A 143,744-nucleotide genomic window follows, 5' to 3' on the forward strand; every position below is an offset into this window, starting at 1 on the left:
TGGCCTTGCTGGTGCGTGCAGCTCCTTCAGGCATCCCCTTTAAATGTCAGATGGTTGATGAGTTGCAAATAAGACAGAAATAATGGAGGCAGTTGTTTAAAGAGAAAAATCAGCCCCAGGTGCTTTCAGATACAGAAGGTGACCTGTGCCAGCTCTGCAGAGCTGGGAACTCTGGTACAGGAGTTTGCTCTACATCACGGACCCACCTGACAGAACGTGAGGAGCTGCACATTTACACCTTGGTGCCTGTTGGAATAACCATCAACAAACCCAAGGGTACATGGGAAGGTCCCTGGTGTGCCCGTGCCAGTCCCCAGTGTGTGGGTAATGGCTGCTTTCCTCAGTGTCACTGTGCCACCTGTGTTTTACCACAGGCAGCAGAGGTGTGACGAGCTGTCCACCGCAGTGTGACCAGGATTAGGGTGTGAGGGTCCAGCAGATGAAAAGTTCACGGCCCCAGTGCCAGGTGCTGCATCTACTTTTTCCAGAAATCCTGGTGAAGAAGTTTGGCTTGTGTGGCATGTGTATCCTTGACCTGGAGGCCGGGTTTTCTGTGTGCCCCATTTAAAGCCCTGCTACTGCCCTGGAGGGGCTGAAGGATGAGGAGGATGAGGCCTCAGCTGTCGGGAGGTCCTGGTGGAAGCAGCAGCGGGAGGATCCCTCAGGTACCTGTTTCCTGGCTGGGAGCATCGTGGTCAGACTCAGGGACAACACCGGATGTGTTTTTGCTGCCTGCAGTGGGTCAGCAGTGGGGGATTGGGGTGATGTGGTGGGTGCACTGGGACTGAGCAGGGATGGGTGGGCTGGGAGAGCCCAGTGATGCTCTGTGAATCTGCCCCCTCGGGGACAAGAACAGGGCTGCCTGCTGTCCTGAGCTGCTTCCTGTAGGAGAGAGGCATTTTGCATTCATCGAGTCCTCTCCCAAAGAGTTAAACTGACCCTGCAATCAATGATCCTGTGGAATGATCAGGGAATACTGCCTGGGCTCGGTCCTGAAGAACACATTTTACACCTGAGTTTATGAATAGAATAGAAAAGAATAGAATAAGAATAGGATAGGAGATGGAGATAAGATAGAGGATAGGACGGGATAGGATAGAGGATAGGATATGAGATAGGATAGGATAGGATATAGGATAGGAGACAGGATAGAGGATAGGACAGGGGATAGGATAGAGGATAGGATAGGAGACAGGATAGAGTATAGGACAGGGGATAGGATAGGATAGGATAGGATAGGATAGGATAGGATAGGATAGGATAGGAGATAGGATAGGACAAGGGATAGGATAGGATAGGACAAGGGATAGGATAGGACAAGGGATAGGATAGGATAGGACAAGGGATAGGATAGGATAGGATGGGATGGGATGGGATAGGATATTTCAGTTGGAAAGGATCCACAAGGATCATTGAGTCCAACTGCTGGACCCCTTCAGCCAGACCAAAAAATTAAAGCACACTATTAAGGGCATTGTCCAAATGCCTCTTGAATACTGACAGTTTGAGGCACCGACCACCTCTCCAGGAAGTCTGACCACCCTCGCGGGAAGGAGCGCTCCCTGTGTCACCAGTATCTCCTTATCCGGCTCCAAGACAAGAGTTAAACCGGCAGAATCAGCCGTTTGGGCGGGCCCTGTGCCCGTGCCGTGCCCGCGGCGGCAGCATCCGGGCTCTCCCTGGCTGTGCTCGCTAATTGTTTGTGTTAACGAGCGGCGACGATCGGCGTGTGCCACAGCCGAGCCCCGAGCGCTCCCGGCCCCCCGGGCAGGGGCTGAGCCCGGCAGCGGGGGCGGTTCGGGGCTCGGGGGGCTGCGGAGCCGGCGGCCCGGCCCGGGTGTTGTTCCCAGCTCTCCCGTGTGACGGGACAGCGCCGTGTCGCGGGCAGAGGGGGCGGAGGGTGAAGGGTCCCCCCAGGGCATTTCCCTTCCCTCCTGCCGGGCGGGGCCGAGCGGGGCCGTGACGGGGCCGCGGTGTCGGTGCATCGCTGCGTCACGGGCAGGGCCCTCGGCCCGGCAGAGCCGCGGGGTGTTCCCGATCCCTGCTGAAAAACCCTCGGAGCGGTGAGTCCCCCGGGGCTGTGGGAAGCCCTGCAGGCGGCAGGGCCGCGGGGGCCCGTTCTCACATCGTCACTGAACAGCTCTGGTGACACCCGGCAGCCGGGACCGAGCCCCAGCGCCTGGTCCCTGCGAGGAGGGGGAGCGGGACCGCCCAGCCATCGCTCCTGTGCTGTGAGATGAGTGAGGCCGGGACACGTCTTTCAGTGCTGTCAGTGCCCAAGAGCACCGTTATCCTGCCCCACAATTCCCCAGCCCCAGGCGGCAGCTCCCTCGGTGGTGACAGTCTGTGTAATCCTTAGGATTGCACCTAAAGCCTGCAAAGTGAACAGAGTCCGGTCGCACTGACCCGTCAGGTATGACCACACCGGAGGGCAGGGACGGCTCCCCACCCCGTGGGACGGAGATGGGATGGAGTGGGGCAGTGTAGAATCCCAGAAGATAAGGGGCTAATGTGTGTGCCTCAAACACTGATAGCTGTGGAGCCAACCAAGGACTGTTGGGAATAACCAAGGACTGTTGGTCCTAATACAGCATAGGAAAGAACAAGATGTGGCTGGAGAAGGGGCCATGCGGAGGTAGGGCAACACTTCTCTGGGACAAACATCCTTGTTCTAGTTCCTGGAGATAAGCACAACACAGCACAGCACAAGCACAGAAGTGAGGCTGAGAAGTGGGCATGGACTGCAGGGGATCAAAACCAGCTGAGACCCCAAAAGCCCTCTGACCCATTTCCAGAAAGGTCTGAAAGAATGGACTGCAGGGGATGGGATGGGATGGGATGGGATGGGATGGGATGGGATGGGAACAGAGGGCTGGCTGGCAGGCAGGATTCTGACTGCTGAAGGAGGGTGGCATTGGAACCAGGTATCTCCTGGGGGTGCCAGCCCAGAGGCACAGCACTCACAGGTGCCTGGAACCTTCCAGAATGGTCAAGGGCAGAAACTTTGTTGTGGGGCCGGAGGGACGTATCTCCCCAGGTTCCCAACTGCCTTTTGAGGTGCTGCATTGAGGTGGTGTCCTGGGGTGAAGTCTCAGTGGGTTCACCCTCAGCGGATTCACCCTCAGCAGTGGATTCTGCTGTTCCTGTCAGACCACACAGCACCTCCTGGGTAAAGTCCCCGGGAGAGTGTCCCCAGGTGCCACCCCTGGCAAAGCTCCTCCCTACCTATGGGCCTTGCCTTCGGGTCTCTGTCAGAGCTGTGCTCGTCTGTGTTACTTTACTCTGGTTTCGGGTTCCTAACAGCTCTCAGCACATCAAAAGAGAAACATTTAAACACTTGGAAGATCTCTTTTACCTAAGAAACTCCTGGCTGCTTTGGCTTTGGGAAAAATGAACATCCTGAGCGAGGGATGCACTCTGATCCCTCATGGAACAATGTGGGGAGAGGTGGAACAAGTGAGGATCAGCTTGAGGCAGCAATGGGCTCATATGCATCTCCCTCCTTTACGGAGCTTTGGAGCAGGGAATGCTTGTGGCCCAGCACAGTGACACCGTGTGAGGGGGTGACAGGGGCAGCTCCTACCTGCAACCAGCTCAGGGTAAAAAATAAAACATTGGGTCCAACTGCAAGTGATGAATCCTCATGGATGGACAGAGCCCGGGCAGCTGAGCCAGCAAACATGTTCCTGGAGCTGCAGAGCAACCCCAGAGGAGTCAGGGGTTCCTCCCCCAGGAATGTGCCTTTTTCCCCCAAAATATGCCAACCAAGTCCTGATTCCTGAAGATCCAAACGGAATCTCTTCCAATAGTTTTTCTACTCACTGCATCTTGCCCTTGTACCCAGCGGCGACTCCTGGTCCCGCGTTGGCAGCGACGCACAGCCCAGCCGAGGAAAAACCAGGAGATGCAGGGTCACTACAGCACATCCTGACAAATGTGATCAGATTTCCCTGTCTTTCTGCCTTTGGATTCTTCTTGCCTGCAGTGCTGCCAGCAGGGTTGGCTCTGGGATTGACTCTGCATTGGGGCGGCTCTACTCAGGTCAGTGGTGCTGGGGGGCTCAGGCATGGTTTGGGGGACTCAGGCATGGTTTGGGGGGCTCAGACGTGGTTTAGGGGGCTCAGGTGTGGTTGGGGGGGCTCAGGTGTGGTTGGGGGGGCTTGGGTGTGGCTGGGGGCTCAGCTGTCATGTGCAGCAGGACCGGGGCCATTGCTGCTGCTGCCCCTGGCAGGTGGGTGTGCGGGGGTCTCACCCTCTGCCTGGGGAACCCGCAGTCCCTCTGTGCCGGGTGCTCAGCACCGCTGGCACAGAGTCTGCCCTGCTGTGCTGGGGCTATGATCCCCACTGCTCTGGATCTCCAGCAGCCCAGGGAGTCCACAGGGCTCCCCCACACCAGCCCTGCACAGAGATGGCACTGTGGGTTGGACAGGGCTGTGAGCAACCTGGTCTAGTGGAAGGTGTCTCTGCTCATGGCAGGGGGGTGGAATGGGATTGTCTGGAAGGTCCTTTCCAACCCCAAACACGCTGTGATAAGATGATCCTGTGACCCACAGATCACAGTGGTGCCACTGACTCACTCATCACTGCCATGATGTGCACTGGGACAGATCCCAGCCCAGCCATAGGGCACCCTGGGTGAGCAGCCCCTGGTGTGGTGGCCGTGGTGACCACAGTGGCCATGTCCAGAGCAGGGCTGTGCCAGGCTGCTGGTTCCCAGCTCTGCCCCATCTCCCCCAGCCTGTCCTCTGCTCCCCACTGCTCCCATCACTGGTGTGCTGACTCTCCCTCTCCTGCCTTGCTTTGCTCTTCCACGTGAGGATCCAGTTCCCTTTCACTCCTCTGAGTGCAGCAGGGAGGTGGGAGGAGGTTTTGCTTGTTCCCTGCCCCAATCCAGGGGCACTGGGCACTCCTGTGTCTGTTTCATTTTTATTTTATTTAAGTTTTTTCCCTAAAGGCCATGTAGAGTGAGAACTGCACACAAGACATGGACAATATCACCGAGGCTGCCCTGCTGCTGGTGCTGCCAGGGGCAGGCTCCTACCCTCCCCTCCTGCCTCGACCTGGGCCCCTAAGTAAATGAAATAAAAGTAAGTAAAATAAGTAAGATAAAGTCAATAACACAAAATAAATAAATATCTGAAAAATTAAAATCTCATAAAAGAGACTGATAAGTTTTATTGACAGCTGACAAGAAGGTTCAAAGTTTGTTTTTTTTGCCAGTGTACCTTGTGCAGGTTCTAGTGACTGACAACACACAATTTAATGTCAATGTGACACCAAAACCCCGTGCAGTGACTCCTTATGGCACATAACATCAGATTGTGGGATGGAATATAAAGTATTACTATATTAGCATAAAGTAATATTAACAATCAATATAAATGTGATGTCAGGGAGCACTGGAAGGATGGATACTGTCTGCAGCCACTGGACAGGGGGACTCTTGGTCTGTTTGAGGCTGCGCCACTGCCACTGATGTTTTTCCAATTGGCTTAAAACTTATTTTTTAATCAATAATTAATTAAATATTAAATATTAAATCTTTTAAAATACTAATTTTAGATCTATTTATCAGATAAAAACTAACTTCAATATTTCAAAGAGTGAACTTAATGATCAAATGACGTTTTGCTGAGGCAGCTGGGCACAGCTCCACTGCTCACCCTCCCTGCCAGAGGGCTGCCAGGCACCTTCTGGATCCAAATGCTCCTGGAGAACTGAGGACAATGGGACAACCTCACCCATAAGTTTCTTTATCCATTAATCCCTGTCAAAGGGATGAGTAAGATGTCTGAGCTGCCAGAACAGAGCCACTGTGTTTCCATGCAGTGTTGGCTCCAGCATCATCCAACACAACTGACTTTGCAGAGGAAAGGAGTGAAAACATGGACACTGAAATCAGGAGTAAAAACATGGACACACCACTCTGCTGCTGGGTATGGGATCACCTGAGGCCCAGCAATGGATGATCAGGAGCTGGACATGATTCCAGCCCCCAGGAGCACCTTGGCTGCACCCACACCTGGCCCTGCTGCCCTTTGTGGTGGGCACCAAACCCCAGTGGCAGTCGGAGGGGTTGGCTCACCCACGACTGCAGGGGGGACACACTAACACTGGAATTCCAGGGGGTGTTTTGGAATATGGCTATTTGCATGGAGATGCTCATGGGACCGAGGAAAGGTGGTGAGAATGTAATTCTTCACAGCCCATATGGGCTGGGTGAGCAAAGCCCTTAAACAACTGGGAGAGGGAGATGAGCACAGGACACGGTGTGGAGGAGCTGCTGTGTTCACAAATGCTTCAGGGAATAGTCGTGGAATCATTTTGGTTGGAAAAGGCCTCCGAGATCATCAATCCATGATGATTCCATGTGCCATTAACATGAAAACACTGGTTTCAGGAAGGGAGGGCAGCCCGTCAGGTTGCAGTGCCGGTGTTTAGGGTGTACAGAGGCACAGAGCCCAGAATCCTCGTGACTGTCCTGTAGGCATCCCAATCTCCAGAGGCTCATTTAAACCCGGAGCTGAGAGGTGCTGGGGGATGTCCTTGGCACGAGGAGCAGCGTAAAGGTGTCTGCAGCTCTGCGATGGCTCCTGAGCTGTTCCGCCCCATCCTGCCTTACTCCCAGGACTTGCTCTTCTACTTTCTGGCTGAAGCTGTGAACCATCAAAACCATGACAGATGGATTTAAACCTACAGTTTCAGAGGCTTTTAGGGGGCAGGTCCTTCTGTGGTGCATTGCAATGAAGGAAGCAGGTCCCTTGGTGCACCTCGAGACACTCATACCCACCAAGTCACAGTTTAGGACATGGCCCTGTGGCCTCCCACTGTGTCACTGCACTTGGGGACGTGTCAGAGGCCACCTGTGGTGGGGCTGGGCGTGTCACCCACACACAGCTCTGTGTGTGACAGTCCTTCCTGTGTGTGTACACACAGCGGGCAAGGGGAACCATCCTGGCAGCCCCTTTTCAGCAGGGCTGTCTGTACCAAGCCAAAGTGGGGTCTGTCTGTACCAACAACAGCCACCTCACTGTAGAAAAACTCAAATATGAAGTTTTTTGGCTCCTTGAATTTCCCTTGTCCCTCACAGGTGATTCTGAGGACTTTTGCAGACTGATGAAAAAAGGCTGAGAAATATCTGTTTTATTTTTTTGCTCTAAGACAAATAGAAGTTTCCCCCTCACACCCCCAAATGCAAAGGATTTAAGATGCTGAATTCATCATAATGGAATTAAAATCCCACCTTTGCTGGGATACCCATTGCAAGCACTTTGTAGGAAGCTCTCATTCCTCAGGGAAAGGTGTCAGTGGCTTTTGAACACTCTGGGGACACAGGTCCTCCCAAAAGCCCCACAGTCTGGTTGTTTAACCTCTGTCAGAGCCTTGGTGTGGTGAGGCAGCCTCGGCTCAGACTCCACGGTTCCCCTTTCACCTTTGCTGTGGGAGGGGGCCCGTGGGGATGTGCAGGGTTGGGGTACACAGTCAGTCAGTGCCTCGGCGTCCCCTCACAGCCCATATTCTGCTGGGATCTGGTTTTTGGTGGGAACAAGGTGTTCATTACCATCCCTTTGGTGTCACAGCAGGGAAAGGGCTCTGCTAGAGGAGGTGGTGACTTTAAAGGCAGAAATCATACAGTCACAGAATCACAGGGTGCTTTGGGCTGGAGGCGACCTTAAAGACCATCTCATCCCAACCCCCAGTAAAATTCCCAGGTGGTTAAACCCTCACTAATTTGATTTTAGTGAATAGGAAGAAGCTCATTTTTTCAGTGGTGGGTTTTTGTTTTTTTTTTTTTCAATGTGAACCAGCCCCGGTGCATATCTGTGTGCCCCCACCCGCCCTCCCCACTCGCACACCCCCTCCGGGCGTTGTTCCTACGGGTCGCACCGCACTTACGGCCACTTCCCCGGGCTTCCTGGTCCTTGGGGCGGACTGGGAGCTCCCCGCAGTTACACCGAGCGCCCCCCGCGCTCCCGCCGACACCCCCCGAGCGGGGTCCCCCCGTCCCCGCACCCCCCGAGCGCCCCCCGCCCGGGTCCCCCCGCACCGCCCCGCAGGCCCCCGCGGCGGGGCGGGCGGGGGCGCTCGGGCTGGGCAGCTCCCTCCCGGCAGGCGGGGGTTAACACAAACACGCGCGTTCCGCCGAGCCCCCGCCGCGCCCCGGCCCCGACCGGGGAGCCCCCGCTCGGCTCCGCTCCGCCCGGCCCGGCCCCGCTCGGCTCCGCTCCCTCCGGGCTGACGCAAGGCCGGGCCCGCCGGGGAGGCCGCGCCGGGCTGTCACCAGGGGGCACCGCCGCGATCGCCGAGCACCGGGAATCACCATCCTGGAGGGACAACAACAACAACAACAACAGAGAGCCCCGGCCCGCGGCGCCGGCGGGCGGCGGGACCCGGCCATGGCCCCCGGCTCCGGGCAGCGCTTCTCTGTCCTCCGGCACCGCTCGCCTGCCCCTCAGGAGCCCTAAATCCACTACCGCGGTTTTTTAGCGTTATTTTTTTTTATTATTTTTTTACTATTTCGTTTTTTCCACTCTCTCCCCTCTCCCCCCCGCGTCCCCCCCTCGCGCCCCGGCCCCGCCGTGCCCGCACTCGCCGCGCTCCGCTCGGCCGGGCGGGCGGGCGCCGTGAGCGGAGCGGATCGGCGCGAACATGGCGACGGTGCCCGTCTATTGCATCTGCCGGCTGCCCTACGACGTGACCCGCTTCATGATCGAGTGCGACGCCTGCAAGGACTGGTTCCACGGCAGGTAACGCACCGCGCCCGCACCCCGGCCCCCGGCCCCGCCGCCCCCGGTGCCGCCGCCGCCGCCGCGCTCCCTCCCGCAGGCCTTCCCGGCGCGGGGGAAGGAGGAGCCGGCTCTGCCCCGGCGCCGCTCCCGCGCTGCCCGCGCGCTGGTTTTGTGTGTTTTGTGGGGTTCGGGGCCGCGCTACCCGCACAAAGCTGCTCCCCCCGCGCTGACACCGGAGGCCCCCGGGGGTGGCGGGGGCCATTGTGCGCACCCGGGGAGGGGACGGGGCCGCCCCGCGTCCCTCCCGCAGCCGGGCCCGGGGCGGGGGACGCGGAGCTCGGCCGCGCTGTCAGCGGGCTCGGCCGCGGCGCCTCGGCCTCTCCCGCCCGGGCAGGGCTCGGGCGCCCCGGCCCCCCGCGGGTGTTCCCCGGTGACAGGGCGGCCATGGCCGGGGCGGGCCGGGGGCTGCGGGAGCGCCCGCCCTGGAGCCCCTCGGCGCGGGGAGCGGGGCCGAGGGGCGGCCGGGGGAGACCCCGCTGGCGCAGCGCCCACCCCGCGCCCGGGCGGCTCCCCCGGGCAGCGCCCCCGGGGACCCCCGCGCCCGCCCGGCCCGGGGCTGGGCCTGCCTGGCGGGGCCGCGGGCAGGGGAGCGGCGGGGGGGCCGGGCGGGGCGGGGGACTCGGCTTTTCGGCTCGTTTCTCCCAAAGCGCCTCCCGGCGCGCAGACAATGGGCGGCCGCGGCGGAGTTGGGGCGGGCGGCGGAACTTCGGCGGTGCCTGGTGCGATGGGGGTGGGGGGAGGCGGCGGCCGGGGGGACCGAAAGCCGCAGCAGCCACCGGGTTGCCCGGGCGGCCGGTGCCGGGGAAGGGGGGCGGCAGGTGGAGGGGGGTGGGCGCGGGGGCAGCCCCCCGGCAGGACCCCTCGCTCCCTCCGGGTGTGACGGAGGAGGAGGAGGATGGAGCGTCAGCGGGAGTGATAAAAGTGTAAAAAGTGCAGTTAAAATCAGGTGAATCACCTGGACGAGCGCTTCGTACGGCAGGGGTTCAGTCGGGTTGGGCTGCCTGTCTCTGATCGGAACCAGCGCCCAGCGTCTCCTCTGAACAGCTGGCGGGGGAGGCGAGAGGCGCTGCCCGTGCGGCTCTCGGATGCCCGAGCGGGCCCTGGGGCACCCGCGCATCTTCCGCGCGCGGAAAAAACTGTTCGAGAAACTTTGCCGTGGCATTAGGAACGATGTTCTGCCATTTACGCAAAAGGCTGTGTAGAAACAGGAAGGAAAATACAGAAATAACCAGTCCTAGTGCCAGTGCTGGCAGAAGGGTGCTCTTCACGTGTGGTGCGGGACAGGAGGCTTTGAAGGACGTGCGCTGGCCCGTATCAGGGAGGACTCGGGCACAGATGACGAGGTGAGGCTGGAGAGAAGCCTCAAGCATGTGTACTTGAAATTTAGAAAGTTTAAGAACGTGAAAAAATTGAGATTTTCAAGCACAGTGATGACAGAGTGGATTCCTGAAGAGGTAAACGGCAAAAGGAGTTTGAGCTGCCTGCACACGGTGGTAAATTTTGATTGAAACGGATGGAAAGAGATTAGTTGTAACTGATCAAGCAAATGATCTTTTTGTGGGCAGCTCAGGGTCAATAGCACAAGGAAAGGTGTTTCGTTTTGTGGCATAAAGAGGTAGAATTGATTTGTAGCACTGTTGGGGGGGCTGCACCGTTTTTCTTTAGCTCACGGTAGTGTCCAGAGATTGATTTTAAAGAAAGGAAGCTGAAGAGAAGTTCATTTCTCACCGTGTCAAAACCTGAGATAATTGTATTGAGAAGTTCATGGAGTATTTAGTAGCAAACAGTTTATCTATGGCCCTGTTTGTTTTTCTTGGTATTATGCAAACAAATAAATAGTCAACAAAGGAAATAAAAATCAGGGTTTAGTTGTATAAAATTGTCTCTCTCCTGGACATTCAAAACACTCTTGGTGTTAATGTTTATATGGAACCGCAACAAAAAAAAATACAATGTTATATAGTACTGCGACCAAAAATACAATGTTATATAGGTGCTGCCACCAAAAACAAGCAAGTGTGCCAAGCTGCGTAGTGTTCAGGAGCCTTGCCCAGTGTTTTAATCATTTAGTCATACTTTTGTCTCTTGTTAACATGATGTACAGTGTGCATTTCAGAAAAAAGGGTGACATTTCTGGTTTGGTTTTATAGAAGTGGGTCAGGTGTTTTCATGTTTCCCTTCTGATGGGAGTTCCCAAATATTTAAAGAAATGTTTTTCATGGGTTTAGCCCTGCAGCAATCACAGTCTCCCACACGTCTGAGGCTGGGCAACCTCTCTGTGGCCACTTTGGCGGTTCTGATGGCAAATCGATATTTTCAAATTATCAAAAGTGTGTTAAGTTTATGTACTGCAGTTTAGAAGCTGGAGACAGGGCGGTGGAACCCTCGCCACATGTGGGATGAGCACTCTCCAGACCACCACTGGGTACTTGGCAGTTTGCTGACAGGACACTGGCTAAAGTTTGGCAATCGCTGCTCCATGTTGTTTCCCAAATCCTGTGCCAGAGGGATGGATTCGGGCTTCTCTGGGGGTTTTAGGTATCACCAATGGTCTTTACTGTCTTTTCCAGGGAGTTTTTCTCTTGAGAATCAGTGTTAGATCTTTCTGCAGAAATCACTGCTTAATCCTGAAGAATGTCAGGGTGGCCCCTCACCGCTGGCTCCAACCTCCTGTGTGGCAGGGAGGGTGGCACCTTGGAGTGGTCACTACGCTGGCCTGGGCAGTGCCATCATTGTGGTGTTAGGCCTGCATGTGGTGACTGAATTGATATGGACACCTGACAGGTTTCTTGTGATGGAAATTAGGTGTCTGTGTTGTTTTGTGGGTCAGCAGCCTGTGGCAGCCTGTCTGGGGTGGTGTTGCTGATGTTTCAGTGAGTGCTGTGCCTTCCTCTGGAAGATTTTTGGCCCCTCTGTTGTGACTCTGACATCAGAGACCCTTGGACACTGTTATGTGCTGAGCCACGGAGCTGCTGGTGTGTTCACAGGACACTGGTTGTGACTCCTCATGAGAGTGAGGTTGGATCATTCCTGTGCTCTCTGTTTGCCTGAGCTGCTCTGGACAAGTAGCTTCCAGCTGTCAGGAAAGGGTGAAGGTGATCTTAGAGTCAAATGACAATAATGCTCAAGCGGGCATGGGGCTGTTGGACTTCTCTTTTTGTGCAGATCGTGTGTTGTTTTACGTGGCAGTTTGGGCTCAGCTGCCTCAATGCTCTGCCCTGAACAGCCCATCCTTGGTGCTCCTGGTTTCCTGGCCATTCCAGCACCTGTGCAGGGTCCTCACCTCTTGGATCCCATTGCAGGGAGGAGCCCTGATGTGTTCCACCTGTTACCCAGCACCAGGTCTGCAGGCAGCAGTGACACCAGGGTGTGGGGAGTGGTTGGGGTGGGAGGTGGCTCTCTGGGCTTTGGAGAAGGCCAGGAAAGAGGAGGAGGAGGGAGTGGCCTTGATGTATGAAGAAGCTGAGACTCAGCAGGTGCCTAGGGACACTCTGCCATCTCCAGGGTAGGCTTGGCTGGACAAACGGCACAGGAGAGCTTCTCTGGGCACAGGGGATGTGGGACAAGGTGGTTCATCACCGTGGTGGAACAGCCTGTACAGCTGTGTGAGGTGAGGAACTCTGCCTTCTCCTCAGCTTCCAGGTGACGCTGCTGGCTGTGACCAGTGGCACTGTGTGTGGGGCGGGAGCTGTGTGTGATGTGGGAACTGGGTGATGTGGGAACGGTGTGGGGTGGGAGCTGTGTGTGGGGTGGGAGCCCCCTCAGGGACATCCTCCATTCCCCCACACCTTCCCAGCAGCTGGGAGTGGCAGGGGTGGGTTTGCCGACAAGTTGCTGAGGGCTGGAAGAAGTTGTGCATAATGACAGGCCTCTTCTCATCTACAATGGGAACATTACAGAACCTCACATCCAAGGAAATGCAAGTCCTTTTGTAATAGTTTGTTCAGCTAGAAATCTGTACGGGGTTACTCGTTACAGCTGTAGGTGAGGGGAGGTAAATTATTCATTTTCTCTACAGTGTTTTGTTACCTGTTCTTATAACACACACCTGGTGCTGTAGGGTGGGGTCATGCTTGCTAAATGAAATAAAAAGGATTTTTGTATTTTTTTATGTTATCCCATGTATATGTAAACTTTGAACCTTCTTGCCCCAGGCCTAGCAGAGGTCAATAACTTAGGAAAAGGTTTAGTTACCTAAAAGCAGCTCATGCAGTTACCAGAGTAGCCTAAAATGATGATTTGGGTTACTCAGGATGCCCCAGTGCACAGAGTGAACCGTGGCTGGGCTAAGGAAAGCACAATGTGCTACTCTGCAAAGTTAACCCTGTGCATGGGGAGATTTTATGTTCATAATGGAATGTTCAGTGTTGTTCCTTTCAAAAACAGGTCTGGTTTTGCTTGGCACCATCTAGTTCCTCTTTTTTACTCAGGCTTATCACTAGCTGTGGGCAAATTTGGAAATTTGGGTAAAAATTGAAGATGAAGATAATCCTAAAACTACAGAGTTGTTTGCCTTGGTATTATCACAGCAGAGGGAGTCCCTGAGGTTAATTGTGCTGTGCACAGAATGATTTCCTTTTGTGTGCCGAGTTCAGACATGACCAAGGTGTGTAGGTTTTTCAAATAACTAAAAATTTCATATTATTTCAAGTTTTCCTGAAGAGTTAGTCAACATGTCAGCCTCAGTCACCCTGGGAACCTGACCACAGCAGCTATCAGGAATAAGCCATGCTAATGCCTATAGCAGAACGCTTTCTCTTGTCCTCTGTTCCCAGCAAAAAAAACCAAGCCAGGTTGTTTAGAAATTACTTTGCAGAGCCCATAAAGCATGGTAATTATTGTGGATAAAGTATCTGCATGGACACTTTAGTGGGCGTTGGTTGCCTTAGAAAGAAAACAACCCAAACAAAGAAAAACACCTACGTTTGTGTTAAAAATCTGATATCTCGGTATGGAATGTGAAGAAGATTGGAACTTAAAACTGCTTAAAACCTTCTTGTTTTCAGATTGAAATTGCTGTCACTTTGACTTTCCTTTCAGTACCACAGCATTATTTATTCTGCTGGAAGCTGACCAGAGAACTTAAGAAGCTTTTTTCCTTTCAATTCCATGTTATATCTTCAGTTAAATTCTTTTTAAATGTCCAGGGCTGCACAGAGGTAGGAATGTGTGGGACACTTGTCCCAGTACCGATGGTGGATTTATTGACTTGTAAGTGTTGCCTCACCCCTGGAAGTGTTCAAGGACAGAGCTTGGAGCAGCCTGGTCTGGTGGGAAGTGTCCTTGCCTATGGCCTATGGGGTTGGAAATAGATGGTCTTTAAGGTCCCTTCCAACCCAAACCATTCTGGGATTCCATAATACTCCTGTGTGGTCCCACAGGGATGACTAACACCACCTTCCAGAGCACCACAAGTCTGGCTGGATGGTGCAGTGAGTCGGTTTTGTGTGTTGCCATGTTGTCAGTGCTGTGTTCTTGGTCCTTTGGCATGGCTGAATAAACTTCTTATCTTACCATTTCCCAACCATTTGTGCTCTGAGGAAGAGCCTGGGATTCAGGATGGAAAATAAGTCAGAGTTTTTAACGTGCCATTAAAACTTTCAGCTGACCTCAGAGAACCTCTCGGGTCGTTGCAGTATCAATCACAGCTGCAGAAATACTTTGCAAGTATTTGTTAGAAGTAGAGCCTCAATTTGTGTATCAGATTTCCAAATATAAAGTTTTATCATAGAATTATGGAATCACAGGATGGTTTGGTTTGCAAGGGACCTTAAAACTCACCTTGTTCCATCCCCAGCCATGGACAGGGGCACCTTCCACTAGACCAGGTTGCTCCAAGCCCGGTCCAACCTAGCCTTGAGTTTATTTGTGGTTTTATCTTGCAGAGAAAATACACTGGGAGGTTGAAACCCTGCTTTTTTGGTCTATATTAAAAGGGTTGAATTCTTACTCCAAAAACCAAGTTTGCACAGAAACTGGCGTTCACCCTTAAAATTCCCATGGTGGTATTGTAATGCTGATGTTCTCAGGAACAGTGCTTGGCACAACTGAACAATAGGAAAGGCTCCCTGTTTAGCTACTCATGCAAGAAGTGCATCAGCTTCCCATTTCTGAGCCTCCTCTCCTCTTCTGCACCACTGCCTGGGTAGTGGATGGGTTTCAGTGGGTGCCAGGGCAACATCTTGGCCTGCAAAGCTGGCTGTGAAGGAGAACAGGTGCCTCTCCTTCAGTCTGTCCTTTGCCATGGAACTGAGCATCGCCATTAGACACCTCCAGGCTCACAGTGCCTGAGTGTCTTGGATTTAATCTTGCTTGTTAGAAGAGCCTGAGGGTTCAGTTTGAAAAAGCATTCAACTGACATGGAGTCCAGTTGTGAGAAGAACTGATGACTCCAGTTTATGCAAAGAGGAATTTAGGTACCATGAGTGCTTAGCTGGCCTGGACATTGAGGTTTTGTTGTGTCAGCTCACAAATCATAGCATTATTCTGCTAATTAAAGGATGCTTTAGAAAATCCAAGTCTAAGTAATACCAAGAGTGGACAGTAGTGTGGGAAGTTGAGGCCTACATGACCACTGTCTGGTCCTCTGGTACCTGAGAGCAAGTAAAGATCACAGAAAAGTTCTTCTGTATAACAATTCTTTTAATTTCAGAGGGTTTTACCCAGATCTCACCTCTGAAAATGTTATGAATGTTAAGCACAATTCATATTTCATTAAAAAAAAAAAAGAGTGGATTAATGAGTGCTCTCCAGCAGCCTGAGCCTTTGTCTTCACTGTGTTGTGAGTCCTGTGGGCACCTGGGTACCTGTTAAGTTGAGCAGTAGCAGGATGGCAGCAGCCTGACCAGGTGCTGCCTCTTAATCAGAAAAATTAAAGCCATGTCACAACAAAGAAATGAGTTCTGCAAGCAGAGGGGAACTTTTTCCTTAGTGCTGAATATCTCCATAATCAAGGAAATGGATTAAGATGTCTTGGAAAAAAGTTATTAAAGTAGTGTAAATACATATGGGGAGAAAGTGGGGAAGAGAGAAAATGTTATAGAATCACTCTAAGGCTTTCTAAAACTCTAACCCCAGCATCTTTAATATTACCTTGATATATTTTCTTCTTTCTGACCAATATACATTTTACAGTAGCAGTAAAATATATCTACACCAAAAACTGAATGTTTTCCTAGTCCAGACAGCTCTCTCCTGTATGGCAGCCTGTAGGTTTACAGTTCTCAAAAGACTTAATTAAAACATGGTTTGTGACATTAAAAATATCTTATAAAGATGCTCTGTAGCAGTGCCGGAGGCTTTTTTTGTGATACAGGTGAGCTAATGCTGTGAGATCACCTGGGTTTTTCAGTGACCATGTTATGTATCTTATCAGTGGCTGATAACACTGTAACGTGGGTGTACATTAGCAAATCTTACACTGGCTGACTGATATGAATAGTAATGCCTTTCCAGAGTTTTATCTGAAAACAATGAGCCTGTGCACAGTCTATTTTAGGGCTCTGTGCACATCTATTTTTGGACGTTACCTGGCTGTTTGTTGCATCCAAATACCTCCTGTTTGCAATATATTGGCAATAACAAGATGTTTAGCAAGTCTCAGCAGGTCTCTCATGTAGGTGTTTTCCTGGGGGGTTGTCCCCTACTCCACGTGGTGACTGAGTAGCTCAAGCCCCTCAGAGGAGCATTCTCTGAGGGGCAGTGGTGTCCCAGGGACCATGGTCTCTGGTAGTGTGATGTGATCAGGCTGCAACATCTTGAGGCAAATGACCTCAAGTTGTGCCAGGGGAGGTTTAGGTTGGATATTAAGGAAAATATCTTCACCAAAAGGCTTGTCCAGCACTGGCACAGCTGCCCAGGGCAGTGGTGGAGTCTGCATCCCTAGTGGGATTTAAAAGACGTGTAGATGTGGCACCTGGGGACACGGGTCAGTGGGGGGCTTGGCAGTGGTGGGGAATGGTTGGACATGATGATTTTAAGAATCTTTTTCAGCCTGAAGGACTCCATGATTCTGTGATCTCCTGCCTTTCCTCTGGTGCTTGGTGTTCTGCAGCACTGGGATGCCAGGCCAGGGTGCATCCAGGGTGCCAAGGGATGATTTTCTTCTGGTCTTGGAGAGTGCAAACCCCTCCTTGTTGCACTCTCCTGGCTCTTGTGGAGAGTTGTCAGAAGAGGCTGACAATGAGTGCAGGGTCCCCGACCCGCAGCCCATGGAGGAGTTCCCCTCTTCTCTTCCTCCCAGGCACATCTCCCAAAAGTGAAGCGTGCTCCTTCTCCAGATGAGGCCAGGGCTTGGTCCTGAACTTCCAGGTAGGGCAAATGTGAGGACACTGAGCTTCACTGTCTGTATGTGCTTACAGATTCCCAGCTAACCAGTGTAGGCCTCTAATGGGATATTCAGCAATTTTTAGTGTTTTATCCATTAGTTTTAGCAAGTGGTCGAGACGAGCCGAAAGTTAAGCGATAGTACATTTTGACGGGAAAAAATAAACCAGAATTGCAGAAACAAAGATATTTTTACATTTCCTGTTTGCAGTTGTTAACCTGGTAATCTACGTGAGAACTGCTGGAGTTATGGTGCCTTGTTGTTTTCATGGAATTGCTCGTGGATTTCGTTGCATTTTCCTCTTTTAGCAAAATATATGGTACATTTACTCTCAGAAACACCATTTCTCCTGGAAGTTTTCATCTGGCAGACTGGAAGGATGTAACAAGAGAAAAGAAGACGTGAGATATTTCTGCTGGGAGTCAGTAGTTGTGATTTTTTTTTTTTTTTTAAACCTCCATTTTTGCTGTTAGCATCTCAATGGAAGGGGATGGAAATGTGAAAATTGGCTGGAACGCTGTTCCTGTGCCGTATGTGCCATGTCCCGTGTGTCAGGAGCACACGGAACAGCCAGGGATCATTGTTCAGGAGCACAATCCCCATAGCCAGGTTCTGAGTGATATTTAGTCCCCTTATTGAGCATCTCAGCAAAGGCTCTGGGTCGGGGCAGGAGGGGAGGTGAAAGGGCTCAGAGTGCTGTTGCTGTGTGTTTGAACAGGGAGAGCATCTCCTGGGTCACTGTGCTCTTCGTTTGGGATTTCCTCTCTATTCCTGATCCTAAATCTCTTTAAATACAATTGCAGCAGTTGCTAAGGAATGTAAAATTTGAGTGTATCTAGTGTGCTGTTAATTTATTTAGCTAAACTGAGCAGTTTGTTGGCTGGAATTAGCTGGGAGCTGGACCACTGGAACCCCTGGCTCCTTGCAGGCTACCATGAGTACAGCATGTGAACTCCTTCCTATCCCAGAAATATTTCTTGGGGAATTAAAGAATGCTGTCGTGGTGATGAGTCCTGCTGGACACCTGGATGAAGGGTCATTGAGCAAAGAATGTAGTGCTGCTAAGTCTTTTTTCCTATGGTCACTTCAGAAATCCAAGTCCCAGAAGTGTCATCAGAAGGCACAAGATATCCAGGGTTCCCAAAGTGGCCCAAGGCTGCTCTTCTGCTGGTGAGGGGAGTCCATGGGCCACCTCTCTTCAGTTTCTCATCCCTGCTCATCGTGTCCAAAACACTCATGCTGCTACTCTTCAGTTAGTTGCTGATAAGGGATTAATCATTCCAAAGACTTGGTTAATTCCTGGTCTGGAGTCAAGGCCTCTCGGTGAAGCTTTGCCATCGAAAGGCATAAAGACGGTAGAGCGTGTTAAAGAGGGCTGGAAAAGCTGAGGATGCTGTTTCCTTACAGGGGAACACGGGACTTGTTCTAAGAGGGGTGAGTTTGCTCTTGCTGAGACGGCTGAGGAGGCCTTAGAACGCTCAGGCGTGTTCTGAGAAGGTCCTACGAATTCACAGTTTCTAGTACCAAAGTGGTTCTTGGCAGTATTCAGAACTCTTATCCACCAGCTCTTTTGCATCAGGACAAACACATCGGCCGCATGAAAGCACAGCTGGTCTTGGGGGAAAGTCAACAAATCCACTAAGGAGTTGTCCCGAGGGTTTATTGGTTTGTTATTGGAAACAATCACGTGTATTTCCAGTCCAAGGTTTTTTTTTATTTTCAGTTTCCAGATGCTGTATTATTGCATTAGTGAAGAGCCTCTTTCTCAGTCAGGTGTTGCCATCATGCTGTGCTTCTGCTCATCAAGTCATCTTCTTTAGTTGTGAGATGATAAAATTGTTCATCTGAGTTAGGCTGAGAGAGTAGCTGAACATTTCTTCTATAGCCCAAGAAATATTCTTCATTTTCTCATTCCATAGAGAGACCTTTTAATTGTTGACCATGTTTCAGTAAATGTCTTTCCCATCTCTTGCACTCCACATTCATGTTTCCCTTTTGCTTTGTCTATATTTGCACTAACTTATCAGACAAATGTTGGTTATCTGCATTAAACTTGTAAAGGAGCCAGATATGACTTTACTAGTTATTTTTTAAGCAGCTTGGTTCTGAAATTGGGTTTCTACCTTTTGAATTGGCCCATGAATTAAAGCACAGGTCCTCAGCCTTGCTTGGAGCTTGAGCAAGGAAAAAATCTCTCCAGTACGGTGAACTGGCACTGATAAGTCAAAGTGTGAGTATTTAAGAGAAGTGAAATCACTTGATGGGGTGGGCATGTGTTAGATTTAGTCACAACTGTGGTGTTGTAGCAGAGCTACAACCCGGCAGCTCCCAGGAGTTGTTGGCTGTGGGAACAATCCATCGTCAGTCCTGCAGGAGAGCTTGGTGTCCCTCAGTGGGGCTGAGTAGGAATCACCACTCCAAAGCCAACCCCAGCTGCCTGCCTTTTCCAGGAGTAAATATTGGGGTGGTTGGGGAAAGTCATCCTGGTTCTCTGGTCAGTCTGTTGTGATGTTGAAGAGAGGGTAAAACTGGAAAATCCAGCAGGGATTAACAGCGCTGTGGGAGAATCGACCTGCAGAGCCCCGCAGGGCCCCAGGAGTGTGGGAGTGGGATGTCTCTGAAACACTGGCTCAGTTTGTAACAGACCTGTGCAACTCCCTCTGTGTCCAGAGAATGAAGGGAAATAATGTATCCAACTCCTTGAGAGCCCTCTCCATCCATTCAGGGCACAGTGTCCTGACACACACAGCCTCGGCACTGACTTTCTCCTCCAGCTTTACAAGCAGTATCAGAAATAGTAACAGTTTTTCACCCACCGCTGCCTTTCACCCTGGCATATGGCTCACAGTCCCCTGCAGTTTTACTCCCACATCTTCCAGCAATCTTTGATTCCTGAGGACATCGCTGCTTCCATTGAAAAACACCCATTCCTTCCACAGCACCTGGAGCTGTCATGGGTGGGGATGAAACACTGGTTGCTGAGCGAGACTGGGGTGAGAGGCCCATGGTGTTGGTAAAACTAGGACTGAGGTTTCAGTAAATGACGTGCTGCTGCCCTTGGGGTGAGTGTGGAGCCCATTCCTGTGCTGGAAGGAGCTGTGCTGTGGAGCTGGGATCCCTCAATGTGCAGCAGTACGTTGCTGTGGTTCCACCAGGCTGGATTTTGTAATGGTAGCTCCTGTTCAATGCAATAGTCTAAAAATTTGTTTTGAGGGACAGTTACATGATGCTTTCTGCTTTTCTTGGTCTTTCAACATATCTATCTGTGGCTGCAGCATGGCTGGTGCCCAGGTTGGAGTGCACAGAGCTGCACTGATTCCTCTGTGGTTGGCAGAACTGTGGAGAGTAAAGACCCTCTGGATTTAAAGTTCCTGTGTAAATTGTTCAAGTCACAATTCTGTGTTAAATAATCAACATTTAAATTTAATTATAGTGAAGGGACTCCAAGAGAACTGGAGAGGGATTTTGACAAGGCATGGAGTGACAGGGTAAGATCTGGTTTTAAACTGCCAGAGGGCAAGGTTAGATGGGATATTGGGAAGAAATTCTTCCTTGTGAGGGTGGGAGACCTTGGCACAGGTTGCCCAGAGAAGCTTCCCATCCTGGAAGTTTTGAAGGCCAGGTTGGATGGGGCTTGGAGCAACCTGGGCTAGTGGAAGGTGTCCCTGCCCATGGCAGGGGGTTGGAATGAGATGGGCTTTAAGGTCCCTCACAACCCAAACCATTTCATGATTCTGTATTTTCAGACATACCAGTTAAACACAGAGGTTCAGGCAGAGGACAGAGTGATGGGATGACAAGGTTCCATTACTGGCCTTGCCCCTCCTCTCCTTTGAAGTTTTTGTCAAATTAGTTAATTTCTCTTTGATTGGGTTCACTCTAACTCTCTCTCATGTGTGCACATTAATTTAAATATGTTAATATTGTAGATGTAATATGTAACCTAATGAAGAAAGTGAATAGTTTATCTCTGGAAGAGGAAGGGGAATGAAAGCTGTTCTGGAAGGCCGAGTCAGAAGAGGACTGGAAGGGCTGGCAGCAGTGTCATGATCTGAGCTTGCTGGGTTTCCTGGGCCAGCCACTGATGGCTGACTGGCCCCTAGAGCTGCCTCTGTAGAATCCCAGAATCCCAGCCTCCAAATGGGCATTTGCTCTCACAGGTGTCCTCTTGGCTCCCCTTGTGCCAGGCACGGACTGACATTGTGTGCCACATGTGCAGCAACAGCCCGGGCAGTTTCTGTTCCAGAGAAGCCCAGCAAACCTGTCAGGGTGTGGAGTCGGCCTCTGCTGCCTGGAATCTTCAAAAATTATTTCTTTAAGGCAGAATGTGTGTCTGGAATGCACAGCTCTCCTCGAGAGCCTGCCAGGTGTCTGGCAGGGCAGAGGAGTGACAATCCACGGTGGGTTCTGTGAGTGTGTGTCACCATATGTAGCTCTCATTATATCTGCTATTGGAAACATAGATCTGTGTACATGTTGTGGTTTCTGGAAATGCAGGAAATGCCATGTACTTACTCTTCTGGAGGTTTGTTGGACTCCATTCTCGGTTTCATTTTCATCAGCAAAATGTACCTGAATTTACATCCCGGGTCACTCCACGGTTTGGGTGTGCTCAGCTGTGTGTTCCTCCTGCACATTCACTGCTGGCTGTGACTGCTTCACAGGGAGTGTGGTGATATCCCTTTAGTTTGCAGGCTGGACACAGCCCACTGCCCGTGTTGGGTGCTGTGGGTGTTACTGAAAGAGGGTGTTCATGTTTCAGATGAATTCCTGATGTTTGCAAGCTGTGTTGAGGGGGAACAGGTAAGGAAAGGGGTGTCCGTGGGGTGACTGTGGTTGAGATCCAGAGATGCCATGAGTTACAACACCAGTGAGGAGATGGTAAGTGCAGTCCTGCACCAAGTGTGTCACTGGGCAGAGTACTCTACTCCCAGTTACAGACTGGGGCTGCCCTTTAATGATGTTGGCTGCCCACACCAGTAAAGGATTGCTCAAGCACTGGGCTTCACTGGAGGTGCCCTGGAGTGGTCCAGGGAGGGGGATGCTCTGGCCAGGGGCCACCACAGGCACTGACCCTGCCCACAGCACCAGCTGTGACACAGCCCAGAGAGAGGAGTAAAGCTGTTGCACTCCATGTGTAACTCAGCTGTGAGGTACCTACCAGGCTGCTTGCCAACTCACCAGCTACTCAAGGCCCATATGCACTCTATGTCCCTTTTTACAATACTGCTGGATTTTTCCATTTTAAAATTGCTGAACTGAAGTCCTGGTTGAAATTCAATTACAATCCTATTTGAAAAATACCCAAAGGCCTGGAATAAGCAGGAGTTGGAGTTGTTCCCTGATGCTTCCAAAGCAAAGGGCAGTAGGAAATGATCAATTCATCGTGTCGGTTGCAATCAGAATTGCTGTTGCCTGTTGTGTTCAATGACAAACCAGGCCTTGATGTTTTTAAGTCCTCAAGCCTAAGCTTTTTTCCCAGGAGTCTTTCTGCTGGGAGGGTGGGCAGATCTCTTTGGTTAGTTGGGGATTATTGATTGCTTGGTTTTTTTGTTTTGGTTTTTTTTTTTTAGAACAAGCAGAACTGTTGTTTTCTGCTTTGGTACAAGGAAGTTTTTCAGATCCCAAGCACTTGCCACAAATGCTCTTCAGAATCATTTTTTCTGCTTTTTCATGATGTGAGAGTTGGCCAATGCTTTGAGGAAGGAAAGTGTGTGTCAAGGAGGTGTTTCTGAAGAACACTTACCTGGAATCTCGCAGTGAGTGGGAGCACAGAACCTGCCTGGCTGCCTGTGGTCACGGTCTGAACCTGCCGGCCGCCACTGCCTTTTCGTTGTTCTTTCTGAATTTTGTGTTTCTTTGTGTTCTTGGAGTTCCAGAATCCCCCCCAGAGCAGAATTGATTCTTTAGCTGCAAACCATGCTGTGCTGATCTGGAGGCTCAGCAGCATCAGGCATCCCAGGTCCTGCTCGTGCCACAGGGCCTCGGGGGGACAAAAATGTCACAGAAAATGACACAATCATTTTTTAAGGAAGGATGGAGTGTCTTGGGGAGCACAGCCTGCATGTGCTGGAAGGGTTCACTCCTCAGGTAAGGCTTATCCCTTTGAGGAGAGCAAGTATGAGCTCTGATTTTGTGTCGATAAGTCACAAACAGGAAAAAAATATTAACACTTTAAGCCATGTTTGTAAAAAGGCATGAAAAGTGTCTGGAGGAAAAGAGGAGGTTTGTGATTGTGTATAGAATCACAGAATCCCAAATGGGTTGGAAGGGACCTTAAAGCTCATCTTGTTCCAGCCTCCTGCTAGGGTGGGTTGATGTGCTGACATCTAAGTCAGCTGGTGCAAAAAGCACTTTACATCAACCTGAACTCCACCACAGCACTGTGCAATCTCCACTGCTAACTCACTACCAGTGGCACTGGATGTCACTGGGTATTCTATTTGGATCTGTTACTGCTCCTCCACAGTTCAGCATTAAGAAATATTTAGGGGTTTCCATGACAGTTTGGACCAAATTAGTTGCAAAAATGTGAAGTTAGTGGTTCCTAATGCATTGGAGTAACTTGAAAATAGGCTCAAAATTACATGAGACTTTGACATGTTTAGGCTGGTATCAGGAAAAGGTTCTTCCCCCAGAGAGTGATCAGGCACTGACCAGGCTCCCCAGGGCAGTGGGCACAGCACCAAGGCTGACAGAGCTCCAGGAGGGTTTAGACAATGCTCTCAGGGACAGGGTGGGACTGTTGGGGTGTCTGTGGAGGGGCAGGAGCTTGACTGGATGATCTTTGGGGGTCCTTTCCAACTCAGGATATTCCATTCCATTCCATTCCATTCCATTCCATTCCATTCCATTCCATTCCATTCATGCTGCAATGTTTCCTGTTGGCAGCAAATTCATGTCTGCGTTATTATTCACCGGTAATGACATCATCTGGAACTGAAGGAAATCAGTTTTGGACAAGTTACTTTGTTACTGCTTCCATTTGAGTTCAGATTTACTTTTTAAACTTGTAAATATGTTGTGCTTTGAAATGGCACAAACCCACATAAAAGCTTTGATAAGAAGGGAGAAGAAAAATCTCATCTCGGAGATACCTCGTTTGCCAGAATAAGACCATAGGAGTAAATTGTCCTACTGGGGACTGAGAGGTGGGAAGTTCTTTTTCAAGAGCACTTAGAGCTTCACTGAGATACTATTTCATTTGTCTTCCTCAGCTGGATTAAAGTTTGTAGGCTTGGTTGTTGTATTTTTAAACAGGGAAATGTTAAAGGTGTAAGCAGGGAAGTGCTGGTGGCTCCTGGCACTGGGAGCGTTGGTCTTGGCTGCCAGGCAGGGCCGCTGCCATCCCAGGCAGGATGCCATGTGTTTCCCAGAAAAGAAGCTGGGAACTTGGTTCCATTTAAAATGTCTGGTTACATCAAATTCTGATACTTGCTGAGCTTATGAACTCTTCCTTCCGTATGCTCAGAGGAGATTTGAGTCCCTCAGGTGCCTTGCCCAGAACCTTGAAGACCCCTGTGTGCTTCCTGCTGTTCTTTGCTTTAGTTCACATTCCAGTTTGGGCAGATTTACCTTATGGAATGCCAGTGTGCTGCACTGGAAGGTTGTTCACACTTCAGCCATGTGACTCAAAGGTGTTTGGTATTGCCCTGCTTCCATTCCAGCAGCTACAAGGGCAGAGATTCCTTCTGGCTGTTGGTCAGATCGTCGTACCCTGAACAGTTCTGTAAATCCCACCCCGTCTCCCTAGGTTAGAATGAGCATGAACCTCTCTTCCCTCCTTGGAAATTCCCAGTGCTGGGGCCCCATCCAGAGTCATGCTGTGTTTCTCACAGGAGTAAGCTCCAGTTCACCTCCATGTCGTAAGACTGATTCTGTGTGTTTGCTGAGCCAGGCTCATCCAAAAATAGGGCTTAAAAGAACAGTTTTGTAGAATGTAATGTTAATTTGGAGTTAATTCATTTTCTAGGAATGGCCTATGACATTCCTGAGAGCTTGTACTGCTGCAGCACCTGATGGGCTGCCAGTTATTGCAAGGCTTTGCAGGAGATGTGTGTGGTGTCCTTGAGGAGATGCTGTTGTAAAAGCTGTAAGGAACAATCTCCCATGGCAGGTGTTGCTGTGGTGTGTAGGTTTGTGCTCTGTAATTGCTGATGAACAGCGATAAACCCCAAACCACACAGTCCACAGCAGGAATCTGCTCAGCAGCAGAGCCTTGGGACCTGCTTCAGTAAATAGAGGTTCTGTTGGAGGCAAGAGGGAGAAAAGGGGCCCCAGCATCAAACCACTTTGACCGATCCATCATCGTCAACCTGTTCCATCCTAGAGCTTGTAAAAGGGAGAGTGTGAGGGAGACCAGTGCTACCAGTCAGCTTGTAAAGTGTGTCCAACCAGGGTGGAATTACCAGGTGGAACAAGTCATTATGAGTCCGTGGACATAAAGGACACCATTTCACACCAGTCCAGTGCCTGTTCTCCTGGGACACCCGTGTGATGTGTGCCTATTGCTGCCATGGTTTTCTAAACATACAGGTTTGCTTTGTTTCCCTCTATCAAGTATGTTATCCATCATTCCCAGACACACCTGCCATGTGTATCAAAGGTGAAGATGAAGCATCTCCACAGTGGTTGTTTTCAGCAATGGGACAGTGCTGAGCACTCTGTGGGCAGGAGGATCCTGTACTGTCACATGGGTGGGTTATCCCAGAGGTGAGCTGGCTGGAGGGTGGCATGGCAAGGACATGCAGAGTGCAGCATGGATGTACATGGAGACATGTAAAGCCAATTTGCATCTTGAAATAGGAATAAAATGTGATAAAGCTGTAATTAAGTCATTTGAAATTTGATGTTAATCTTTTGAAAAACGTATTTGAAGTGCTGAAATGAAATAAAGACACAAGAGCAGGTCATGGAGCTCAACAACGGAAACAATCAAGAATGGTTTGGGGGTTCTGTTAATAATTTATCATTCTTTAATTGTGTTGTTGTTGGGTTTAATATATTAAGTTCTTAGTAAATATGACACTGAAAATCATTCCCATTCCTTCTTCCTTCCTCGTGATACTGTCAACTCATTTTGGAGCTTCTCTGTGGATGTTACTGTTGGCTCAAAATGTTTGTCATGCAAAATAGAGCATGAAAAGGTAACGCCAGGGTACTATCAGGATTTCCATGTGTTTATAAATTTATATATATGTATTTATATATGTATAAAGAACACATGCAAAGGGCACTTAGACTGAAAATGAGAGCCGATCATTGATCAGTATTTTTAGGGAGATCTGAGCATGCTCATGCAAATTACAGTGATAAGTTACCTCAGATTTAAAAATAAGTTATATAAATGGTTATATAAATGGATGACACAATTAAAGCAAGTCAAACACATGCAGTAGTCGGAGTTGTACTTATGTGTATAAATACACACATGTACAAGTGGTTATTGCTGTATAAAGTTACTGATGTTGCCTGGGCAGAGCAGCTCTGACAGCACTCAGCTGGTTTGGTTTAAAGTGTTTATGCAGCCTCAGTAACTGAAACACTAAAACTTGGACTTGTGGGACCTCCCATGGAGATGTTTAACCCAGAGGGTTGTGTACAGGAAAATCGCTGCCATTGCTCGGTATAAGTGAGCCCTCAGACTCGGGTGCAGGATGGCAAAGGCATCATTTGATTTCAACAAGCTGAAAACCAGTGATTGAAACACATTTCCCCTCCTCAGAGCTTGATTATTTGCAAACCCACCTTTGCCAATGTCAGTGCAGATGTGCCTATCCAGCTTGAAATCCAAACCCATTTTGTTACCTGTGCACAAGAAAAGCACCCAAACTCCTTTAGCAGTGGAGAAAGCTCTGTTTCTTGTCCAGCTCTTGATTCAAATGTCATGGGGTCTGGAGGTTCACTCTGGATCTATCCACAGAAACTGGAAATTATCCCTCAAAAGAAAACAAGAGTGAGAAAGATCAGCCTGAGGTGCAGCTTTACACTGCTGAAATTGTGGGGTGTGAGATCACAGACCAGCACGGCAGTTCTTCATACAGCAAGATGACTTGGACATTTTTAGATGTGCCCAGGGAGTACCTACAGACACTTTTATCCCCTTGGGCAGGTCCTTCTCCTTCCTCTGCCTTCCTCTTGCACATCCACAGCTTGAATTCTGGAAACAGGCATATTCAGGATTTGGTGATGGAAATTTGGTGAGGATGCTGTCTGTAGGCATCTGGGGGTTGGGTTATGGCAGCCTCTGAAGTGCTGCCAGGAGCATCTCCCTGCTGAGGACGGACACTGCCACACCCTCTGCAGCCAGGGGAAGGTCCTGGAAGGGTCTGTGTACACAGCAGGGAAGGGAAAATGTAGGGACCCAGGTTAAGTGAGTGAGGATTGGTACAGCCAACTGCAGTGCAGCTGGACCAGTGGACAGCAGCTGAAGGTGGGATCCCTGTGACTTTCAAAGGAAACAAGCTTTCAGAGAAGAGAGAACGGACAGTAGCCCTGTCCTAGTGACTATGAAGAAAACTAACTGTATCCCAAGTGAAACCAGCACACCTGTCCCCAGGGTGTGTGACATCCCTGCTGTCCCCATCCCACTGCGGTCCCAGCGCGAGGGAGCGGAGCTGCTCCAAGTGCTGTGGCTTTTGGAGGACAAGTTACAAAATTAAAAATTTCTTAGGGGTCTGTTGTTTGTAGCAAGCCAGTGTTACAGGTAGTTTGGTAGGCTGTGGATCTTGAACAGCCAGTGTTACTGTAGGAGTATTTGCAGTAACGTTGCTGTTGGAAAGAGAAATGGAATGACAGGGTCGTGGTGAGGCTGCAGTCGGTTTTTAGAGGTTTTACCTGATGGCTGATTTCTTGATATGTTTGCGCTTATTTTTGAAAGTTAATTCCTAGAATTTCAGAGGGCAAAAGGGATGTGTTTCACCAAGCAGTAACACACTGGTGTGTGTTACAGTGCTGCATTATGGGGGAAATGAGCCAGCGCAGCTGAACCTGGCTTCTGCTCCTCAGGTCTTGGGTTTAGCACAGCTTTTGGTGTCCCTTCTCCTGGGGGTCTCTTCCGGGAAGGTGACCTGTCTGCTCGGCCACTGGTGGAGTGGCATTCCTGGTAGAGATGCCTTTTGTCTTTGAATCCTTGGGGCAGCAAAGAAAGGCTGGAGTGAAATCAAATTCCCAGTGCTGCCTGTGGCTGTGGTGGGCTGGTGGCTGCCAGGGCTCACCCAGACTGGTCTTCCTCAGGAGCTGGCTGTGTTGGTCTGTGGGGTCTCATCCATGTGTGTGATGTGTTCTATTGAACCACGAGACCTTGGCCTGTGGGGCCTCAAGGAATTGAGCAGTGAAGTATTGCTGGTTTTTGGGTTTCTGACCTTCAGCTTTGGGAAACAGTTTTGTTGCTGGCACACACTGGTCCTAGGTAGGCCACATAACAGTGTGATGCTGGCAAAGACCGGGGTTGTGCAATAGCTGTAGGTTGCTGTGATCTAGAAACTTCATTTATTTCAGTTTGATTCATTTCCTTTTTTCCTAGATGGGTGATATTTCATTTATACAACGACAACAGTTTTTTTTTTTACTGAGGAACAAAAGGCACATGCTGTTAGCAGACACTTCCCTAAAGCAGTTTGACCTGTGATGGGGAGAAGGTGTCCTATGAGTGAAAACACGTGCAGGATGGATCACAGCGCTTCTCTGTGGAGGAAAGTTTATACTGAGTTTGTACAAGGCTGCTCTGACTGTGGCTTTTCCACAGTCTGCAGCCTGGAGCTCTTCATGGAGCTGTGGTCAACCGCTGAGGTGACACGTTGTGTGAGGAAGAAGTGCTAAGGCACATGGAATTTTGTTGATTATACAAGAATGCAAGGGTTATTTTCCTCGAGACAATTCCCTTTCCTGCCCCCTTCTGCACTGGGCAGAATGCAGCCCGTGGTTTCCAAAATGTATGTGAAAATGAGTCCATTCCTGGGATTTTTTGTTTACTGTGGCACTTGACTCTCAGTGCGTGTGAGAGAATGCACTTCATCACTCCATCCCTCGGTTGTGTGCAGCAGATAAATAAGGATTTATTTTGATCAACCCAGCACTAATTCCATAGAGAAGTTTTGCGGTGTGTGTGGTGATAGAGATAGTTTGTAGGGATCTGGAGAGTTGCTTGTGCAGCCTGGTATGAGCTGGGAGCCAGAGGGAGGAAGGGTAAAGGGCAGTTTTATGCGTGAATCCACTTTGTGGTGTATGGCCACTAACCCAGCACAGCGTTTTCATCCAGGCAAGCCCCAGGACCAGGACTCAGCTTGCAAGTGCCCTTTACTCTGTAGAGCTCTCAGTGACCTCAGGGGGAAATCCTCGGTGTCCACCCGCTTGTTTTTCAGATCTCAGCCATCAGGAAGTTTAGGAGGAATTGTTCTACTGACAGAGGCTTTTGTTAGGAGTGTCCTGTGAGGAGACAGGTCTGAGGGCATCGAGCCTGTAAGGTGAGTGTCAGGCTGGTCCATGAGTGCACTGGCAACAACCCCCAAAGCCACGTACTCCTGGGCATGGAGCTGCTGTTTTCCTTAGGACAGGGCAGATAGGGTTTGGGGCTGAAAGAAGATGTGCTTTAAGGTTCCTTCCAACTCAAACTGTGCTGTGATTCCACTCTATAACTGTCATTGGAAACAACTGCCCTTACATTAAATGGCCCGTCCTCAGTGAGGCCTGGGCTCCCCTTCCCTACTCACAAGAGAAACACTCTTCAGATTCCAGGGCAAAATGCTTCAAGCATATTCACTCTCACAAGAATATTTTCTCGAGTGTATTCCCAAGAATATTTTCTTGAGTGTCTTCCCAAGAATATTTTCTTGAGTGTCTTCCCATGCTTCCATTCTGCCTTGGGAGACAAGTTGTTTCTGCTCAAACCCAGCGTGTGCAGCAGGATGTAGTTCAAAGTCTTGCATGGCAAAGGTCTGTGCTCTCTGCTGACTGTAGGTCACAATGAGTGATCTGAAAACGTGAAACATGAGAAGACTGAAAACTGAAACATGAGAGGAGCTTTACGAGTCCCTACAAATATCCACAGTATTTACTTTTGGCGGTCTTGCATCTAGTCTTCAGCTGGGGTTGAGGTCTATTGTGTTAAGAGCTGTTGGGGATTAGAAGTCTCTCCTCAGCAGTGCTCATCATCTGTAAGACAGAATCAAACCAAAAGGTTTTAATGTCTTTTTATGACAATGATTAGGCATGTTAATGCAGATCTCCTGAGTACCTGGATATTTATTGCAGACAAGACCATGTTTCTCTTCCATAGTGTTCTTTTTCTTCTTTTTACTTACTTAAAAGGTACTTTTTTCCTTACTTGTTCCTGTCATGTTGCTGTTCCTGAAGTTATTGCATCTCTCTTGACTACTAGAAGGGTCTGGAGCACAAGCCTGATTAGGAGCCTCTGATGGAGCTGGGGGGGCTCAGCCTGGGGAAAAGGAGGCTCAGGGGGGACCTTCTCATTCTCTACAACTTTCTGACAGAAGGGGGAAGCCATGGGGGAGTGGTGTCAGGCTCTGCTCCCAGGGAACAAGGGACAGGATGAGAGGAAATGGCCTCAAGTTGCGGCAGGGGAGGCTTAGGTTGGATACTGGGAAAATTCTTTCATGGAAAGAGTTGTCCAGCCCTGGCACAGCTGCCCAGGGCAATGGTGGAGTCACCATCCCTGGAGGGATTTAAAAGATGTGTAGATGTGGCACCTGGGGACATGGGTTAGTGGTGGCCTTGGCAGTGCTGGGGAATGGTTGGACTTGGTGATCTTCAGAGTCTTTTCCAACCTAAATGATTCTGTGATTCTACTGGGCCAAGAGTCCTGTGTGGGTCACTCGATGGAGGGGATGCTGTGTTGGTCACAGAGTGCCACCAGCATGAGCTGTGGGGAAGGGACCCTGCAGCCGGGTATCGCCGTGCAAGGGGAGCCCGGAGATGTGCTCCACTCATGATGGTTTGTGTCTGAATTCTTCTGCAGAGAGCAAAAGGTGTCTGTTCAGGTGTATCTACCTCAAGCTGAGTAGCAGAAGAGCAGAGGTGCTGTCCTGCCAAGCAGGCCGGGTGTCGTGGCTGGTGTGTTTGGCGGTTGTGGGTGGCACCTGCACGTCAGTTGAAGATGAAACAGAAACTGTATGTAAAGAACAGAAGGTGACCAGCGAAAGGAGCAGAGCAGAGGAGGAAAGCAACACAGACAAAACACGTGCAGAGCAGTTCACTCGTCACACCTGCAGACTGCTGGATTGCCCTGAGAGCAGGAGCTCTGTTGTCCCAGCAGTGGCCTGGGCTGGGGTGCAGTGGGTGCTGGGCAAAGCCTGCACAGTGGTGTGGTCTGCTTTGTCATCTTCCCCTGCTCCCAGGCTGGGATGAGCCCTTCTTGGCTCCCTGAAGCTGCAGTGTGGCCACTCAGACTGGAAAAAGTTTTTACATGTGGCCAGATTCTTTTGTGGACCAGTGCTGCTTCTTTCAGTGGGGTTACACAAGGAATAAACTAAAACTAAGAGAATGATTTTGTGAGGAGGGTTATTTTTGTGGTATTTGTTTCATGGACTTCTTGACATTTTGGGTTTAATTCAAACTTTGGCAATTTTCTCCTTGAGTTTGGTTTTGTTCCTGCTTTTTACCACTGCCTCTTTCTCTGGTTCCCTTCTTCTTGGCTTATTTCCCATCTGCTTTTGGGAAACCCAGTAATGAGGAGGGGAAGAAGCTGGAGTATTCAGCCTGGAAAAGCGAAGGCTTCAGGGAGACCTTAAAGCCCCTTCCAGAGCCTAAAGGGGCTCCAAGAGAGCTGAAGAGGGACTTTGGAAAAGAGTTGAAGTGACAGGACAAGGGGGAATGGCTTCCTACTGCCAGAGGGCAGGGTTAAATGGGATATTGGGAAGGAATTCTTGGCTGTGAAGGTGGGGAGGCCCTGGCACAGGTTGCCCAGAGAAGCTGCGGCTGCCCCATCCCTGGAAATGTCCAAAGACAGGTTGGACAGGGCTTGGAGCAACCTGGGCTAGTGGAAGGTGTCCCTGCCCATGGCAGGGGGTGGAACTGGATGGGCTTAAAGATCCCTTCCAACCCAAACCAATATGGGAGCCTGGTGTGGCTGAGAGCAGGATCTGACTCTGATTACCCAGGTGTCACGGGAGGGTGATGAGGTTTGGGTGCAGATGGGAATATGTTACTGTGCAGTAAATGGCATGAGCCATTCTCCCCGTGGTGGCAGTGGTGATATCTCTTCAAGGTGTTGCTTCTGATGTCATCCAGATGACAGGCATTGCAGTCAGCTGGGATTGTGTGACTGAGTGTTGGGGTCAGTCTCTAAGTCTTTAATTATTTTAAATTATGTGACAGAGAGATTGAATAGAATTTTAAGTTGACATAAAATAATTAGAGGGAAAAAAGTACCATCTGACACTTTTCACCCACCCTTGTTCTTGTGAGAGTATCGTCTGTCAGCAGTAGGGATTGGGAGATCTGGGCTTCACTTCTGAAGCAAGGTGTACGTCCTTGCTCTGTACATTCCCTCAGTGAGAAGAGATTGTTGGAAAATATAATTCCTTTCAAACTAAGCAGTAATTCTCCTTCGAATTATATCTTAATATAAAAGAGAACATCTTGGGCAGTCTCTGATTTAGACACACTGCCTTTTAAATCTGTCCTAATTATAGTGCTCGTCGCTTAACATTCATTTAATGAAGATCCTCATTTATATGGACAAGGTTGGCAAATAGGAATTAATGCCATTAAAACCCATGAGTCTCCCAAAGGAAACAAATCAAAAGCTCTATGAAGGAAATGAAACCTTGCTATTTATAACAAGGCAAAGCACAGAATCACCAGCCATACATTTGTGTAGCTGGCTCAGGGCCCTGCAGTGGATCTGGTTTGGAAAGGACCAGTGCCACGGTGCAGGGACCTGCCCAAGGGCACCGCTCCGGCCGGAGCACAGCTTCCTTTGAGGACCTTCCACTCCAAGGGTCCAGTCTTGTAGGTGGACCTTGGCATTTTTCTTGGTCTTGGTTTCTGGATCAAGACCAGACCTCCTCTCATCAGCCTCAGAAATAATCACAATGGTTCATCAAGGCCCAAAGATACAGATGGAAGGAAGACATCGCGCTTGTCTCGATGGATCTGCAAAAGTGGGGTTGATGCACATCTCTGCTTCTGTCATTTCACTGTATGCTGATATAGAATGGCCTGGTTTTAAGAAACTCTGTCAGATTGTTTCCATAGGTGTTGATTTCAACAGGCACGGGAGGTGGATGGTTCTCTGGCTCCTTAAGAACCTTGGTCATGCTGAGCAATGTTTCACTGGTGTTACAGAAATTCAAGTGATGGCAGTGAGAGTGAGGTACAAGCCTAAGAGCCCTAAGGGACCCCTGTGACCCTCACAAATATCCCCTTACAGAAGGCTCCAAGTCTCTGGTGACCCAAGGACCCGAAGGAATGGCTGGAGCTGTGTCAGGGCAGGCTCAGGTTGGATCTCAGCAAAAGGTTCTTCCCCCAGAGGCTGGTTGGGCACTGCCCAGGCTCCCCAGGGCAGTGGGCACAGCCCCAAGGCTGCCAGAGCTCCAGGAGGGTTTGGACAACGCTCTGAGGGACAGGGTGGGATTGCTGGGATGTGTGTGCAGCAATGTTGTTGGACTGGATGATCCTTGGGGGTCCTTTCCAGCTCAGGATATTCTGTGACTGTATGTTGTGTCAGCAGCTCAGCCAGTACCTGTTGGGGTGAGTGTGACCAGTCCTGTCCTGAGATGGGTCACAGTGTTCAATGTCTGTCAGTACACGTGTGATCTCAGACTTGGAGGTTCCTCTCAGTCTCTGAGCATCTCCCAGATAAAATCAATAATAATTCCCTGATGGATACATGGAGTCTATTCACGGTCAAGACCGTGGTTGTGTGAAAATGTTCTTTGTGTCTGACTGTGTAGGTTTATGCATATACAGATGTGTCTGTGTCTCCAGTGGGGAAGAGATAGTGACTTTACTTTGTATTTTGTTTAAAATTCTGAGAGGATAGGGGATAAATTTGACAAGTTCCACTATTCATGTCAAGTTCGTAGAGTTTTATTCTGGAAACTAAAATGTCTTGTAGTGAATTTAAAATGAAACAATCAAAATAAAATATAAAAGAAAATGAAATAATAAAATAAAGTACAGTGCAATAATTAAAATAAAATACAATACAATAGAATAAAATAAAGTGATACAATTTAATCAGAAGCTAAACTTAAGGAAAAATTTCATGAATATTGCAATGAGAAAAGGGACTGTAGATAGAACTTCCCCTGAAACCCAGATAAAAGGTATTTGACACAGAATAGAACACCCAGGTGTGAGAAGACATGGGATAGATTTGTGTGCATTTGAAAAACAACCTTAGGATTCATGACATTCGTTCATCTTGGCTCAAAATGGGTGTTTGTCCCTTTTATATTTCCTTTTCCATATTTAGGTTTCTTCCTATTAACAGGACATAAGCAGATCCAAATTGAGCTCCCATATGCATGGAAGAGGATGGGCTGCAAGAGCAGGAATTGGCTCAAATGATTACAATTCCTGTGTGAATTTACCTTCTGGTGAGGCATTGTAAGTTCCCATGGTTTTGGTCCCTGGAATGTGCTGTTCCTGGGATAGTGTGGCAGTGCTGCAGCCTCTTGTAGACAGTGCACCACAGGAAAGGACATCTCACATTCTTCCTACACATCCCTGCCTCTGTTCCTGCTTCAGGAAGGGGGCAGTGAGGATGTTTCAGAGTTTATTTATGTTAATACTTTGTCTTCTACACGGCATCCTGTCTCTTTGGGGCTATTTTCATCTTGTAAATTAACATGTTTTGCTTAAAGCATGGGTGAGAGCCAGATCACATCTCTGCTCCTCGCCTGACCTACTTATGGTGTCTTCAGAAAGCAGAATTGGGTCTCCCTGACTCTTTGCTCCCTCATGGAGGGCAGAGCCAAGGACCTGCCTGGGTATCCAACAGCAGGGGATGGAGCTGAGACTGTGACCCAGTTCACTGCCACCCGCTCCTAACAGCAAAGCCAGGGGCACTGGAGAAGTGACCTGAATCCAGATGGAGCTGGGGCTTCAGAGTCATAGAACCACAGAATTGTTAAGTTTGGAGAAGACCTCTAAGGGTTTGGAAAAGACCCCTAAGTCAGCAGGGGCTGCAGAGGGAAATGATTCATCAGCAAACACACCTGAGCAAAGGCCACCCCTGTTTCCTTGGTGAATTTCTTACCTTTTGTGAGGGAAGATATTGAAAACTAAAGCAGCAATCAGTGACCTGTAGCATGTTGAAGTGAGCATGGACACCCATATGACAGGACATCAAGCTTTTCATGCTGCTCATCATAAAGAGTGTTGTTTCCCTGGATTGGCACCCCAGTGTTTATGTATTGCTGCCTGCAATGTAGGGAACAGCCATCTTTGAGCAACTTGTTTTCATGGTAAAATGGAATCCAAGAATCACGGTATGGTTTGGGTTAGAAGAGACCTGGAAGACCAGGTTGTTCCAAGCTGCATCCAACCTGGCCTTGGACACTTCCAGGGATGGGGCAGCCGCAGCTTCCCTGGGCAACCTGTGCCAGGGCGTTGTGTTCTTGGGTGCTATAGGGAAGGAACTGGGTTTAGGCTTTGGAAATCTAGAAATTTACCTGTGTCCCATGAGCACAGGCTTTTTTGAGCATGGTCCCTCAGGAGTGGCTTCAGTACAACTAGGCTGAAGCATAGATAAGCCCACCAGCAGCAGTTTTTGGTTGGTCAGCTGGAGTAGCCCTGGTGTCACCGCCGCCCACAGCCCCATGCAGGCACTCAGGGCTCCAGGTTGGTTTGGTACCCACTTGTGATGGAGTTGTACTCTCCATTATTGTCAGGGCTGCAAAAGCTGGGCTTAACCTTTGCAGATACGCAGTGGTTCTTCAAGCTCCTTACTTTCCAGAGTAACTTCTGAGACTGGTGGATTTTGAAGAGTTACATTGAACGTGTTCAACATTCAAAGTCAAATGTATCCCAATTGGTTTGGCCAGACTGTGAGAGATGAGACGTAGATCTGCATTGATTTATAAATAATAATTGTATGAATAAGTGAGAAGTTACTTGGCTATCAGATTTTTTTACCAGCTGTCCTGATGTCCCTTCAGAGTCCCTGGACACCTGACACACCCCAGTATGCCCTTGGAAAACAAAAGGCAAGATGTTTGCTCAAAGGATCCATCTTTCCTCTCAGGCCATCTGAGGACTTAGAGATCAGAAGAGCTTTAAACCCACTGAAACACCTTCTTAAGAGCAGGGTGGTGGTGGCTTTCAGGTGACACAGGGAGAAAGCTTCTTGGGAAGGAGCAGCTGGGGGTGTGTGGTCTGTCTGGAGAGAGGTTTGTATTAAATAAACAGAATGTCCAAAGGAAGCAACAGAGATGGGGAAGGGCCTTGATTTGAAGCCGTGGGAGGACACTGAGGGCACTGGGTGTGTTCAGCTGGAGCAGAGGAGACTGAGGGGAGACCTCAGTGCAGTTCCAACTGCCTGGGCAGGGGCAGAGGAGGGGCAGGGACTGAGCTCTGCTCTGGGGGACCAGGGACAGCAGCCAGGGAATGGCTGGAGCTGTGTCAGGGCAGGCTCAGGTTGGATCTCAGGCAAAGGTTCTTCCCCCAGAGGCTGGTTGGGCACTGCCCAGGCTCCCCAGGGCAGTGGGCACAGCCCCAAGGCTGCCAGAGCTCCAGGAGGGTTTGGCTGATCCTCTGGGGCACAGGGGGTGACTGTTGGGGATGGGCCTGTGCAGGGCCAGGGGCTGGACTGGATGATCCCTGTGGATCCCTTCCAACTCAGCACATTCTGGGATTCTGTGGTTCTGTGACACAAGTAGTAAACTTCTTGGGGACTACTCTAGAGCAGGAACAGCTGGGAGTATGTTATCTGTTTGGAGGGAGGTTTGTATTAAATAAACAGTCCTTGCTCTCAGGATGTGATTTGGCCACTGCTCACCATTTGTCATTGCTCCTTAGGGGAGCAGAATCCCAGCTCTGGGCTTGCCCAAGGCCAGCAGAGCTGGTTCTGGCTCCCAGGGCAGTGCCAGGGCTGGGCTCCTGTGCTCTCCAGGCCCTGCCTGTGCTGCAGCTGCAGAAGCTCCAGGTGCAGCTTTACCAAAGAGATCCACAGGCTGTGGTTTCCCCCCTTCTCCCACCCATGCTCTGTGGTGCAGCAACAGCCACCTGACTGTTCCCCCTCCCCAGGAGCCCAGACCTGAGGGCAGGTTCACCCCTGGATGCGACACTGCCCCGACACGGTGGGTCTGGTGGGGGAGGCTGTGTGGCCTGGGCAGTTTGTTCTGTAACAAACAGGGACAAGGTGCATGGCACATGTGAACAGACCCCAGAGAGTCATTTGGGTCCAGCCTCTGCAGCGAAGCATTAGTTGAAGCTGTTGTCTTGACATCCAGTATCTGCACAGGTCAGGAGGACCTGCAGGTGGCTTCAGCTACAGCATGGAGACACTCTGCAGGTCATAAAGTGTGTGTATATCATGATTACACAAGTCTTAACTCCAAGGTGTAGGCAAATGTCTTATAGATAGATGGCCTTTAAAGGTCCCATCCAACCTAAACTATTCTGTGATTCTGTGATTCTCTAATTCAGATTGTGGAAAACCTCTAGTTTACAAGCTAAAAATACCTTTTCTGGGGGTGGTCTCAAACATAAATCTAAAATGTGTGTTTTCTGTGAGTTTCCCTGACACTAAACGCCTCGTGTAACGATTTGTGGTTCCTAAGCATGGTGGAGGTTTAAATGCAAACCAGGAAAACAGAATTCTTACACAAGCTGATGTTTGTAAAATGCGCTCTCAGCTCTTTCTGGAGGTTCTGTCGACACCTGGGTGAGAGAGGTGATGTTGGCTCTTGCATTGAGGAAGAACTTGGCATGAAAAGGAGAGACTGCAAGGCCAGAGGGAGGTGTGGATGGCAGGTTGGCTTGTGTTCACATCCCAGGCAGCACTACCATAACAAAACAGTATTAGGTTCACCAGGAACACTTTGGCATGAAGCTAATACTTAAATCTGGATAGTTGTTAGGTGAGAAAATGGCTTTTCCATGTCAAGTTGTAATACCATCAAGTCATTGACACCCATCAAGCTGTAGTCAAGTAAACGGGACAGAACACTGAGAATCACTGAGTGTTCTTTGGGCAGGTCAATTGTATTCCACACTGGGGCCGTGTTAGCCCTGCTGTGACATCCAGCTTGGGTCCCTGAGGGGATATTCAGAGTTGGGTTGAGGTTCCAGCTGTTCTGTGGAGCTCCAGCTGCTCTGTTGGTGCTGTAATGGATGTGCTGATGTGGTGTAACCGCTGAGGGCTCTTTGGAATTCAAACAGCTTTGTGTTTCTCCCGCTTTTTTTTGAGATTGTCTGGCCAAAACCTGCACTGCTTCATGTCTTCTTGAGTTTCTCCAGGGGTCAGAAAAAAGTCTTCTAATTCTGCATGTTCCAGGAATCCCTGGAAATCAATGTTTGCTTTTAACAGACTTTCAATCTAAAAAAAACCCAGCCTGATGTCATAGGCTTAAATTTGCTCTATGGATGACATCAAGAAAATGTAAAGGACTCCACAGAAATACCTTTAAGTTATTACATTCCCTAAATATGATATTAACAGAGGTATAGAGATGTTTTGGTCACAGCTCATCATGACTGCAGCCCTCTTTCCCTGTGATAAATATGTGAAGATTGTGGTTCCCTGCATTGCTCTAACTGTTCTTAGGAAAGGAATACTAAATCAGTCTTGAGTTTGATATGTTATCGAGCACTTTAGTTACCTGGTATGAAAGCTGGTTCTGTGGCATCCAGGCATGCCCTGCACAGTAGAATTCCCAGCTGAGCAATGAGGGCAATTTCTCTGTCCTTTGTGCCCCAGGAACAGACCAGAAAAACTAGACCAGCACCTGGAATGTGGCTTGTACCTTAAATACATAGTTGAAGGAAAGAAAATGCAACCAAACGTGTATGGCTCAGAGACTTTGAGTGTGAGCACCACTAATGAAAATCAGACCTGGGCTTCCAAGGGGCTTCAGAGGGGCTTTTAAAAATCACCCTCCTTTCTGCAGCGTTCTTCAGTGGCTCACTTCAAGACAAAAACAACTTTTCCCGTTTTTATTTTCCCCGATATAGTTTTTTATTGCTCCTTTTGGGGTGAAAAGTTACGATTTTTTCCCCAGGGTCAAACAGTTGTGTAGCATGCAATATATTTTAGGGACTCATCTTCTTACCATCAGTTAAGGAGAATCTTCTCTGTGGTATTTTGAGTTTTGGTAGAGGCTGAAGATGACATTTCTGCACCAAAGCCACTGGAGCAGTTCAGCATTTTATACCTATGAATAACAGGAACACAACCATATAGAACCATAGAATCAGTCACAGAGTGGTTTGGGTTGGAAGGGACCTTAAAGCCCATCCATTTCCACCCCCTACCATGGGCAGGGACACCTTCCACTAGCCCAGGTTGTTCCAAACCCTGTCCAACCTGGCCTTGGGCACTCCCAGAGATGGGGCAGCCACAGCTTCTCTGGGCAACTTGTACCAGGGCCTCACCAAATTTATAGTAAATAATTTCTTCCAAATGTCTAATCTAAACCTACTCTCTTTCAGTGTGAAGCCATTCCCCCTTGTCCTGTCACTCCAGACCCTTGTAAATAGTCTCTCTCCGTCTTTCTTGTAGGCTCTGGAAGGTACTGGAAGGCCACAATTAGGTCATCCTGAAGCCTTCTCTTTTCCAACCTGAACAATCCCAATTCTCTCACCTTTACTCCCAGCAGAGCTGCTCCATCCCTCTGATCATCTTGGTGCCTCCTCTGGCCTCGCTCCAGCAGCTCCATGTCTTTCCTGTGCTGTTCCCCAGGGCTGGAGCAGCTCTGCAGGGGAGTCTCACCTGAAGGGCAGAGGGGCAGAATCCCCCCCTGCCCTGCTGCCCACGCTGGGGGATCAGCCCAGGGCACGGGGGGTTCTGGGTGCTGGGTCATGTCCAGCCTCTCACCCACCAGCACCCCCAGGTCCTTCTTGGAAGGGCTGCTTTCAATCTGTTCATCCCCCTGCCTGGAATGATAGCAGGGGTTGCCCCAACCCAGGTGCAGCACTTGCACTTGATTTGTTGAACTGCCAGGGATTCCCATGGGCCACTGGTCGAGCTTGTCCAGGTCCTTCTGGATGGCAAGATGTAAAAAGCAAGTTACTCTTTGTTTTGCTTTGTAATGTGTTGAGATGGCAGAAACCACTGAGAACAGCAGGGAGTGGGTCAGGTCTAATGCCTCCAAAAAACCAGGAAGCCTATTCCACCCCAACTGACCCACTCACAAAAAGCAGGGGAGGAGGATCATTCCTAGTGTTCAGTGTAATAGGAACAAAATTACACCTCAGGGAAATAGATCCTGTGATAATGGCCCCGGTTGCTAAATACGATTTGTTTCTGGTGTTTTTAAACTTGTTGTATGACTCAGGCATGAAGAATCTGGCTGTTGTTGATGACAGAAATCTGTAGTTCTCTCAATGCAGTTTCAGTTCCCAATGGCTGCATTCTGTTTCTGTGCTTAGTTTTATTTTAGGTTTCCTTGCAATTTGGGATGCTCCTTCTGAAAAGTGTCCAGCTCATGTTTTTAAACCTCTGCCTGTGAGTTTTGCTCTCTGGTGAGCTCAGAGCAGGTTACCACTTCCAATAGGAGTAGCAAGCCCTGTGTCCCAAGCAGCCAATCATTTCCCTGAGTGGGGAATTCTTGTTGTAGTTTGGGGCTTCACACCAGCAATGGGGCAGCTTATTCTCTTCAACACAGAGGGGCCAAGCAACTGCACTGGCCAGCAACATCCCTGCAGTCCCTTGGATGTTTGCAATTAAAAAAACATCATACAGCTGGCTTAACTGGCTGTAATGGATGTTTTCCAGTGAGGTCCTGAGTTCACTCACTTTTACTAATAGTTTTATAGAGGTCAAGTAATTCCTGTTTTCTCCCAAAGGGGAATGCTCTGCTGCATACCACAAGTTTGGAAAAAAAATCACAAAATATGGTTCAGCCAACCAGAGAGCCGAGTTTATCCAAGACAGCAGCTCATACAGTGGGCTGAAGCTCTGGGATGAAAAGGCAGGGAGAGCATCTCCTGGCTGGAATTGAACCCCACTGACATTTCTCAACCGGGCTGTAACAAGCAGAGTCACTCTTTTCCTCTTTCCAAAGGGAAAAGGCACCTGCTGTGTAACAAGCTATTAAATTCCAGCAAATTGCAAACATCAGAGCGGGCACCATCCCCACGCCCCAAAGAATTCCCAAATAATGAACATGGGAGAAGTGACCACGCATCCCACCCTGTGCCCCTGACAGCACAGCCCTCGCTCCGGGTGCTGAAAGGGGTGGTGTGACCAGGCTGTTGACATTCAAGGAAAGATGTACTGGAAGATTAAGGAGAACCTTTGAAGTCCTCCCTGAGTTCATCCCTGTTTGTACCCTTTTTCTCATTAGAGCCTGGATATGGGTCTTGGGAGAGGCTGGCTGGGGGGCTGCTCTGGGGCTGGCACTGGCCCCCAGGGGCTGGTCAGGGTTGATACCCCCCATGCTCTCCTGAACTGGGGGGCTGAATTGCACCCTATGCACCTGCTTTGCACAGCACATGGCCAGGGGGAAACTGCAGGATGGATATTGCTATGCCTGTTTGGAATCATGGAATCACAGAAACACAAATGTAAATTTTAGTTCAAAAAAGTAACTGTGAAAATGTGTGAAAAGGTTGATGTCACCAGGAAAAGATGTATTTGTAAACACCCACAGGAGAATTTGCAGGCAGACAAACTGTGTCCAAGGAGGTTTAGGATGGATATTAGGAAAAGATTCTTCACCCAGAGGGTGGTTGGGCACTGACCAGGCTCCCCAGGGCAGTGGGCACAGCCCCAAGGCTGCCAGAGCTCCAGGAGAGTTTGGACAATGCTCTCAGGGACAGGGTGGGATTGTTGGGGTGTCTGTGCAGGGCCAGGAGTTGGACTGGATGATCCTTGTGGGTCCCTTCCAGCTCAGGAGGTTGTGTGGTTCTGTGAAGCCTCTGCAGCCAGAGCTCTGTGTGGGTGGCACGACCCAGCTCTTGCACAGGGCTGAGCATCCCCAAAGCCCCGAGCGAGGGTTTGTTCATTATAAGACAGAGGCCTCAAGGCCGGGGGCAGCTGTTGGTGTTATGGAGTACAGGGGGCAACTGAGTCAAAAAGTGAGCTCATTTTCTGGGATGAAAGGCAGTCCAAGCAACCCAAAGAACAGTGAGGATTTTCCCTGCTCTGTGCTCGTGTGCTGGTGAAGCTGCCGGGCTGTTCACGGGCACTGCGCAGGTGCCGCTCGGTTTGCAAAGGAGGCCTTTCCCTCTACATTTGTGTTTCTGTGAGCATTTGGGAGGTGACATAAAATCCTGGCTGTCCAGTACAGCTTGGGTTGTCTCTCATTTGGGCCTTAATTCAGCGTGTCCCATGCAGGGGGCCCTCACCCATGTGCCCACACCAGTACACTGGTTTCATCTGCCATCCTTGGTCTTGGGTATTCTCCAGAAGAGGCGTTGACATGTGTCTCTCCATTCTCCCAAATGACTCCCAAGCTCCTGCTTTGCTTTAACCCTAACTGACAGCAGGCTTCAGCTCTCCAAAATCCCTATTTTGTGAAAACATGTGACTGCTTAGATGAGACAAATCCTTCTGCTTAGGAAAAGGCTTGTCTGTTTGCTCCGGAGGCACTGGTGAGCACACAGGGGAGCCCTGGTCAGAGTTCACCCTGTAACAGCCACCAGGAAAACATCCCAGGAGAAGTGAACCCAGGGAACAGCTCATTTCATTGCTCTCTTCCTTCTTTCCCTTCTTCTGTCTTCTCTTTAACATCTCCTGTGCCCATGGTGTTGGCTGTTGCATTTCTGGATGCCGGGATGTGAACAGAAGAAACTGCTGTCACTTAGCGTTGGCCTGGTGTCAAAAAGTGAAGCGTGAGCCTCTCCACTCTCCTGTTTTTCATGCAGTACCTACAGCTTTGTTCAGGTGGTGGGGGCTTCTGGAACTGGACAGGTGTCTTCAGTACAAATGACACCTTGTTGTTAAGGAAGAGCCTTATTGTGCAACACACGATCAATGACACACCAGGGAATGATACCAGTCGTTAAGGGATGAGGATGAGATCCAGTTAATCACTAATTATGACCTTTATTACCTATAAAAATGCAGTGATTTCTTCTGTGCTGGAGAAGGGAAGGGAAGGGAAGGGAAGGGAAGGGAAGGGAAGGGAAGGGAAGGGAAGGGAAGGGAAGGGAAGGGAAGGGAAGGGAAGGGAAGGGAAGGGAAGGGGAAAAGTGAGAAATGCATCACCACTTTCCAAGGCTTAATGCAATGCTGGTATACCAGTTTGTTTGTGGGAATAAAAGGGATTTGCAATTGGACTTATTAAAGGAGAGGGGACACATGGTTGTGTGAAATCAGAGTTGACGGGTCAATTTTAATGGTGATAAAATGTCCTGAGCTTTCAACATGCCTCTGATTAAGGGGTAAAAGTTGAAAATAGGTTTCAAATTTAATACACAGAATGTAACAACTAGTCCAGGGATGTAGTTGTGAAGGGGGGTGAGGGTGCCCCTTCCTTCCCACTGGAGGTCATAGCATTATGGAATCATTTAGGATGGAAAAGCCCTTTAAGACCATTGAGTCATTTAGGTTGTAAAAGATCATGGAGTCCAACCATTCCCCATCACTGCCAAGGCCACCACTAACCCATGTCCCCAAGTGCCACATCCCCATGTCTGTTAAATCCCTCCAGGGTTGGGGACTCCACCACTTCCCTGGGCAGCTGTGCCAGCACTTGCCCATCCTTTTGGTGAACCCTTAGTGTCTTTGCTGCTCTGCTGGGTTTTGTTGGCTTGGGCAATAAACTCAGGCTGACCTGCTAGAGGACTCCCATCATTTCCATAGGGAATAGCTGCTCTTCTTGTACAGAGCCTGCTTCTCATTGAAGGTACATTGGAACATGTCCACAACTGAAAGGAGACGACACAAAGTGCTGTTACGCCTTTGCTACACTCAGTTGCTCTTGCAGGGAGTTGTTATTGCCAGAGGAATGCTGAGCTGTGTTATCCAGCAGGTTGACTATACCTGTGCATTCCCAAAGGAAAGTATCCAACCCCAGTTTGTTTGGTCACTGTTTGGCATTTAGCACAGAGTGAAGGATGTGTCATCCTCCCCCCGGGAGCAGGCAGGTGCCAAGCATCCTGGGGAGCCCCTGTCATTCCCATCTTCTTCCAAATCCCATTGTCTGGTTGGACACCCTGTGTTTCACCTACTTGGAATGGTCCTCAGGAGCAGATAAAGCATGTGGCTTTGGTTGGTTTTAGGATTTGGAGTCTCAGCTTATTTTTCCTTCTGCTCTATTTCTGTATGCATAGATTTGATTTTCTTTCCCATTTTTGCTTGTTTATTTTATTTTTTCATGTTTTTCTATACTTGTCTTTGGTTGATAATGGAGATGACATGGTTTTGATAGAACAATTAATTAATTTTTCTCCCAAAACTACATAAAATGCCACCTCCCTGCAGATGGCAAATCAAGGGCCCCAAGAACATTCATGCCATAAAAACAGTTTAATTCATGCACCTTTTATTATTGTTGCCTGCGTAAGAAAAATCATTGTTAACTTTGTCAGAATACTGAAGCTTGAACATCTCTTCACTGCGAACACAGAAGCAATTTCATTTTAAAGTGGCAAAGGGCAGAGTTTCTAATAAAAATGTAATTTGTAGCCTCTGACTGCAAAAGCTTCTAATATGCTAATTCTCCTTTCAGTCCCTGTAACATGGGTGAGATATCAGCTTAAACAGATGCAATATCAAAGCCTTTACTTGTCATTATTATTATTATTTTTTTCCTACAACAGTGTCTGTAAAATTCAAACACATTGGTAATAATGTTTCCCTTTTATCTCGTTATCAAATTAGTTTTATACTGCCTCAACCTGAGTTAAATCACTTAACAACCATTTAAAAATCAACCATTAGATCGGTTTAAATTGTTTCAACAAGGCATTCCTGGATGTACAATAATTAACCTCTTAGGCCATCTTTGCTGAGTTTGGACAGAAGGGTTTCTTGAGCTGTGGGTGGTGGTAGTGGCTGCTGCTCCTGCATCCCACATCCTTGCCCTCCACACCAGTTTCATCCCCAGTTCCCAGCTGGCACTGCACGGCGTTAACACCGATGGGACAGCGAGTGTGGGGCTTTGCAGGATGTCTGGGAAGGGTTTTCTAGGGAAAATTTCCCCACAAAAGGGTTCTCCAGTCCTGGCACAGGCTGCTCAGGGCACTGGTGGAGTCACCATCCCTGGAGGGATTTAAAAGCCATGTCAATGTGGCACTGGGGGACATGGGTTAGTGGTGGCCTTGGCAGCACTGGGGAGTGATTGGACTCCATGATCTCTGAGGGCTTTTCCAACCTTGAGAATTCCATGACTCTATGATTCGATCCTTCACCAAGGAAAAATTTTCTCCTTCTAATTCACTTTGAGAACATGGTCCGTTCCCCAGGGACATGTTTGGTGCTGCCAGACGCCTTCCCTGTCACACGATGAAAAAGCAGCATCAGCAGATAATGCAGAGTCAGAGACATTCAGCCCTGAGTATGTTACTGGGGGACAGCTGGGCTGTGCTCACACCCCTCCGAGCACGGAATGGTGCCTGTGCTGTGCAAACAGCAGGATGAGTTTCTCCATCTCCTTCACAGACTGCGGGGTGTAAGTGTAGCTCTCCTCAGCTTGGGAGTTCCTGCAGCAGAGCAGGATCCTGCCAGGATGTCAGCACATGGGTTTGGGATGTCTGTGCTTTTGGAAATGGATTCTTGGACTCCTGGTAGAAATGAAGCAGATCAGTCTGCTCTTTTTCCTGCTCCTGCTCTTGCTCCATGTCCCCCACTCCCTGCCTGTCCCTGGCCAGCTCTGCCTCAATGTTCCTTTGCTGACCCTTGTACCTCCGGTTTCATCTCACTGGCGGATCTGAGTAATCACCCAGCAGTGCTACTGGGAGCTTCTCCCAGTTCTTCCCTTACAAAGGTAACACACCCAGGGCTCACACTGATGCTGTTGTGGGGCCACTGTGGGATCTTGCTCCTGAGCAGGCTGCTGTTGATCCTGAGCACACCACCTGGATCCTGAGCGCACTGCCTGGATCCCGAGCGCACTGCCTGGATCCTGAGTGCACTGCCTGGATCCCAAGAAGGCTGCTGGATCCCAAGCACCCTGCCTGGATTTTGAGCACACTGCCTGAATCCTGAGAACACTGCCTGGATCCCTAGCACACCACCTGGATCCCGCACTGGCTCTGATCCCATACCTCTGGACTCGTAGGGAGTCAAGTGCTTGGTTCAAGTCTTTTGGTTGTTTGTGTTTCTCTTGGGCAAATGAGGCTGAGAAAAAAAGCTGGAGAGACCAAAGCAGTGTGTTCTCATGGAAAAAACTAATAGATGCAAACCACAGAGTGCCATTTGTGCTGGAATTCGGGGGCTGAGGGGGAGGACAGCACTGTTCAGTCACTGTAGATGACTTGGTTTTTTTTAGCTAGAGAAATGCTTTGATTCTATTCTATTGGTAATTAACCACTCTGAGAAAAAACACACTAATAAATTGAGAAGGAGGCGCTTCAGAAACTGGATGTGGGTTCAACCAAGGCTGGCAGTCCCCCTTCTGTTTCTTATTCCCAGGTGGAAATGCTTAGACCAACCCAAGGGTCAGTCATGGCCCCCTGACACCCAAATCTTGCCACATAAACCCAATACAGATGGCAGGAAACCCTTGTTTCTCTCCTGGCAGGAATGGTCTTGAGGGGCTCTCTGGCAGTCTGGCTTTAACTATGGAAATCCAGTTTCCTGTGCCAATCTCCATGTGGAAGCCACCAACAGCCCTGCTGGTGGCAGTACCTGGTGAGCCAAGCTCTGCTGGTTGAGAAGAGGGGCAGAGATTGGAATGGGTGGATATTCTGGCTACAGATCCCTGCGGCAGATCAGTCAGGGGATCCCTTGGACAGTTCACACTCCCAGTTTCCTGCACATTGAGGGCAGCAGCTTCTGCCTGCAAGCAACTGTAAGTGGCCAAACCTTATTCCAAAGCTGTGCTGGAGCTGGAAAAGTTGACTGTGTGTTCTAGGGGCCCGCTGGAGTTTGAGGTCAGTTATTTTTACTTCTCTGCCTTGTTCTTGTTAGATGTTTGACTCGCTCTCAGAACAATGGCTCCCACCACACTGCAGCCATCGCCCTGTGCCACAGCTGGTCAAACCTCCTCCCATCCAGTGCCCAAGGGTCTCATCTCCTTGCTTTAGCTAAATATAGGCTTTTCAAGCCCTTGTAGAGAGCCTAATCCATACCTTTACCGAGCTTAGCAAGATGAATCCAGTGGCAAAAGCAGCTGACGCAGCTTTGTGGGTAGAGGAATCCTCTACATTCTCTTACTCTGGCTCTAATCTACCAGGGTTTGTTTAAATTTTCTACTGATTAATCTGGTATTTTTCTGCTAATTTTTCTGGTATTTCCTTCTAATCTGATATTTTTCTCTCTGTATGTACTGCACTCTGAGGACTGGGCTGTTGTGATGATGATTTTTCCTGTCTGCAAACTTCAGTTTTCCATGCTGTCTGCCCAGGGACACACAATAATTCTGTATTTTTTTCAACTAACTGTTTAATGAAAAATAGCAGCCAAATCTGCAGTTGCTTTGACACATTTCTGAAATAATGACTCCTGTTCCCAGGCTGGACTTACATTGATGAGAGAGTCTCTGGCTTTGGTTGCAGAGCTTCTCTCAGCCTGAGCTTTGTTTTGGAGGGAGCTGGCTCCCACACTGGCAGCTGCAACAGGGGGACCATACCCAACAAGGTTTCTGGCAGGATCTTATTTTGACAAAACATTTACAATGGTAATAAAAAGGCTGTGTTTCTGTATCTTAGCTAGTTTGGCCTTTCCTAGCTTGGTTGCAGCTTTGGCTCTGTTGATGCTGTTCTGTAGCAGCAGGTGTGTCTGTGGTTTGTGATGGGGACGTTACACATCCCCCTGTGCCTCGGGGTCAGCAGAGCTTTGGGAGTGAGGGGTCTCAGTGCTTTTTAACGGCTGCCCCCCTGCCCCAGGTGTGCCCGTGTTGGTTCATGTACCCCTGCACACCCTGCTGAGGGCACCAAAGAACCCTGGGCTCCACAGAGCCAGGCAGGGGGTCACAGGCATCCTGTGGAAGAGGTGGGAGCGTGCTCATGGGTTATCCCTCCTTCATCACTGCACCCTCCTGCCTGCCAGCAGCCAGAAGGTCACGGCCTCCCTGCATCTGGACCATCACCAGGTGCTGCTGGTGCGTCCACACAATACGAATTTCTCCAGTTGTTGAACTCATATTTGGACACGTTGTTGTTGTCCTGCAGAGCTTGCACAGGGTGAGAATGATTTGAGAGGTTCTGTGAAGCATGTGATAGAACCAACCCACCCTGCTGCCTGGCCTGGGGGAGAGAAGCAACCATCCTCTGCTCTGTTTCCTACAGGGCAGAAACAGCAGCTAAACACTTTGAATTTCTGCACTCATCGCCTCTTGGCACTGCTGGTGGGATGCCAGGAAGCAGAACATGGCCTTATGCATGGAGATTGCATTTCATGACCCCTGCCCAAGCCCTTTCCCTGGCAGAAGAGCTGTGTCAGTGTTCTCTGCTGGCTAAGGAGCACTGAGAGATGCTCTGTGCTCACTGCAGAGCACCAAAGGAGGCATTTCAGGTGGTAAAGTAGAGAAACCCCCGGAGAGCTCTTGGTGTGATCCAGCCTTGCTTGTATTGGGGCTTAGGGTGCTTTTGTGTGTCTTGTGGGTGCTCTTGCCTAGCTAAGCTCCCACAGAGCCATGGCACAAGAGCTGCATCTCACAGCACCCCACTGAACCCTCTTCTCTGTGCTGGAAATGTGTCTTGCAGCCTGGGCTACTCCTGACAGAGGAGCAGAGTCCTGTTTGCTCTTCCTCCATGGCAGGAACAGTGTTGTGCTGGACCCAGATTCTTTGAGGCTGCTCGGTGCTTGGACTGTGCAGCAGCTTCTTGTCCTGGGGTGTTTCAGCACTTTGCTGTTTGGTTTCATTCCTCCCAAGCACTGTGTTCCCCACTGGACGGTGCCCATGCCCTGTGCCCCCAGGCTGCAGGTGATGCTGCCTGGGTTGAGCCACCTAAAGTGATCCTGGTGGGATCCCCACACAGCCCATCCCCTTGGCAGCCAGAAGTGCTGAGCTGTGTGTCTTCTTTCCCTCCTCATCTTCCTGCATGGGAACAGAGGTGGAACCTATGGAAGTTGTGCACATGGTATCCCTTGCCAAGATCACGTCGGTACCTCGCAGCTGCCCACACATGCTTGGTGAAGAGAAGATGTGTTTTGTTCATCAGGTTTATGTGGGATGGTGCTGGGAAAACTCTGTGTGGGTACAAAATGGTCTCCCTGGCAAAAAAACTACTCTGTGGGACACTCTGCCGTATTTTCATGGAGGTCCACAGTGGACTGGTGGTGGCTTCTGGCTGACAGCTTTTGTAGCACCACATCAGGTGGTGCCCTGTCAGTACCAGTGTACAATGCACCCAAACCTGGTTTCGATGGAGCCCTTGGCAGTGACAAATGCACAGCATTGTTAATTGTGTGCTTCGAGATGGACTTGAGCTAATGTCATATTTACCTTCTTCTATTCCAGTTGTGTCGGTGTGGAAGAGGAAGAGGCACCAGATATCGACATCTATCATTGCCCAAATTGTGAGAAAACCCACGGAAAGTCGACCTGTGAGTACCCGTGTGTGGCCAGGCCCTGACACACAGCAGGGGCTGTGTGTTTGGACAAAAGGACCTTTTATTTTTGTCATTGCAAAAGGCCCTAAGTATCACGTGCCATAAATATTGGAATTCAAACCAGGAGGTGAAAATTATGTTAGTTGGGAGGACATCGTGGGTTGGATCTTGGAGCTTTGGCTGCAGCTTCTGCGTGGCCTCGGGCGTGTGTGTGAGCTCAGGCAAGGCACTCACCTGGAGAGCTGCAGTCCCTGGTCCCACAAGAAAATGAGCATCCTTCCATGCATGAATTGTGCCCACACTGAAGAATGTGGGCTAGAAAATCCCTGTGGAGGCAGCTAGTGCTAATACAGGGAGTTTTGGAAGCTACACGGTGTTTTCTGTCTGTGGATGAGAAGAGTAAGAAACAGTTTGTTGTGCTTGGCCTGGATATAGAACTGCAGCGATTTCTGTGGCAGTCAAACTTGTAGGATGCACTGAGGGTGCCAATTCTTGCAGTTCTTTCACAGAAGGTTCTCCTGAGTAAAAGTGACAGTTGATCTCAGTGGGAGTTTTGTCTGGGAAAGAACCGTGGGATGTGTTTGCTTTGGTCAGATTAATTCACAATTTCTTTCTATTATACAATGGCTGAAAAAAAAGAAAAGAAACCAATCCCTGTGAAAGATGAAATGCTTCACTTGAAAACCAGTTATTGTAAATAAGCAACAGTGATGGGGAGGATCTTGCTGCTCTGCAACCTCAGGACATCCTGCAGAGGAAGAGCTGGGTGCTCATCTGCAGGAGCTGAAGGAATCCTAACAGTCCCTTTTTCAGTATGAAATAAGGGATGGCTGGAAAGTGACTCCTTTTGTGTTAAAATTCAGCATTTTTAACCCAAGAAATTATTTGTGCATTGCCTTACTTGTTAAAGTTTAAAAAATTTCTAAAGGGAGAGGGGAGGAGCCTGAAATGTTTGCTTTGTGGGCAAAAATGGGAATTGTTTTTCCACTATGATTTTTTAAAAGTCAAGTGTGAACTGGAAACCTGAATGACCTGCAGCTGTTCCTGTCTCCCAGAGGTTCTGCCAACAACTGGGGTCTGAACAGGGAACCCACAAACTGGGAAGCTGGCAAAATGCCCCTTGGGAGGCTGGTTCTGAAAGACTTAATGAAATCAATATGTCCCTACAAAATGTTCTGGTTTAGAAGAATCAGCCTTTCTAGTTTTTGTTGGAAGATTTCTGGAAATTGATCACACAAGTAACCACAAATCGTATTGAAGTGAGTAATTTGGGATTTGAAAGGGTTGTACTGAAAAGGGGGGGTGACTGCAGATGCTCCCAGACTGTTGCTGACCCGGGACAGAAGCAGCAGCACAGGATCTCCAGCCTCTGTGAGTTCTGTATAACACTGAGATGAGTCTGATACTTTGATTTCCTTCACATCATGTTGAATTATGAAGGATGAAAGGCACTTTTCAATGCGAGGGAAAAAACCCAGACAAAAGCAGCAAAAGCCTATAATCAGGAATTGAATATCAATTCTATAAAACTGGGGTATGTCATCCTAGAATTCAAGAAATGGCAGTTGTGATAAAAAGATTGCAAGTTTAATATACCAGTTAAGATGATGATAGTTGAATGGACAACAATATTCTGATGCTTTTAAGAAGGTTTCTGTCTCTCCAGTTCTTTTTATCCAAATAAAAATCCACTGGTACGTCCCTGAGCCTGTGTCACACAGCCCAGCAGAAATTGCTACTGGAGCACAGTTCCACCCTCTTCCATCCCAGGGACACCTTTCACTAGCCCAGGTTTCTCCAAACCCAGTCCAACATGGCCTTGGACACTTGCAGGAATGGGGCAGCCACAGCTTCTCTGGGAAACCTGTGCCAGGGCCTCCCACCCTCAGAGAGAGGAATTTCTTCCCAACATTCCATCTAACTCTACCCTCTGGCAGTGGGAAGCTGTTCCCCCTTGTCCTGTCTCTCTGGGCCTTTGTTGAAAGTCCCTCTCCAGCTCTCCCAGCCTGGCTCCAGAGCAGAGGGGCTCCAGCCCTCAGAGCATCTTCGTGGCCTCCTCTGGACTCGCTGCAGCAGCTCCACGTCCTTCTGCTGTCAGACCCCAGAGCTGGAGGCAGCTCTGCAGGTGGGGTCCCACAAGGTCTCCCTTGACCTGCTGCCCATGCTGCTGGGGATGCAGTGTGGTGGGAGCACAGACCAACATCCCGTCCTGCAGGACAGCAATGCCACTTTGTTTTCTCCCTTCAAATACATCACAGGCAGTTTAACCACGTGTGAGACCAATCATCAAAGAAGTGGAGTGCACAAATTCCATTTAAACATTAATTAGTGCTAACCTTACCTTGAGTCCTGGAGACAAGGTCACAAGCTGCATAGCAATTCCCTCACTAACCTGTAGAATCCTGTGGAAAAAGGAGGCTGTTGTCCTGTAGCCCCTCCTTGCAGGGTACAGCAGGCCAGGGAAGTTAAAAGACGGATGAAATGAAGGCAGGACCGGCTTGGCTCAGTGCATTCCATCTGCTGGGAATTTGCATGCAGGGCACTGTTGGGACAGTCTGCGGGGGGATCACTTCCATTTGCTTATGGACTGCCCCAGTATGTGTTTAAACTCGTTATCCAGCACTATCAGCTTTGTAATAAACGAGGAAGAGTCATTCCAGCACCAGGAGTTCACCGGTAGGATTTAATTATTGCGAGATTAGCAAAGGGAAACGCAGACACCGATTGTCTGTTATGCAACTCGTCTGGATTTAAAAATGGATGTGTATTTCTGGAGCACACCTTCCACCAGATATGTTTTCCAGATGTCAAATTTAAAAATCATTTTCCTCTCCTTACATTTTTCCACGTTACCACTGTGGTGAGTGGCTGCTCTCAGAAGATTGCTTCCTGTCACGTGGCATTTTGAGCTATTCCCTTTTAATGAAATGTGTAGGGACTCCTCTTTGGGAAAAATCATCCATATTCATACAACATTTTCTGACATCATTGCAATAAAATGTGAGGGCTTCATTTGGGCAGGCTTGGCTCATTTTCATAACACAATTTGAAATGCTTGGTTTGATTGCTGCTGTGTTTTCAGCAGTGAAAATCAGGAGAAATCCTTTGGAATCGGTGAAGTTACAGAGCTGCAACTGAACTAAAGTCAGACTGAGGCGTGTTTTAAGTAGTTACAAACTTTAATGTAGATCAGTAGAAAACTCACAGCGTGCTTCTGGGTATCCCTGCTCTAGTGGAAGCACCCTGGTCTAGTGGAAAGTTCATAGAATTCATAGAATCATTTAGGTTGGAAAAAACTTCAAGATCATCGAGTCCAAGCTTTGACCAATCACCACTTTGTCAACTGGACCAGAGCACTGAGTGTCACATCCAGCCTTTTCTTCAACATTTCCAGGGATAGTGACTCCACCACCTCCCTGGGCAACCCATTCCAATGCTTGACCACCCCTTCAGTGAAGAAATGCTTCCTAAGCATTCAATTTCATGATCCCTTCTACACTAAGACATTTGAAATAAAATAAATATACCTGTGAATTTTTAATTTTGAGATACAGTTTTCATAAAAATACATTCCCTTTTTTCCACTGTTGGACTTTCCAAAGGTCAAATTTGGATCAGAAAGTTCTGCAGAGAGAGAACTCTGTGATCATTTCTGAAAAAGCAGCTTTTCTGGCCAAAGCTGGAATCTGTTGCACATGGGAATGGGCCTTTAGCCCTTGCTGGGGTGATCATGGTAAAGATGAAGCACAGAAAGAATGGATGAAAATAGGCCAAAGGTAGAGTGTTTGATGTAGTATAATGGACTGCAGCTGTCTGGGACACAGCCCCTCCTGGAGAATGTTCATCCGAGATGCCTCTGAGGGAGAGGGGAATGGAGAGGTTGGGTGGGGGGGGGGCATACAAGAGGTGGATGGGAGAGGTGGATACAAGAGGTGGATACAAGAGGTGGGTGGGAGAGGTACATGGGAGAGGTGGATGCCTGCCAGCACTCTGTGCTGAGGGAAATAACTTCCTGGAGGTTTTGGAAGAGTTGCAGTGAATCCCTTAGTTCAGCTCTGATTTGTCACTTTTATTTCCCAGCACTCCATGCTATCTGAGGTGTAATAAAAAACATGCTCATAGGATAAGCTCCTTAATTTTCCTTGTGATAAGTGACACCTCTTTCCCTGGGACTTGCACTCAGAGTGCAAGTGCAATCAACACGCTCCTGGTGTTGGTTCCTATGTGCTGGGAGGGGGAGGAGGCGGTGGTTGGAAAGGGAGGGAGAGGAGGAAGGTTTGGCATTCAAGCCAGGCTTGTTTCCTTTGTTACCAGGAGCATTGAATTAATACACTAAGCCTGAGAGTCATTAAGATAAAGAACTAGCAGCTTTAATGAATATCTCCAGCTAGGCTGGAGCCTGCATGGAACTAATAACCCAACATGCTTTGTGCAAAACCTGGGATGGACTCACTGGGAGATATCTTTCCTTGAGTTATTCCAGGATTGTGGTCAGGAAAGCAAAGTTAGCTCTTTCCAAATCTCATGTCTTATAGCTGTGGCCTCCAGATTCCTTTCCTAATGGAAAAGTGTGTGGATCTCTCTGTGTGTGTGTGTGTGTGTGTGTGTGTGTGTGCAAAGAGTGAGGAGCAGGTGCCATCTGTGAGGATTCTGCTGCCTTCCCTCACTGTTTTGGTAAGAGGTCTGGACTTGGAGTAAAATACTGAGATTCGTGATGTAAAGCAAGGGTGGAAAACAAAAGTATGTTGTGACATGAAATTCTATTAACAGAGGCTTTAAATTATATGAGTATGGAAAAAAACAATTTCCTACCAAAATGAGTGGGAACAGCTGAGGGAGATAGTGCTGACTCAGGGAAAAAGTGGGACCAATTTTTCCAGCTCTGTGATATCTGGCTGTCAGAAACAGGGCAGAACCACATCGACACTTGACTGACTCATATGTGCTTATTCCTGCTGGCCCTTTATCCATGATGGACTTGCCTGTGTGTCCATCCCCCACTGGGAGCACAGTGGAGGGGCCTCAGTCTGTCATTGCTGCAGGCCTGAGCCGTAATAACTTCCCTTTAAATCCTGGGAATAAGGGTTCTAACAATTGCAGTTGTGGTGCCTTTTCTCTTTTCCTCTCCTCTTCCCTCCTCTTCTTTCCCTTTTCCCCTTCCTCCTTCCCCTTTTCCTTTCCTTCTCCTCCTCATCCCTTCCCCATCTGTGCTGTGTCCAGGACATAGCTCAACACCCATCAAACTTGATGTCAAATCTGCCACAGGTGTACGGATCTTTAGTCTCAGGTAATTCCTGACAAATATCCAATTGTTGACAAAGATCCATTCTGCATGTGAGAGGAAAGGGGCTTTCTGGGAGTATCCTGAGGAGGAATGGAGTGTGCAGGCGGGCGAGCCCGGGGTGTCCAGAGCCCATGTTTGCACGATGACTGAAGGAGCTGTGCAGCTCAGCAATTCCCTGTCTGGTTGCCCTTGTGCTCCAAAACACACACACACTGCTCATGCTGTGGTAGATCTCCAGGCTGCACTGGGATTGTCTGATGGGGCACTGAGAGCAATATTAGAATGTGCAGTGCAGCATTGGGGGAGTTCCCTCTGCTCTGCTCACGTGAGAAATTACACCAAGATTGTCCTTCCTGCCAATGTCTTAATAATTATCTTCTCTTAACACAACTGTCCAATTCCTTCCTTTTCAGTGAAAAAGAAAAGAAATTGGCATAAGCATGATACTGGCCAGAACAACAGAGGTGAAGCCTGTGCAGAATGGGAGCCAGGTCTTTATAAAAGAGCTCCGAAGTCGGACGTTTCCCAGGTGGGTTGTTCAGCTGGAATGGGCTGGGGGGGCAATGCCTGTACAGCCACTGTCCTGGGAGGCTGGTGGTGGGTCTGGCTGAAAGCATCATGGAATGATGATGTCTAAACAAGTGCTGTTTGATTGCAGATGTCCCAGGCTCTTCCCTTTTTTATATTTGTGCAGCTGTATTCAGATCTCCTCTTGCTTGAGCCCAGGTCCTGTGGCTTTCCATGGGTGCTTGGATTTGTGAAGGCAAAAAGCATGGAATCACAGAAAGGCTTGGGTGGGAAGGGACCTTAAATCCCATCTCATTCCACCACCTGCAATGGACAGGGACACCTTCCAAGCCCCATCCAACCTGGCCTTGGACACTTCCAGGGATGGAGCAGCCACAGCTTCTCTGGGCAACCTGTACCAGGGCCTCGCCACCCTCACAGGGAAGGATTTCTTCCTAACATCTAATTTAACCCTGCCCTCTTAGTTTACAGTTGTTCCCCCTTGTCCTATCCCTATCTGCCCCTGTAAAAAGTCACCCTTCCTCTCTTTTATAAACCTCCTTTAGCCACTGGAAGGGTCTCTAAGATTTCCCCACAGCCTTCTCTCCTCCAGGCTGAACCAGAGCATGTTTGACCCCTAGAACATCCACTTGCACAAGAGACTAACCCACTTACTGCATTGAATTATCCAGTTCTCAAAAATCCTAATGACTTTGCTGAAGTCTGTCTCCATCTTGGAAAGAACAACGACATGCTCAGTTTCTGGGTGACAAAGGCTCTCTCACTGGGGTAATGAATAGTGCTAATTGTTGGGTGACATGCCCCACACGTTATTAGGCTGCTCCACAGCCATTTGCAAGAGTGATCATTTTCTTCTGACTCTTTAATGTAGACCATAGCCAAATAAATCCTTAATTATTAATAACTAATTATTTTAAAAGAATCCTTGGAGACTGGCAAAGTGTACTTGATAAACACAAAACTGCTTCCTTTTTATGGAGAATTTAATTTCACATTTAATTTGAAATACTGGTCTTGGGCTGGTTAAGGAAAAAACTGAAAATAATTCTGAAGTGTTTTGCAGCTCTTACAGATGTGTCTCACTGAGCTCAGGATCCAGTATTTTTACTTGCTTGGCTATTGTTATTGGGACCTGCAAGATCTTTGTCTTAGCTGTGTGTCTTTATTTCTTTTTTTTTTTTTTTTGATTTGACAGGTTGCAAAGCTCATTTAGTAAAAGATTTAAGGCCCAGGCAGACTGACTTCAGTAACCTCGGGTGGCCTCTGAGGCTGCACTCACACACACTGAGTCTCTCCCAAGTTGTAAAAAAAAAAACAACATACCATAACCCCCCAAATTTTCTCCTTGTTTCTCCCATTTATGTGGGTGTAAGAAAATCCTGCTGCCAAATTAAAGTTTCTGAGACAGAAGGGTCTGTAGTCTGAAGAAGTGGCTGCAAGATGAGGCCTCTGACACCCGCACTTGTGCCATCAGTGACACAAAGTCTTTTGCAGAAATTGTCTTCTCTGAAGAAAACGAGTGAGATGTGCTGGTGCAGGTGCAGGTGCAGGTGCAAGTGCAGGTGCAGGTGCCCAGACCAAACCCCAGCACTCGTCAGTCAGGGTGAAGGGAGAAAGGGGCTCTCAGACCAGAAATGTCGTTCCTGACTCCCAGCATGTGGAGGTGAATGATGAGCCCCGGTGAGTCCCCCGGAGGGGCTTGGGTCAAAGGGAACAGTGAAGAAAGCAAAAAGGCAAAAAGTATAATTATTGCCATTCTGCTCTGGAATGTTTAATCCCAAAATAGCATTAGAGTAGCAATAGTAGTAGGGGTAAACAATTCAATTGATGCTTCACGTGTTCCAGCGGAGGTACCAGCCTCTCATTTTGCCCTGATCATTGCTGCCTGCTCTGGGACTGATCTCTCTTTAAAATGATGTGTAGGTTCTGTGGCACATACAGAAGCCATGTGCCTCTGCTCTGGAGCCAGGCTGGGATTGCTGGGGGTGCTCAGCCTGGAGAAAAGAAGGCTCCAGGGAGACCTTAGAGCCCCTTCCAGGGCATAAAGGGGCTCCAAGAGAGCTGGAGAGGGATTTTCAACAAAGGCCTGGAGAGACAGGACAAGGGGGAACAGCTTCCCACTGCCAGAGGGCAGGGTTAGATGGAATGTTGGGAAGAAATTCCTCCCTCTGAGGGTGGGGAGGCCCTGGCACAGGTTTCCCAGAGAAGCTGTGGCTACCCCATTTCTGCAAGTGTCCAAGGCCATGTTGGACTGGGTTTGGAGAAACCTGGGCTACTAGAAGGTGTCCCTGTCCATGGCAGGGGGGATTGAACAAGGTGGGCTTTAAGGTCCCTTCCAACCCAAACCATTCTGGAATTCTGTGAGCAGGCACAGGGTGAGGGGTTCCCCCACCGTGTGTGGTGAGGTCAGAGGAGGGTGTGGTGGCTCTGTGGCAGGTTGGGTGTCACGGGGTGGGGAAGGTGGTGAGCTCAAGCGTGGCAGCAGCCACGACAGCACATCCAGGCTCGTCCTCTTTCCTGCCCATTTTGGTGCCGTATGGAGATGTGAACTGGAGTGCAGGACTACTGCAGGAGAACACTCAGACGTTGGCCTTACCTGCCTGGGCAGGAAGGGCTTTTTGGGGGAGAACCTTCAAAGTCTGACTGCTCCCAGCTGACACACAGCACATGGTGACAGGACACTTTTGGGACTGTTGGTCCTTCATGTACAGTCACTTTTCACGCCTGAAAAGATCAAGAAACCAGACTTGAATTTCCCCTGGGAGCTCTCAGTGCCAATAGCTGGTGGGCCAATAGAGCTGCCCTTTCCTCATTCCCCTTGGAGCCCTCCCAGCCACTTCAAAATTATCTGCAGAATATTTCCCAAGCAATTTATTCAACTTCTTTAAAATGATTTGCAAAGTATTTCCAGCCCAATTTATTTGATATTAGGTAATGTTTTTAGTCTTACCTTCTTTAGAGTGGAACATTTAACACTAATTCCTTTAACATTGATCACCAGTAGCTCAACAGATCCTACAGCTGAAGAAAACAGCTTTTTGCCACAAGCTGTTATTTTAGGAGTTCCCAGTAGCTGGAGCATGAGGCTCAAGACATTGATTCCGGATGATTCTGGTGTGCTCTTCGTGCTTTGCAATATATGACTTTTTGGCTTTTGGCTTATGGGCCTAATTTGTATGTAATTCCTTATCCATACTGCCTTCCTTTCAGTAGTGGCATGCAGATCATCCCAGTCTGAGCATGGAAGCCCCTCACTATTGCCTCTGTTTGGTTTTCCAGCGCTGAAGATATTGTGGTGAAGGTCCCAGGCAACCAACTAACACCAGAGTATTTGGAAGAGAATGGCTTTGCAGAGCCCATCCTGGTGCCCAAGAAGGACGGGCTGGGCCTGGCTGTGCCCGCACCCACCTTCTACGTCAGCGACGTCGAAAACTACGTCGGTGGGTACCTGGGAGAGCAGGTGGCATTGGGCTGCTTGGAGCCCAGCTGCTGCTTTTAAAAAAATAACCCATGAATTGTATAAAAAATTGTAAAATATATTGTAAAATATTGTCTATGCCCTGGCTGTGCTGGCTGCAGTGTTTGTTATGTGGTGGGAGCCTGTAGTTAGCAATGAACTCGCTGTTGTTTAGTGTACCAGCTTGGCACTGGGGCTGAGCCAGGCTGCACTGCTCTCCATAGCTCTGCACTAAAAGTAACAGCCACAGCAGGATCAAGAAATGGTTTCTGGAGGCCAGGACTTCATTGGTTACTGCCAGCTTTCTTTGTGTTGAAAGAACAGCTACACTGCAGCTCCCTCTGCCCAGGCAGCCTGTGTTTTAACAGTGATGCCAGTGAGAGCTGTTTTCAGTGCTGCTGGTCATTTGGATTCTCTTGGCATTCTCCCATCTCTGCCCTGAGCAGGGTGTTGTGCTGCATCTTCTCACAAGCCATCACCTCATCCCACCTGGGAAAACAGACCTTGGCCAGAAGCCATGGAAGGGCTCCAAAGTCACTTGTCTCCACATCCTTCTTCCTTTAGCATGTGTGTCTCGTCTCTTGTCCTCTCATGCTCTGTCCTTCATCCATGTCTCTCTCCTTCCAGTCTTCTGGCAAGGCAGTGTCTCTTTGGAGCCATGACTGCAGCTCCAGTGGATCCATCTGTGTTTCATGGTCCCTTCATCTTCTTCCACAGTCTGCTAACCACCCCCTCCTGCACTCCCTTTCCCAAACACTGACCCATTCCCCAGACTGGAGGGTGCCATGACCAGCCACTGCTGCTCTTGACCGTAACTGTTGGATCTGCAGTGAGAAAACAGTGAATAAAGGAGAATCACAGAATCACAGTATCAATTCAGTTTGGAAAAGACCTCCAAGATCATTGAGTCCAACTGTTCCCCCCGCACTGCCAAGGCCAGCATTAACCCACATCCCCAAGTGCCACATCCACAGGGCTTTTAAATCCCTCCAGGAATGAGGAGTCCATCACTACCCTGGGCAGCCAGTTCTAATGCCTGGAATACAAGACCCCTGATGTTATTGTTACCTCTATTCCCTTGCTTCTACAGGAAACATATGTTCTGTGCCCACCTGCTACACTCAGCAGATGTTCTCGTGTGCCTGAGGTGCTCCTCGGGCATCTGCTGGAGCTCTCTCAGCCTCCAGCTGCAATCATCCCCCCCACCAGCAGGACTGTTAGTCCAAAGCTGGAGGGAACAACATGGGTTGTTTAATCTGAGCTGGCACCACATTTGAATGAGGGGCACAAATCTGTGCTGGTCCAACCTCTTTGGGGGCTGTCCACTGAAGTGGGATTTCCCAAGCAGGGAAACCAGTACTTAATTACCTTGGACCTGGAATGTCTTTTAGAAACAACCTGAAGGAGCAGAGGACAAACCACCACAAATGAGACTGCCAAAGACATTGTTATATTCTGGCATTTCATGAAAAATAAATGATTTTTTCCCTTCCTAATGTCTTTAAAAAGCTCTGAATGTCTTTATAAAGCTCTGCCTTTCTCTGTGTGTTCTCTTTTTGCCCAGTGTAAAATCCACTGATTAACTGATGCTGTTAGTATTAACATCAGAGATTTGTATCCCACAAGGTCTGTCAGAGGAATGTGTAAGGACTAGTAGATATCCCTGTACTCTGATGCAGAGGGGATGGGTTTTTTGATGTGTAATTTTTGGTAAATAACAAAAGGTCAATTTTTTTTGGTGGTATGCCTGAAATACCATGGTAAGAAAAGGGAACTCCTCGTTGATTTATAGGTTTTGTAAGAAAAAAATTAAAATAGAGCATAAAAGAATTTGGAATTCTGGAAAATCAGTTGGTGAAGATATTGCACTTGTACAGTATTGTGATAGTAATACTCGTAGTAGTATAGTGTTACACTTGTCTGCAATCACAGGACCTTTATAATGGTGGGGAGGGCTTGCTCCAAGGATACAAAGGTATTTGCATTTAAATTTCACTCAGCAAATAAAATCCATAATGAAATTAATATATCCAAAATAATATTGATCCTTGAAAGATAAAGCTACAGAAACAATTATGTCAGGGACATGACTACAAAAGTTTTAATGGATATTTCATGTCTTTCATGCATGTATGTCTATGGGGGTGCATACATAAACAACAGGGAGGGTACAAGGGCTGAAAAGATTGGAAAATCAGGAGACTGGGATGTTTTTGGACATATTAACTCACCTCCCAGCATAGGAAATGGGGCATGGTGGGCTGCCCATCAACCTCTCTCTTTCATTGGATTCATGTGCAGGCCCGGAGCGGAGTGTTGATGTCACTGATGTCACCAAGCAGAAGGACTGCAAGATGAAGCTCAAGGAATTTGTGGATTACTATTACAGCACAAACAGGAAAAGAGTCCTTAATGTCATCAACCTGGAGTTCTCTGACACCAGGTAAGGGGTTCAGCCTACCTGTAATTACTAGAGATTTATTTATAATTTATGTTCAATTTATATATATATTTATATAAAATACATGTCTATTTATACATAACATGTTTCTATATAATAATATGGTTGCATATTATTTTGTCTTTATAATTATATTACAATTACTTATAAGTAATTGTATTACTTATATGGAATTATATATCAATTCTGATTTAAAATTCCTGAATCCCATGCTATGTCTGGGATACGTGGCAGGGTTCAGCAGGGCAAGTTTGATCAGTGTCCCCAGTGCTTCCCTCATTAGGGATTGCTCTTTAACCTTGGGATAGAAGCTTCTGGTTACTCCACCTCTCCCCTGCATCATCCATACACAGCCAGTGGAGGCCAGCACAGAATGAAGGTGCTCTTGCTCTGTGAGGAGAAGGGTACCAGTGATGCAGCTCAGCCCTGTGTCACCAGCATTCGTGTGTCATCAGCAGCCATGTGTCACAACAGGACATTTGGGCACCTTCCAGCTTTATTTCAGCTCCAGTAGTACAGGCACAGTTCATCCAGTGCAGCTGTTTGCTCAGACATAACTTGATGCTCCAGGAGGGAATTCTCTGCCTTGTCCAAGTGGGGGAGGATGATGTCCTCTGTTCCAAGTATGATCTTAGGTACTTGGGTGCAATGTGATAAACACCATTAAGACCAAAGCAAGAAGGACAGGGTGACCACAGAGGTGTGATAATGCTCTCTGTGGAGAACACGGACACAAGGGGCCTTAATTTTTAATATCTGTGTTGTTTTTCTGGTGAGATGGGAACCCTGATGGATGTAAGGCAACACCTTCTCCAGCTTAAGGTGATCTTGATCTCCTTGGCACGTTCTCTTTCAAATGTGCTGTACAGCAGTGAGCATCCCACTAGGTGTGAGTGCATCATGCATTGCTTACTAAGATCTTCCATGCAGAGTAGCAGAGAGGGGGTAAGTAGATGAAGTGTGGCTTCAGGTGTAGTGTTACATGTCACTGGGTGTCCTTTAAGGATAGTAACTTTGAAATTTTGTTATATCTTTGTAATGCTACAGCCTGGGTTATAGTTCTGGTTTCAGTGCTTTTGCCAGATAACCTGTGATCTGTCTGACAGCAGCTCAGAGTCAGGGTGGTGCTGACTTCCCGAGGGCAGGTTGGGGGTCATGGTGCAGATCAGCTAGATTAGATATTGGGAAGAAATTCCTCCCTCTGAGGATGGTGAGGCCCTGGCACAGGTTGCCCAGAGAAGCTGTGGCTGCCCCATCCTTTGAAGTGTCCAAGGCCAGGCTGGACGAGGCTTGGTGCAACCTGGGCTAGTGGAAGGTGTCCCTGCCCATGGACTAAATGGGAATGAGGTGATCTTTAAGGTTCTTTCCAACCCAAACCCTTCCATGATTCTGTGATTCTGTGATCATTAGCTGGTGTCAGTGCCTGAGAGCTGAGGTCCCTGCTCGGGGCTCTCCATCGCTGTGCTCAGCACCTTCATCCCAGGAGTGGACAGGTGCATCTGTAAAGTATTGGGTGACAAACAGCTGCGAGTTTTACAGGTCCTGTAGTCTTTTGGGGTAACTGATGCTTCCAGAAGGGAAGCACCAGAGAGGAGAAGATCCCTTTACATACAAACACACTACACAGATGATGATGAATGTCAGCAGAAAAATGAAGAATTGGTTGTTTTGGGGAACAATCTGTTTCAGTGAGAAGACTTGAAAAAGAAGGCTGGTGGAAAATGACAAGCTCATTTTTCCAGCTATTCCCCTGAGCCGTGTAGTGGGGTTAGTGGTGCACACCATTGCTGCAGAGAGCAGCTCTACTCATTACAGGCTTCAGAGATCACCAGGATCTTCACAGAGATTTTTTTCAGCTTTCTGCCATTATCCTCGAATAACAGGATGTCTTTTGTCCTGAAGGACTGCTGGAGCTGTCGCTCATACACTGCTAATTTAGACATTAATAGCAAATATTTATTTCTTAGCATAGACAGTGACAGTTAATGAATGCACTGCTCCATCTACCCTGCCATGGAAATGGAGCTTGTCATCAGGGTTTGACACTGAGCACAAATGACATGTGGGAGCACTAGTTTGGGGTTTGAAGTGGAAATATCCTTACTGACTTGTGGTCCAGCAGTGAATCTCCCCTCACTCAACTATTAGCCCAAATTTTGGGCTATATAAATCTAAAATTTAGCACATTCTGGGAGAAACACCTAATACTGGTTATCATGCCACTACATTGTCTTAGCTATGATTATAGTGTATGATATTTGTCACATAATATATGAATTATATAAATTAAAAATACAATATGAACATATGTTCAATGTAAATGAAGATAAATTTTAGATACATATGCAATATGAGTATATGCTTAGTGTAAATAAATAGATTTATTTGTATAAATTATAGAAATTATAGAAATATATGTTATTTTAAATATATTCACATTATCAACCCAAATTAGGTGTTTTCCTCCTTCTGAACTTTTAATGTAATTTAGTCAATTTAAATAAGATCACTGATTTTCAGCATCAGAACAAGACTTATTTATCCATAAACATTAATGTTGTTGTTATTTGGATTATTAATATTAAGCTTAACTGTCAAGTTTTTAAGGTTTAGCAGATGATTTATGTCAAAGTGCACACGTTTCACTTTCTCTTCAGAAGGGGGCTGGGGAGGTGACTGTGATAACAGATCTGGTGATACCTGAGCCTGCGTAGCAAGAGGCAGGGGCTGGAGAAATGCAAACAGCATATATTTGATCAGAGATGATGCTGCTGAAAGAAGGCAAAGGATTATTGTTAAGTCATCATACTTAAAAAACCCTTAAATCTCTGTCTGTAAACAGTTTTCCCAAATTTTCTGAATGAAGAGCAGTTCCACTGCCACAAGAGGAGCTGCTCCAGTTTGCCATGCAAGTATTGTCACACACTCGCCTCTCGTCGTACCGGGGTCCTTGCGCTCTGTTTTAAAAAGCTGCCTGTCTGTTCTCCGTTCTCTCTGTAAGGATGTCCAGTTTTGTAGAGCCTCCTGACATTGTAAAGAAGCTGTCCTGGGTGGAAAACTATTGGCCTGATGATGCTCTGCTGGCTAAACCCAAAGTGACCAAGTACTGCCTGATCTGTGTGAAGGACAGTTACACCGACTTCCACATAGACTCTGGCGGAGCCTCTGCCTGGTACCACGTGCTCAAGGTGAGGGCTCCTGGGTGTCAGGTGTATCTTGTAACAAACTAAGTTTTACACACAAAGAACCAGCGTAAAATTCTCTTGAAATTCAGCTCTCAGATTTATTTCTCCATGGCTCTGTTGTATCTGAGCCTTATCTGCTGTAAGTGGGTTCGCTCCCAGCAGTACTGGATCTCCTGAGTGAGGAGGCACTTGGAGCATGGAAATCCAAATCCTCTGTGTATTTTCACTCTATTAGAATTTTAATATTTGTTTAGTGCCTTCTGCGCATACATCACCCAAGGCCTTAAAGGTATCATGTCCTGCTTTTGCACAGTGATGGAACCTGGTAAACATCACTCCCACAAATCTGAGCAGATGTGGTCAGCTGGTGCTTTAATTATTTCAGCCCCTCTGTACAAAGCTCACTAGTTAATTTTATTTAAATATGGCTAAAATAAACAATGTTTTCTGTATATCTAGATAAATATTGGTGTCTGTGTGTGTCTGTGCCACTGCAGTGTTGTTTGGTTTGGCTGCTCATTGCTAATTTTATATTTTCTAATTCAGGGAGAAAAGATATTTTATCTCATCAAACCAGCCCCTGCAAATATTTCTCTGTATGAACGCTGGCAGTCAGCAGCAAACCACAGTGAAATGTTTTTTGCAGACCAAGTGGATAAATGTTACAAATGCACCGTTAAACAAGGCCAGACACTCTTCATCCCATCAGGTGAGCAGGCTGGGGCAGTGAGTTTCCCTCCTCTGTTCAGAGGAGCACATCCAAAATGCCAGAGGGGTGGGATTTGACAACTTTCTCTGACAAAGTCTAAAGTCTAATTCTCAATAGAAGTTTGATTTCATGTGCTTACAAGCATAACAATCAGAAAAGAAAAAGTCAGACCTTTTATTAAAAGGCTTTCTATTAAAATTTTAGCAGCCTTTTTTAAATACCACTAGTAGGCAGAGTGTAGACCACCCATGGTCTAGCTGGGTTGCAGTAACTCCTGAATTCTCCTTCTGTATCCACCATGACATTGGTGCTTTCTGACACCTAACACAGAATTTATGTTTAATGAATTTATATTCTGACCATAACACCCCACAAAATCCTTGTCACAGACATTAATCCCCTGAGACACTCAGGAAATGCAGGTACCTGCATGAGTGTGAGTGTGCACTTATGACTGCACACTAGGCCAAAGACCTTGGTGTTACAGATTTTTATGGGTTATTTAATAGACTCAGGCTTTTTTGGATATTAGGGATAGTGGATTTTGTTTTCTTGGTTCCTGGGAGGATCTCTATAAGGACAGGGAATTGATCACAAAACAGTGCAGGGTTTGAAGTGAACACAGTTCTGCTCCAGCCCTTCTCCCTCGCCTTCTTCTCACCATGAACAACAGTTTCCTCATTTGCATTGCTGTTTCCAGCCCTCCCTGTTACCTGCTGAAACTGTAATCTCTTTGGGACAGGGATCTTCTCTCCCTCCACGTGCATGTAAATGGTGCAGAGCCCCTCGAGCCATAGTCTGAGTGCAGGCAGTGGCAGTAACTGGTACCAGTGCTCAGGAGGCAGCAGACAGTAGTGACATTTTTCTGTGTGTGAGTATATCTTGCACAGAATGTTTACACACTTGAATTTTACCTCGAGTGTAAGAAGTGGAAAGTAGGTGTTTCTGTCATCACCATCTGTGGAGCAGATGGTGGAACAAACACAGAGCAATTTGTAGAGATTCCCTAACTTGAGTAGATTTTTGTATGAAAATACATGTTTGGAAAACACCTGGTTCTGACACTGTGATAAAGTACGTGTCACAGGTTTTCATGGAGATGGGAAAGCAGCTGCCATTATGCAGCAAAATAAACAAGGGGCCACTTGTTGAAGGAGTGTGTGGTTCTGGGGCTGGACTGGAGAGCTGTATTGGTACCTAGGGAGGAAGCTACTCAGTAAAGTATAAACATCATGTTGTGATTAAAGTCTGTGCTACTGCCATTCCAGTTTTTATCCTGAGGACTCTTGTCTTTCTCTTTTAGGTTGGATTTATGCAACTCTAACACCTGTAGACTGCCTGGCCTTCGCAGGACATTTTCTACACAGTCTAAGCGTTGAAATGCAGATGAGGTAATCTGGCATTAAAATCTGAAGTTGTGCAGAGGCTCAGTTTTTAATCAATGAGTAATAATAAATCATTGGCAGTAAGGTTGGTGTAGCTCTGTTGGGCAGTTTTGGGTGCTGTACCCACCTTTGTGCCCTCTGACAATGTTGTCTCACGCTGAGTTGTTCTCAGCTGCCCTTACGCCTGTTGCACAATGCACAGGAGGATATGTGAGGTGCCTGGGTTGGTGTGACCATGTCCTGAAGGAAGAACTGCTACAAACTGCCAGGAGTTTTACCCTGGCACCTACCATTCAGTGCTGGATAAGCCCCCACCCACTCAGCTGTACTCTTTGCTCAGTGTAAGACAGTACAAGTAGTTCTTTATTGGTTCTGGGCAAATAATGCAATAAAACTATCATACATCTGTATCACCAGTGTTTTTTAGTGGTGCTGTTGTTATATTCTGTTTTTGGCCTGATGCCAGACTACATGGCAGCAGCACAAAGAGGCTGCAAAGTGACCCTGGGGCTTTTGTGACACACTCGTGCCCTGTGATGCTCTAAGTTCCTGTGGCTTTGTCTTGCAGGGCATATGAAGTAGAAAGACGATTGAAAATTGTCAGTTTGACCCAGTTTCCAAACTTTGAAACAGCGTGTTGGTACATGGGGAGGCATCTACTAGAGAAATTCAAAGGTAAAACTGCATTTCCTTGCCTGCCTCGATGGCTCAGCTTTGGGGTCTGAGAACAGTTACCCTTAATATATGGTGATGTCCACATAAAGGATGAACAGGTGGCCAAAACTGGTCTTGTTAATGTTTGAAAACTACTTTGAACATACCAGCAGAATGTGCTGCTCTGGTCCAGCTCACCCCTGAACATCCTGCCGTGGGCTCTGGGAAAGAACTGAGCTGTTCCTCTTACTTGTGCCTATGAGAAGGTTTATTCTGCTTTATAAAATAATGCTGTTATTTTATTCTGAGTTGCCTGTGAGTCTGGATTCATTCCCTGTTTTAACTGAATGAACTATGGGCTCTGTGAGCCCTCCTTTCTCCCTTCATCCTGCTGATCCTAGTTGAAGATATGGGCAGGTCTCATGGACACGGGGCCACAGGAGCATCAGGCATGTGGCCAGCAGGAGCATTGGGAATTAAAGCCAAGTTTTCTGTGAAGTTCCAGCTCTTTCAAATGTGATTCCTGCAGAGTTGATCCAAACATCCATGTGTAAATGTTCTTTACAGATTCAGGCTTGCTTTGCTCTTTGCCTCTATTTCTCTTACTATAGGATGTGTCCAGAGATATCCATCAGATCCTTCTATAAAGAGGAAAATTTGTCTAATTAATCCACAGGCTGCTTGTCAGCATTCAGTCAGAATCAAAGAGCCACTGATGGTACCTTTTTATTCCCACAGCCTGGATGAGTGAAGTTAGGGATGAGTATGGGACCGAGAAAGGAGCCAAAGGATTGCTGGTGTAGACAGAGCTGACAGGAGCACAGTGTAGGAAGGTTGAGCTGGATCTGTGACACAGTAAATATACTCCTTATTACCATCAAGTTACAATAGGGATTGAATTGTGGGGACCAACTCTCCAAGAGTTAACTTTAACTTCTCCAGTTAAACTTTTCCAAATTAAAGACTTCCTGTAAACTGTCAGTTGTTGAATGACATTGGGTTTTTCCTCTACTTAGGTTTGCATAAAGCTGGACAGCAACCTCCTGCTCATCTACTCCAAGGAGCAAAGATTCTCAACGGTGCTTTCAGGTCATGGACTAAAAAACAGGTAGGAGAAGCAGCCTGGGTTAATACTGGGTGTTTGTTAGTTACTGGGGCAGAGAGGAAATGCTAGAACAAATAACATCTCCAGAGCAAAACATCCAATTCTGAGATGCCAAAGAGAAGGAACTGGGAGAACGGGAAGGCAGGCGCTAGCTGGGATGTCATGGTGCCACACGAGGAGTGAGCAGGAAAAATGGTACCACCAGACTTCTAAAAGAGCTGCCAAAGGGACAGTGGATGAATGTTCTCCTTGACTCCAAGCATCTCCATGTGCCACAGCAGCTCAACAGAGGGTTTGTGCAGTGAGGACTGGAACAACACCTGCTTTTCTGTGGGCACAAGGCACCCAGTTCCTGCAAACCCAACACCTTGATCCAGCCAGGAAATACACACTGCTTGGAGACAAGGCTTAAAGGGACTCGAAGCCTCAATTTCCTGCTACAGCTATTTCAGAAGTGTTATTCTTGTTTGCATGGCTCCTAAATTTTGGGGGACTCATCTGCAGGAGATAACTTATTCCATCACTAAACATGGACAGGGGAATTGGCCAGAGTTGGGCTTTGACTGTGGTAACACACATGTGAGTGCAGATGATGTCAGTGCTCTCAGAGCCCCCAGAACCCTCTGCTCACACAGTACCTGCCTGTACTCACTGAGGACACCAGCCTGAGACAGCGTGTCTTGGTAAACGTAGAAAAGGAATTTGTCTCAGAATCTCATGTAAGGGGGTGAGCAAAATGATGCTGCAGCTGTGAAAAAGCAGTAATATCTGAAAAAAGATGATTGACTTTGTTGTTCTCTCAGGACAAGTTGTTACAATAACATCCAGAAGGGGAAAAAAAGTATATTTTTCCTTATTTGAATGTCTAATGCAGTCAAGATTGATTTCAGCACATAGGAAAAATTTGGTCGAGTCACTTCAAGAGGGTTTTTTTCCTATTTTTGAAAAAAACACACACAGAAACAGCAGTCTGGCTTTGTTGTGTTTTAGGCTTTAGCAGAGCATGAAGATGAGCTACCAGAAAACTTCAAACCAGCACAACTCATCAAGGACCTTGCCAAAGAAATAAGATTAAGTGAGGTTTGTGCTGTTTCCATAATATTAACTATATATGTCTAGGCTGAAAAATGGATGTATTTAAATAAATGTTTCCCACTCTCTCCATTAAAAGAACTCTGCTCAGGACTCTTGTCTGTGGCTGACTTGCCATGTTCTGGGCTCTTCTTTGCTTTTCCTCAGCTTTGTGCTGTGTCTGCCTGTCCTACACCCTTTCTCCTCCACCTGCTCCTGGCTGGACTGGCCACACTCCCCTCTCCAGCCTTATTTTCTGTTTCACTTTAGCTTCTTCTCCCCTCAAAATAGGATAGAACTCAAAGAACACTGTTGCCATCTTCATGACCACGCTCTCCATGTAACATCTGCTTTTTCTTGTGCTTAACACTCTTGTCCATGACATTGGCTGAGCTTGGAACTATGATCCTGTGCCTTGTCCCAGTGGGAAGCCTTGCTCTTGGGGCAGAGTAGCTATAGCAAATGAGATAATAATTATAACACTGCCCAAAAAAAACCAACAAACCCAAAAAAACCCCAATAAAGGAGGTTGCATGGGAGGATCATCCACTGAGTGTGGTACCATATCCCACAAGGTGACAGTAGCTGGTTCAGTTCCTTTGGGAAGACACTGTGTTACTTTCCACCCCCTTTCTAACGACATCCAAAGACCTCAAAACTGAAATCTGTCATGTCCTTTGATCCTCTTTGATGTAGTATTTAAGTTTGCTGATTGTCAGAACGGCAAGTTAAGCAGAAAATAATTTCTTTTTAATTAGTCAGTGTTAATTTTAATTGGGCAGCTATTTTACTCCTAATTTTTCCCGGGGGGCATGAAATGTGATTCTGCTACATTTATCATATCAGAATTAAGTGGAAAGTGTTTGTGCTCAAGCTGATCAGCATTTTAAGCAAAGAAGAGTGTTCATTTCATCCATCTGTGTGTGGACAGTTTGTGTGGACAGTCCATTTAACCATCCCACCTGATGGACCTACATTCCCTACCAAGCCTCTAGAGTTTCTCCAGGCCAGACCTGTGCTTGAGGGACATGGGGGTGGGAATTGGTGAGCAGAGCCTTACTGTGGCCTTTGGTGGGGTCTTCATTCCCCAGCCAGACTGGCCTGTGATGCAGATCACCCTCCAGCAAATCTTTGGGGATCTTTGGGGTTTGTTTCCCCATGGAAGGGAGGGTGTAGGTGAATATCAACCATGAGACAGGTGGGTGTGAACACCTTCTGTTTTGTGCCAAACTGCAGAACGCTTCGAAAGCCAGCAAAGCAGACATGAGTGCCAACACCACCACCGAGGAGACCTGTCCTGTGGAGAAGGAGGAGGCACCTTCACCTGTCCAAGTGACGCCTCCGCCCCCTCCCGCAGAAAAGCTCCCTAAAAAAAAGACTCCCAAAACTGTGAAAACCCCCAAACAACTCAAGCCATCCAAACCCCCCAAACCTCCCAAGCCCCCCAAGCCCCCAAAGCCTCCCAAACACCGAAAGTGAAGGGAGAAGGCAAAAAGAAAGGAAAGAAGGCAAAGGAGAGTCCCCCACCAGCCATCCCCAACCTCGACCTGCTGGAGGCACACACCAAGGAGGCTCTGACCAAGATCGAGACGCCAAAGAAGGGGAAGGTGGGTCATGTTTTAACCTCTCCCCCTTCTCCTGCCATCATAGGGATAAAATCACTCCTTAGGTCTCATGTAAAAGGCAGTCTGTGTGACACAGTGTGAAACCCTGGCTCTGCTGATGAGAAGGAAAGATTTGTAACTGCTGGTTCATTGCCCTTCTTTTATCCAACTCTTGGATTTAATTTGACTGTTTGCTTGGTTATTCTTTGATATGGAGCCTCCCAGAAACCCATTTTTATCAAAAGGTATCAATGATGACAGAACTTGTTTCTAAAGCATCAAATTTACTTGAGATTTCACTCTAGAAGGAGTGACTGGAGATAGAACAATAGTTTTCTTCCACTTTTGCCCATGTAGGACAAGTTTCTTTGTGATGTCCTTGAATTCTGAAACCTTTTAATTCAACATGAATTTTGCTGTTGACTTCAGGAGGGGCCATTGAGGCACTGACAGAGGAATGTCAGAATTGCTGTTTGTAAAGAAATACCCCTAAATCTTTCCTAAAGCACTTCTGAACTTTTAGTGGTGTGTGTGCAGTTTGTGACACCTGTCATGGAGCAGCAGGCAGGGAGATGAGTGTGTTGGTGTATCAAGGAGAAGAGCAGCTGGTCTTCTGCAGGTTCTGAAGCAGCAATATTTGACTGAACCTCAGTTTTGGGTTCCAAAAGAATAAATAGGAGTTTTCAAAAATATATCGTGTTATATTCCAGATAAAGCCTGTGTTTCTGACATGCAGCACTGCATCCTCATTAAAAGGACTTTTTCCTGACTTTTTTTCCCCAGGCTGCAAAGAATGTTCTAAGTGTTCCCAATAAGGAATCTGCAAGCAAGCAGAATGAGGTGGAGAAATTTGAAGTCCGAGAGCAAAATAAAAGCAAAACAGAAGCCAAATGGAAATATAAGGTAACACCTCCTGTTAAATTCTGCTGCTGGTTCTACCACATAATGACAAGCTGAGGGTGGAGAATTGTTCATGGCTCTGCCTAAGCAGAGAGAACAAGACACCAATTTTGAGTTTTCAAAGAAAAAAATTAAGCAGAAAAGAATCAGTCACTGATTAAGGAAGGGGATGTGTGTGGATGAATTCTTGGATAGCATGTGCTGAATTATCCATCTTATCCATGGTGACACCAAACTGTTAACAGTGAGATGTTCAGTACTGATCCCTTTTGTGATCCTTCATGGAACACAGTCCTACTGCTTTAAGTCTGGAGTAGTTGCAGAGAAATGAATAACTAATCAATAATTAACTAATAATTTATACTCAGTAACTAATTTTAATGGCATGAAATTAAAGTTAATGAAATCTGAATTATGCCACATGGACTTAAAAGCTTACCTTCCTGGAGGGCTAATGGAGGGTCAGTGAAATTCACTCCTGGAACAGCACATTTTGTCTGCAGGGGCAATTAAATAAGGTGACCTCAGGTTCTCTCACTGAAACAGATGTTGTGAAATTCTAATGACAAAAGTGCAAACAAATTCCCCTGTTACAAAATCCTCTGTTACTCACCACATTTGGGGGACCTTATTTGGACATTGGGAAGAAATCCTTCCCTGAGAGGGTGAGGAGGCCCCTGCACAGGTTGCCCAGAGAAGCTGTGGCTGCCCCATCCCTGGAAGTGTCCAAGGCCAGGTTGGATGGGGCTTGGAGCAAACTGGGTTAGTAGAAGGTGTCCCTGCCCATGGCAGGGGGTGGAATGAGATGAGCTTTGAGGTCCCTTCCAACCCAAACCAGTCTGTGATTCTATGATTTTGCAATCTCTTTTACTCTGTCTGTAGCTGAATAGATTCTCTGAAGATACCTGGGAATCTACAACATCAATGACATGACATTTAACTGGTTTAATTGTTTTGTTTTGCGTCGTTTGCCTTTCAGAACAGTAAACCTGATTCACTTCTAAAAATGGAAGAGGAACACAAATCAGAAAAGACACCTTTATCAGGAAATAAGGACAACAAATTTACATTCTCTTTCTCTAATAAGAAGTTGCTTGGGTAAGTAAAAATATGACAACACATCAACTAAAAAAGCAGATTGAAAAGTCATTATTTAATTTTTTTACAAGAAGATGAAAATCTGCCTTTCTGGTCAATTTAGAAAATACACTATCACAAAAAGTTCTTCTAGTGCTTTAGTCAGCATCCTGTTTTGAGATATAAATTGTAGGTTCAGAAACGTGTTTGTAAAATTATTCTAATTGCTTTGGCACCCCTGAAAGTATCAAGTTGACTGAGATTTCTGCATAGAGATACTCATTGTCTTCCTCTCTGTCAAGTCCCAAGCTGTTTTCTACTCAGAAAACTGTTACTGATTTGTAATTTTTCTTTTCACTTCAGTTCAAAGGGAGTCAAAACCCAGCTGAATACTAGTGTGTTTGGGTCACTGCAGAATTTTAAGGAAGACAAAGCCAAACCTGTACGGGATGAATATGAATATGTGTCAGATGATGGTGAACTAAAAATTGATGAGTTTCCAATCAGAAGGAAGAAAAACACTTCAAAAAGAGAACTGCCCTGTAAGAATATTTCCTGGTTTGTCTTTATCTGCTTAACAAAGTCTTAGGTGGTGATTGTCCAGAACAATCAGCATGTTTTATAGTAAAGAAAGCCATGTTTTACCTGTCAGTCAAATGTAAGGGAATAGGAGGGCTGGGTTTTGGAGGGAAAAGAACCATGACTCTGTGTTTCTTTTTATTCATTCAGTTTTATCAGATAAAAAAGACACCCTGCAACACACTCCTGTTAAGAAGCCAAAGGTGGAGTCGGTACCATACAAGGTATGATATTGTTCCTTCACAAAGTCTCATTTGAACGAGAGGATCTTTAAGGTCCCTTCCAGCCCAAACCCTTCTGTGATTCTGTACCTGTGATGCAGCAATTAAAATGTTTGTTTGCTGTGGTCAGTTGCAAGTTCATATTATAATATCTGAATAAGTCAGAAAAAAAATAGTTTGTTAAGACAGAACTGGAGTTGACCAAAATGTTTGGTTTTAAGTACTAAGAAATCCTCTGCACCCTGGTTTGTCTCTGGGATATTCAGGAGGAATTGCAGACCTCCTTGCCTGAGTCAGGAGCTGATGTCTGGAAGCTGGTGGTATCTCCCTGTGTGGGAGCTGAAGGAGGGAGTCCCTGGAGAGAACAGACTGGCACTCCAAGCAATAAGGGCTGGCACCTCAGCAGCCTGAAAACAGGGCAGGGAGGGGAAAAGAGTTGTTTTATTAGACTGTAGGCTACAGTGCACAGAAATCCCAGCCCCAGGGAGATGGTCAGGTGTAGGCAGCTCCCTTCCATGGCCCCACATGGCCCCTGTTCCTATGGATCTGTGCCATTCTGCTGTCTGATTTCCCAGTCTCCTGCAGTGGGATGGCAGATGTGGGTCTGTCCCCATGTCTGGATTGTCAGTGTTGGCAGTCTTGCCGGGTGCAGACCTGTGCCCTGCTGCACATCTGGGCTGGCAGAGCCATGGCCACACAGTCCCTTCCTTTCCTGGAGGGGTCATGGTCCGAAGAACTGGAGCAGGGGCTGGGAAATCAAAGCAGCACCTGGAAACACCACTGTTAGAGTGGTCTGATCCCATGAGCAGGATCAGATCTCAGAGCTTTGGGAGGGGAAAGAAAAACCCACCATGCCTACAGACTGCAAGGAAATGGATTTTTACCATGCACCTGGTTTTGTTCCTTTTATCTTTAATGAAAGCAAATTCCAAAGGCTAATCCTGTGTCCTTGGAGGAGCAACAGGCTGCAGGAATCATTGTGCTGTTCTTGTTGAGTAACTCAGTGAGTTTCCACCTTTTTTGAGCCTTTCCCTTGTTTTTGCAGAGCGAGGACTCGTCAGATGAAGATTTGCTTCACATTGACACCGAGGCAAAGCCGGGACGTAATTCCAAAGTAAAGAAAGAGAGTGGAAGTTCAGCAGGAATTCTTGATCTTTTGCAGGCAAGCAAGGAAGTTGGGGGTTTAGAGTATAACACCAACAGGTATGCACCAAGGGAGGCTTTTCCCTCTTACCTGGGAACAAAACTGCTCTTTTGTGGCTGTGTGTGAGAGAGAATGAATTGTGCAGCTTGGCAACTGCTTTTTCTCCAGTAAGCAAATTCTTCCTTTGTCCTATGATCTGGAGGTGGGAAAGATTTTTGGGGTATAATTTAAACAAATAGAGGATTTCACATCACTTTTAGCAATAATACTGTAATAGATAAAAATCATTCAAAAGGAGGAGAGAGCTCAGTGACTACAGCTTGAGGGCATGAATTACGGTTTTTAATGTAGTGAGATTGTGATAAAGTAATCTAAATGACCAACATTCCTTCCATAAGGCATTGCAAGGTGCCATGAATATCAAATGTTTGCAAGAAGGAAATAGGAAACTATCTACCCTCCCTCCTATCCCTGGTCATCATTCTTCTCCCCACCAAAAAATATGGCTTGGGGAAAAAAGTAAACTCTTTCATGGGTACTTCTGTTTCTGAAATGGAAATATTTGCCTGGGCTTAGCTATGTCTTATGTGGGATCTACTTATGTAGGTGAATGTGGGAACTGAAGCTGGATGTTTTGGGATGTGGTCAATAAGGTACAGCACTAGATCATTCAGTAATCCAGACAGTGAGTGGTGAAAAGAAATGGAAAACAAGTCTAGGCTAGGCTCAAATCCTTCATTCAGGAGTGTCTGGAGCAAGGGGTGTGTCTGGGTCCATCTCAAATCAGATGTGTGGGGTCATTACCTCCACCCTTCACAGCCCAGCTCTGATCTCAAACCATCAACAGACAGCTGGGTAACAGAACATGGTGTTGTTGGAGAGAAGTTCATGGGGGACTGGGGTTCATGTGGGACTGTTCATATATTGAAATATCTTGCTTAACTCAAACCCTGGGAACAAATCCACAAGGAAGGGGTTTTGGGAACATCAGCTGAGTTGTGGCTTCCATGCACAGAACTGCTCCTCAGGCAGGAACTGCTGCACCAGTGCCTGGTGCTCCCTGGTCATCTGCTCATAAGGAGATCCTTGCTGCTGCAGCCTGGAGGGAATGGTTTGTCCTCCATCTGTAGAAAAGCAGAGGTTTTCAGCCAAGCACTTCCCACTGCTCCCCAGGAGCCACAGCCTTGGTACTTTTGGAAGCTGTGGGCTGCTGGCAGAAGTTTCTAGATTCTAAGTTTGTGCAAACCAAGGAATAAACCTCTGAAAGGGTGAGAGTAACAAGTCTGATGTGGGAAATTATATGAGACATGTGGAAGGCTATTTGTGATTGGCTTTTTAATAAGCCAGTTCCATCTTCACCTTGAAAACCACCTTCCCCCGGCAGGTGGGATGTGTTGGGTTTCCTTGCTGACTGCTGGAACCAACAGCATAATTTCCTCCCTCCTTTCTCTAGGTCTGCCTTGGTTATACAAAGCCACAGAAGCTGTGGAGGAGGTAGAAGTAGCTGTAGGAGTGACCTGAGAGTTGAGAACAAACTGGACAGAGAGCCTGGTGCTGTCCTTTGCCCTTGCTGGGTGTTGGGGGGCTGTGATCCAGGAAAGGTGCAGCCTGCAAATTGAAAAGGATCTGTCAAAGTGGAATGAGGAGATCCCTCCAGAGAGGAAGATATTATCTAAGCCTGGGAAAGTTAAAAGTCATAACTGAGAATTCCAAAAGCTATGCCTTGTGGTCAAAGGGGAACATGTGGAATAAATTACCAAGGGAAAATTACAATAGAAGAAAATATTATCAGGGATTTTGAAAAAAAAATCTTTTTTTGATGTTGAGAGAGAGGATGGAATTTGTTAAGGTTGCAGTGTGGTTACAAAACTTCAGAGACATCTAGAGAAGGGAACATTGCTGAACTAAAACCATCTTCTGGTTCAACCTTCGCAACTTACTAGAAAATTGTGTCCTCAGATGGTTGCAAGAGGTTAAAAAATATGATATGGCCTGACTTCATGCAGGGTGCATTGGCTGTGCAGAACCAGGCAGCTCTGTCGAGACACTCTGGCCTTTGGGCACCACCATTTAGGGTTCATTACTGGTTGCAAAGCAGGGACCGGGATCCCCATCCCTGTGCTGAGCAGAGATGGGCCACAGAGTCTCCTCTGATTTCTCTTTCCATCTCTAATGGGGGTGAAAAGGGCTTGATTTTAAAATCAAGTCACACAGTCACTTCATCTCCTCAGAAGTCTTGTCTTGACAAGGCTGCTATTTCTGGGGACAAGGTCTCGTCTCTCTCTAGTCCTCATTTTCCTGTGTTGCTTCCCTTTCCATAGCAAGGAGGGGTTGACCAAACATCTGTCATGGAGGACATGGGGAGAGGTGTCCATGTGTCTGCAGCTCCCAGGAAATCAAGTAGTTTTGTTGTCTTAGCTCAACTGGGTCAGTGGTTCCGGATTTTCCCGATCTCTTCAGATTTGACCCCAACTCTGCTCCCACACTTCAAAAGAAATAATCACATTAACACTTGTCTGTTTGACTGTTCCTGTGAATTCCTTTTCCATTCTGTGTTGTGGTTCATACTGGGATGAGTGTTTACATCGAATTTACAGTTACATTTTGGCAGGTCATTAGACATGTGTTGACAAGCAGCTAGGTGTGTCTAACTCTGTCAATAAAGTTGCCAGGCTAATAGAACTCCCATGCTGGAAGTCTGGTACAAAAAAAAGAAAAATTATCAACTATTATAAGAATTCAAAGAAATCTTCCTTGACCATGTGCACACTACCAACCATTTATTGCCTGCTGATGAAATGGTCCTCCAATATTCTCTGCCTTGCTTGGGGGTGTTTTGCTGCTGGCAAGGGGTTAAACTCCCAGAATAGAGAAGGACTCAGGCCTTTGCTTGCCCCCCCCCCCTCCTGGATGATGTACCCAGGGTATTTGTGGACTCTGTGGTTTCTGAAATCAAAATCTCCCAAGCACAGTCGTGTCACTGGACTCGGCTGAGTTCCTGCACTGTGTGGGGCAGTTCAGTGGGAATGTGTCGTATCAATGCTGGCTCTGGGATAAACACTGGGCTTTGGCAGTGTGTGCTGCATCTTGATTGAAAAAAGCCCCTGATAAATGTAATTACTGTGTTTCATTTCATAATTAGGCTCGGCTTTTTAAATGACCATAATGTGCTTTTTAAAAATAAAATGGAAGAAACATGATATGCAAACGTACTGAGTCGCAACATGATGCCAGTGTGGTCATGTCTGACTCTCAGGAGCAATTCCCATCTTTCTCTACAATAAAGCAGATGAAGGGTAGGGATATGTATGTATTTATGGATATACACGTATATATGTATATCCTGGATACAGCACGTAGTGGTCATGCAGGTGGGTCACTGTGGAGTCTCCTCTCACACATCAAGCAGTCTGTGCATGGAACCCTGTCAGACCAGTGCTGGAGCTGCTGTATCCCAGCACTAACTTGGGAAGCAGCTCAGGGCTTTTTGTGATAATGGCCTTATCTGAGTTGTGAGAAATTTTGTTCTGTAAACCACTGGACTGTCATTTGCAGCTGCCCACCTCAATTGCCCCAATGGTATTGCCTCAATTGCTTTAGAGAGCTGCAGCTCAACTCCATGTGTCAGTGGGGAGAGGGAATGACAGAGCTCCTGCAGAAAGGCTGCTGTGACTGTGGGAGTGGGCTGAAAGAACTGAAAGGGAATATGGCAAAAGCTTGGAGGGCTGGTCGTCACCTGATCTTGAAATGAGCAAAATTACTTGTTGTGTCCAGGTCTGATTCAAAAATGGAAGGAAACACTGGGGTTGTGCTTGGTATTATTGGAGTTCCATAGTTTTATACAACCGTGACTTCTCTAGAGCCACCCCTCAGTCAGTAATATTCTGCTGGAATATTGTAAATTCAGTTTCTATATATGAGGATATAGGTGGAAGGCTCAGTAATTGCTGATGAAAGGAAGGAGATGATCTGCCTAGAGAGGCTGAGCCCTCGGAGAGAGGTGACAGTGGTTGTGAAGAGTGAGGCACCAGGTCCCTGCATGATCCCCTGCATGATCCAGGGTGTTGGGATCGTTCCTGTGCCCAGCCTCGCTGAGGAGGTAAAGCCTGAGTGCTGACTTGGTGTATTCCTGTCCCCATCACCCACTATGTCACCTGCTGTCAGGGATAGGATGCTCTTGTCAAACCTGGCTCAGTACCATGGACCCCCCTGAGCCTCCTTTTCTCCAGGCTGAGCTCCTCTCAGCTGTTCTCATCAGACTTGTGCTCCAGACCCTTCTCTAGCTCTATTCCCTTCTCTGGACACACTCCAGCTCCTCAAGGTCTTTCTTGTCATGAAGGGCCCAAAACTGACCCCAGGTTTTGAACTGTGGCCTCAGCACTGCCCAGCACAGGGGGACAGTCCCTGCCCTGGTCCTGCTGGCCATACTAGTGCTGGTACAAGCCAGATAAAGGCACAAACAGCTGTCAGTCAGTTTGTTAGAGTGTCCCTTTCTCTGTGCATCCACAAGAGCATTTGTCAGCCTGAGAACAGGAACACAAGGCTGCTGGGATTGAGGCAGGTCAGAGCTATCGCCCAGTGCCACCCCACTGTGTGTTTGGAGGTGGCTGCGGAGGCAAAAACATTCTGGCTGCTTTATTCCTGCTCCCATGCTCTTTTAAAGTGTTTTTAAGCTGTAATTGTAACTCTCTGATAGTTTACTTTCATAAATGTGGGGGTTTTTTAAAAATCATTGCTAAAGCTACAGAAAGGGGATACGGCTCTTCCAGAGCTTCCAAATAGCTTCTTGAGTCTTCTTGAAATTTTTCTTGACTTAAAAAGCTGAAATACCCTGATGGAAGCACACCAGGCGCATGCCCTAATGAGAAACACTCTGCCCCATGTGCAGCTCTGTCTCTGAGACATTTCACCCATTTCAGGTTGGAGTTTGACTCTCAGACTCTGGTTTTGATCATATCCCACCATTCATTTGTTGAAGTTTGTGTTGCTTAAGGCAGTTCCTTTCTGATTTGCCCATTTAGTGGTCAGTGTTTGATGGTCTGTTTGCAGTGTTTTGAGAGTCCAGTGCTTGGAAAAACAATTCAGGGAAAAAGAGTGGAGGAAGATATGTTTAAATTCCTTATAAATGGTGCAAAATATGCCTTTACCAGAGAGAAGGCAAAGGAGGAGGCATGATATTGGAGGAATTTAAATGGCTGTTTCCTAAATAGGTTTTTTTAGTGTTCTTCTGTTCTCTGACTTGTGAGCTAACACCAGTCTTAGCTCATTTTCAGGATTATTTATAAATACCCTTAGTGCCCAGAAACTTCCTTATGTCTTGTATGTCACTCTATCCTGAGCCCAAATTAAGCTCAAGTAGCAGAAAGCGATGTGGTGCTACTGATTCTCTTGGGAAGGGCTGTGTGTTCATGGCTTCTGTTCCACAGCTGTAACAAGCACCCTTGCCACAGCAAGGTTTTTTTGCATTTCACTAATTGCCCGAACTCCAAAGTTCTGGAAATAGTGGATGATGTGTTCTGCCTGTCACAGAATTAATGTCTGGTGTTCTCCTGTGAGATTATCTGTGTTCATCTCTGTGGTGGGCAGGGTGCCTTCCCACCTCACTGTCAGTGCCAGTAGGAATTTACACCTTGTTTGACCTCAGCCTATTCTAGGAATGCAGTAGATGTGCTGTGTCTGCTGATAATGGGCAATCAATACTAGAAGGGAAGTTCAAGGAAATCTGTCTCTCTCCGGTATCTCCTGTAATCAATCCGTCCCACACTCACATCAGAAAACCCTCCCAATGCGCTGCAGAAACTTCTCAAATTACTTGTGCCTCACCGTGTTGCTCTTCCAGCAGATCCTGGAGGGGTGACAGTCCCTGTTGTGAACTGGGGCCTGTGACTATGAACTTCCTTCTAGTTGTTCATGCTCTTGCTCTAACTGCTTGTATGGAGCAGAGCCCTCCACGACATCCCCCATCAGTGCTGGTGCATAAGCTCTCTTTTATAGGAGTTGGTAGTATAGATTATAAATTATTATTAAAATATGATGATGAGGAGGAGGAGGATTTGGAAGTACAGATAAATAGCTATTAAATATATATAGGTAGAGAAATAATATTATTAAAAGATAAAGATGATGATGGTGATGATGATGATAGCTGGTAGTAGAGACACTGTACTGTTGGGAACACAATATGGGCTTAGGAAAGTTCCCTGAGCCCTGTCCAGAGCAATGACAGCCCCCAGGAACCTGCCCACCTGTGCTCAGCCACGTGGTGCTTCTGGGGTATCAGCCCACATCTGAGGTGCTGTCTGGGATACTGCTGCTCCATTAAATTACCTGCTGTCCCTGGCGGTGTGTCCAGCTACTCAAAGGAACCAGGGAATCTCTTCTAGCACAAACGTGCTGTGAAAAGAGTGAGCTGTCTGTGAGGGGTTGGTGTTTCTGGAATCACTGATGGCTCCTGTGTTTCTCCCTGTGTCCCCACAGCCAGCCACCTGCTTCCCCAGCACCCAGGAAGCCATCCAGGGCATGCTCTCCATGGCAAACCTCCAGGCCTCAGAGTCCTGCCTTCAGACATCGTGGGGCACCAACCAGGCGAAGAACAACTCCATCTCCATGCAAAACTCCAAAAAAACAGGCGGCGGCAACAAAAACGCCGGGAAGCGGTTACTGAAGAAAAGCACAAAGAACAGCATCGACATCGAGGATTACGATGAGGATCAGGACCACTTGGACGCCTGCTTTAAGGACTCGGATTACGGTGAGTAGGAAGGAAGCAGGGGTGCCTGGGGCTGCATGGTCACACGTGTGCATGTCTGCAATACCCCATTGCCCATGGTCGCTTTCTCCTGCTCTGCCGTGGTGGTGTCGGCCGGTGTTTGGTGAGGAGGAGTGTTTGTAACACGAGGTCTACACCACAAAATCAGCGAAGACCCTGTGATACCAGACTGGCTGCAGAGCCCATGGTGACACAGCCATCTGGGCAGGCTGGAGTCGAGGCTTGGCACAATGAGAAACTCTCAGAAATATGAAAAGCCCCTGAAACTGTAGCAGTCAGCCCAGAAACAGGAGACTGTCTCAGAATATGGGTCAGGCACTCGTGACAGAAATGTCCTTGTCTGCACAACGGCAAAGAAACATCTGGCTGAGAGGGGTGAGAAGTTGGCTTTGTACATGGAAAAGGGATCCAGTGTTATTTTGAGTGTTGGCAGAAAAGGCCAAGCATCTGCAGCAGAAATGAGCACAAAGCCAGTTTGCACCAGTTACATCAGTTCTGTCATAATTATCATGGAATCATGGAATGGTCTGGGTTGGAAGGGACCTTAAAGCTCATCTCATTCCAACTCCCTGCCATGGGCAGGGACACCTTCCACTAACCCGGGTTGCTCCAAGCTCTGTCCAACCTGGCCTTGGACACTTCCAGGGATGGGGCAGCCACAGCTTCTCTGGGCAACCTGTGCCAGGGCCTCCCCACCCTCACAGGGAAGAATTTCTTCCCAATATTCATCTAGTCCTGCCCTCTGGCAGTGGGAAGCCATTCCCCCTTGTTTTGTCACTTCAGCCTCCTCTCCAAAGTCCCTCTCCAGCTCTCTTGGAACCCTTTTAGGCACTGGAAGGGGCTCTAAGGTCTCCCTGAAGACTTCTCCAGGCTGAAGAATAATATGCAGAAGCATTTTTGTGTATAAGTGAGGAAATCAAGACAATAAAGTAAATGCTGATAGGGACTGGGAAGCCTCAAGTGCCTAAGGGGGCAAGAAATTGGTTTATGCTGCATAGCAGGAGAGTCTCTGCATGTGTTTCAGTCTCCCTGGCAAGTGTGACCATCAGGAATCACTTGCTCCAGTTGGGAAAGAGAAGTGGGTCTTTTCAGATCATTAATAGAGCTGCCAAGTGGGGCTGCTGTGACGGGTTGCAGGAGGCTGCCCAGACACTGGAGTGCACACGCACTGGGATGCAGTGGGAGTCCTGGACATGCTTTGGAAAAGGGCAGCACAGGACTGTGGTTGACAGATGTCACATGTGCTGTCCTGAGGGGCAAATTTGCTCCCTGTGCCGGTGCTGCCAGTGAATGGAGAGTGGTTGTGAGCAGGCTGGGTCTGCAGAGGCTCTGCCAGTGCAACATGTGATCCGCAGACTTCAAGTGTCGATGGCCACGTGCCCCAGGAATGCCAACACCAGGGATGGGACAAATGGCAACTGGCAAGAAAATGAAATGCATGTGAAAAAAAACAACAGAAGCTTCTTAGAAAAGGCTGGGAAAAAGTTTGGGCAGAAAAGTTGGTGTTTATCCCAGAGGGCTGGGAAGTCCATTCATAGAATGGCTCAGCTTCATCTAGAGAGAGGAGACTGAGGTCAGACCTCATAAGGATCTGCAGCTCCTCCAGAGGGGCAGCTCCGATCTCTGCTCTGTGTGACCCAAGGGAACGGCTGGAGCTGTGCCAGGGCAGGGGTAAGCTGGATATCAGGAAAAGGTTCTGCCCAGAGGAAGGTCAGGCACTGAACAGGCTCCCCAGGGCAGTGGTCACGGCCACAAGGCTACCAGAGCCCAAGGAGTGTTTGGACAACGCTCTCAGGGACAGGGTGGGATTGTTGGGGTGTCCTAGGCAGGGCCGGGAGTTGAACTGATGATCCTGGTGGGTCCCTCCCAACTGAGGAGATTCTGTGATTACAGAGTACCCTAAAAGTACCCGGTCACAGTTTAATGACAACAGCTCCCAAGGGTAGTGTGTGCATGAGAGCAGAGGAAAGTCCCCTGAGTGTCGCAGCTGCCAGCCCTCAGTGGCACTTCTGGGGACCATCCAGCTGTGGTGCCTGTGGTCACCACACCTGGACAGAGCAACGTGCAGGGTAGAGCTGTTTCCTACACTGAAACTATTGCCTTTGTTTCCTACTGTAGTTTACCCTCTCTCGAATCAGATGAAGATAATCCAGTTTTCAAATCCCGATCAAAGAAAAGGAAAAGTTCAGATGATGCCCCTTACAGTCCGACGGGTAAGTCCATGTTGTCTGTGCTGCCCAGACTCAGGCTAAATCATGCAGGTCCCTAAAACCCAGCCATTTTTCCAGGAGTGTGGAAACCGTAACTAGTGATTTCTTTATCATGTGAAGGATTAACCCTTTCCAGCACAGTGGGAGGTGATCCATGCACTGTGATTCCTGCTGAGCAGTGTTAGCCTTCCTCCTTCAATCAGCTGGCAGGAAAAAAATCATTCCTTGGTTGGTTTATTTCTCCTCACACTCTTGGTGGCACCTTAGCAGAGGGGTAACAGTCAATCCCTGGACAGCTGAGTAGCTTGGTCTCCTCCAAGCTCAGCCAAAGCTGGGTGGGTTTGTTGGGGCAGCGACAGGCAAGAGGGTCCTTAGACCCCTTTGATGTGGCCCACGAGTAGGGGCCCCTCCACGGCGTGCTGTGTGTGTGACAAGCAGCCCATGTCTCAGCAGCTTGTGGCACTGCATGTCCTCCCCCGAGGGGGAGTGAGCGCCATCCATTTGGAAATGATGCTGGAGTTGCTCATATCCATAATGTGGGCACACACCCACACGGCTTTGGCTTCAAGTGGCTGTGGAGTTGCTCAGCTGTGTGACATCTTTATCAGCAGCTTCTCCCCACGCTGCTGTGCCCGGAGGCCATTGGCACCTCTGCCTTCAGTCACACCCTGGGAAGGGAAAGGCAGAGGCTGGCCATCCCCATCTCTCCCTGCTGAGGAGGGCAGAGCCCCAGTGCCCTGTGCATGGCTGTGCTGCTCCCACAGGCACATCCCTGCCCCTCACCTGCCTCTGCTTGCCTTGCAGCACGAGTTGGCCCCTCAGTGCCTCGACAGGACAGGCCGGTGCGAGAGGGCACGAGAGTCGCCTCCATCGAAACCGGACTCGCCGCTGCCGCCGCCAAGTTGTCACAGCAGGTGAGAGACTGCTTGGGCAGTAGGAGCTGTCAGGGGAGGAGAGCCCTGTCCCCCAGCAGAGCCGTGCCCGAGTGCAGCACAGTGCCAGCCCTCCACAGTGTTTGCTCATGCCAGGGACACGAGGCTCAGCAGTCTCAGGGGAAATAAACGGGATCAAAGCCCAACAGTGTCACAACACACCTGAGCACGCCACAGGGTGACAAGGGACAGAGGAAAAGCGTAGGGAGTGGTGAGGGAGCGAGAATGGCTACCAGGGTAGAATAGGAGGAGGTTGTCCCAAAGGAGTGTATTTGGTGTGTATTTGAGAGCCTGACTGATGTGATTGCCTGTCTGTGCAGATCAGCTGCTGGGAAGTGTCAGGATTTGCTTCCAAAGATTTGGTGAACTGTGGGTAGTTAGGGGCCAGTTTAGCAAAGGTACTGGGGCACTTTGGGTGTTGGCAGGTGTCCAGTCTCTGAAGAGGTCAGATAGGCCCCAGACAGGTGACATGAGGAGGTGCTAAGTTGACAAAGTCTACTGGAGGAAGGTTGGTGAGGCACCTCGGGAAGTTGGTGGAGATGCAGGTTGTGGTGGCTTTGGGCTTCTGCGATGTAGACTGTTGAGTAGAAGAGCTTTGAGGATGGTGGCAGGGTATCATCAAGAAGAAACTGAAAGTAATCAAGGGACTCAGGGCTGATAGACTGCTGTCCTCGTGGTGCACATGTCCAGGCGCAGTTACAGGTCAGGAGATGATGTGTGTGTCCTAGCGGGAAGCAGAGGCTGAATCAGTGGGATGTTTAATACCCTCCATGCTGTTGTGAAAGGGTGTGAAGATCCCTGAAGATAGGAGGTGCCAGTTTTTGTGGAAGATGGAAAGCTTTGCTCATGCCGACCCCGCTGCCGTGCCAGGGCAGTGTCGGTGCGGCCCTGGCTGGCTCCGCTCGCCGCAGTGGTAACGAACGAGGAGGCTCTGCCCTGGGCGTGGACGTAGAGGCACGAGAGGCAAACGTGTGTGTGCAGCTGTGAGCCAGACGGTGTCGGAACAGCCCCCGAGCGCTTGCCCGTGGCCAACTCCGCGGGGTTTCGTTGTATCAGCACCCTAAGCAACGCCGCTGGCCCTTGCCCTAGCTAAAGGTCTTCTGGGGATTAATCTGAGCTTCATCTTTGTCATTTTAAAGGAGGAACAAAAAGGCAAGAAGAAAAAAAATACCAAAAAGAAGCTGTCAGCCCCCAACGCAAGCAAAGCGGCTCAGGAAGGCAGCTCGCCCGAGCCGAAGCTGGAGTCACAGGCCAGCAGCCTCACAGATCACGAGTACACCGCAGGGGCCAGCACCTTTGGGGTCGCCCAGCCTAACAGGGGATCGCAGCCGATGGCACCCGGTTGTTTCCTCACACAGAGGAGACCCTCTTCATCCTCGCAGAACAATGCCTCCCCAAAGGTACCAGGAAACGCCGGGGGTTGTGGTGCAGGAGTGGGGAAGGGTGAAGCCGTCATGTAACCCGTGCCTTTTACAGGGGCTTCACATGCCGTGTGTGCCGTGGGGATGCAGAAGTGCAGACGTTTGGATGCAGGTCAGATCCAGTCAGAGATAGGGCCCATGGCCTCGGCTGTCCTGGCACTGGGGGCCAAAGAGGTGTTTTGCTCCTGGGCTGTTGGTTGCAGGGTGTGAGGCATCCCATGTCAGGAGCACTGCTGAGCGTGGCCTCAGCTCGTGAGGAACACCCACAGTGTCACATCCCAGTCCAGCCTGTCTGGCAAAGCCTTGTCTGGGGAAAGAGGAGGCTGTTCTGTTCAGAATAGGGCAGCACTGTGATGGTGGCAGAGGTTGTACACCACCCTGTGCTGTGCCTGAGGACACTCCTCCCAGGCTGTGAGGCAGGGCACACTACAGATCTCTCTGGAGAGTTGCCTCAGAGAAGCAGGGGAATAGCAAACCTTGGGAGTAACACAGGTTACAGGAAGAGGTCTCTCATTGTCTGCCATAGGGAAAGTGTGACAAAGCTGAGGCTGTGCCTGGATCTGGGCTAGGACCTCCTGTTCTCTGCTTATACTTGGATCAGGAGGTGTGGCTGAGGCAGGAGTGTGGGACAGGCGCTGCGTAGTGTGAAGGTTGTGTGTGATCCCAGTGGGAAAGACCCTGATGTGACAAGTGAGGCAATGTGGCACATCTCTTCTGAATTCCCTGTATTTGAGTGGAGCAGATTAGAGGAAGTGCAAGGTATCCTGGCAGCTTGGATGGGCCATAAAGGAGGATGAGTATAGCCTGTGGTAGGTGCTGGGGTCCTGCCAGGAGCTAGTAGTATTTGTGGCTTTCTGCAGAGCCAGAGTGGAAGGAATGTGTTTACCTGGAATTCTGCCTTTGTGTTGAAATGGTGGCATTAGGGAAACAGTTCCAAGGTAGTGGAAGATGTAGTGTGAAGATGATCTATCAGATCCAGATGCTGATGGAGCCAACCCCCAGTGTGGCTGGTGAGCTGGCCAACACAGCAGGGTGTTGTGCAGGGAGCCTGGCCAGGCATGTGGATCCCACCCTGCCCATGGGATCACTCAGTCCTCAAAGGAGGGAAGGGGTCATTGCCAAGAGAGGAGAGGCTGATGTGGCAGGGGGTGGAGCACCATCAGATAGATCTTCCTGTGCAGGGTCTTAGGACAGCTGAAAGCTCTGAGGGGACTGCAAAGCATCTCTGCATGGAGCACAGGAGAGTACTGAGTGTGGGGACCACCAGGCTGGGCATCACTGGGATGAAGGCACTATGGAAGGAAATGGTGGGATGAAGCAGAACTAGGAAGTTCTAGGACCTCCTCAGGAAAGGTCTCTCAGTCTTACAGAGTGTGTGAAAGGAAGAGAAATGAGGAAACTTCTTGTGGGAAGTGTCACCCACACCATCACAGTCTTTAAATCTGGGGCACTTAAAACAGCTGGGACCAGTGGAGAGGAGCTGAGTCCCTGCAGGCACCGCACTTGACTGACCCTGTGGCAGATAAGTGGGAAGGGGAGAGGCTGCCTGGGTTTGTGCCCAGCAGTGCTGGGGCAGTTCCTGACTGTATGGTGGTAGCTGGGGAGCAGCAGAGGAGCGGCTCCAGTCCCAGGAGCAGCACACAGGGAGCACAGAGCTCACTTTACCACATTACTGGGGCTCCTGGTGGTGGTGGTGTCCTCATCAGGATGAGGACAGGGAGTGATGTCCACCTGGGGTGTGTGGGAGTGCCTTGGTGCTAGTCTGGATCTGCAGGAAGGAAGCATGTATGTCTGTGTGTGTTTCCAGCATCCCCTGGTGAGGCTGGATGCAGGTGGTGTCTCTGGCACTGCAGGAAGAGAGGACAAGGAGAAATATGGAGATGTGTGGTATGTGGGTTGGTCTCAATGTGGTGAGTGAGGGCCAGGCATCCTCAAGACAGTGCTTGTCCTGGGACCTGTGGTGGCGTGTGAGCTCAGGATCCCTGTGCCACGTTTCCCATAGAGGAAGTCAGAGAGGAGCCCAGAGATCCCTGAGCAGCCTGCAGGTGCAAGGAGCTCTGTGTGTGTGTGTGTGTATGTGTCTGTGTGTCTGTTTGTGTGTGTATGTGTTTGTGTGTCTGTGTGTGTGTGTTAGTGTATGTATGTGTGTTTGTGTGTGTGTGTTTATGTGTGTGTGTGTTGTGTCTCTGTCTGTGTTTTGTGTGTCTGTTTTTCTGTGTGTGTTGTTTCTATGTGTCTGTTTGTGTCTGTATGTCTGTGTGCATGTGTGTGCGTTTGTGTCTGTTTCTGTATCTGTGTGTTTGTGTGTCTGTGTGTGTTTGTGTCTGTGTGTGTTTGTGTCTGTGTGTTTGTGTGTCTGTGTGTTTGTGTCTGTGTTTGTGTCTGTGTGTTTGTGTGTCTGTGTGTTTGTGTCTGTGTTTGTCTTTGTGTTTGTGTGTCTGTGTGTTTGTGTCTCTGTGTTTGTGTCTGTGTGTTTGTGTCTGTGTGTGTTTGTGTCTGTGTGGTGTGTTTTTGTGTGTGGGTGTTGTGTTTGTGCAGCCTCTCCCTGAGGAGCGGGATGGCACTGGTGTGGCAGGGTTCGAATTCACCCTGTGGGCAAACAGGTGACCGTGAGCAGTGAGCCAGGGCAGGTGAGGACACAGAGCAGCAGGGCTGGCACTGCAGAAGCAGGAGGGTCCCCAGCAGAGACGGGTCCCTGGGGGTGGGTGGGCAGTGTGCCCTCACTGTGGCAGGATTGGTTCTCCACGGACTGTGTTCCTCGCTGAGGCCCTCACGCCTCGAGGGTCCTGGCGGGTGTCCTTGAAGGTCCTGGGCAGGCCTGTCAGCAGGGCCAGGGGGGCAGGAGGCAGCCAGAAGGTCGGTGCCTGTGGGGTGGTGTGGGGCAGGTGTGGGCCCTCACCGCGACCCTGCTCTCCTTCCAGGGAAGCGCACGAAGGGGATGGCCACGGCCAAGCAGCGGCTCGGCAAGATCCTGAAGATCCACCGGAATGGGAAGCTGCTGCTCTAGTGGCTCTGGGGACACTGCCACCCAGCTCTGGGCCCCCCCACAATAATCCCTTTAACTTTCAGCGGTCGGACTGTACAGAATCCTGCTATAAATATTTTTTAATATAGATGTCCTTTCTCAGAATGCTGAGAGCGACTAGCCGCAAAAAGTTAATACTAATCTCGGCCACCGAGGAGTGTGTCGGTCCCCCCCGCTCTGGCACCGGCACCGACCCGGCTCCGGGCCTTGGGCCCCCTTCCCGCCCGGCTCCGAGCAGAGCGGGCGGCCGTGGCCGGTGTGGCGGCAGAGTCGGGAGAGCGGGAAGGGGCCGCAAGGCCTCGTGGCGGGCGGGGACCGCGGGCCGAGGCGCCGGGCTGGGAGGCGGCGGGCGCGTTTCTCAGGCACCCCTCTGCCACCCCGCCGCGTTCCCGGGCCCCCCTTTTCCTAGAATGTAGCTTGTACATAGCTTTTGGAATAACCACCGCCGGGTTTTTATACGGGAGGGTCTCTCCGGGCGCCGCCCGCCGGTACCAGCTCTTTGCGTAACTTCTTGTACGAGGAGGGAGACAGTTATTTTACTAGCACCTTGTGGAGTGTTTCCGTGTTTTGTGACGATGTAATTTATTAATGTTTGTAGCTTTTTATATTTGTACATTTCTTATGGGCTTTGTTTATATACACACATTACCGGGGCGCGGCGCCTGCGGGGAACCAGAGCCACCCGCCGCCGTGGCACAGGGCCACCGGGGCCACCGCCAGGGCCACCGGGGCCACCGCCAGGGCCACCAGGGCCGTGCCGGCCTAGGCGTCGCGCCGGCTTTTTTTATTATGATTATGATTATTATTATTAGTATTATTTTTTTCGCGACATGTACATTTCTAACAAAGTTTATCGTGGCTATCTATCTATGACGGTGTTTTATTTACCGATTCATATCAAATGCTCTTGTATCGACTTCACGAAAATCTTAAGTAAACCTAGAGCAAAGTTTAAAAAAGAAGGAAAAAAAAAAAAAAAAAAAAGAAAGCAAAGTAAAACTATTTCAGGTTTTGTACACAATTGCCTGGGCCTGGCCTTTTTGTGGGGTCGGCAAAGGAGGGATGGGGAGGCAGCCACAGGGTGTCTGAGGGATTGTTGGAGGAGCAAGCAGGGACCCAGAGCAGAGGCAGCTGTGGGGGCTCTTCTGGCAGTGCCCCAAGTGCTCTCAACCCCCTGCCAGACCTCTGCTTGCTGCAGCACCACAGGAAGCCTTGGCCAGTTGGGCATGGTTTTGAGTGTCCCAGTAAGATATCTCCTGGTCCACCCGGAGATGTTCACCCACCGCCCAGCACTGCTCTCATCATCCACCTCCCTTGGACAAGTATACATGCTGTTTCCCTCTGCTTCCTCCCTCCCTCTTAGAGGTCACCAGGTGCTCCAGGCTTTCCTCTTTGCACACACTGAAACATCCAGCATCCCACCTTTTTTTCCAGACTGGCCCTTGAGACCAATTTCCAAGCACTTCTTAGTTGTCACAGAGAAACTGAACACGACACCTGCTGACATGTGCAACCTGCAGTTCTTTTTGCTGACAAAAGGCTGTTCCCACCTCCCACACCTGTTCCCTGCTCTTGGAGACATTATGCTGGCAGTGTTCCCCTCTGACAGTCCCAGCAACCCCAGTGGTGCAGGGCTCTCTGCCTCAAGGTAAGTGTGGTGTGGCCTCACACCCCAACCACGTTGTATTTGCTTACTGGATGGCAGTGACATGATGGGATAGAATCATACAGTCATAGAATCACAGAAAGGTTTACAATGGGATGGACCTTGAAGCCCATCCAGCTCCACCCCCTGCCATGGGCAGGGACACCTTCCACTAGCCCAGGTTGCTCCAAACCCCATCCAACCTGGCCTTGGACACTTGCAGGGATGGGGCAACCCCAGCTTCTCTGGGCAACCTATGTCTCAGCACTAGGAAGAATTCCTTCCCAGTGTTCCGTCCATCCCTGCCCTCTGGCAGTGGGAAGCCATTCCCCCTTGTCCCGTCACTCCATGCCCTTGTCCAAGGCTCCAATCCAGCTCTCCTGTAGCTCCATCGGGGATAGTCAGTGACCTTTTTGTAAGCTCTGATGTCTGAAGAAGAATGTGCAAGTGACCTGAAACATGTGGCACAGGCCAGGTTTTGTGGCTGTGTCCTCTTGAAGTCAAAAGTGGTCTGAGTGTGTTGTTCCTTCATGGATATTGATTGAGCATTAAGCCAACAGCTCTTCCCACATTCCCTTCCATCATCCCACGATGCTCAGACTCCATGAGAGCAACAACCCCACCCAGCCATGGCACCTGCAGGCAGTGCTGACCGTGTGTCCTGTCGCAGATGACGGGTGACCGCGGTGTCACCGCTCGCTCGGTGGCTGCCCCAGCGTGTGCCCTGCGGACACCCCTCGCCCAGACCCGCACACCCCCAGCCTGGCGTGTGACGTGGTTGGTGGCAATATCGAGCCATCGCCAGCTGGGGGAGTTCACAGTTCAGAAACAACCGCAGCCGGGAAAATGGGACCCGTTGAAATGGAACCTCCCGAGCACCTCTCGAGGCTCAGGGAATCGAGCAGCACTTGCTTACTATAAAATATCCCGAGCTGGAAGGGACTCAGGGGGATCACCAGCTGTGGGTGGACAGTGTGCACCCATCCAGCACACCCACTGCAGGTGAAACACCCTCAGACACACACGAGCAGAGCGTGGATGCTACAGCCCGAAGGAACCGTAGCAAGGGCTGGCAAACCAGTACAGAGCTGCCACTCCCATCTAGGGACAAGAGGTGACAGTTGCTGTGCCAGCTGTCCTGTGCAGGAGCCTGGGGCTGGCATGGGACCTGAGTGCCCACATCCCTGGGATGTCCCCTTGGGACACCTTTGAAAGCACAGTCAGGTGAACCCAAGTGCATCACCCAAATGCCTCTGCCTGGCCTCCCTCACACCCACAGTGGCTTTTCCAGGGACACAGGGCTGTCCACAGGCAACATGACCCTGGGGTGTTCCTGCCAAGGGTGGCTGCTCAGCCTGTTCTACCTCCCAGCCCAGGGTGCCAGGCATGATGCCAGACACAGCTTCAGCTGGTGGATAGTGGTTTCCAAGACATGCAACGTGGCCATCAGAAGTTTGAACAGTGTCATTACACTTTCCAAACTATTCCTTATCCTTCCTTATCCATAGCCAGCGGCAAGGTTTGAGGAAGGTGCTGCAGAAATCCTTCACATGCTGTTTTTTGGGTATTTAGAATCATCATAGAATAGTTTGAGTTGGAAGGGACCTTTAAAGGTCATCAAAGGACCTTTTAAAGGTCATCTAGTCCAACCCCCCTGCAGTGAGCAGCCACTGGCCATTCTGGGCAACCATTTCCATGATGGTGTTTCAGCAGAGACTGCCTTGCTGGCTTCTTGGGGTGCTGGGGGCTGCCTTAACATTTTACTCCTGGTGTATCTTGGCTTTTCAGCCTTCTCCCCAGGAAGCACACGGGGGCTCATGACAAGTCATTCCTCCATCCATGATTCTGTCCAGTCGCTTCAAATCTCTTGCCTAGTTCCGGGATTGTTCCTGCTGCCTTTGCCTCCATGTGGTTTTGCTCTTTCCCTGTGTTCCCACACAGTCCATGCCTTTCCCTTATACACTTCCTCAACAGCTGATGGGGTGTGTGGCTCGATCCTGGCATTCCCCCTGCATGGTTTGTGGACATGTGGTGGTGTCTCTGTCTCCACAGTGGGGCTGCTGACCCTGTGCAGTTAACACCATTCCCAGGCAGCTCCTCCACTTCTGCTCAGACATGCTCCACAGGGCTCTGCAGTTAACAAGTTCTTATCCTACACAAATGTAATATCAAAGCCAGAGACAGGAGAATTAGGGGGAAGGGTAGCCCAGTTTACCCTCGGCTGGCTTGGTGTGTCCTGTCAGCACAGCAGCCCCGTGGTGCCACACACACAGGGGATGCCAGGCCCAGGTCCCATCTCTCCAGCTCCTCCGCAGGGCTCCAGCAGTGAGAGCTCTTCAGGTGCCAGACAAAAAGCCAGGTTTCTTTTTTCTCTTACAATGCCTCACATTGGAAATACAGCCTGTGCAATTGCAGCCCTGGGCTGTGCCAACCCCTCTGCCCTGCCCCTGAGCCTGGTGAATGCTGCCCCAAACCTCTGCTCCCAGATCAGCCGGGTGGAGATCCCACTCCTGAGCCGGCCTCGCTCCACACGCAGCACGGAAACGCTTTGTGTCCCCCACAGGCATTTGGAGAGACCACAGAGTGTTCCACACTGGCTCCTCCTCGGTGGGCTGAGGACACCTAACACACTCACTGTGCTCCATGGGTGCTGTACTGGGCACTTTGGCAGGTGAAATTCTTAATTCTTCTGCTCTTGCCAGTGTGGAGCTGCAGGAGGGACAAGCAGTTCACCTTCAGTTTTACTTTTACAGTGACTGGCAACTGGAATTTCATAAATTGACTGCTCGATACACAAAGGATGCCCTGGCCAGGGAGGTGTTTTCTGTACACTCACATGTGGAAGACTGTTGGCTGCTCCCAGTAAACGATTACTCACAACATTTGGGTTTCTGCTGTTTCTGTCTTCAAACTAACAGGAATTACTCAAACCCAGACATTTGGCACAGCCACACGTTAATCTCACAGATCCCATGTTCATCTCTCATCCCTGCTCAGGGCAGACCCTCCTGCACTGTGACATCCAGCAGCGGCCCAATGCCATCCCTTGCTGCCAACACTGTTCTTTCCATTTCCATCTGCCATGGATCTGGAGTGCCCACCCCACAGGAGTCACAGCCTTTGTGTAAACTGTTTTGAAGTTGTTCTCTGCGTATCACAAGAGAAAGTCTGCTTCTCCTCTTCTCTTGAAAATGTAATAATTATAATTAATTAGATTTCCTTTTGTTTCCAGCCAGTTGGGAAGATGCACTTTGAGGCTCATTTTGAGGTCACTCTCCTCTCAAACTTCACATGCTTCTGTCCCCCAGCTCACTGTATTTGCTAAACACTGAGCTCCACGGCACACTCCTCAGGGGAAGGTGTGGATCAGCCTGGGGCTGCCCACCTGCTTGGCTCACTCAGCCTGCTCCTGGCTCCCTCCTTGGCTCACCCCATCACACACTGGCAGCTGTTTGCAGACTGTGTGTGACCATGAGTCTTCCTCCACCTTCAACTCAATCAAATTAATAATTAGCAGTCACTTAGGAGTCAATTAGGTGACACATCTTGAAAGGCTTTGTGTTTACACTACTCCTTCATTTATGGTTTGAAGAGCTCTCTTTGGCAGCACAAGGGAAACTCGTTCTTCCTGAGGTCACCAGGGCATCCTCTGTTCATCTTTGGCCTTGTGACTGCAGTGTAACAGTGTTCATCACTCATTTCTCACTCATTAGCTGGGCAGTGGGCACTGGGGACCTCTGCTATGGCCACATCTCTTGTTGCTTCATGGTCACACAGAAACCTGTGTCCCTTCACAAAGGTGCTGCCCTCGTGCTGTCTGTGAGGACCCCGTGAGTGTACAGGGCCCATTAATGGTGATGGCTCGGTCAGGAAGGCAGCACAAACTGCTAAAGCATGAGGCCATTTGTGTAGTCCCTCCCACACACCTTTGTTCTTGTTCCACTTCACACTACAGGAACCAGTGCTCCCAGAGAGGACTTATTTCCCCTGCATTTCTGGGGGAAACAACGGCCTGTTCAGAGAGCTGGATCCCTCTTTAACACAGTGCTACTCACAGACCTAATAAGAAGTCCCCTGACCCCAAAATTCCTTCCCTTCCTTTCCTCTCTGCCCTTTCTTTGTCCACCATGATGAGCTCCAGCCCCAGATAGACCCATGCCCCCCTCACTTGCTGGCAGGATGAACAAACAAGACACTGCTGCATAAGAACATCTTGAAAATGAAGATGTTCCTACACATCTGTACAACCCTGCAAGGTGTTCCTACACAGAACTACTCAAAGCAAAAGTGTGACACTGCACAGCAGAAGGTGAGACACTTCATCCAGGTGAGGGGCACCACTGCGGTGCACTGGGCATGTGAGGTAAGCACAGCTCTACCAAGGGATCCTCTGCAGGGTCTGGGCTTCATCTTGGTGAATGGACAATGATAATTTAACCAGTTTCCCCTGGGACACCCCAGGATCCTTTATAATACAGGTGTGCCAGTGGCCATAATACACAGGGATCATGTCACCCATGAACAGAATGCTGGAGAGGTCCCTAACACTGTGGGTATCAATGTCACAGGAGCCATTAGACAGATTAGGTGCCTCTCCCTCTTTCTGTGCACAGCCAGGGAGGGCTTTCACTAGATTGCACCTGATAAGCTTAAAGGGAAACCACTCAGCACATCGTGGCATGGCATTGTTTTTCTTACTGTCCTCCAGTTCACAAGTCTGAGATCTGTAATTACTTTGCTCTCTTGGGCAAACTGTATCCTGAGGAATTACAGCTGGATTAAGGGACTGCTGCCTGACAATAGCCTGGGGGAAGAGCAGGAGGAGACTCTGAATGGCTCAGTTTTGGCATGGTGCTGCAGCCATGAGATGGCTCCTGGGCTTGCAGGCCATCCCTCTCCTGCTCAGCCCCGGGGAGCAGCCAAAGCACATCCCTTCAGCTCACCTCCAACCACTCAGGTGGGCTCTGAGATCAGACACAAGGTGGGCAAGTGCTGCTGTGCCCACTGGCTCACACACCGTGGGCTTGTCCTGGTGGCAGGCTGAGAGCTGGAGACATTCCCGGCTTGGCCAGTGACTTGCTGTGCAAGTTTAGAGGAATCTCTGCTGCCTGTTTTGCCTTTCTTTTCTCATTCCTTTGGATAAAGAACCCTAAAGACGAGGCCTGTGATGAGTGCCACAGCTTCTTCCTTTAGGTGGTTATACCTTGCTGGTAATGACTGATGGGATTCCATGATTGCAGTGCCCAGTGCTCCACATCCATCCATCCCTACCCCGTGTGCCCTCCAGCCCTTCTCCCTGAAGGCTGGATGACCCACCAACCTGCTGTATTCAGACTCCATGCACTTGCTGCCAGCAGAAACTCTCCTCCACTGCCCATTTTCCCCCCTTTCTTTGCTTGAACTCAGCAGTTCCAGCCCACAGCCATTTCATTTTATTGCTGTCATAAAACATATTTGGTGGGTTGGTTTGGAGAACAGCCCTTCTGCCACAATATAGAATATCAGATGCCCCAGTCCGAGGAGATAGAAATGGAAGAAGGGTGAATCTTTCCTAGCAGCCCTTATGTGTAAATTTATTGGAGCAGACCTTAAAATAGGACATAGAACAAGTTATACAATTAAAAAGGTGCACTAGTGCTGTACGGTTTACATGTCCCTTGCCCAGGGTTAAAGTCTGCAGCAGCTCCTTTCAACATACTTTCTTAATTCAAGCTCACCAGCCTCAGTACTTTGCCTCAAAATGTGCAAACCTTTAAGCTCTCCCAAGGGACAACTCGCTCTGAGAATGAAATATTAATTAGAGCGAAGAACTCCTGTCCCTGTGTGGCCCCTCGGAAGCCTGGGGGAGCCAGACACGCTTCAGCCCCAAAGTGCTCCCTTTGTGTGGGCTTTTGTTGCCCACATTCCACCCGTGGGGCCCTGTCCCGGTGGATAAGAGCTCCCCAGCCCACTGAAAGGAAGCTGTCAGGGCTGAGTGTGCGCTGGCTGCTGACAGGGAGTGTCACCATTAACCAGCTCGTTATCTTGAGCGGGGCTTACACAAATCGTTCCCTGCCTGGCTTTGGGCATAAGCAGCGATGACAACTCTTCGACAGATGCTGGTGAGGAGAGAAAAAGTTGCTGTTGCTAAAGACCATCTGCAGGGATTAAACCTTCATCACGCTCAGTGACTTTTCTGCTCTCGAGACAAAGGGAACTTTTTCCCCAGCCACACCTTAGTTTCTCCAAGACGCTGTTTCCCTGCCAGACGCTTCTATCGTGGTTTGTCTGTCACTGAGACATTTGAAAACCACTTTAGACTGACTTTCTGTCCCTCTAACCTCAGGCAGATTTAATCCACAATGCTTTCTAATGCTTTTCTAAATCTCCAGCTACAACCCACCCTGATCCAGGGCTGCTTCAGGAAGGTGCTGATGGCTCTTTGGGCCGCCAGCTTCCAGCACTTGCCACAAAGGTCCACAGAGAAAGTGATGTATAACCCTAAGAATCATGTCTTTCTTTCTAAATCACCAAGAATGTTGTGATTCTCCGTTTTCTGAGCAATGCTACAAATATGATTTGAGGAACAGAAAGAACTACAGAATCACAGAATATCCTGAGCTGGAAGGGACCCACAAGGAGTCCTACTCATGGTCCTCCACAGGACACCCCAAGAATCCCACCACGTACCTGACAGCATTGTCCAAACACTTCTTGAATGAGTATTTGTTATTTAAAACAAGGAGAATATTAAGGCTAGAGTTTGTTTGTCCAATGCTGAACAGGGAATTAAATTGACTCAGGCAAAGTAATGAGCTGCAGTGAAGAAACTGCTGTTTGTTTTCAGTCTGTTTTTGCTGGGTGCAGTAGCATATGAAGAGCAAACAACATCAGAGGGGACTGTTTATCTCCTGCAGTGACTCAGTCCCGCTGATGCTTCTCCAAGCACCAGTCTCACTGTCCTTGTTGCAGTCCTGTTTCCATCGAGCTCCCGATGCTCCCTAATGTTTTGCAGTGTTATTCCTCCCAGAGCCCTGCTGGTGTGTTTCAGGGAGGACCCCTGGATTCCTACACACCTCACACTGACCTAAGTCATCCTTGTCACAGAAAAGTTCTTATTGTCTTCCCTGTGAGGGTGGGAGGCCCTGGCCCAGGTTGCCCAGAGAAGCTGTGGCTGCCCCATCCCCGGGAGTGTCCAAGGCCAGGTTGGAGCAACCTGGGCTAGTGGAAGGTGTCCCTGCCCATGGAAGAGCAGTGGGAGCTGGATGATCTCAAAGGTTGCTTCCAATCCAAATTATCCCATGATTCTATGATTCTATGATTAGTTTTAGGCCTTCCCACAATACCCAGAGCACTCTGGAGACCTCCCCCACCACTGCAGGGGTCTGATGTGGTGACCAGTGACACAGGACCTGAGGAAATGGCCTGGAGCTGTGTCAGGGCAGGCTCAGGTTGGATCTCAGGCAAAGGTTCTTCCCCCAGAGGCTGGTTGGGCACTGCCCAGGCTCCCCAGGGCAGTGGGCACAGCCCCAAGGCTGCCAGAGCTCCAGGAGGGTTTGGCTGATCCTCTGGGGCACAGGGGGTGACTGTTGGGGATGGGCCTGTGCAGGGCCAGGGGTTGGACTGGATGATCCTTGTGGGTCCCTTCCAGCTCAGCACATTCTTAGATTCTGTGATTCTGTGACCCAGGTGACTGACCTTCCACCATGTGTAGGGAGAGGGGCAAGGCACAAAGCAAGCACATAAAAGCCTCACATTGACAAATCTTACAGGTACTACATGATGTGCTCCCTGTTTTAATGCACCATTTACCAAAACTCCACAAAAGACTTTCTTACCCCTCTGTTAAAAAAAAGCCCAATATATTGAGAACATCAAAGCAGACCTTTCAGAGGAAGGACACAACCACCCTGTCACTGCCACAGGAACCTTAATCCATGTACAGAAGAGAGTTTGCAAGACGAAAAAAAATGAAAAAGGAAAACTTACCTGGGCAAAGCAAACAAAAGGACATTCTCAATGTTGTCATTTGCAGAATGGGACCCCAAGGTGTAGGACTGGGTTGGTTGTGGGGTAAGGGAGGCTATGGGAGGAAGGGCACTGGTTTTCAGGTCATCAAAGGTAAATGATCCTGTTACATATAGTGAAATTTCTGGGAATGGAGGATGTTGGCACATGGAAGGGTCTGACCCAGAGCTGAGAATTTTCATCAGCTGTTTTGGCAGGTCAGAGCTTATGAGCACAGAGGAGACCAAAGAACTATCCAAATAATTCTTCCATATCTGAAAATACAGCTCATTCCTCTGAGCATGTCCCTTGTCATGCAGAATATCAAGTCACCTACAAAAAAAAGCAAATGAGCAACTAAACAGAAAATCCTCTTTACTTTAATAGCCAGAGTTATAGAGAGTAGATTCTTTTGTTTCTAAAGATTTTGCTTTTACTGTCAAAAAACCCTCACTGTTTGTGCAGTGCATTGATGTTGCTGTGCAGTGCATTGATGTTTCTGTACAGTGCATTGATGCTGTTCTGTGCAGTGCTCGCTGCAAAACCTTCCACAAGTTTCTCAGCAACACATTCAGAACTTTAATAACCAGGTGTCTGTCGACAAAGGCCACAGTTAATCTACCCCATCTCCTCTGCTTTGGCAAGGCTGGATAACCTGTACCTCACCAAACTCCAGGCAGAGTAACCGTGCCAGCTCTGACCTCCCTCATCTATCAATTTTATTCAGCAGCAACACCAGCTCCATCACTACCCGACAAGAGCCTCGTGAAATATTGCCCTGAGTTTTAACAATCTTGGTTTGCTAAATGAGGAGCAGGGGGAGAAATAAATCTGCAAAACTTGGGCAGCAAGTGTTTTTTTGATTCGTGCTCACTTTGTTCTGGACGAAAAGGCTGGTGAGCCGCTGACGTGCCTCTTTCCGTGGCTGCAAATGGAGATCCTTGGGATTTGGAGGACTGACCGTGAGCCCCATCTGCTTCCAGTTGTTCTTGGCAGGGATTTTTTTTCAGTAGGGGCAGGGCATGAGAGCGCGCAGCTGGAGGGTGGCTCTGGCCACATCACCCCCCAACAACATCGCAGTCCTGCTGTGCCCCCCGAAAGGGCACATTGGTTGGTTGTACCCTATAGCCTGTGCCCCTTTGCAGAGGCATTTTCTGGTGACAGAGGGGAGAAGGGACTGGGTTCAGGTGCAGCAGGATGGTGTGCTCAGCTGGGAGGGTGTGCAGGGTAATGCTCAGCAAGGAGGAAGGAGCCCACACGAAGTGTCTCACCCAGTAATTTCTGGTTGGAGACTATTTAACCGTGTGAAGTGCAGGGTATTCCCACAGCACCATGGAATGTCATGAACCCAGCAGCACAGAGGAAAGGCCATGCAACATGAAGCCATTCCTGGTGGCTTGGCTGCCCCCAGCATAAAGGATGGAACAAAATAAATATTATCCAAAACAGGCAGGGAAAGAGCTGTGTGAGGAGCAGACCCTCAGCTGGAATACCAGGGCCTCACTAATCAGGGCGGCGCTTTTAGGACATTTCTACTCAACCACCGTCTTCCTCAGCACAAGAAGGACACAGATCTGTTGTAGCAAGTCCAAAGGAAGCCACAAAAATGGCTGCAGGGCTGGAACCCCTCTGCTCTGGAGCCAGGCTGGGAGAGCTGGGGGGTTCACCTGGAGAAGAGAAGGATCCAGGGAGACCTTAGAGCCCCTTCCAAGGGGTTCCGTGAGAGCTGGAGAGGGACTTTGGACAAGAGCCTGAAGTGACAAAACAAGGGGGAATGACTTCCCACTGCCAGAGGGCAGGATCAGATTGGATATTAGGAAAGAATTCTTCCCCATGAGGGTGGTGAGGCCCTGGCACAGGTTGTCCAGAGAAGCTGTGGCTGCCCCATCCCTGGAAGTGTCCAAGGCCAGGTTGGACAGAGCTTGGAGCAACCTGGGCTGGTGGGAGGTATCCCTGCCTGTGAAGGAGCAAGATTCAGGATGGAAGCAGTTTCAGGAGTGGAAAAAGTCATACAGCAATTGAAAGGACTTTATGATATGGACTTTACAGTTCTTACGTGTTTATAAATACATACACTGTATGTTTCCCCAGGATTTGTATTTCCCAGGTGTGCCCAGGCATCCCTGCTTCCCTATATCCCTGCTTCCCTGCTTCCCTCTCTGACAGGCTGCAGAAGCTGCAGAGAGGAGACAGTTCCCATTCACCCTTTCCTTCCCCAGTTCCTCCCACATTCCTCCCCCTTTACCTGTGTCCCTACCCCAATTTGTTCCCCCATTTGTCTGCCTCATGCTCCACCCCATGTTCTAGCCCTTTCCTTGACTGAATCCATAAACCCCCTGCACACCTCAATAAAGGATTCCATTTGCACCTCCACCTTGACTCCGGACCCATCCGTGCTGTGTCACAGCCCCATTCCCCTCTCCCCTCGGACCGTGGCACCTGCCCATGGCAGGAGTGTCAGAACAACGTGAACTTTCAGGTCCCTTCCAACCCAAACCATTCTGGGACTCTGGTCCATCCATTCTCGTGCTCCAGGTCAGCCCTCTCCAGCAGCACTCACAGCTGTGTTCACCCTGAGGACAATGTCCCTGCCACATGTGACACTTCAGAGAAGGAGGCAAGAGGTATGTTTGGGATGTGATTAACAGGTCCTGTAGCTCATCCCTTCTGCCTGATTCCACGCATAGGAAATATAGCAAATAAATAAAAACTGCCCAACCCCAACCTCACAAACCTCTGACATGTCTTCCCATGTCACCAGGCCAACAAACTGATCCTGAAATTCTGCTTTTAAAAATATTGTATTTGCCAGTAGTGTGCTCTGTGCTTCATAACACATTGTCCTCATAACTTAACTTCCTTTTAGAACAGAATAACTGAATTTGAAAGAAAACATGACTGCAAAGATTAAGATGTGGGATCAGAAGTAAACCACCTGTCAGACAGGATAAGAACCTAGGGATTTTTTCTTTTGGATTTAACCAGTCATTTAAAATGTAATAGTTGTATGTTTTCGTCTTTTCTATATGGTCTAATTTTAGACTATTTGCACAAAATAAAAGGTTGCCTCACATTTAGGAAGGAATTCTTCCCTGTGAGGGTGGGGAGCCCCTGGCACAGGTTGCCCAGAGAAGCTGTGGCTGCCCCATCCCTGGAAGTGTCCAAGGCCAGGTTGGACAGGGCTTGGAGCAACCTGGGCTAGTGGATGGCGTCCCTGCCCATGGCAGAGGGGTGGAATGAGATGAGCTTTGAGGTCCCTTCCCACCCAAACCATTCTGCAATTCCATGATTTCAAGCTGTATTTTCAATTCTAATCTTCATTGTGTATCAATAACAAAAAGTTATTGACTCTGTTATAGTTATTCTGTCATCGGTAATTTATTTTTGTGCAGAAATCAAGGGAGATTTCTCTCTGAAAATCGTCTCCCCTCTGGTCCCAAATGGTCAGTGGCTGCTGGGCCGGATGAGGCACTTCCCACGCACACGCCTGTCCCGGGAAGTCATTGCAGTCATGTGCTCAGCACAGATTTGCACAGGCGTAAATAAACAGACCATTCTGGGCCTGCAGGCCTCAAATCCAGGCGTCTTTCCCTAATTACACACTGTGCTGGATGAGATAAACCTTGGCCCGGGTCCCTTTCCCAAGGCAGACCCTGGCTCAGGCACTGGAGGTGCAGGGATGGGAATAACGTGTTGTCCATACAGCAATTCCAGCAGGGAGAAGTGTCATTGCGCTTCCTTAGAGCATAGTTCTTGCCAGCAGTCCTGAGCTTATTCCATGTACCAAGGCAGTTGGCAGGACGCAGCAGCATTCCGTCTGGAAAAATGGGCTTAGCTTTCCTGCCAATTTGCTTCTGACTGATGGATCCCTGGGTGACCATTTGGCTGCAGCCCTTCTGCACAGCTCCACAGTGGAAGTCTTGAGCTTGGATCTACCTATGATTCACAAGACACATTACACTGCTTCCTAAACATTATTTTCCAGAATGACTCAGTTGAGAAATCTAGAACAGTTGGAGGGTTTATCTGGAAATCCATCGCTTTGCCCTTAGGTATATTTTAATATATATTGCTATATTTTATATATAGATAGGTATTTACTTATGTGAAAAAACAAACTAACCTTAGACATAATAATAGCTAAAAGCCAAACTTCTAATTGTTACTCACTGTTATTGCTGTTGAAACGGCTGTTATTCATAACACAGCCCTACTTACTGTGGATCTTAATCTCCTTTTGTGGTATAAAATGGGCCAAGCAGCTGCTAAATGGGAACAAAAGTGTCATCCATCAGGATCAATTGGAATAAACATAAACATCCCATTTCCTTGCAGACAAACATGGCACGGGCTGAGCAGCTTTGACTGTGAGAATGATGCTCCTGGAGCTCTGGCAGTGGAAAGTCGGGCTGTTACCTGAGCCTGGCATGTGGCCACTCGGTTTTGGGCAGTTTGAGGGGATATGAAAGGCTGGACACATGTCTGTGCTTTTTGTGGGCTGGAGGTTGGGAAAGAAGAACCCCAGCAGGAGACAGTGTGCTCCTTGTGTCTGCTGAACAAGGAACTCCACTTGAGGCCTTTTTTTCCGTGAGGACCAGCAGGACAGTGGCCTGGTTGTGCCCAGCACGGCCTTTGAGCCAAAACTGAGGGGACCCAGTGATCATCTGAACACCAGACCACATTCAGATGGGCTTTTTTTTTGGTGAGGAGAGGGTTTTTATACCTTTCCAGTGTGCAGCCACCCCTCAAAACCCCACCAATATGCTTGGTATCTGTCCTGGGCAAGCAGGCAGATTTCTAAGGGCTGCCAGGGAAGGGATCCATTAAGTAACAAAAATTAAAAATGGAAGTACTGGCATGGGGTTCTTCTAGAGACAACACTGCCAAGTAGTTTCTAAGGGCCTTCTCCACAGCAGCAGCGCTCACCAGCAGGATCCTGGAGGCTTGGAAATGAACCATGGCTGAAGGAAGAGGAGGGTCACAAAAGTTTGGGTTTAAGAAGCAGAAATGCTTTCTCTGAGTGAATTTGGGTAGTTTATACTGAGCTGAGAGATAGACTTGGGGATCTACTGGGGAAAAGGGAAAGGGAAGGGAGGAAAGCATAAATAATGGATCTGGAAAAACTTTCTGTCTCCACCCACAGATATCTGCTGCTTATATCAGCCTCCCTAGTCACTGCTCTGCCATCTCCTTCAGGTGTTGAGCTATGGATATACCTCCATTGGACACTTTCTCAGGATCTCAGGGATGCTGAGCATCCAGAAACAAGACCACCATTATTCCAGCAGATGCCTGATTCTCCCAGGCTGCCTGGGTGACTTGCACTTTGCCATCAGTTCCAGATGAGACTCCGGGTGGCACAGTGTCACCTCTAGGAAGTGGCTTGCACTGCCAGCTGTGCCTCCATAGGTTAGAGGTATCGCATCCATGAACAGACCACTGAGCCATCCAGAAGGAATCACCCAGTGCTCAGCAGGGAACATATTATGGGTTTCGGTCTGGGACTGCCTGGGAGTTCCTCTTTACTCAAACAGTCAGGCCTCTAAATCTCCCCTTGCAGAAGAAAATTATCAGCAATGAGCTCTGTATTAACAGTTTTTAACATGTTTCAAGAGTCTGTGTGCCCTGAGCTACCACCATTCCAGACTCAGAGCTCCACTTGAGTGTTATCAGCTGGAGGGAAGTAATTGGAAAAATATGGCAAAAAATGTGTGTGTACACATGCACATCAGTAAAGCAACTTTCATTAAACAGCTTTAAAACAGAGAAACCATGTGCCAGATTTAAATCATGAAAGTTTCCTCGGATTATTACAACCAGCAGTGGGTGTGTGGAGTGGTACCTTGCTTAGCTTGTGGTGGCCAGCACTGGTACCTCCAAGCAAAGAGGTGAAGCAAAAATGGGATGTGGGCTGGAAATTTAGGCACTGACAACTGATCACTGTGGATGTTCAAGGGGAACATGAGACTGTAAGAGTGAGAACCTCCTCATCTGCTTGCAGCAGCTGTCAGTGCAAGGTCTGGTGAAGATAGAAGCTGAGTTATACCGTCAATGGTGAAGATATAAACTATTAGATTAAGTGATTTTTTTTTTTGTAATTAAAGTGCATTCCCCAGGGTAATACTCTTTGGGGTTTCTCTCTGTTTTCTGCTTGATGCTGAATTGCTTGTATGGATGTCTGGACTCCAGCTGGTTTTAGAAAAGTACTTACGGGGGAAGGAAAAATGCTTGTGAAGCTCAGAGGGCCAGGAGAGCATCCTGGGCTGCCCACCCGAGCCAGACAGGGGTCCAGTCCCAGGGGTCTCAGGAATCCGGAGCCTGGAAAAGCCTGGGACTGTCCCGAGGGGCGGCACCTGCAGGAGCTTTCATCACCCCTTGTGCCCCAACACAGCTCCAGCTCAATGTGCTCCACTGCCATGTGACCACATCCAAGGGTCCAGCAGGGACAGGCTCCCAGTCCCTGTGGCTCACCTTCCCACAGAAAGGCCGTGAGAGCATAGGGAGGGACCAGGCTGGGCTGTGGGTGTCCTTCCTGAGCTCAGCAGGGATGCACAGACACTCGAGGGAGCTCTGCAAGCCCCACTGCACAGTCAGGTGTTTGGGACCCAGCTCGTGCATGCAGGCTACAAACCTGGCAACCAGCTCAACCCCATGGAAGTGATTAAACTGCACATAATCCCATCTGTTCCCCCTCAGTGAGCCCCCCCAGCCATGCCCAGCCCACCGAAGGCGCTGCACAAGGAGCAGAGGTGCCATGTCCTCGTGCAGTGCAGCACATCCTGTTTACCAGCGCAGAGCAGGAGCCACCCTCCTCTTTACACGTGGGCTGGCTGGCCTGCTGCTATAATGGGAGTGCAGAGATCATGGTTTAGTTGTAATGTGTTTAGCTTGTTTGTTTTGAGGCTAAATTACCAAATCTTTCTGTTCAGGAACAAGAGAAAATTTTTTTCAAGACCCTCTGTAACACAAAATCCGAAGGTTCAACCTGTCCTTTGAGTGTAGCCCGTGACTACCCAAGGCTCAGGTTTGATGCTTGAAAGGGAGTTTAGAGTGACCACCAAAAAGGCAGTTAATGTGACAAAGGAGATTTTAATTAAAAAGTATTAATTCATTACATTGCCCACAGACAAACAAAAGCACAATATAAAAGCGCTAATCTGATTGGCTTTGGGCTCATCCCATTTTGGTCTTCACTCGTTCCAAAGGAGAACTTTCCCGCTTTGCTGAAGATTTAGAGGTTTCATGTCGTTTTCCCTCCCCTCCCCTCCCTCCCTCCCCTCCCCTCCCCCTCCCCTCCCCTCCCCCTCCCCCTCCCCTCCCCTCCCCTCCCCCTCCTTCTCCTCCTTTCCTCCCTCTTTCTCCTTCAACTGCCACAAAAGAAAATTGTTTCCAAGACACTGCGGCCCCTTCCCAAGCTGTGCCCAGGACATGGGAAGTGGGGTGTCCCATGAATCATAAACCATCAAGGAAAGGGTCAGGTCTGAGGAGCAACTGAGACGAGAAAGAGTGGAACACACGATCTTTGGAGAGGGAAAAACCTGTCCCTGTAATGGCCCTACATGTCTAATGTTTAGAAACATGACCCAATAGAGCCAGTTGGTTTTTTAATGGGGAGTGTAGAGTTTTATTATTTAAAAGGTTTCATAAAGGGAGTTTAAATAGACCATGGAATTGCTGTAGCAGGTTGGGGTTTTTTTCCTCTTGGAAATGACTCACCATTTGTTTCTATTTTGCACAAGCACAAGCTTTTTGAACAATCATTTGATATGCTTGTTGATGCATCACAAAAAGGAGATAGCTTTGAATTCCCCTTAAAAACCCCATGGAAACACAGGCTTATGGATAATTGCAACAAAATACCATCTCCTTATTGAGTGCTTTCACATGTAATTTCCCCTCTGACTACTGCATGTAAACACACTTATTGTATTTGGGAAACTCCCAAGTCTCAGGCTCAATCAGGATCAATAGCTCAGCAAAGGCAAGTTACAGTTTAAAATATACCCATTTTGCAACGAGATGCCTGGATGGTGGCACAGGAAGGGGGAAAGGGACATTTTAAAACACGGGGGGCTGGTTGGATAGCCTCAGTTTTCACTCCTTGGTGTCACAGATCACACCACGCACCAGCAGCATCCTCCACACCCAGGGACTGCTGATCCACAGTCTGTAGGAAAGACATCCAGACACAGCAGTGTCATTTCACACAGACAGGGGCATTTGCCCCTCTGGCCCCTAAACTGTCCCCTAAATGTCTATCGTTCTGTCAAGACAAGTCTCTCATCCATAGAGGTTGTGTTTTCTTTCCTTTGTGTTTCCCTAAAGACTTTATACAAGAAAAACCATAAAGAAATAAGCAACAACACCAAGATATTCTATAGTGAGGAGTGTAAAATTTAACATGGCGAAAGACTGCAAGGAAATTATTAAATGCAACTGAAATAAAGTGTATTGTCTTGTTTCCCATTGTGCACAGACCACGCTGATGGGGGAGAGGGTTGATCACTGTGTCTGTCCCTTTAGCTTCCTTCCCAGAACCAACCAGAATGCTGCCACATTTCCCATTTCTGGATCTCCAATGTCCATGGTGGACACTTGCAAGGTCTTTCTCATTTAGCACATAGGTCGGTGCCACCTTCTTTCCCATGGCTGGACCTTCTGGACAAAACATTGAAAGTCTAAATCCTGCTAATTTGTAGATGAATAACCAGGAAATTCTTTTAGGAAAGTTCTAAGTTACTAGTTTGTGCCCCTAAAGGCCATGTATGGTTATCATCATGGCTGGGCTTCGCAAATGAAGATTTGAGGATGGCTCTAACCCACGTTTGTTACAAGCAAGTTGGTGGCTAAAAAGGCCAATACGAGATAGACAACGTCTGATTGCAAAATGCACAGCATAAAGACTCCTTAGGTGGTAAATGCTGCAAGGCACGATTCTTTCTGTGGTTGTCCTTTCCTCCTCCAGGGTGATCCTGCTGCGTTCTCAAAGGCATCAGCAGCGTTATAGATGTTGTGTCTCCAGACCTCCCGATTGGAGGCCAGAGTAACCAAGTTATGATATCAATATGGCCAAGGCTGAGATGTTGTTTCAGGGAGTCCTTGTATCTCCTCTTCGGGGCTCCTCTCTTGCGGCAGCCGGTGGCAAGTTCACCATAAAGCAGGATCTTAGGGAGGGGGTGGTTGGTCCCTTCAGCTGGAAGACGTGCCCTGCCCAGCACAGCTGTGTTCTCAGCAACATGGCCTCAATGCTTGTGACTGCTGCTTGTTCTAGAACAGATGGATTGGTCACATAATCTGACCAGTGGATGTTCAGATTGTACGGAGGCAGCGTTGATGGAAGCGTTCGAGGAGACGCAGGTGGTGGTGGTAGATGACCCATGATTCGGATCCATTTAAGAGAGCAGACAGCACAATGGCTCTGTAAACACTGATCTTGGTACTTTTCTTCAAGTGTTTATTTCCCCAAACTCTTTTATGGAGTTTCCCAAAAGCTCTCTATGCCTTTGCTAACCTGTTGTCCATCTCCCCGTCAATCTTACCATCCGAGGAGATGAGGCTGCCCAGGTAATTAAACTGCTGGACTGATTTGAGCTCTGATTGGCCAATGGTGATGTGGGGATGAAGGAAGACTTCCTGAGGTGCAGGTTGATAGAGAACTTCTGTCTTCTTTAAGCTGACTTCCAGCCCAAAGAGCTCAGCAGCATCTGCAAAGCAGGATGTTAAAACGCTGCAGAGCTGCTTCTGTGTGGGCAACAAGGGCGGCGTCATCACATAAAGCAGCTCCCGGACAGATGGTTGTAAGGTCTTGGTGTGGGCCTTCAGTCACCTAGGTTGAAAAGGCTTCCATCAGTACGTTATCGAATGTAGATCCCGTCCTGATCATCGAGGTCTGTCGTGGCCCTTTGGAGCATCCTGCTGAAAAAGACTGTGAATAGGGTTGTGTGAGAGCACTGCCTTGTTTCACACCATTAGTTATTAGACAGGGCGCAGAAAGTGCATCACCATATCTGACTTGGCCGTGCTGATCCTCATGGAGTGAGATGATCATTTTAAGGAACCTGGGGGGACATCTTAAACGTTCCAAAATCTGCCATAGACCTTTTCTGCTCACACTATCGAAAGCTTTGGTGAGATCAACAAAGGTTCTGTTATAATCATAGAATAATCACAGAATGGTTTGGGTTGGAAGGAACCTCAAAGCTCATCTTATTCCACCCCCTGCCATGGGCAGGGATACCTTCCACCAGCCCAGGTTGCTCCAAGCCCCGTCCAACCTGGCCTTGGACACTTCCAGGGATGAGGCAACCACAGCTTCTCTGGGCAACCTGTGCCAGTTCCATACTGGTCATAGGGTTATAACCATCTTTATGATTATCAGTTTCCTCTGCTGAAATTGATATTCAAATTTAAACCAGATGTTGCTCCACCTGCATGTGAAGGCAACTCAGATCGGGTTGTCTGCTTCTTCAGCTTTTCCTACACGGAATTACATCTCTCTGGGGGGAGCACACAGGGTTTAGTGCAGCTTAGGTTCTGCCAGGGTTGCCACAGGGCAGAGCATGTGTAGCTTACCCATGTACAGGCCAATCACGTCACTGAGGTGCACAATATTGTCAAGCAAAAGATCTGTGAAACTTGAGTAACCTGTAAAAACGACAGGGCTGCAGCCTGAAATGGCTTCCCCCCCTGCTTTCTGTATATTTTTATTTTCAAATTTGTTTCTGCTATGCCCTGATTTATCAAGCCCTAAAACACATGCTTGACTTTAAATGCCTCACTGCAGCTAAAACTAATTGCGTACTTAGGCTTTGATGGCTCAAGGTCATAAAGAAATCACTCGCTTTTCCAAACAAAATACTCAATATGTTAATTGCTTGCAAACCACATCCCACAGCCCCTGCAGTGATGTGTGTTTGTGTGCCTGACTAGAGGGTTAATGTGTTCCTGCCTGGGGTTTCCCGGCCCAAATTTGGGCACTGCACAGTTACTGAGGGCACAGAACATCCAGAAGGGTCAGACTATGGGTCTGTATCTGACGGGCAACAAAGCACTGGGAAGAACGTTGGCTGCCCTGATCCTGCTGGGCACGTGGCTGGGTTGGAGATTCCTGATGTTCCACAGTTACCTGAACACATCTGAGAAGTCAAGTGTTGATCTTCCTTTGTAACTTCCCAGGGCATTTGGGTTATATGGAAAAACACCCCTTCCCAACCCTTTGGATCGTTTTCTCCTACCAAGAAAACTGAGGTCCAAACAGGTTAGAGAGATTTGCTCTGGAATTTTGACTGTTTTCCTTGTTTTCTCTTTGGCTTAGAAGTTTGAAACTTATCACGGACTTCTTGCAAATACTCCTTGGCCCCCAGGACCTGAGAACAGCAGTTTGAAAATCACTGGTCTAACTTGCATATTTGCAATATGCATCCAAGTCTTCACACACCAGTGTGTGGAAGATACCCTTAGAACACACATACTACACACAGGGAAGTTTCCTTAAAGTAATTTCTTCAGGTCCTCCAGCGCATCCCTGGAATAACAAGAAGGTATAATAACAAGGAAGGAGTACTTTGAATGAAGTAAGGAAAGAAAAATATGGCAGAGAAAAATAATTGACTGCAGCAACACTGTAATAAGGCAGAATGTTCCTTAAATGGTGAAAAAACTGAGAAGTCTTAGGACTTCTTGTCTAAGACTTAAGAAGAATTATCAAGAATATATCAATATCCCCATTGGGGATCTTATCAGTGTGTATAAGTAGCTGAAGGGAGGGGTCAGAGGCTGGACCAGGGCTCTGCTCGGTGCTGCCCAGCAATAGGACAAGAGGAAATGGGCACAAACTGATGCACAAGAAGTTCCATCTGAACATGAGGAAGAACAGTTTTCTTGTGCAGAGAGCAAGCACTGGAACAGATTGTCCAGAGAGGGTGTGAGGTCTCCCTCACTGGAGATATTCACTAGAATCAGAATCCACCAATGTGCTGAGGTTGAGAGGGACCCACAAGGATCATCCAGTCCAACCCTCAGCCATGCATAGGCCCATCCCCAACAGTCACCCTCTGTGCCCCAGAGGATCTCCAAACCCTCCTGGAGCTCTGGCAGCCTTGGGGCTGTGCATGCTCTGTGGGAAGAACCCTTTTCTAAGATCCAACCTAACCCTGCCCTGATACAACTTTGGGCCATATAAAATATATAAGTATATAAAACCTAATATATACACACACAGAGCCACACATGTAATGCACACCATGTGTGTATATATACACCTATTGATGTAAAAAGCCTCATAGACAAAATATATAAATACACAACTATGTAAAGTCTCATATAAAATGTAAACATGCACACACATGAAAACGTGAAAGCAGTACTGAGTGTGCAGAGTTCCCATGGACATTTCCTCTGACCAGCCTGGGGATATTCACTCCCTCCCTCTATACTGGCTGCTTTCCCCTCCAAAATTCTTAGGAGAAAGATAATATTTTAACAGTTGCAGCTTTAAAAAGCTTGATTATGACCAATCATTTCTCTCAGGCAATTGTATATTTAGCAGAAGGGAAAAATTAAACTTCCCAGCAATGAGGTTATTTAGGGCATAAAATTCAAGGAAATAGGCATTTAGGTCATTGTGGGCATGGTTTTTATTTTCCCTATTTTCAGATTACTTCGATTAGGGTCTGCTCAGAGTGGAAACTTCTTGATGTGAAATAGATACTATCTAATCATTAGAGCTCATTCATTGCCATGTGCCACCTTTTAGAGCAATTAAACCCGACCTTGGGGTTACAGAGCTGAACACTCCCCGACCCAGGGCACTTCCTCTGAATATGAATAAGCTTGGAGCACAAATACAGTCGGGCAGGATCACTCCTGGCACAGATAATGCCTTTGTTAGACAGAGCAGGGCTCTGTGGGCTCTTAGCTATGGAGTCCATTGATTCAGAACATTCGTTGTTGGGATCAGGTCTTGGGATTTTTTTCCTTTTTTTTTTTTCCCCCCACATCTGAGTCTCTTTGCCAGCCTCTCCAACCCTCCACTCAAAAAAGAACGTGAGGGAAACAGATGGTATAGGCTCACAACAGATAGGAATAAGCCCCCAAAAACGGTTTGATCAAAATTTAAAAAATTTACCAGAATAGCGGAGAAGGAGGAGAAGAAAGAGAAGAAGAAGAAGAAGGAGAAGATGAAGAAGAAGAAGAAGAAAGAAAGAAGAGAAAAGGAAAAGGAAATGGAAAAGAAAAAGAAAAGGGAAAAAAGAAAAAGAAAGAAGAAAAAAGAAAAGGAAAGGTAAAGGAAAAGGAAAAAAGAAAGAAGAAGAAAAAGAAAAGAAAAAAGAAAAAGGAAAAAGAAAAAGAAAAAGAAAGAAAAAGAGAAAAAGAAAAAGAAAAAAAGAAAAAAGAAAAAGAAAAAGAAAAAGAAAGAAAAGAAAAAAGAAAAGAAAAAGAAGAAGAAAAAGAAAAAGAAAAAGAAAAGAAAAAGAAAAAGTAGAGACGGAGAATAATAATAATAGGAAGAAGAAGTAGGAGAAGAAGAAAAAGAAAAGAAGAAGAAGAAAGTCTAAATTTTAAGTCTTTTGGCCATTAATATTTTTGCCAAGTACTTGCCAGCTGAACTCGAGTTCAGTCTCAAAAACCCACCCTGATTCTCCCCAGACTGGTGTCTTCTCATTTTCCAACTTTAGGTAGTTCTTCCCATCACCACAACCCAGCACCTGTGTGCCACATTTGGAGCTCTTTAACACAAAATACTTACAGGGCAAGGATTGTCCAGCATTTCTCTGGAAACCTCTGGGAGGCTTTGTTTCAGTGCCTTCTTCCTTTGGCAGAAAAAATGCGGAAGCTGCCTCTACTTATATGAAACAGAAAAGGAGATGCTGGTAAACAATTAAGTGGGGTCTTGTTTAGAGAACAGACCTTTTCATACACTGCCAAGCTACATTAAACAATAACTGTCAGAATCTGTTAGAAGAGTGGAAAAATGGCACTACTTGGTGCAGAACAAATTTTGCTGGGGTTTGCTGTCAGACTGCGTGGCATGTTCAGTCCTGTTTACCCATGAACTCTCAACAGCCCAAGACAGCTCCAAATGCTTTTCTTTCAGCTTTCATAAGGTGTTGGGTAGGAAAAAACCCCATCTAGTATTCCTTCACCTGGCAGGGCAACTCTTCATCAGGCTGCTGACCTAAAACAGAATCTCCACCATGACCTACCGAGAAATGTGTGGGAGCCTCCTGCAAAGGAAAAGCCCTTTTTGGGTTGCAATGCCACATTGCTGATGGCTGAGTGTTCAGAGTCACCTTTAGGAGATTTTGCCAACTTGTATTTCATTACCACAATGTGAAAAGGTGGGACACACCACAGGGGTCCTGTACTTGGGTTCTGGCAACTTCAGAGAGAATCCTTTTTTTTCCTTTGTTTTTCCCCTCAATTTCCTCCATGTTTCCCACATGTAATGTGCTGAGTTCTCTGGAATTGGAAAGTTTTCTCTTTTAGCTTTACACTCAGTCACAGCACAGTGTGAAGATGCAAGGTCAGGTCTTAATGTTGAGAGAGCAACATTTATCCACTATAGTTCATGAAAGTCTAAAGAATTAGGAAATATTCACAACCATGGCGGATTTAAGGATTTGGATTTTTTTTGCAGGTATAATTATCAAAAAAGATTTTGTATTAAACATGACTTCATGATCTTAAATTGTCTATAAATAATTAAGAATCACATAATATGATATACAAATAATTAAGCTTGTTAAATTACTTTGCTCTAGTCCTCCACTTGTGTCTGTGTGGATCCAGTGGTGGGGCTGTTGCCTTTCAAGTTGCAACCCACATTAAAATCATCTTTTTGTTTAGGAATGGCATTTCCAATAAGGAGATAAAGTGAAAGATGCTTTGGGAGGTAGAGAGACAAAAATCATTGTCCCTTTTCTCTTCTTAAACAAGGGCAAATTATCATTGGACCTCTTGTAATAAGACAAAATGATCACAGTTCCAGATGGAAACCTTATCACCTAATCCTACTGGAATGTTGTGGGTGTTTTTTTTTCCAAATGCAGTGGCTGCTAACTCCTGGGGTACAGCACAGTAATCTGGGGATTCTGCCTGAATTTATGAATGCACAAGGAAAAAAATGTACAAACCAAACTCATCCCAGCTTAGCCAGAATTTGGGAGTTGTTCCATCACACAGTGTGGAATGTATTTTATTTCCATATTTTCATGGCAGTCTGGTGTATCTCCTTCAGCTTTGGTAGCACCACAGTTTGGAAATCCTGTGTTGCTTTGGTCAATGTACTTGGTGACACAGGTCCTGCCTCCCCATCTATATGACTTTAAAAGTGACTGTCCCTACATCTACCGTGGGCTCTGCTCTGTAACCCTGATGCCCCACCGAGCTGTCACATTTATTCATGGAATGAGATCAAAGTTACTGACTTGGAGGCCAACAGCATCACCCAGTCTCCTCAGAAGATGTGTTCAGGAGTTGTTTTTCCCCAAGTTTCTGTTGAGGCATGTTCCCCCCACACTACATCCATGACATGTATTTTAAACAAAACTCCCCATTTTTACTTCCCTTCAGCTGCAATGCAGCAAAGCTATCGAGGGCTTTGGGCATAATTGTGTCTGTTGAGGTTTTCTATCCTTGTTTTTCAGCATTATGAGGGCAGATTGTTGCTTTGCTTCCTGGTGACTGACAGGGCAGAACTTGGAGGAAACCAAGTTCCTGTGGTGGCTGAACAGCTCCAGGGTTAAAGCTTTGACTTCATGTACAAACACAGAATCAAATGAAGCACGATTAATTACCCACTCCCAAGTGCAGCACTTGAATTCATGAAAACAACTCTCTTCTCCTCTTGAAAGTTTCTCTCATTCCCATCCCCAAGGGAGCAAGTGGTTCTCTGTGTTAGAATTCTATTTGAGAACTATAATGTTACTGTGCAATGAGTATAATGAAATGCCATCCATGCTGGGATATCATGTTGGGAAGTGGAGGCTGGAGATCCACACCACTGTCGTCCTTCACAGAGAGCCAGCAGAGGAGGATGTGAATGAAATTGTATCTGCTCACTGATTTACTATGGAAGATTTACTTGATTAGCTGTTTCTATGAACACACACACACAAATGTTAATTAACTGACTACAAAATTGTACTTTCCATGTCAATATGTCAAAACAAAATTAGACAATAATAAAAATAATATATTTGGAAAAAACCAAGTGAGTCCCACCTGCTTTGACCATGGGGCAGAAAAATGAAGCCATTATCAGAAAGCAGCTGCAGAAGGAGCCTGGCCAACTACGTCCTGACAGCATCCAGTGTGTGGCTAGGGAATGTACCTTGGTGGGTCATAAAATCACAGAAGTATTTGGGTTGGAAGGGACCTTAAAGTGTATGTGTTGACATGCCATGGGCAGGGACACCTTCCACTAGCCCAGGTTACTCCAAGCCCCATCCAACCTGGCCTTGGACAATTCCAGGTTTGGAGCAGCCACAGCTTCTCTGGGTCCATTCCTGCACAGAGAGCAGCTGGCTTGGTGTTATCAGCTGGTGTTTGCTGCTGAAGGCAGGGTAAAAATGTACTCAGAATCTTAACTCTCATTAACTTGATACTTCAGCCCCAAAACCACCAACACAAGTTGGGAGTGTTAAGCTGGGAGAAACAGCCAAGACAGTAGCTCACTGGTATTTCAAGGGCACTCCTGGCATCCATGTGTTTGTAGTGTTTTAATGTTCTTTTTTAAACTAAATTACATTTTTTTCAAACTAGAAGTGTCCTACTGCTAAGTAGATCTCTCCTGTTCCAGGCACAGAAACACTGCTTTCACAGGAGAAATTAAGCAGAAATCCTGGTTAAAGCTTACCCATTTCTTGCAGAAGTTTAAATATCTCACTTGTAACTCTGGCTCCTTTCTGTCGTATGGCGTGAGTAAGGGCTGCAGAGGAGGGCTGGCTGTGAGCAGGGGGGGCAGCAGCAGTAGGAGAGGCAGTATTTCCAGCTCCACTCTGGCCATTAACAAGAGCAATTTGCCCACAAACAGTCTGGAAAGAGTTTTCTCAGGTTACAGTAAAAGTTAATGGAGTTGGAAATTCCTCCTCTTTCGGATTATCTCAGCCTTCCTTGCGCAACCCTGAGTACGTGGTAAAGTGCAAGGGAGGTTTGGTAGCTATAGAAGTAACTGAGGGAGCATAAAACTAAAATGATCTGTGGTGTGGGGACCTGATCCAGGATCTCCTCACTGCTCCCATTACTCCAGGTGGGAAAGCACAGGACATCCCTGTAAAGTGAGAGGAGAATTAAAACACTTGTAGGCTGATTCTGCTCTAACTGGTTATTTAAGGGGGTGGAGAGAATTGAAATAAACAATCCAAATTTAGCAAGATACGGCATCACCACTGTGACGTCAGATTTTGCTGATGAGCATTGCAGAACCTCATGAGCACCAAGAAAGCTGTTGAGAGGACAGACAAACAACAGATGTGCCAACAGAAAACATGCGTCACATATTAAGTAAAATTAACTGTTGGTTTAAGTCAAGGCCCATTGGGTGACACAGGCCAATCAAAGCATCAGAAACCAGCTCAGTTATTCTGCACATCAGGAACTTTTTCCGTGGATCTGTGATCACGTTATGGATTCTTCAACTCATTTTTTCAAATGTACCTTTCCACCTCCTCAGATGTAAGAGCTCATATTATAATGTCAAAGTAACCCATTGTAAAAATAATTGATTGTCATCCATTTACATCAGAAGGAAATCAAGCCAAAGTTGTGCTTATAGTTCATCCATCTTTACTATATCCAAGGTTTGATAAACAAATAAAATTGGTAGAACTCTGCATGGTCAGCAAAGTCTTTCCAGTTAGAGGTCAGCAGGATTTAGCTACACCTTTTACCTTTACCACCAGAGGAAAGCCAACAGGGGATCGATGGGCAGCTGCTGGAATCACCTCTACTTGTAGAAAAAATACTGGCGCACTCTAGTTAAAAAATGGAAATCTCATGCACTTCATAGATTTGATCCAAAACCTGCTGGAGCCACTGCTGCTACCTCAAGTGGGTTTGAGCTCTATCTGTACAACAGGCCACATCTTCCTCTGTTAATCACTAAATTTGTAAAGACAGAGCAGTTGCTTCCAGGCTCTTTTTCTTTGAAGCCAAGTGATCCTCATCAGGGATGAACCCACAGACACAGGTGACCTATCTCAGTCATTGACTTGGTCATCCTCAGATGAGCACAGAAGAAGCTGGTGAGGGCATATCCTCCTTGCTTTGTCCCCACCTCCCCTTTTTTTTTTTTTTAGTGCCACTACATTACTGAAAAAATACTTATAGTTAATCAGCACTGCTTAATCCTGTTCACTTCCATCTCTGCCTCTTTGTAGCCTGACACCTCTCCTGTCCTGAGGCCATGAAAAGCAGAGGGTATTTAGTGCAGAGGCCTCTGGGGAGCAGCTGTCCCCAATCATTCTGTCCACAGCCCTTTCATTCCCAGATTACATCTTGTACCAACAGTTTGTGTGTGGGAAAAATCAAAGATGTCAGGGGCTCCTCCCAGGACGTGCACTTTGTGTAAGGTGCCCAATCACGGGGGCGCGGGCGCTTGACCTTTGTGCTTGCAGAGAATAATGAATTGGGGGCCAGTTTTCAGGCACTCGTCATCCTCATCCAGCCCCCTCCAGAGCTCAGCATTAGAGTAATCACCGACATGCCAAAGCAATGAAAGCGATCTGTTGTTAACAGGCTGAACCAGCTTGTCCCAAGCCCCAAGACTTCCTCATTTAGGCATATTACACAATGGTAATTTTCTCTTTAAAGAAGGAAAAAAAAGCTCACCGGGTTAAAAGATGCCTCCCTGTAGCCTTCCTTCCCCGATCCAGCTGTTCAAGAACAGTTGACAGAAAATCCGGGGATGAATTTCAGAAACCATGGACTGCAATGGAAGTGGAATGCCTAATGGAATAAATCCTAATGGACTAGAAAGATTTGATAGCAAAAGAAATTTCTTTAATATTAGTCCTTTACCCAAGTTCAGGGGGATGAATCTATTGAGTTACTCACATTCACAACCTTGGGAAGGGACTTCAGTCTTTAGTTGTGGTGATCAGGGTGCTTCTGATGGATTGAAATGGAAACACTCCTACAATGTCTTAATGGGTTCAGTTTTGAATTCACAGCAAACAAAATGCTGTGTTTTGGGTGTCAACACAGCTACAAAGCAGGCAGAATGACTGAAACCCCACTGCCTGATGGGTTTCAGCCCTTCAGCAGCAGCAGCACCAAGTCATCACACATCTGTGATGGACCCACTTCTGTTCTCCAGTACTCACTTGTTACCAGTAGTTGCATATCTACTAACAGTAGTATTTGAGTTGTCTATTTAGCATTTAAATTAAGTGTTCAGTTGAATGAGGACCAAACACCATGGGGTTCCTGCACACGGCTGGGCTGACCCTGTATGGCATGGCCTGGCTTTTGGCTTCTGATTATTTTTAGCTTAAAACTTGATCCTTTACACTAAAATATCTTCATAAAATCATGAAAATGAAGTGTTTACAGATGTGTCAGTAAAGCACAGGACAATGAAGTGCCCAGCTAAACTCATAGCTGAGCTTGGAGGCCAATCCCACTGCTTGGCACCTCCATGGCATTAGATGGTGCCAAGCTCTCTGGATCCTGAAGAGCAGCAGGTCCTTGGGCAACGCTGTGGAGGGGATGGATGGGCCAAAGCCACTTGCTCTGGTTACAAACCCTGCTGGGATGCTGGTTGTTCCCAAAGACAGTGACCCCCTGCCCTCCAGGTCCCTGTCCCTGCCATACCCTGCTCTGTGCATGCCCTTGAGCACAGCCTTTGGTCTGTTGTTGTTCCCAGCCAAGTTACAGCCTTGGGAATACCTGTCTGGCTCATACAGCATGACCTGCACTCCCCAGCAAGGCAGAGGGTTTAGTAACTCAGTAGATGCACAGACATGGTTAAGAGTTCAGGGCAGGCAGCAAGAGAGTATCTCATGGAACTGCTGTGAGTGCTTTGAAAAATTCAATATCCACCCTCGTACCATGTGCTCTTTTTTCACTGCAGAAACACCATTGCTGAGGATATCAGTGGCATTACAAGATAAACTTGTCAAAGCTGAGTAGTACTTTAAAGTAGGGTAATACTTTATGAGTGATTTAAGCACTTTTTCCAGTGTCTTCTCTTCCAGCTTGGCCAGGGAAGTGCTGCTTAGTGCCTAGATCACCTAAAAATGAGTCTTGTTATTTTATGAACGGTGTGAGATGACACTATCACTCCTTTTTCTGCACTTCAACAGCTTCCTGTTACTGACTTGTTAGCAGGTATTTCAGGATTAAATGACCTGATGTTATCGAGCTGCCGGGCAGAGTTCAGCACGTCCCCCCACTGATGCAGTGTCCCCTCTTCAGTGCCCAGAGAAACAACCCCCATTTTTCATGGCACACCCCAGGAAATGTTGTCAGGCTTGCATAAACAGATATTTTGACAAGGAAATTCAAATTTTCCCTGCGTTATTTTGTCTAATGCTTCTCATGTTTTGTCTATTGTATTGCAGATTGGTTAAAACAGGAGTGCAGCATGCAAAGAACGGGGAATGCAAACTGTCCACTCCACTTTCCTTCTAGGCAATACTTACGGGTTGAGAACATCTACTCCAACTTCAGAAAATATTATCATGTTTCAATGTAAACCCTTAAAAAATGAAGTTTTACCACCAAATGTGCATATTCCAGCCACACCCTTGACACTGACCCTGCAGCCATGCCCACTGACACTTGCTTGGGACAACCATCTCAGCCTGGTTGTGTCGTAAGGATTTCATAGAACCAGAGAATCGTAGAACAGGGTTGGAATGGACCATAAAGATCATCTAGTCCCTGAGCCCCTGCCATGGGCAGAGACACCTCCCAGCAGACCAGGTTGCTCAAGGCCTTATCCAATCTGGCCTTGAACGCTTCCAGGGTTGAGGCACCCACAACCTCCCTGGGCAACCCGTTCCAGTATCTCGCCACCCTCAATGCAAAACATTTCTTCCCGATATCTAACCTCAGTTTCCCCTCTTTTAATTTGTACCTATTACTCCCTGTCCTGTCACTACAGTTCCTGATGAACAGTCCCTCTCTGGTTTCTTTGTAGCCTCTTCAGATACTGGAAGGTACTCTGAGGTCTCCACATAACCTTTTCTTCTCCAGACTGAACAGCCCCCGCTTTCTCAGCCTGTCCCGTAGGGCAGGTACTCCAGTCCTCTTATCAACTTTGTGACCTCCTCTGGACTTGCTCCAACAGTTCCATGTCCCTCTTATGTTGGGAACAGCAGAACTGTAGGCAGGACTCCACATAGGTCAGTTAATTGCTATAAAAACTACCAATTTCCCCATTCTGAAGGGCAAGGCAACATGCATCCTCCTGTTATCATGGAAAGACATGCCCATGTGACACCAGGGTCTTCCTGCTCCTCCTCTCCAACACCCGCTCACCTTAGGGAAGTCCAGAACTGCCTTGTGTTTTTCCTGCTTACCTTCAGGGACACAAGACCCTGTAACAGTGCCCAGCATATAATTTATCTGTAATAACCTTGGTTGTCCTAATGTACCAAGGGCCATTCCAGACCTTGGAGACACCCCTTGGCAGAAGTTCATCAGTTGCTCACCAAGCATGAGGAGAAACAAAGAGCAGAAGGGGGTCATTGATTTGAAACATCTCCAGTTGTGTCCTACCTCGTTATGCAGATTTTCAGTATTATTGTCATTTATATGTGATGTCAGATTTGATCTCTGGAGGAGTGGCTGAAGCTCTCACTGCAGAGACTACACTGCAGCCCACAGGTCTGCACGATCCCTGGTGTTTCTGCCCCGCTCTGCCCGTCCTCCACCCCTTACAGGGGTACAAACCACAAAACGTGTTTCTTAAACAACTTCAATCACAGTGTTACAGCACCACTCGGGGCTGTCTCCCTCAAAACTGACATGGTCTTGCAACATGCCTTGAAAAAGGAGGAAATCTGGGGGATGAAATCCCGGCTCTCTGCAGCTGAGTCGGAGAGCTCAGATTGTTTCAGCAGAGGTTGGCTGTCACACTGGCTCTTCTGGTCTTCCCTTCTGAGCAAAGGGAATAACGGGTATGCTGTGGGGCCCCTCTTCTGGCAGGGAAGGTGTTGGGTTGAGGGTCTCAACAGTGGTGGTATATCCACAAGTAAGTTCATAGCTGATGTAAGTATCTCCAGTATGAGTTATGAAGTTGTTAGTCCTCCACAGGTTTTAATAATCATTTAACATTTAGTGAGTATGCTAGACTATAAATGTGTTATTAAACCTAAATTAAATGCAGATTTGGAACATAAATGTGCTAGAGAAATTTATGAGGGATCTTAGCAGTGAATAATTTTTTTAGACACTGCTGTGAAAGCTATGGAATATCAGTTTTCGAATTAGTATAAAATACTGTGTGTTACTTGTCCATTATGAGAGAATGTGTCTGTGGAGGTATGTCCTAAAACCCCCATGCAATCCCAACCCCTAATTCACGGACAGAAATTTCCAGGTCTGTGAAAAACAAATGAACCATTACCATGTCAGTGCAGTACTGTGCCACCCGGAATTGCTGTGGGTGGGTCCCACCTTCTCCAGACCTACCAAGCTCAGGATGTGCAGAAATCACAGAGTTATAGGATGCCTTGTGTTGGAAGGGACCTTAAAGCCCATCTTGTTTCACCCTCTGCCATGGGCAGGGACACCTTCCACTAGACATGGCTGCTGCAAGCCCCATCTAACCTTGAATCATTCCAGGGAATGCAGTTCACATCCCAAAGACTTGAGGCTTGTTTGGGCTGTCAGTGTTCGTATCAAACATTTAAGGACGTCTGGCATGCTACTGGTTGCAGTACCAGATTTGATTCCAGGCTTCAAGAACAGATGATTAAGACTACATTTGTGGTTCTTTTCTCTTAACACTTTTGGCTGAACTGCCTTTGACTAAAAAAAACCCCAACTCTCAGCAAATGTTTCATTTTACTCCCATTTTATGCTGTCCAAATCAATGACAAGCCCCTGTGTCTGCACCATCTCAGGACAATCCTGCCCTGCACAACTGCTGGGCGCCACATGGTCGATCCTCTCCACAAAAAAATGTGTCCACCCAGAAGGGAAAAGAGCTGAGAAACACCAAAATGAGAAGGAGGAACTGAGCAAAAGTAGGAACACACTCGGCACCACTGCTGGATCCAGTTGCCAATGAGAAACACTGAGAGCTGAGTCCTGCAGAAGCAATGCTATGTTCCTTCAGGTCTTGGTTTCCTCCTCTTACCTGAAAGTGATCACCAGAACTCCTACATTCCTTGCTGCAAAGCCTGAACACATGTTCAGGGAAGCCATTCCCAATAAATATCAAGCACCTCCCACACCACTGTCAGAGGACAGTACTGTATGTGTTGACATGCCTCGGTAGAATTTACAGCAACAATACTGAATTAATTTCAATTATGTTTTTTAAAGGAGAAAAGCAAACCTACAACAATTTCAACCAGCTTACAAAGCTGTTGATGGCTGCAAAATCTGGAGTTCCCTCGCACTGCAGCCTTCTGGTCAGACTGGGACACGTGAGGATCTCATTTTCTGCAGGAGAACTGATCATCTTGCAAAGTTTAACACTTTTAACTCAGCTCTTAGCTGAGAAATGAACATCATCGGTATCATACTCAGGGAACAGAATCTACCTAAAACTCCTCAGTGGCCAGGAGGTTAGGACAAATTCTAGGAAACACGAAGTAGCAGAGACTCTAATTGGTCTAATGATTGTGCTTTATTGTAGAGTCACACCAAATTTACTTCATGGTCTACACTAAAAATTAACACACAGCTGTCATGTCTACATGTGTATTTCCTAAAGGACCATCTCTGTTTCTCGTAATTCCAGATGCAATTGCAAACTTTACCTTAATCAGGCATGATGGAAATCTGCTCCCATTCAGACAGGGGAAGAAGTGGAGAAAGGAAGGGGAGGGCAAGGGCAAGGTCCTGCAAGTGCTGGTTGAGCACTTTAGGTTGTTTCTGGAGGAACAAAAGAGACACTTCAGGCTGACTAAGTGCTTTCAGAGGAGCAAATCAGTGTTGATGACTTCCCATTACTTATGGGACTGATGCATCCATGATTTCTATTTCCAGCCCTGCACTTGATTAAAGGACACTTCGTGTCCAGAGCGATGTTGTTGAACAGAATGCCTGTGTTATCAAATAATAAACTATCTGTCACAAAACTGGCTCAAGGTTTCAGAATTTTGTAATGTAGGAAGATTAAGAAGATTGAACTTCAAATAAGTACCATTTTTGACTAATTGTTTGCAGATATGGCATAGAAGCAAGATGGCTTGTTTTGGGAAAGTAATGTGATTTTAGCTCGCGAGATTCTAGCTGAAAAACATGCTCAGAGCCCAAACTTGCTTAAGGCTCTGCATTTGCATTTACTTGAAGGGAAGCTGCACTTAGAGAGCTGGAGAGACGCCCCAGCATGTTGGTCTCCCCTTTAAAACTGGAATAAAAAGTAGTTACCATACTAGATTCAATCACCTGGGCCTAGATGTTGTCATAACCACATGGGCAGCTCTTCTGATCTACTCTACAGACAACAGACTTGACCTGTGAAGTCTTCCCTCTCCCTGTACCCTACCCGTGAAGACACACGAAGACATTCACTCCACAAAACTCACAGAGGCTCCCACTCCTTTTTCTAACCCTTCCTATATGGCCTTTTCTATATGGGAAGGGCACAAATGGGCACACGAGCTGCCCTGCAGCACGTCCAGCAACGCAGGCACAAAGATCTTGGTTCTCCATTCCAGCTGAGTCAGAGGCTCAATATGTGACCTTCTGTCACTTGGTCTCCTTATGTCAAAACCAAAATTGAGTTTAAATCTAGGAACACACTGAGAACCAGATGCTCCAGCTGAGCCAAACCCTTCTGGGTAAATACATTGCAAAGAGCACAAATCATCCCATTTCAAACTTTGGGAATCTGTATATATTTAAATGTATACAAAATTCTGCTGTTTCTCGACAATAGGTTCATGATCTAGAAGAACAGAAATCCATCAGGCTGAAATTAATAATGCATTAGAACAAACACCAGTGCATTGTTTCCCATTTAAGGAACTCTCTGGATATAAATAAATCCTTACTCATATTCTATGATTTAAATAATAGAATCATTCTTACTATTAGTAATAATTGCACCTTTCAGAAAAATAAGAGATAAAAACTAGTTTTGAGAAGACATCTGGGAAAAGAGTCTTAAACTCTGATGCTTTTGCTGTCAGTGTTCTGAATGTGACTCAGTCCAAACTACCTCTGAACATCCCCAAAATGTTTGATGTTGTGGTTTAACCCCAGCCAAGCCCCTCACAGCCACTGCTCACTCCCCCACCAGGAGGATCAGGGAGAGAACTGAAGGGTAAAAGCTGGAAAACTTGCAGGTTGAGATAAAGACAGTTTAGGGAAAGCAAAAGCCATGCACACCAGCAAAGCAAACCCAGGAATTAATTCCCTGCTTCCCATGGGCAGCAGGTGTTCAGCACCTCCAGGAGAGCAGAGCCCCATCATGTGTCATGGTGACTAGGGAAGACAAATTCCATCACTCCAAACACACCTCACTCCCCTTTCCTCCTTCTTCCTCCCACTTTCTATACTGAGCATGATGTCACATGGGCTGGGGTATCCCCTGGGGCAGCTGGGGTCGCCTGTCCTGGCTGTGTCTCCTCCCAGCCTCCCCAGCACCCCCAACCCCCTCCCCAGCATGGCACTATGAAAGCAGAAAAGGCCTTGGCTTTGTGTAAGCTCAGCAACAACAAAACCACCTCCATATTATCCACCCTGTGTTCAGCACAAATCCAAAACACAGCCCCCCACCAGGCGCTGGGAAGACAATTCATTCTACCCCAGCCCAAACCAGCACATTAGGAGAAGAATGAATTGGATGAGTGGAATTCAAACTAAGACTGTTTTTACTTTTGGTGCTCTACCTACAGGTACTGTTTCCACAATATGGCCACATCACGTGTTGGCTAAATTTGTATCAGCACCGAGTGTCATTAGGTTTTCTCTTGCAGAATGCAAGGAGTGTGCAGTGCATGGAAACATGGACACAAATATCTGCCCAAAACAATAACTAAGCTAAAAAATAATAAAAATGAACATGAATCAGTGATCATGGAACCCTCACCAAGATAATTCTCTTAGAGAACCTGTGGACTGGCTGTGGGCAGTATCATGGCAGCAGTGAGAAGGTGTGATGCTTTGCCTCTGGGGTTCCAGCCTGTAATGAGAGTCACTCACAACTGTTGGAGGTCACTGGACAGCAAGCAGCTGAATTACTGCACATTTACACACCTCCGACAATACCTCCAAATAACACCAGAAAGAGCCCAGGCAAATGCTTTAAAAACATACTTTTCGAAATCTGAGACACGGAGAACAATTTCAACTCAGTAACTTGTTGTATGGTTTCAAAAAAATGTATTGTGCTTTACATTCTTTTCGCTGTAATTCCACAGCAGAGAAAGCTGGTTGCAAAGTAGATTGTTAGCAACCTGATTTTTTATTTTCTTTATGACATGCATAAGCCCAGAGTTTTCCACTATAAAATTCACTGCAGCATTTGGAGTGAATAAGGAAAAAAATCCCAAATCATAAAGTATTTCCCTTTGCTTATACTATTGGTTTGTCAAAACAAGGGTCTGATGAACAAACCATTTTAAACAAACAGGGGTTATGAGTCCACAGTGCAGCAAATTGTGGTTATTTCTCATATAACTTTGTTACATGTCAAGCACTGATTTCCTTTTCATGCAAATGAAAGGCTCTAAACCAATGCAATTACCCTCCACACATTAGTTTAAATGCTGGGGTGCTACAAAACTCATTTATCTCTCCTACTTTCTGTTAGGCTGTGAGTCAGCTCTGAGGTTTAAATTTTGTTTAAAAGTTCTTGGCTAATTGATTACTTTAGAGATGCTTTAAACACAGGTAAAATACCGACAGAGACTTTAAAAGTAAGCTTTCTTAATGGATGAATTGCAACTATCCATCATCCTGCTGCTACTTCCCCACCGCCCTCCCATTAAGCCTAATAAGTTCTATTAACGCTGTTAACATGTGGCATCTGTTAATGGAAAGTGTACAATGCACAAGGCAGGAGGGGACCTGAGGGCTCAGGGAAGTAAAGTTTGGAACAGAAAAACAAAGTGTGACTATTCCCAAAGTTAATGTAGTGACAGGTCAGTGTTCCAGGCCCTTCTCAGAGGAGTTCCCATCCAAAGCTTTGCCAGAGCAAAGGCAGCGAGGCTGCACTCCTGGTGCAGTGCACATTATATTTCAAATACAACAGCAGAAAAAATGTAGAAGTTGAAGGAAAAAAAGAAACATATTTATTTTGGCTTGAGAAAACAGTGTGACACATGACAAGCCTGGATCTCTTTCGGAGAGGCTGTGCTCTACATTACTGAGATTAAGTCTGATCATTGCTGAAGGAACACAGAAATCCCCAAACCTGGATGGCAAGGGCTGTAATAGTCGCCGTTAATGTCTGCTGTTAGCTGATTACTGACATCTTGAAAGCATTGCTGGGGCAGGGCTCCTCACAAGCTTCTGTCATGTGGATGCTCTGGCAGATGGAGAGCATGCACTGCGGGGAGAGGGTGGCTGGGAGCTTCAAGGACCAGCGCACAATCAAAGGCTTTGAACTGTTCCTTGCCTGTGAGACCGCTTTCCTTCTTACTAGGGGGACTATCAGAACATATTATAATGACCAAAGCCAGCCCATGTAGTAACAGCTGTGAGTGTAATCCAAAAATTAGCTCATTAATTCACAGGAAAGTATTTTCTACTCATCTTTCATTACCAAAAACGTGTCTGCTTGTTAGCGAAACCTAGAGCTTTAAATGGAATCTAAAACATTAGCAATGCACATGTGCTTTTCTATGCCTTAGTGGGAGATTTATTGAGTTTATTCTCTAATCTCTGTTTACAAGCAGAAATATGATGAATATAAATCATTTGAAATAAGACTTCAAGCTACGAATCCCGTTTGCTATTTTCCAACGTCATCATGTTATTTCAAACCTGCAATTAATTCTTTTCTTTGCTGGCCTGTTTGTTTTTAAAAACAATTTCACTCCACTTGACCTTTGTAGTTCTTGGAAAACTGTTCAAAGTTAGAAATAACTCTAGATGTTATCTGTTAGTGCTTATTTACCATGCACAGTGTGCTCAACTTGAGCTGAAGCTTAGGAGCCCCAGATACAAGACATGAGGGGCAAATTCCTACCAGTAGGAATTAGTATCACAGGGATCCTGTGATCATTACTGAGGACAGTCAGGCTGCTCTTCAAGTGGTAGCTCTTATAAAAACCTCAAATATTTAAAAGAGAAAGGAAAAAAAAAGACACAATGCCAACTCTTGCAGAAAACTGACTCTACTGTTGCTAAAATGTCATATTTCCCATCATATGACTAAACAATGTGAGCAATGGTATTGTGAATTAAATGCTTAAACAGCCTGAAAAGCCCTGATCCACTAGTGGTTATCTTGCAAAGCATTAGCGTATCCAGTTCATGCACTATGCAATGGATATATTTTCATACCACTCTGAGCTATACTTTCTTCTTTATAATGAAGAAATTACTAAACATTAAAAAAAAAGAGTTCCAACTCATAAAGTGTATTTACACTTTGAACAGGAACAAAACAGTTCTATGGGCCTGTTCTGGTGTTGCTCATGGATTATCCCTTGGATTATGGTCCCTTTCTCTTATGTTTCCTCATTATCATTTGTCCAGAATCCCAGAATATGTCAAGTTGGAAGGGACCCACAAGGATCATCCAGTCCAACCCTCAGCCCTGCACAGGCCCATCCCCAACAGTCACCCCCTGTGCCCCAGAGGATCATCCAAACCCTCCTGGAGCTCTGGCAGCCTTGGGGCTGTGCCCACTGCCCTGGGGAGCCTGGGCAGTGCCCAACCAGCCTCTGGGGGAAGAACCTTTTGCTGAGATCCAACCTGAGCCTGCCCTGACCCAGCTCCAGCCATTCCCTGGCTGCTGTCCCTGGTCCCCCAGAGCAGAGCTCAGTCCCTGCCCCTCCTCTGCCCCTGCCCAGGCAGTTGGAACTGCACTGAGGTCTCCCCTCAGTCTCCTCTGCTCCAGGCTCCCCCAGTCCATTGTCACTGCCTTAAATGCACTTGCTGTCTATTCCTGGGGGTGCTGTTGGTGCCAGAAGGGATGGGCCTGTGCAGGACCAGGAGTTGGACTTGATGATCCTCGTGGGTCCCTTCCAACCCAGCATATTCTGTGATCCTGTGATTCTGTAAGTGACCTGGCTTGGACTATTCACTCCCATGTTCTGAAGTCAGTGGGAAACGTGCTGTTTTGGCAATACCTGGCCAGCCTCTCCTCAAAGCCAGCTTGAAGTATCTCATTTTGGTCTGCAGTTCCAAAGTATCAGCCCTTAAACCAACCTTTCAGAATGAAAAGCCTTTGATTGTATAATTAACTTTTAATTGATCAATAAACACAAATCCGCCAGGTCATTAGTACAGCTTGCTCAGGACCATAAGTTCATCAGACAGGAGAATTTGTAATGAATGCAATAGCCTGGTAAAAACCCAGATGATCATGCCCATACAGCTGTTTAGGTGGGTAACAGAAGGGGAGGCAGGTTATGTTGCAGCTTCAGAGCCAAAAATGACCAAAAAACCCCAAACACCCATAACCTTCAAAACAGGCAATTTAAAAAGGTAAGTATTTCTGATCCTATAAGCACAGCATTATGCTGGAAAATGGGACATGAATCCCTTTCCAGGGTTCGTGCATTTCTTCAGCGCTTTTTTCAGCTCCTACATTCCATCTCCTGGATCCACAATACCTTGACATGCTGCACATCTGTACAGCAGCACTCTGCACCAGAGGCCAAAGTTATTTTATTCAGTTTATGTTTTCCTGAGGAACAGCTGATTGTCTGCCTTGGAAAGCTGGCCCAAAACACACAGTCCAGCAGAATCACAGACCCCAGAGCAGGGGCTGCATAGCCCAGGTGAAGGGTTGGCACAGATGGGGGAAAACTGGAGTGAACAAACCCAAATGATATGAACAAACTGGGGAAGAGAAGAAGAGATTGACCAAAGAAAGGCCAAGACAGCAAAGTACTGAAATGAGGAGAACCCATTTTCTCCACCCTCTATGGCAAAGCACTAAAGTCTAGAGAGGTTTTGCTCCTGCACTGGACCCATGTGAGTTTGGATGGGCTTGAAAAGAATTCACCCTTTTTTGGTTGCTCTTAACACACCCACCCCCTGTTTGTCTCCCTCCCCCCAAAAGAAGCCTTTTTCCAAGCACTGCATTTTAGCTGTATTAGTATGAAACTATCACCTAAAGGATTTTACTGCACCTCAGTGGTGAGCAGGACAGCAGCAGAAGCTCAGGGTAGTTATACTGGTGGAGCTGCAGCACTGCTATGTGAGCAACACAATTAGTTAAAAAAGCCTAATTTTTGAAATTCAGATGCCTGGGGGAAGAATAAATATTTTAACTCCCCTCCAGAGCTCAGTCCTTCAAGGAGCTGGGCACTCTGGCCACAGCCTAAGCAAAGCAAGCACTTTATCACAATTTCTCCATGGGCACAGGTACAGAATTGGGCCCTGAAACAGCAACTATTGCCATTATTGATAATTAATTCCAATTATTGTCATTGAACAGGATGAAAAAGTTCACTAAGTGCATTACAGCCACTCAGTCCCTTTCACTAGAAGCACAGGATTTGAATGCATGAAAAAGTTAAACTCCTGGGACAAACAATACAATTCAAAGAAAAACTTTAATGCAGAAAGCCAAAAGTATTTATATTTAACAGATTGTAACATTTTGGTTTTCGAAAGACTGAGTTCATGGCAATTACAAAGTTGGAAATGGTGATATTAGAGCTATTTTAGTGCAAGAGTCAGTTTAATCTTTTGAGGAAGTTTTGCCTGTTTTCAGTGGGAAACGTGCAGCTTAAAAAAGGCTGTACAGGTTTTGTGACTGCTGGCAGCTCAGGATCTGCTGAGACTTGTGTTTTCAGAAGTGCAGACCATCTATATTGAAGCAGCATTAGGGCAGCAGCAGTTCTTTAGAGCATTAACTAAACTGTTACACCCATGGTATATAGTCCAGATACACAATCGCTGCTTTTTTATGCGAGAGGGAGGGAAAAAGTTCAACTGCTGCGACAAAAATACAATTCAAAGTAAAAATTCAATACAGAAAGCCGACAATATTTACATTTAACAGATTGGAGCAGTTTGCTTTTCAAAAGGCCGAGTCCAAGGCAATTAAAACTTTGGTGGCCTTTTGGTTTTTAAATTGCAAATAAAGGATAACAAAACGGAGAGAGTGAGGCCTTTCTGCAGCACATGTGGGGCTGTCAGGGTTTGACAGGTGTGTGCCTGGGCACTGCCGGGGCTGCTGCTGCTCTGAGTTCCTCGGGAAACCTGAGAGTGTTTGTAAACAGTCTGTACTTTCTCAAAAGTGCCCTCGAGATTTGTTACAGGAAGTCAAATTGCTCAAATCTACCTAATTTGGCACGATACGTTGAAAGCATGCTTGAGTGATCATAATTGCACTGGGACTGACTTCATTTAGCAATCTCTGGGCATACCTTTCCAATAACAACTGCAGGCGATATAAATTCAATCTCTTGTTTGTTTCTGAAAGTGATTAGCCTAAAAAATTTGGAATTTAAACACTCATAATTGGAAAGTGTTATTTATATTCAATTTTGATTTATTAAAGAAAAAAGTCCCCCCTTTTCCTCTTTCTTTCTTTCTTCCCCCCCCCCCCCAAGAATGATTTGAGTTGCTTCAGAAAGTGAAAGGGATAGAAAATAGAAATGAAAAAGATACTTCTTATTGGTGGTGAATGCTGTTCTTACAATGGGATTTTTTTTTCTCCTACAATATATAATTTTGCAACAAGAGCATAAAAGATTCTCATGTTTGCTTCAAGCCTGGGCTATTTGCTGGGAAATATCAATGGCTCACTAGGATTAATATAATTTTCACATCTATGCAGTAATACGTGCAAAAATAAGTCAAATCAACTCTGCTATACAACTAAGAGGATAGAAAGAGACCTTAAAGAGTCCCATTTACATTCTAAGTATGATAATTGGTTTTATTCAATAACAGAAACAAGGCTGAAAAATATTTAATTGGTGCATCCATTCAAGTTTTTTAAACCAATTCATCTAATACATATTTGCATCCTTTTTATGTTTGCATCCTCCAGAAACTGTTTGAGTAAAGCCCATGATAGGCAAGTATTGTCCCAAAAGTGAATTTTTGGAGAAGATCTGCAGAAAGAAAATAGTGATTCATAAGTATAAGCGAATGCTGACAAAGCCTCTTCAGCAGGATGCCAGCTCAGCCAAGCAAAACCACCCCCAAAAAGCCCATAACCTGTATAAACCCCAAATGTTAGATTTCCAATTAAGGAAAAATGCTGTGAACTCTTTAGAATTTAACTCACAAATTAAGAAATTAAATTCCCAACAGTTACGTTGCAAAGAAAAGTTTCAAAAATGCAGAGAAAAACACAAAATTCATCAGAAAAAACTGTTTCCTGAGAACATCTTGCTTGGCCCTAATCATGAACAGACCCGTGTATAGCTTCCTTGCTCTAATTAAAAACAAGACATGAGAGATGAAGCAAAGCAGTAAAATCTCCATAAGGGCTGACCCTGTGGCCCCAGCCTTACACCATCAGGAAGGACAGGGCTTTCCTCACAAAAAACCAGCAGCTGAACAGGTCTCTCTGCCACATTGTTTTCTCCATATATTCTTTATAACCATCCTCCTCTTCCTCTTTTCCTGACCTGAATTGCCATTGAACTTAACAAATTTGGTGCCCACAGATTGTGCTCAGAGTCAGAAATGTGTTATCTTGAGACCAACAGACCCTATATTTTCCTGAAAGCACGTCCAGGGAGAGCAGCACTCCAGCAGCAGCGGCAGCAGGGAAGCCAAGGGTGTTGTGTTTCACTGCCCCCACCTCCAGGAGCCCACCGAGAGCCCCCACTGCCCTGCACAGCACCTGACAGGAGGGGGGACGGGAGGGATCGGGCTCTTCTCCCTGGTGACAAATGATAGGACAAGAGGAAACGGTCTCAGGTTGTGCCAAGGGACATTCAGGTTGGATATTGGGAAAATTTCTTCACTGAAAGGGCAGTGAGGCAGGGAGCAGGGTCCCCGGGGCAGTGGGGGGGGCACCATCCCTGGAAGTGTTCAAAAGGCTTCAGATGCAGCATTTGGGGACACAGTTTAGAGGTGAACGTGGCAGTGCCGGATTAACTGTTGGACCTGAAGGTCTTAGAGGTCTTTTCCACCCTTAACAATTCTCTGATGATTCTATGATGTCACCTGGCAGGCCATGGCCTACCTGGGTGCTGCTGTTGTGGGATCCCACAGCCCACACTGGACACCTGGGTGGGAAAGGCAACTGAGGACATAGAGGGCAAGGTACCTGTGCCTACTGAAACTAAAGTTGAATCTTCCAGAGGGTTCTGAATCCCTACAGGGCCCCATGGCAAGGCATGGGGTCCCAGTGTCAAAAACCCACATGAAGTACCTGCTGTGTGATGCCAGCAGGTGTATCCAGGGGGGAACAGGTCACTTAAGTGGTACTGGAACAGAGAAGGAATTTCTCAGATCCATCAAGCTTTACCTAAAGTTTACTTTGTTTTTAAAGCAACAAATTAACCAAATCATCCCTAAAATAAAGCCAAACCTCAGGGTGAACCTTTTTAAAAGGGTCTGTGCACAGACTGTCTCAAACTAGGTGGGACCTTCACCTACTAAGCAAATAATTTAGTGCTACAATTATCCCATTTCCCTGTCAGCAATACTACTGCTTACCCAAAACATCTCCATTTAGTTTTAAACCAAACACATTATTTACTTGATGGGAGGGAAGAGAACAGAAAGAGCGGCACAACCTGAACATTCATCATTGTTGTTTGTGCTCCTTGAAGGACATTGTTGAATTATTGCTATAAACATTCCACATTTGGCTAAATGTTGTTGATATAAACAAGGATTTTTCCTCATTAAGGTAATTTGGTGCAGTCTGAGAAACTGATTTATCAAGAGAATTAATTAAAGGCAGATATGACTTGTGGCTCTTTGTACTTGTAAATGTTTCAGCATAAACATCCCGTTAAAATTAAGTCACTGCTGGTCTGATCCTACTAACAACGGTTTTCAAATGCACTTCACATATGCAGGCACGATGCCCTTGTTCAAATTTGGAGCTGTGCAGCAGAGTCCCAAGCTCACAGTTGTCATGGAGCACAGGAAGGAGAAGAGCTTGGCAGATGCCTTGTGTGCCATTCGGTACCTTCACATGGAAGGTTTGCTGGTTTGGGGGAGGGCAGAGGGAAATTCTGCTTTCTCATGAGGTTTTATGGATTTAAAAGGACTTTCTTGGACTGGGGACAGAATGTAACTAGGCAATTAAAATACAGAGCCTCTCCCTCCTTCTCCAGCGTGGACTTCATGTAGTCCACAGAGGTAGGACACAAATCAGGCACCAGTGAAACCACCTGCCCCTGAGCCAGGCAAGATTTGTCTGTAGCATCTCTGTTCAGGAGTCATCACTTTATATAGCGTTTCCTAGTCATCTTCTTTTTATCAAAAACAGGAGGAAAAGAGACACAGTGGCCAGTGATGTCCTGCTGGTTGGACTTCAGGACATGCCCCAGTCACCCATGCCCTTGTAGTTCCCTCCAACACAGTGGAACCCTGGTACAGCCTCGGAGGGACACACAGACCAGGAGCCCTGTGCCCTTCTGGGACAGCATCTGGACACCCAGCAAAAGTGAATGGCACTAAATAATTATGCTTCTGGACCCTGAATCGCCATTCTGCGGGTTCCTCAGCCTTTCACATGAATCCACCAGAGAAAGCACTAACCAAAGCTTTTCCTCCCGTTACCACTGGCCCTCGGAGCAGATCCACAAAGCAAAACCAAAGTGCAAATTTGGCCCTGGTACTCAGCTGCTTTGAAAGGTACATGAAATGGGCAGTAGCATCAGTTGTGCCAGGCTGCCTGAAAACCAGGTCTTTACTCAGGGGCTTACTGATTAAAAATCTGTTACAATTTATTTTGTTTTCTGTGCTTGATGGGAATTAGCAAATAAATGTGGTGTGTTCCTCGACTCCAAATGGACCAGTATTGGCTCTTTTGTTCTTGAAATCAGGGGGCACAGACCTGGACTTAGGATCCCTTGGTTCCTGTGCTCTCACATACTGGTTCAAATTCCAAGATAATCAATAGTGATCATGTCGTACTGATTTTCTTACCTCCCAGCAATACAGAATGTAACTTGATAAAGAAAGTAAAGACTTCTAATCTCCACACAGAAAGAAACTGGGCATGAAAAGGAATCAGGAAGCAGATCAATCTTGCTTAGGTCATGGACATAGCTCATGTCTTAACTAACAGCCTCTCAAGGACTGAAGTACTTGCTGTTCAAAACACAGCTGAAAATGCCTGGATTTATCTGCAGTCAAAGGAAACAGGCATTTGGTGATTTAGGACAAGCCACCTTTCTGTTCCCAATCTCGGTGATCAATCGAGTAAAGATGCTGTACAACTTCAAGCCACTGTTAATTAAGTCTGCTAATTACACTTCTCAGCAACTCACAAGCCATGGACATCACAGAGGCAGATAGAGCACATATTTACAGAGAGAGCCCTTGGGAATTCTAGATTAGTCCCAGGACAACTTGAAAGGAAAGATAAGGAAGCTTAAGGGGACTCTTCCTCTCCTGCAGCAGACAAATGAATTAGCAGAGAAGGCTCCAGCTCTGGTCAAAGGGAAGGGATAATGTGGTGATGAAGTAGGTCTTAAATCATTGTGATGTATTTAAGTGTCACTCTAAAGAAGATCTAGAGATGTAGGTAGAAAACAAAGTATCAGTCAAAATAATCAGGCACGTTTGAGGACACCATGGGCCCGTTGGATACGTAGTTTTTTCAGCACAGATTTTTTTTATGAGTCTTTCATGTGTTGTTCATTTAAGTGACAGAACTTTTGTTTAATCAATTTATTTATCCAATTTTATTATTTTCCACAGGTCAAGTGTCAAGGGGGCAGGGAGGGCTCTGTGCTGCTAGACCAAGAAACTATGAAGAGTTGTGGGGACTCTGGTGGCCCTACCAAGGGAAGCAAAGTCCTTCCCTGGTCACTGCCATCAGACAGACCCTGACATGTGGACTCCAGCACCAGAATATGGTCCAGTTACAACAGTAACTCTGGAGTCAGTGTTTCAGTGGCACCCAAAGTTCCCAGCTGAGGTATGGTGAGAATTAAACACACTGACACTCCATGTAAGATGCTTTTGGGCTGACCAGGCAGACCCTGAATCACTGAGGGGCAGAAGAAGAGTAGAGAAACTCCTTTGAAGTCACCACAGGGCAATGCAGAAACAAAAGCCTCATCTGGGATGTGGCAGGGAGCAAAACAGTTCCACACCAGGGCTGACTCCTGTCTCCAGAACCCCTTTTGATCCAGGGCTGACTCCTGTCTCCAAAATCTCTTTAGAGCCAGGCTCCATCTCTAGTCATTGAAATAAATGCAACAAAGACAATACATCATGCTCTTCTATTTGAGGTTTGACTTTCACATCCTCTGACAAATCACAGAGATACAGGACTCAGGGGGACACAGGGTAAGAAAAACTTCTTTTTACATATAGTTTTTCAAGAGTGAATACTCCTCAGGATATACACATGTAGTTGAGGTACTACTGTACAGAAAATAAATGTAACATTTCACTTGTAATAACTGGTAATTAACTAGTAATTCATTAATGTCTTTAGCCTTCATGGAAATATTTATTGCAAGGAAATATATGATGCACATACATCATCTGGGAGGGGAGGGGGGGAATGAAGGAATTATCTCCTGGAACTTGAGAAGATACAGGAGTCATGTCATTCTATACTCCTCATGATGGTTGGCTGTCAACAGCTGCATTAAGTGGGCTGCATCCATTATGGGGATGGAAGATGCCATGAAAATGAATTAGAGGCTTATTGGGCCATAGTTGCATTTTATATTCTCCTGATAATTCACTTTGTGTCTGACACACTTGTGAAAAGTAGGCTGGGAAAAGAGGGCGCTAGTGCATAGGAACACAACGTATGTAGATTATTTTTCCTTTTCATAATGGAATCCTGTACAGTTTTACAGCCACTTAAGCACATCCCTTCCTTCCCCCCTTCCCCCTCATATATCCCACTACTAAAGAGCAGTTGCCATCCTAAATCTTAACTAAAGATTATTTGGAAAGCATAATTAATGGTTATGAGATAACATCTCATCCACAAAGTTAGATTAATGAATGAGCAATAACTGATGTACTTGTGACTGTAAACAAATATGTGTCCACATTAAACTGAAGAACAGACACAAATCCTAAGTCACCTACCACACCAATAAATGGGCACAGGAAAGCTCAAATATGAACCAACTTGGTCCTTCACACACCGGTTTTGGAGGAAGAAAAGCAGACAAATGAGTCAGATTTCAGTTTGCTCCCACCTTTCCAGTACTGTCTGGAAAAATACCCATATCCCAGAGTTCATTAAGAAAACACTGCCAAGGGCCCTTCCATGGCACTCACAAGCACAGGAAAACCTTGTTGCTCTTCCCAAGGGAATTGTACTGCAGTGATGGCAAGTGCTGCTCTCACGGGCACCTCCAAAGCAGGGGAAGGGTTGCCAGAGGTCCATGTGTCCATCCCCCTCCCCACCACGGTTACACCTTATGCTGCTTCTGCTCCCTCAGCCTCCTCAGACACCAAGGAAACTGTCAGAAAGTTTTTCTTGTTTACCAGAAAATTCTCTGCTGCCTCATCCTGGGTTGAATCCGGCCTCTAAATGCCCAAATACATGGAAAGATCACAGGAATGGGATTATTTAGAAGAAAGTAATGCATATTTTAATATTTTTAAAGCTTGAATAATGAGTACTTTAGAATACAGCACAGAAAAATGTAGTTTATACATGGGGTCATTTAGTTTATACCGTTACATAGTTTTCTGGGGTCAAAAAAGAGCAGTTCACATCTATTTTATCAGCAAGAAATGAGGGTGGGAGGTAAGAGGGGGAAATGCCAGTTGGATGAGGATGTATTCCTGTCTATTTTGGTTCCAAAATGCTGAGCATCACCGACTGTATGAGTGTAAAATACACATTGCAGCACCCAGAACAGGCAGGGAGCAGCCTGTGAGCTGCTTGCAGGCTCAGGGGACAGGTACTCACCTTCACAGCTCATTGGCAGAGTGCTCCAGCACTGTGATCCCACAAAGGCAGCACGTTTCCTTCCTGGGAAGGTGCAAAGCCATTCATCATTTTCCTGAGAGCACAAAACACTCACATACTTTCCTTAATACAACAAGTTGCGTGTTGAAAATGAGAATTCCCTGTATGGGAAGTGGGGCAGTTCAACCATCCTGATCTCTTCAGAGGGTTGAAGACAAACCTCTGACAAGGCTGGAGTGGAAGTGTGTCATATGCTGTCACAAAAATAAGCCAACAATGCCCTGCTAATTTTTCTTGCTAAATCAGTCCATCTCTCAACATCATTGAGTTGCCTATTCAGTAACTTGTGGCTGAGCTCACTGACACCACCATAGGGAAACAACGCCCCAGAGGATGGAATTTTTCTCTGTCAGTCATAGTCCTACAGCCCTTGCTTATCCATTATCCCTGAGTTTGTGTGCACAATGTGGTGACATGAGCTCAGTGCTCTACTCATGCCACCTCATCTTTCACAGAGCTCAGGACACCTCTGCAGTACATTTTGGGAGCTGTGGAATGTTGCAGAAAGATGTTGGAGCATCACACCACTGTTTTGCAGCCTGCAGACCTGTAGTTCCCAGGGTTCCTGAAAGCAGCTGCAACTACAAAATTAATTTTGAACTTTGGGTTGTAAAGTGAATGCAACCTACCAGTCCAAACAAGTTACCATGATCCAGAAAAACAACATGATATGAAAAACAATAATTCAACAGAAATGGTAAGATTCCCGGCCCAAGGAAATAGATAAATGTAATGATCCTATTTTTTATCATGCTAATCAGCCCAGTAAACAATCAACAATAGGCAGTATGCTTCAGCACCTCTGGGCTCCTTCCATGCAATTCATCCACCCTTCAAAGGCAAAAACTCTATTAAAGAGATGAGGTGGATAACTCCAACCAATTCTGTAAATCACAAAGTCATCCTAAATTTGTTCCTTTGTATTTGCGAAGCAACACCCTGACTCTCCTTCCTTCTGAATTAGCCCCAAATTCTGTTCTGTCACTGCCCTACTGAGGCCCTGGCACAGGCTGCCCAGAGAGGCTGTGGCTTCCCCATCCCTGGAAACGTCCTAGGCCAGGTTGGATGGGGCTTGGAGCAACCTGGGCTGGTGGAAGGTGTCCCTGCCCATGGCAGGGGGTTGGAATGAGATGATCTGTAAGGTTCCTTCCAACCCGAACAATTCCGTGATTCTATGAAATAATTTTGCCTCTGATTCTCTTGATCCAGAAGTAACACCCCTTTTTATCCAGCTGTTTGTGTTTATGCTCAAGCGGTCCGACTGCAAATACAGCATGAGCTGCACTGTTTGGGCTTGGAGCCTTTTCCCCTGAATCAAAGACTCAGTAGTGAGAAAAGGGAGGTGTGGGGGTTGCAGGTCACCTCTCAATGCAGATGAGTTTATTGCAATCCCAGTGAAAAGCTCCTGTTGTGCAGCAGGAGATTTCCAAGTGTTAATCAAGGAGCCAGTTTTGCCAAGCAACATGCTGGCTCCCAAGACCGTCATAAATACTTGAGCATCCTGCCAAATTGCAGTGTGAACAATAAAGCATTTTCTGTTATCAGGGCACAAAAAGCACTCTCAACTACTGTAACTTGCCCCTTAACTTTAATTCAAGGCACCCCCAAAATCATTATCCCTGGAAGGCAGGGCTCAGTGGCAGCAGCCAAGCCTGGCCGGGAGAGCCGGAGGCCTGACATTAATAAGGTGCTCTATGCCTGAAAGACCATAAAGGGAAAACCTTAACTAGGTGTTATAACAAGGGGATATGAAGTGCCACAAAGTGTGTAAGTGTCACAAGCTCTCTATGAGGCCTCTCTGTTAAAAATCTGCCTCATCTCAACTCCTCTGGGTAAACTATTTCCCTTCTGCTGATGCTCTTTGTAAAGTATTTTGATATGTATGAAGAGTGAAAATGGTAATTCTGGGGGAGGTGTGCTGGCAGCTTTGTGGGGATGGCAGATCACAGCACTGAGGGGGAACAGGGAGTATGGAGCCCGATAACAAAACCCAAACACGTATTGCCATTAAAAGCTGTTTACAGAGTGCTGCAAGTGTTTCAGAGACAATATAAACCCTGCTTCCTGCCACCAGCATTTACAGCCTCATATTAGGTGTGTTCTTAACTTTTTGCACTTGGTAAATCCACGGGATTGTTCCCATGGATTAATGCCTGTAGGGCTGGGGGGCTGTAAATCCAATCCAGCAAGTCCTGAACCCATCACCCCAGTGGAGCTAATCGCTGCACTAAACACTTCATTAGGCAGGTATGGATGGAGATAGCCCTGTGAGATCACAGGAGGAATATCTCTGGAAAGATAGTGGCAGTTTTTTTGGGGTTAGATTGTTGGTTTGGATTTTTTTGGTGTGTGTGTGGTTTTTTTTTGTTTGTTTGGTTTGGGTTTGTTTGTTTGTTTGTTTGTTTTTGTGGTTTTTTTGGTAATATGTTGGACAGATAATTTTGACTGTGAGATCATTAAACCATAGAATCTCTGGAGCTGGAAACGGCCCTCAAGGATAACCAAACCCAACTCCTGACCCTGCACAGGACAGCCCCACGTGCCTGAGAGTGTTGTCCAAACACTACCTGGGCTCTGTCTGGCTTGGTGCCATGACCACTTCCCTGGGGAGTCTGTTCCAGTGCCCATCCATGAACAACGTATCTTCTGGGATAATGTGTTAAAGACAACGTGATAGATGGCAGGCATGTAGAAGGTGGTTCTACCATTTTCTATGAATGGCCAAAGAATTAAAAAAAATGGCCATTACTCTACTAGGACCAAGTATTCCATAGTAGTTCTTAGGGACTGCTTTAGTTCCTAATTCCTGGTACAACCAGAAATCTTAAAAAAATCAACAAATCGCAAAATATGTTGAGTTGGAAGGGACACACAAGGACCATCCAATCCAATCCCTGGCCCTGCACAGGCCCACCCCCAACAGTCCCCCCCTGTGCCCCAGAGGATCATCCAAACGCTCCTGGAGCTCTGGCAGCCTTGGGGCTGTGCCCACTGCCCTGGGGAGCCTGGGCAGTGCCCAACCAGCCTCTGGGGGAAGAACCTTTGCCTGAGATCCAACCTGAGCCTGCCCTGACCCAGCTCCAGCCATTCCCTGGCTGCTGTCCCTGGTCCCCCAGAGCAGAGCTCAGTCCCTGCCCCTCCTCTGCCCCTGCCCAGGCAGTTGGAACTGCACTGAGGTCTCCCCTCAGTCTCCTCTGCTCCAGCTGAACACACCAAGTGCCCTCAGTGTCCTCCCACGGCTTCAAATCAAGGCCCTTCCCCATCTCTGTTGCCTCCTTTGGACACTCTCTGATGGCTCAATCCCTTCCTTCCATTGTGTCCCCCCAAACTGCCCCAATGTTGAGGTGAGGCCGCCCCAGGGCAGAGCAGAGCAGGACAATCCCCTCCCTGGCCCGGCCGGCCATGCTGGACCTGATGCACCAGGACAGGGTTGGCCCTCCTGGCTGCCAGGGCACTGCTGACTTATAATGGAATGGTTTGAGTTGGAAGGGACCTTAAAGATTATCTATTTCCAACCCGGTGCCACAAGCAGGGACAGACCTCCCTGCCCCGTTCTTCATTCTGCACTCGGTCAGGGCAGGTCCCACCACTCAGGTGGCAGCTGCAGTCCTGCTGCCGGCAGCACCTTGCCCACAGTTCAGTGGTGCCTCAGACCCTCCTGTGTGCCCCAGCCAGCCTTATCTGTGCTGCTGACAGCAGCAGAGATGGCTTCCCTCACGTTCTGCTGTTAATGAGTGGTGAAGTGCTGTGAGCACCTTCCCCCGGCCCTGACACCACCATGCCTGCCTGTGATGAATTAGAGCTGTGCTTGAACCTAAAGACCAGCAAATTAACAGTTAATTAGGAGTTGATAAATAGCAGAGGTGCACAGACCCTCTGATTTAGCTTGTTTTCAGCTGCTGCCCTTCTCCAGTATCTTGAAACAGCAAGTGTTTATGTGCGTGTAACAAGTGCCTGAGTGGGCTGCGAGCCTGGCCTTCGTCAGGGCCGGGCCTGCCGCTCCCTCCCGCTCCGGCACCCACACGGCTCTACTTTATCAGCGTTTATCCCCAGATAAAGACGTGACAGGGCTCACAGGGAGAAGCTAGAGCATGTGGTAGGAGAGAGGGAAGAGTCCCAGTCTGTCCCTGACTCCTGTGGAGGTGCTCCTGGGCCTGGAGTCTCCTCTCACCAGGAATAATATCTCATCTGACCATTTGAGACAAGCTCTTGGCTCTGAAGAGGGGTATAACACCAGAGGGGAGTGCAATTCATTCCTCCTCTATACAGGGCTTGTCTTCTCAATTCACTGGGAGAAATTCCCTGTTCCAGTGGGAGCAGCTTTGCTCCATCCACCTCAGGCAGAGAACAAACCTTTCAGTGACGGCCCTGTACAGCTGGAGCCCAGCAACTTCTTTCATATCTTAACAGGGCTGATGGTTGCAGGGTACCAGGGAAGGCACAGGTTGCTCAGAGAAGCTGTGGCTGCCCCATCCCTGGAAGTGTCCTAGGCCGGGTTGGACGGGGCTTGGAGCCCCTGGTCTAGTGGAAGGTGTCCCTGCCCATGGCCGGGGGTGGAACTGGATGAGCTTAAAGCTCCCTTCCAACCCAAACCATTCCATGATTCTATGACAAAATCAAATTAAAAGATAAAATAGCTAAATTTGGTTAAACCTGCATAGGACTGGAAGTGCAGGATATTAGCAGGACTGATATAAACCCCCAATAACAATGCTGTGTGCAGGGTATAGATGTGCGTGTTGGTGTCTCCATGCACACTCAGCTATCTTTCCTCTGCTTCAGAGCAGCTGTAAGTGATAAGGTTGGAATAACTCTTTGACCTACCTTGAAACACACCTGGTTTGGACAACCGTGGGGTGGGGACATGACCAATATAGTTTCAAAATTTCGAAGGTAGTAAGGTTTTAGGTTTTCTTCCTTATGAATGGGAAACTGAAGTGTAGAGTCACAGAATCGTTTAGGCTGGAGAAGACCTTTGAGATCATAAAGTACAACTGCTGTCTTTAGACAACCAACACGTAGTGAAATATCCCCCTTTTTGATTGTGTCGTGTTTTTACCTAGCCGGTGGTTTTCTAGCCCTGTAGGCTATGGGGCCTCTAGCAGTTTACATATGCTCTATGACCTATTCCAGGAATTGCTAGATTTGGCCAAAAACCAGGAGAATAGACCCAAAATATTATTAATTTGAAGGGGCTATATATTCATGAAGCAGGATTTAAAAGAACCCCTGTTAATAAATACGTAAATCAAGAAAATCCCTTAAGTGCCTTAAAGGTGATTAAACACACACTCAGATTAAATTAAATTCACTGTAGCTTTTACACATTTCTTTAAGTGACTCAAATAGGTTTGTTTTCCCTTGGAAATAAAAAGAACAACTGTGTGACATTCATATAAGGGCATTGCTTCTCTCAATAAAGGCACATTGAATCAAACCCAGAAACTAACATTTAAAGAACATTACAGCTGGGCTTAAACCAACAAGCAGAAAAGGCTGCAGTGAGGCAGTGATACCCCCTTCCTCCCCAGTCCTAATTTATAAAAAGAAGGGCTCCACTGTGAAAGAGAAGCAATTTCTCAGTGTTACTCTGGGAGTCTCTGTGACTTTGCATTGCTAACACTTTCCTCTGAGGACCATGCAATTGTTTCTTGTATTCAACTGCTGTGCTTGGAGACGTGAAACAAGGTGGGAACTTGTTTTGGAAGTTATGAAACAATTATCAGTTCCTGATGCGAATGATCATCTGCAAATACTAATATTCATTCTAATTAATGGCAGCAAGTGGACACGGAATATGTTATCCCGTTACCACCCATCCTTGCTCCCTGTGCAACTTGGCAGAGAAAGTGGGCCAATTCAAATGAATGCCTCTATAGTTGGAGGTTTCTTTAACTATCAGAAATGTAAGATTTAAGGACCTGAAATGAAAACCAGGCTACTGAAACAAATTCAGTAGGAATTCCTTCTCTAAGAGGCGAATGGACTTTGGACCAGGTCCTTAAGAATTCTTGGATGGTTTTCGTCTCTTCCCTGTTCAGCAACATCCTGTACTGCTTTTCCTCATCTTTTATGA

At 47.5% G+C, this 143,744-nt stretch overlaps 1 protein-coding gene and 1 long non-coding RNA gene across 2 annotated transcripts; one reads left to right on the forward strand and one right to left on the reverse strand.

The window, feature by feature from the left end:
* Positions 1-8,236: 8,236 nt before the first annotated feature.
* Positions 8,237-90,645, forward strand: PHF2 (PHD finger protein 2). The gene is given in 24 exon segments (XM_032699131.1): positions 8,237-8,747; positions 49,815-49,900; positions 55,604-55,655; positions 55,657-55,719; positions 58,998-59,158; positions 61,477-61,618; positions 64,638-64,824; positions 65,368-65,530; positions 66,834-66,921; positions 67,484-67,590; positions 68,586-68,677; positions 69,665-69,754; positions 70,982-71,203; positions 71,206-71,352; positions 72,133-72,252; positions 73,229-73,347; positions 73,690-73,868; positions 74,056-74,129; positions 75,172-75,329; positions 81,748-81,758; positions 81,761-82,021; positions 85,054-85,163; positions 86,321-86,581; positions 89,524-90,645. Coding segments are annotated over 24 exon segments (3,045 nt in total). The 5' UTR covers positions 8,237-8,649; the 3' UTR covers positions 89,578-90,645.
* On the reverse strand, positions 30,120-31,312 carry LOC116792282. Its single transcript, XR_004359052.1, has 2 exons — positions 31,123-31,312; positions 30,120-30,267 (listed from the first exon to the last, which is right to left on the reverse strand). It is a non-coding gene; the product is annotated as an uncharacterized LOC116792282 (long non-coding RNA).
* Positions 90,646-143,744: the final 53,099 nt, after the last annotated feature.

The sequence above is a fragment of the Chiroxiphia lanceolata genome, chromosome 11 (genome assembly GCF_009829145.1).
Source record: "Chiroxiphia lanceolata isolate bChiLan1 chromosome 11, bChiLan1.pri, whole genome shotgun sequence".
Lineage (NCBI taxonomy): Eukaryota > Metazoa > Chordata > Aves > Passeriformes > Pipridae > Chiroxiphia > Chiroxiphia lanceolata.